Source organism: Carcharhinus amblyrhynchos, chromosome 16, assembly GCF_965287045.1.
Source record: "Carcharhinus amblyrhynchos chromosome 16, sCarAmb.v2.hapA, whole genome shotgun sequence".
NCBI lineage: Eukaryota > Metazoa > Chordata > Chondrichthyes > Carcharhiniformes > Carcharhinidae > Carcharhinus > Carcharhinus amblyrhynchos.
In genome coordinates, this window is record NC_137339.1 from 41,927,488 (window position 1) to 42,071,666 (window position 144,179).

The 144,179-nt window shown below is 42.2% G+C and overlaps 1 protein-coding gene across 1 annotated transcript; it reads right to left on the reverse strand.

Annotated features, from left to right (window-relative positions):
• Window positions 1–11,956: 11,956 nt before the first annotated feature.
• On the reverse strand, window positions 11,957–120,001 carry LOC145353970 (uncharacterized). Its single transcript, XM_080205018.1, has 17 exons — window positions 119,790–120,001; window positions 109,135–109,260; window positions 100,124–100,198; window positions 97,263–97,436; window positions 96,343–96,500; window positions 84,948–85,124; window positions 76,107–76,911; window positions 70,090–70,252; window positions 58,195–58,306; window positions 46,683–46,773; window positions 41,717–41,803; window positions 24,956–25,108; window positions 20,271–20,400; window positions 20,140–20,172; window positions 17,194–17,291; window positions 13,784–13,867; window positions 11,957–13,689 (listed from the first exon to the last, which is right to left on the reverse strand). The coding sequence occupies exons 1-17, from the start codon at window positions 119,943–119,945 to the stop codon at window positions 13,561–13,563; spliced, it is 2,751 nt and encodes a 916-aa protein (XP_080061144.1). The 5' UTR covers window positions 119,946–120,001; the 3' UTR covers window positions 11,957–13,560.
• Between the last annotated feature and the right edge of the window lie 24,178 nt (window positions 120,002–144,179).

Sequence of the window (144,179 nt, forward strand, 5' to 3'; positions counted from 1 at the left end):
GGAGGATAGCAGCACAGAGAGCAGTGCCACCCTTCATCATAGAATCCATGGATCATAAAATCCCTACAGTGCAGAAGGAGGCCATTCAGCCCATCGAGCCTGCACCACCAATAATCCCACCCTGGCTCTACCTCGTAACCTCACTTGTTTATCCTACTAATCCCTGTGATGCTAAGGGGTAATTTAGCATGGCCAATTTTCCTAAATTGCACATCTTTGGACAGTGGGAGGAAACTGGAGTACCCAGAGGAAACCCATGCAGACATGGGGAGAATGTGCAAACTCCACACAGTGACCCGAGACCAGAATTGAACACTGTGTCCCTGGTGCTGTGAGGCAGCAATGCTAAAGACTACGCCACCGTGCCAGAGGGACATCTTGGCAGGCTTCTGGATGCAGTGGGGGAGAGGCTGGACAGCCTATACCCCCGAGAGGGTTGGCAACCCAGAAGCAGTGAAATGAATGCGGCCTAGGATGCAGTAGCCGTGGCAGTCAGTGCCGCAGGGCTTGACGCTAAGGACTGAAGATCTATGCCACAAGAAAACCAATGACCTAATTCAAACTGCAAGGGTGGGTGTCCATCTGTCACATCCTCACATCAGTTCCGTTTGTCACACCTTGAATGTCCACATCAATCCACTTCCTAACACCCTACAGCTCCCAGCATTTGACCCCTCAGCATCACCCTCGCATCTCTCTGGCACTACTCATCACAACCCCTTCCAGTCCAGGCACAGTGTTGACAAATGCCACTTTCCCCCACACCAGCCCCCTCCCCGCCACCGCCAACCCCCCCGCCCCCTTCAAGCATCCCCTTTTGTCCCCTTAGAAGAAGATGGGCCATAAATGAAGAGAGAAGACAGGCGGGAGAATTCCGAAGTAGTGTCTCCTGATCCCCATGAGGAGCAAGCGATGGAGATCTCAGAAGAGTCACACGAGAGAGCTGTGAGTACCTGTGAGGTCGGCCTGTTTCACAGAAGTGGGGATCCACAGAACCTTCATCCACATGATCTGTCTGAAGTGAATTCCAAGCTGCCCAGACACATGTCGCTCTCTTGAACCATGTGTATTGTCTTCAGGAGAAACACATGATGAGGCATCAGGAATCACCAAGCCTCGCCCTTTGACCCCTACCAACATCTTGGAGGAAAGCACTGACCAGGCATCACAGCCTATCTACCAGCACAGAAACATACACCTCAGTTGGTGGAATTAGCAGATAGGCTTCAGGATCACACTTTGGTGAGAACTACATAGCATAGCTGCTGATGCACATCAGATGGACGTGGGAAAGTCCAAGGAATTGGGCAGGTGGAGGACTGTTGTATCCCAGGAAACAGCTAGACTCCAGCCAGATGCCAAGGTGCTCCAAAAGGTTTTCCCGAAGCTGCTGGATGCAAAGGCAGAACCAAAATCTGCAGAAGGGGCGTCAGCAACATTCTGGCAACTGCAAGGCTGCTCAGAGGACTCAACAGTCTTCAGGCTCAGGAGATAGTGCTGGCATTGCATGGCACCCAGGTCAATACTGCAAAGGTGGCAGCTGCAGTGGAAAGCCTGGGGCTGGAATATGTAGCTATGTGTGGCAGTGTCCAAGGCATGGCCGATCTCTGAGGACAATGGCTGAGGGCCTCGGGACCAGGCTGCAGACACAAAGGGTAATTACAGAGGTGCTCCAGCGCTGGGTCCAGGCTCAGCGGGCCAACACTGAGGGCTCGCACACCATGATGCAGACAAAGTTGTGTTTCCAGGATTGCCAGTGCCAAGTGATACAGAGGTTTCTGGAGCTCACTCCAGCTGCCCCTCAATCCCATGGAGTCGTCCAAAGACCGATAGGTGCCCCGACAGAGGAAGAAGCACTGGAGGCCATCCCAGGGCTTCCCATCCACGAGACTCCAGCTGTCTCCAGCCTTTCTCAATACCAGTGCATTTCATGGCCTGTGGACTGAATAGGTTGGCCTAATGTAGGAGACCTTCTGGGGACCTATCGCAGAGCACTGCCAAAGTGGTCCAGGCAGCGGAACCATGTCTTGAGCGTTCTAATGCACCACTCAATGATGGATCAATTGGCAGCATGTGTCTCATTGTAGCGGGCTCCACCTCAGTCTCAGGCCTCTGCACTGGCATCATCAGCCATAACCTCAGTGGGTAGCCCTTGTCAAGAGCCATCCCAAGGGGTAGTCCTCGAAGACTCTGGCATTATCCAAGTGTCCAAAGATGAAACTGTCATGCACACTTCCCGGATAGTGTGCACACACGTGCACGATGTGGACAGTTCGGACAGTAAGGGAGTGGAAGCGCTTGCAGTAGATGAAGGACACTCCCTGACTCCATGGGGCTCAAAAAGCAACATGTATGTCATCTATCGTCCCCTGCACCTAAGACATACCAGCAATGGCGGTGAAACCTGCAGCCTGAGCATCCTGTTGAGCTTGGCCTGGATCAAAATGAATGTAATGGAATACCTGGGTGTATCAGGCATTTGTGACCTCCCGGATATACTTGTGGGCTGGTGACTGAGAAATGCTACAGAAGTCCCCATTCGAATGATCTGATGGCAAAAAAGTTCAGGGCTGCTGTGACATTCAAGGCCACTAAAGTGGTGTCCTCCTCCCCCACAAAGTACCAGGTCCACAAGGAATGGCGCAGGTGTCAAAATCTCTCCTTGCTCAGAGAGAGCCTCCAGCGGCACATGGTTTCTGGCAGCTTGTTATAAGACATACAAGCCCTGTACAGCCGAGGTTTCCATTTCCTCCATCTTCTGGCTGCTTCCTCAGCCCAGAGGTCGACTGTGCCCTGACCTGACCAGAGTCCCCCTGCTGTTCTGGTGCAGCCTCCAGCCTGCGCTGACCTTGCCATGAGCGCCAGCAGCCATAGCAGTAACGAGGATTACTGCCAGCTCTGCTGGCTCAATACTAACATTCATGGTTCCTCTGCAGGGCTGAAACGAGAAAGGGAGAGACAATCCATAAGATTATCCATCCTGGGCACCTTCATCCCTTCCAGCACTCCATATCCTCATGAGCATGGAATCTGACAATCCTACACCATCCCCAGTGCCACATGCTACCTCGACTGGCTATCGGCCATTACCAACCACATCATCGCCTCAGCAGCCACGGCACTGCCCATGCTGCCTCATGGTCGCCAATAGCCTCCCATACACCTCTACACTCCCTTCTCATAAGAACAAAAGAAATAGGAGCAGGAGTAGGCCATCTAGCCCTTCGAGCCTGCCCCGCCATTCAATAAGATCATGGTCGATCTAAAGTGGATCAGTTCCACTTTCTCACTTTCTCCTCATAACCCTTAATTCCCTTGTCTATCAGAAACCTTTCTATCCCTGACTTAAATATATTCAGCGAGGTAGCCTCCACCACTTCAATGGGCAGAGAATTCCAGAGACTCACCACCCTTTGAGCGAAGAAGTTCCTCCTCAACTCTGATCTAAACTGCACCCCCTCTTATTTTGAGGCTGTGCCCTCTAGTTCTGCTATCCTTTCTAAGCGGGAAGAATCTCTCTACCTCTACCCTATCTAGCCCCTTCATTATCTTATATGTCTCTATAAGATCCCCCCTCAGCCTTCTAAACTCTAATGAGTACAGACCCAGTCTATTCAATCTCTCTTCATAGGCTAACCCCCTCGTCTCCGGTATCAGCCTAGTGAACCTTCTCAGTACTCCCTCCAAGGCCAATATATCCTTTCGCAAATGCAGTGACCAAAACTGCACACAGTACTCCAGTTGCAGCCTCACCAGTGCCCTGTATAGTTGCAGCAAGACCTCCCTACTTTTATATTCTATCCCCCTCGCTATAAAGGCCAACATTCTATTCGCCTTCTTGATCACCTGCTGCACCTGCAGACTGGGTTTTTGCGATTCATGCACAAGGACCCCCAGGTCCCTCTGCACCGTAGCATGCTCAGCTTTTCGCCCTTTAAATTATAATCCCTCCTACTATTATTTCTACCAAAGTGGATAACCTCACATTTACTAACATTATACTCCATCTGCCAGGTCCTCGTCCACTCACTCAGCCTATCCAGATCTCTCTGCAGACTTTCTGCGCCTTCCATGTAATTCGCTTTTCCACTCATCTTCGTGTCATCAGCAAATTTCGTTACCCTACACTCAGCCCCCTCCTCCGGATCGTCTATGTAAACGGTAAACAGTTGAGGCCCCAGCACCGATCCCTGCGGCACTCCACTAGTCACCAACTGCCAACCAGAATAGCACCCATTGATTCCAACTCTCGGCTTCCTGTCAGGCAACCAATCCTCAATCCACGCTAACACCTTACCCCCAACTCCGTGCACCCTAACCTTTTGCAGCAACCTTTTGTGAGGCACCTTTTCAAATGCCTTCCGGAAATCTAAAAACACCACATCCACCGGTTCCCCTCTGTCTACCGCACTAGTCACATCCTCATAGAAATCCAATAAATTTGTTAAACACGACTTCCCCTTCACAAATCCGTGCTGCGTCTGCTTGATCAAAGTGTTCTTTTCTAGGTGTCTTCCTATTTCTTCTTTGATGACGGATTCTAGCATTTTTCCAACTACGGACGTTAAGCTAACCAGCCTATAATTCCCTGCCTTTTGTCTGCTACCTTTTTTAAACAGCGGTGTAACATTAACCGTTTTCCAATCTTCCAGCACTTCCCCAGAGTCCAGCGAATTTTGATAAATAAATACTAAGGCATCCGCTATCACCTCTGCCATTTCTTTCAGAACCCTGGGATGCATTCCATCCGGTCCCAGGGACTTGTCCACCTTCAGTACCTCATGATGTAGCATGATATCTTCTGCACCTCCCAGTGCAGTTGCGTGGTCGCTGGTGTGAAGTGCAAAGCTGTGAATGGCCAGCCCCCCAGACACAGACCCCTGATACCACAGGCTATTGGCTGCAGCATGTGGAAGCCAGTCTCAGCACTCTAGCACGCACATAGAGCATATAGGTGGCTGTGAGAAGGTCTTCATTGAAGAACCTTTGCAGTCTACATGCACACACCTGGACATATGGGGCAAACTGGCTTCCAGATATGGCATTCAGTTCTTCGTTGCGATTCCTTCTCTCAAAAGTCTGTTTCAAGTAATGTTTAATCTTTCAACATTATTTAAACTAATCACGTTTACTGTACTATATAAACATCAGAGTAAGATTTCATTTTAAATAACTTTTGAAATAGGTTAAATAATGGGGCGTTCTTCATTATTCCACACCCTTTTCTTCAGTGGTAGGTCAATTGAAATTTTAAGTTGAAATTTTGTTCGGTAAGTGTTGCAATGGATAAAGCAAAGTTGGATTAATTTAATGGAATTACTGATCATCCATGATTTAATACAACATCAGAAATGTCTCAATGGACTGATTGACCTACTCTGATTTCTATGTTCCTAAAATGCGTTATTATTTCAAATTAAAATTTAGAAGGGAGGGATGTAGTAGCACTGGAGTGGGTGCTGTGAAGTGTACATGCAGCACGCAATCATTGCTGCAGTTCCTGACACACGTGCATGCATTTATCATTTGGGTCCTCATTTCCTTACTGTGAACGCATCATGACTTACTTGTGCTGGATAAATCATTATATATTATAGATATACTTACGTATATGGGGCAATTTTCAGCTACATTAGCCAACTGACAGAAGGAGACAAAGATAATGTAATCGTCATAGGTATTTTATAAAGTGAGGACTGCTTAGAAATATCAATACTCTTGGGTTTCCATCGAAGTCAGTTATAATGAATCTTAATACTTCATTAAACCACAAGAGTTTCATTTATAGCCGATTACATACTGAAGATTTTACCATTAAACATTTGCCTTACAGCATGAAGGAATTGAATCTTGCATCAATTCTTTCTTGGAGTACATATTATGTTGTGGAAAATTGTTTTTGTTTAGTCAGGTACATATCTTCAACATTACTCTGATCCTCCAAGTATCCTGAATGGGTTTACTTGTTTATGGGATTCAGTAACAAATTTTCAGCAGAACTCAGTGGCTGAAATATAATTTCCATTGTGCGTTGACTGGGTAACTTGTCTAATGTAACCACTCAATTAATCTTATTCACTGGAAAACCAACTTTAATATTGATATTTAGCCAACAGCAATGCAGTTTAACAACAACAGTTCAAAATGGCCTGTGTGAATTTATAATTTTAATTTTTTTTTTCTTTATTCTTTCTTGGGATGTGGGTGTTGCAGGCAAGGCCAGCATTTGTTACCCATCCTAACTGCCCATCCCTAATTGCCCCTGAACTGAGTGGCTTGCTTAGCCATTTCAGAGGGGAGTTAAGAGTCAACCACATTACTGTGGGTCTGGAGTCACATGAGGCCAGACCAGGTAAAGATCGCAGTTTTCCTTCCCTATGGGGAATTAGTGAACTAGATGGATGCTTATGACAATAAACGGTCACTATTCAAGATTTTATAGATTGAATTTAAATTCCACTAGCTGCCATGGTGGAATTTGAACTCTTCTCCCCAGAGCATTAGCCTGGATTATTAATCCAGTCACATTACCACAACACCATCATCACCCACATTTAAATGAACCCCCAGAGATACATGTTCAGCTATTAACACTTTAGACTAAAGCAGCAGCTTTCCATTTAGCTTTCAGCATTGGGGTAACTTCCATTATTGCAAACCGCACAAAAGTGGTGGGTAATTAATTGAGAGAATTAATCAGCTGTTTGAAAGCTTATTGGAGAGCCAAGTTGTTCCAATCGCCTCATTGCAAGAAACCCCTGAGAGATTTGGAGGGGTGGGGGGTACTCATCACCAGTCAAATTACCAAAACTGCATCTTCAGGAATAGCCAATGGATTCTCAGTGATGGTCTTTGTGCTGAGACAGCCGTGGTTGCTGTGACTCTGTACCTCTGTCACGTTGTTGTACACAAATGGGTGTCAGCACCCATCTCTTCAATGGATAACCTTTATCCCTTAGGAACAATCCTCATTAGCACTCTGGTGGATTCAACAGCTGTGGCACTGGTGATTGCCTCAGGGTTAATTCATCATAACATCTGGCAGGAAATTTTTCACACACCAGCTTGCACACCATCTAGACAATGACTGAGTGGCATTTCTTTCAAGTGATAAATACAGATGGCTGCCCAACCCAGGCATTTATGGCCACACAGGAATTCTGCCTCCTCGGCACACTAAGCCTCATCAGCCTGGAAGCCAATATATTCTGACTGCCCCTCTATGCAACTGCCTCATCTCCTCAGATGTGCTGATGACCAAGTGTGTTTTCCTGCAATGAGATTTCAAGTGGCTTCTCACTAACTCTGATTGACTACCTGCCATTTTTGTGTGGACTGCCACAACCACCCAAAGGAGACACTTCCATCAAAGTTGCTGGAAGGTGGGAACAGGCTTGAAAGCTAACAGGCTCCTTGGTACTGTGATAATTTTGCTACACTTGCCACCATTCCCTTAATATAAAAATTCTGCCCATTGTGGTCTCAACCAGGTATGAGCAGCTGTGGGTCTCATACTGACAGCAAACTCACCATAGAGTATGTCTTTGGGAAGGTTACATGGCCCCACCAACGTGAGTCAATATAAGGTACAATATAACACATGGGTGACAGCAGTCAGCTCTGGAAGCTGCTTTCATCTGGACAGTTAGCTAGATAGATGCAGAGACAGCGACAATATGACAAGGGATTTGGAACCTAGATTGTACAACTCAGTTGTATAAAAGGCACATTCAATTCTAAAAGACAAATCAAATACGAGACAATTAAATCTATACAGCTGTTTGAACAAAACAGAAACTAGAGTCATTTATATGAACAGAACTGGACTGTGGAAAGGAGCTTCTCACAGCTAAAAACTAAATTAGGTTAAGAGATGCGTGGGTGGATGTCATTTGGACTTGGTGAAATGTAACAGTTTATGGATGTTAGGTGGCATCTTCAATCTTTCTAAAAATCAATCCTTTTCAGTGAAACTTCTTCTATCTGGAGAAGTGCCATCCAAGCTCCTGAGCAAAGTTTAATATCTGAAATTCAAATTCTCATTGCTAATAAAAAGAGGATGAAATAATTACGTGACTTAAAAATAAAACATTAGTTTTTATTCGGGAGAGTCCCAGCCAAAATGCTGCCAACAGCAGGAAAATTGGTGCACTTCCTGCTTTCAGTGCTACTGAGGTGGGATTCAACACCTTTAAAAGTGAGATAACTGCCCCCGTGTGAATCACGCTGGGTTAAACTCGTTAGGTGTGTAAGGCTGTCAAATCAGCGATCAGCTCTTCAGCTGACATTCAAGAATAGTTCCATTTCTTCCTTCTTTGAGAATGACTGAAGGAAGAATAACAGAGTCACAGATTAATGGAACAAGCAGTTGATCTTAGACCTTTTATGAAACCAATCTTTATGATTTATTACTGTGGAATTACTTACAACAGCCTTAACTGCAGCAAGATCCCAGAAAAACGCATTAAAACCTGTCACTGAATTGTTTCCCAAAAATTCAGTTCATTATAAGGCTAAGGAGATATTACACACAATTTACAATTAAGATGTGTCATAACACTGAATCAACCTGTAGTTTTCCCATTATTCCATCTTTCACACATACCCATGACAATAGAATGAGGCGTAGTTCTAAAATTTTACCTAAAACAGGAGCAGATGATTGGCACAGTGCACTATGAGTTTGTTTGTGTACAATAAAGCAGAGAAGTACAGATTAGCACAAATAATGCCTCATGAGTTACCAATCTTAACTTATTATTGGAAGGCAGATACTCCCCACATAAAGAGAGAGAGTCACTCCAATAGCAGCCCTTGCAGACCTCTTAGTGACCAACTGCCTACCATCTCACTCGTAGAGAGTGACTATGATAAGTAAACCATGAAAAGATTTGCATTCTTAAATGGCACCTTGCCCTGTCCTCAGGATGTTCCAGAGTGTCAATGACCTCCGAAGAACAAAGAACAAATAACGAAGAAAATTACAGCACAGGAACAAGCATTTCAGCCCTTGAAGCCTGCACCTACCACGCTGCTCGACTTAACTAAAACCCCCTACCCTTCTAGGGACCATATCCCTCTATTCCCATCCTATTCATGTACTTGTCAAGATGCCCCTTAAAAGTCACAACCGTATCCACTTCCATTACCTCCCCCGGCAACGACTTTCAGGCACCCAATACTCTGTAAAAAATCTGCCTCGTACATCTCCTTTAAACCTAGCCCCTCGCACATTAAACCTGTGCCCCCTAGTAACTGACTCGTCCATGCTGGGATAAAGCTTCTGACTATCCACTCTGTCCATGCCTCTCATTATCTTGTAGACTTCTTTCAGGTCTCCCTTCAACTTCCGTCGCTCCAGTGAGAACAAACCAAGTTTCTCTAACCTCTCCTCATAGTTAATGCCCTCCATACCAGGCGACATCCTGATAAATCTTTTCTGTACCTTCTTCACATCCTTCTGGTAGTGTGGCGACCAGAATTGAACACAATATTGCAAGGTGTGGCCTAACTAAGGTTCTATAAAGCTGCAGCATGACTTGCCAATTTTTAAACCCAATGCCCCAGCCGATGAAGGCAGGCATGTTGTGTGCCTTCTTGAATACCTTCTCCACTTGCATTGCCACTTTCAGTGACCTGCGTACCCGTACACCCAGATCCCTTTGCCTATCAGTACTCTTAAGGATTCTGCCATTTACTGTATATTTCATATCTGTATTAGACCTTCCAAAATGCATTACCTCACATTTGTCTGGATTAAACTCCATCTGCCATCACTCCACCCAAGTCTCCAACCGATCTATATCCTGCTGTAATCTCTGATGGTCCTCATTGCTATCCACAAATCCACCAACTTTTGTGACGTCTGCAAACTTACTAATCAGTCCAGTTACATTTTCTTCCAAATCATTTATATATATTACAAACAGCAAAGGTCCCAACACTGATCCCTGAGGAACACCACTTGGCATAGCTCTCCATTCAGAAACACATCCTTCCACTGCTACCCTCTGTCTTCTTTGACCGAGCCAGTTCTGTATCCACCTTGCCAGCTCACCTCTGACCCCAGTGACTTCACCTTCTGCACCAGTCTGCCATGAGGGACCTTGTCAAAGGCTTTACTATAGTCCATGTAGACAACATCCACTCCCTTACCCTCATCAATCATCTTCATCACTTCCTCAAAAAACTCGATCAAGTTCGTGAGACACGACCTCCCCTTCACAAAACCACGTTGCCTCTCACTAATATGTCCACTTATTTCCAAGTGGGAAGAAAGCCTGTTTCGAAGAATCCTTTCCAATAATTTCCCTCCATTGAAACATTATGAATAGTTCTTTAAGAAGGCAAATATTGTTGAGGAGAAAGCAAAATCATATCAAAAGAGTTTTTTTTAGTTAGCAGCTCACATCTGTAGTTTCTGGCACGTCTGTTAAAGGTGGTATTGTCATAGCTTGAAGGTCAATTTCAAATCCAAAGGAGCCCCAACAAAATCACACTTGTGAAATGTCTAGGGGGCCAACACAATACCAAGTGTGCCAATGTTCAAATGGACAAGATTCTGCATTTTCATTACATATGTCAACAGCAGGATTATTTTGATGGCTTATTTAACAAATATGAATGGCCCTTCTGAGGGTCTTGATGGATGAAGTGAAGAGATTGGCTATAGATTTACAGGAAATAATAGTAGAGCAGGTGGTCATTCCGTCCATTAGATGTCCATTAGCTGAGATTCATTTTTCAGCCCAAGGCAGTAGCCCCATAGATCATGGTCCTTCTGATGGATAAACATGCCCTGCATGTTTTAAGAGCTTTCTGCTGCTATTCAATTCCCTTCCCTGCCCTCACTCCCACTCTCTGGTTAAAATAATTTTCCCAAAGCCCCTCCTTTAATCCTTCAGCCTATCACTTTTCATCAATGCCCCCTGGTGACTCCTCTGCTTTTAGAAATAGATCTTTCCATTTCCACTCGGTCAAAGTCCCTTCATTATTTATGAACTTCAATTAAATCTTCCTTCAGTGTCCTCTATCTCAAAGACCCTAGCTTGAAACTTATCAGGGATAAAAAAAGAAACAATAAGTGGCAAAAATGGTAACACCAAGCTTATGGGTTCAGTGAGAAGATTTGGAGCAAGGCAAAAAAGCCAAAGGGTTAGAGATGTGAAAAAAACAGTACTTAAAAAATGGGACAGGAATGGGACAAATAGAACAGGTGTGTTGAAAGGAGGAAGCACTTGTGACTTAATGGTGCATGAACTGATTGTATCAACAATGAACTGTTTGAGCTGCCCTAGAACCATCAGTCAGAAAAGCCTTCAGTAGCTCATGGACCAGCAGGTCCTTGTGTAAACAAACCTTGGCGAATCCTCTCTTGATCGGCTCTGGATTAGTTCAAAGAGCTTCCAGAGCAGATGGGGCTCATTCAAGCAAGAAAGGGGAAAATCTGTAATGAACTTGAATGCTCCTATCCATTAAAGCACTACAAAAAGGTATCAGAGCAGCTGGGGTTTCTGAGCTAAAACAAGGGGATCCCCCTGGTGAAACTGACAGCTCTTGTCACTCAAAGATCTTCAAAGAGATCTGGTAACAACAAGGGCTTCTGAAATCAACGAAAGACTATCTCTACTGTTGAATGGAGTGCTACTGTAATTTTGAAGTATTTCAGGTGTTCAGGGGGCATGGATTTTAATTTAACCAGGCCACTTTAAAGGTTTTATAGAACACAACGAGAAAAAAGATTTTTTTGAAGAAAGGTGTCTGAAATCATCATCCTAAGAGTAATTCCCATGTTTTCAAGATCAAGAAAGTGAGATTCAGCCAGTCGAGTCCTAAGGTCAACCACTTCCCCCAGCCCAAAACCCCAAAACTCCCAGATCCACTGAGGATAATTCCACCCCCTCCCTCTTCCTTTCTGCAGCCTGGTAACAGCAGACAGGCCCATGAACACAACTGATTTGATTTTGATTTGATTTATTATTGTCACATGTATTGGTATACAGTGAAAAATACTGTTTCTTGCACTCTATATCATACATAAGGAAGGAAAGCAGAGATTGCAGAATGTAGTGTTATAGCCATACATAGGGAGGCAGCACTGATCTCCTTGCCCCTTTGGGTTGGGAGACTCACAATGGGATTGATACCCAGCAAGAATCCCATATTTAGCCCTCTAGCCCATAGGTTATTGAGAATCCCGGCTGGGGCAAGCAGTTCAGGAAAATTACCCCCCGACCCCTAACTACTTTTTCTTAGTGTACTGTGATTGATTTTTTTATACTTTAGATTCCATTATATTTACAATAATTTTCTGAATGGTAACACTGGGCCCTAGGAAAGTTTTGAGGTTTGTGCATCTAACATCAACATTAAGAAATCTCCATCCTGTTTTCTTTCTTTCCGACAGCAACCTCAGAAGACTCCCTCTTTGCACTAAAGTAACATTCCCACTTTAATAAGAGCCATCCGTATAGTCTCTCTGACTGTGACTGTCCAATTAATGGCAATCACTGGTGCATTCTAGCTAGTCTTGGTGCTGCTTTGAGACTGTCCAAACTGATTTTACTCAGCGCATTAAGCAGTCGTCAAGAGATTAAAAAACTTTCATCCCATCAGTCTGAACTGAATATAAACGCAAGGCAGAAATAATGGTATTGTCACTCAGTCCCCTGTGAGTTTTTTTTAATACATTTTGATGGCCTTATAAAAAAAATGACTCTTTGTTGTTCGCATCACCACACCACATGAAAAATATCAAAAATAAGAGTAACATGTTGGTCCTGGTTCACTCAGCTGTTCTGCATACTGATGGGCTGCTTGTTGGTTTGCAAGTAACAGTGTGGTACATGTTTTCAGGCTCTCAGACTTTTAACAAGACCAGTACAAAACCCCAATGCAGTCATCACTCAGCTACCAGAGTGAGATACTTCATAGAATCATGGAATCCCTAAGTGCAGAAGGAGGCCATTTGGCCCATTGCGCCTGTACTGACAACAATCCCACCCAGGCCCTAACCCTGTAACTTCTCCTTGTAATTTACTCTGACACCAAGGGCCAATTTAGCATGGCCAGTCATCCTAAACTGCACATCTTTGGACTGTGGGAGGAAACTGGAGCACCAGGAGGAAACTCATGTTCTGCTGCTCCAACATTCTATGCCATAAGAGGATGCTGCTCCATACCCTCAGCATCCCTCAAAATGACCTATCCGAACCCAGCAATTGGGTGTGTGGGTGAGCCATCTCAGATGCTTTCCCTCGAGAACTATTGTGAATAGCACAGAACTGAGATCAGATCAGCAGATGTTATAAGGAACAGAGGGAGATACATGGGGAAAAATAAATACCTTAAAGGAATGATAAATGCATTTCAGTTTTCAGGATAGAATATGCTCATTGTTGGTCCATAAGCGCCGGTTTGACTGGCATCCCAGCACTGCAAGGCGCTCTGAGAAACAAAATAGTGGGATCGAGAAATTGATCCAGACAAAATATGAAGTACAGTTCTTTGTCAAATGTGAATAGGAGAACACCAGAATGCTTCCCATAACAAGGTTCTGAATTATTTTTGAGCTGCTTCTAATTTGTAGTTTCCTTGTTCCATGACAGCTCTCCGAAAATCTCTAATGAAGGAGGAAATCCATCCGAACAGCTCCTGTGAGTCTCGATCCAGTGGCTCCCCAAACTTAACCTAGCAGGAACATTGACAGAATCAGAGCCAAGGTCGTTTTGTCATCAAAAAGCTAACAATGCAACTAAATAAGTAATGTCACAAGTAATATTACCAAGATGGAATGGTAGAGTTTCTTCATTTCGTCACACTGCTTGGTCAAGTCAGAAAATTCAGCTTCATATTTTTGAAGGATGACCTGGAAACAAAATAAGATGGGATATTCAATTGCAAGGCAGAAAACTGGAGAAAGCTTGTTTACTTGTGGTGAAATCTCCCTTTGAATTTCAGTCAAAGCAAATATCCTCTTGCTGATTCGATATTATTGTTTTGTAGATTTTTCCAGTTCCTTGAACCACATCAGAAATTGACAAATCTGATGGACAAAGTATACAGGTTTATTGACACGACGATGTCATAGTCATAGAGCAATACAGCACTGAAACAGGCCCTTTGGCCCAACAGGTCCATGCCTACCATGGTGCCCTCCCAGTAGTCTCATTTGCCTGCATTTGGTCCATAACCCTCTCGTCCTTTCCCATCCATATACTTATTTAAATGCTTTTAAAATGTTGTTCCTGCCTCAACCACTTTGGCTGGCAGCTTATTCCATATACATGTCACCCTCGTGTGAACAAGTTGACCCTCAAGTTCCTTTTAAATCTTTCCCCTCTTGCCTTAAACCTGTGCCCTCTCGTTTTCAATTCCCCTACTATGGGAAAAATACTATGTGTGTTCATCCTATCTATGCCCTTCATGCTTTTCTACACATCAATAAGGTCATCCCTCTTTCTCCTTAGTTCTAAGGAATGAAGTCCTAGTCTGGCCAGCTGCTCCTTATAACTCAGGCCCACTTGTTCTGACAACATCCTTGTTAATCTTCTTTGCACTCTGTCCAGTTAAGGAATGTCCTTCCTATAACAGGGTGATCAAAATTGTCCATAATAATCCAAGTGTGGCCTCATCAATGATTTGTATAACGATAATATAATGTCCCAACTCTCCTGACAGATGAAGGCCAGTGTGCTAAATGCCTTCTTCACCACACTGTCTACCTGTGATGCAGCTTTCAATGAACTATGTTCCTCAAGACTCCCCAGAGTCCTAACATTCACTGTGTAAATCCTAACCTGTTTTGATTTTCCAAATTACAACACCTCACATTACCTGTACTGAAATCCATTTGATAATCCTAAACCCACTTCCCTAACTGATCACGATCCCCCCTGTAATGTGTGACAACCTTCTTTGGTATCAACAATATCTCCTAATTTAGTATCACCCATAAACTTACTAACCATGCCTAGTACATTGGCATCCAAATTAATTATATAAATTATGAATAACAAGGGACCCAACACTGACCCCTGAGGCACACCACTAGTCACAGGTTTCCAATCCGAGAAACAACCTTTGACCATTACCCTCTGCTTCCTACCATTGAACTAATCTTGAACCAATTAGCTAGTTTTCCCTGGATCCCACGCAACCTAACCTTCCGAACTAGCCTGCCATGTGGGACCTTGTCAAAGGTCTTGCTGCAATCCATACAGACAACATCTACTGCCCTAACCTCATCCATCCTCTTCATTACCTCTTCGAGAAACTCTAAAAGATTCGGCTTCCCATGCACAAATCTGTGCTGACTATCCCAAATCAGACCTTGACTATCCAAATGTTGGTAGATCCTGTCCCTCAGAACCCCCTCCAGTAACTTACCCACCACTGATATCAGGCTCACTGGCCTGTAACTCCCCGGCTTGTCTTTGCTACCCTTCTTAAACAATAGATCAACATTAGCCACCTTCCAGTTTTCCAGAACTTTGCCAGTGAAAAAGAATGAAGCAAATATCTCTGCAATGGCCTCTGCAATTTCTTCGCTAGCTTCCTAACAAGATCCAAGGATGCACTTGATCAAGCAAAGGAGATTTATCCACCTTAATGCGCTTTAAGGCTGCAAATACCTCCTCCCTAGTAATATGTATGTGACCCAAGACATTGCTACTTGTTTCCCTTATTTCCTTAGCATCCATGATTTTCTTCTCAGTAAACATCTGTTCTGTCAGAACTCTGACTTTCGCACGCACACATAACCTGTCTTTCTTATGCAAGTGCATATCCTAATTTTCTTATTTTGTCAAGGCCACATATTTCTCCTCTTCAGCACAAGTTGAATGTACAATTAACTGAAAGGAAAATAGGCTGAGTGGCTATGTACTAAACAGCAGGAGCATATTATGCAATTTTTTAACAAATGCTGTAACCCTGACCCTTACAATTGTCATTCTTGTAAGGGCTTCTTTTCTTTACAATCAAAACACTAATCTCTCTGGTACTGTCAGTTAAGTAATTATTCAAAAAAAATTGAGGAATGGTTGGAGCTAACATTGCACATCAGCCTGTGATGCCCCATTGTGGTAATTCAATCAAATTATTTTGCATTGCACTAATTTGTGTGCGTCTTGTCGCACCAAAGGGAGAGGGGTGGCCACCTTAGGCATAGATATCTAGTAGGTGACAAGTAGGTAAGGCTACATTGCAAGGGTTACTCTGAAGAAGCTCTGTGTCAAACACCTTCATTCAGCCTAAGAGAATGATTGAATATATAAAGGATCTTGAGGATTATCACTGAGCTGTTCAGAGGCACTTAGAGGCAGTTTGAATATCTGGACTAATTGCCGTTGAACTCAATGCCTCAAGATTTTTTTAATATCACAATCCTGACCCCCTGAGAATTTTACCAGAGAAATAATGACCTTCTGAAGGCTTGAAAGATAGGGATTAGCTTGCTTAGTGTTACACTCTCTCTAATGCAATCATAAAGGAATAAGAAAACTTGCATTTATATAGAATTTTTCACAACCTCAGGGTGCTCCAAAGTCTTTGCAACCAGTGAAGTACCTTTTGGATGTTTATTCACTGCTGCAGTATAGGAATTGCAGCAACCAAACAGCACACTACTATCTGCTACAAACAAAAAAAAACGTGAGCATAACCAGTTATTCTCTTTTAGTGATGTTGATTGAGAGACAAATACTGGTCAAGATGTTGGCAGGATCCATGCCCAGCAGTGAAGCTATAACTAAGTCACAGCTGCTTTCTTTGCTGAAGACAGTTTCTTGGCATTGTTCCCATTCGATATTACTTCAACACCCCAGTGTCCGCGTGTTTAACAATGTATTTGCCACTGAACCTTATCAAAGTAATTTATGGGACGTTGAAACAGGACATTGGACAGACCATACTGACATTAACAATAATAAGTTTCATGATTGGAATCTCATAAAAAAACAAATTCAGTAAAGCACACCCTTCAATGTTGTATCTTTAGGTTAAACATATCATCCAACATGCAATGTTTATGATTTTACATGAACTGAAAAATTATGAAAAATATCCTTTGTACTAAATATTTTACTCTAAAATATATTTTACATATGGCTTCCAAATGCAATGTATCATGCTAAAGTTGCTGCGCAGATATTTTAAATTGTGGCATAGTCAAAAAAATTCCCCTGGAATTACCTTCAATTCTTTGTAGAACTGTGCATCAGAGCACAGTTTGTTCTTGGGTTTGAATAATTTTTTGTGCTGACCAATTTTCGTCAAATCACTTTTCAAAACTGTAGCAAGAAGAAAAATACAAGATCTCAACCATTCTTACTTGAAGTGTGATGGCACAGTACTTAACCAATCACCAGCGATGATGAAAGCCCTGTGGTTTGACAGAGCTGAAATTTACATTGCATTTGCTTCACAGCAGTGTTATTAACCGCATCCCATTTACAGCCACAGCACCGAAAATGAGATGGTGGCATTGGTCTGAGGGTACCCACAAACACACCTACTGAAATGCTCTCTGAGAGCCTCTTGGATCAACAAGGCCATTCAGTAGATAAATAAAGCAAGAGGATAACTGGAACTGTACTTGGGTGAGCAACATAGTTCCCTATATTGCATCTCATCTATTTATTAGTAGTGAAAGCTGAATGAGTCAATGAAGCAAAACGTCAAATGTGCAAAATAGTAACAGGTGGGGTCAAGAATTGACAATGTACTGAAAATGGTAACTTGCCTCCAGTTGTGTGGGTTAGGTGGATTAACTGTGGTGAACGTGCTGGGTAAGGGGGTGGGCCGTCCTTCAGGCACACTCAATGGGCTCTATCTGCACTATAGGATTCTATATGATTGTGTTATGAAATGGTTTCACTAGAAATCAATCTTTTGCATCTCAGTTGACTCAGTTCTAATTTAGTTTTATAGCTACTGATGCCTTTGTCTTGCTAAAAGTCTATTCTATTTCATATTCCAAGACGTTTTACTAGATCAGTGAAATGGTGCTTTATTGTTCAAAGAAAGGTTAATGCTTACATTAATATTTATTTTTGCTTCGTTTCAAATTAGGGTTAGGTTGATTGGCCATGCTAAAATTGCCCCTTAGTGTCCTGGGATGGGTAGGTTAGAGGGATTAGCGGATCAATATGTGGGGTATGGGGTTGAGGCCTGGGTGGGATTGTGGTCAGTGCAGACTCGATGGGCCAAATGGCCTCTCTCTGCACTGTAGGGTGTCTATGATTCTATGATTTGGGTGATTTTGATCCTAAGGGAAGTTGTGCAATTGAAATTCTGCCAGGGTTTCACCTGGAAGTGAACTCAGGTTGATTACTGAAGCGAAAACCTCCAGTCTTTAGCTTGGTCAAAATTTCCACAACTTGGTAAAATTTGGACAGAAGAAATGGAAATAGTGGTGTTGTACCCCTCATTGCCAGTTGGTGGTGCAGCAGAGAGCAATAACGCATGCCTGCTCAGCGTTACCAGCAGGGAGGCATTTAATAATCCTGAAGCAGTCAGTGACAAGATGAAATATTTGTAAAATATAGTGGTTAAGATTTTAACAAGAGGACATATTATTAGCTGAAAGGCTCATATGCAACATAAATTACAATAAAACCAGGAATGTGACATTTAAGTAAATAGGTTTCAATATTTAAATCGCCAGAGGAATTCAAAGCTGGCTATGAAAGGAGTAAATAGCTGTAAGGAAGATGGCAAGTTGAAATAAAGCCCCAGCTACATATCACTATAATAAGCTTGGGTATTTGACACAGGCACATGTTGACATTGTGAAAGAGCAATTTGATTAAAACTGTAAATGTGTCAGAGGTTTGTTTAATGCACTCTGCACTTTGGTTACTTTTACCTGCTTTCAAGCAGCAGCTTATTTCCTCCTTTCTTAGACTTCATTTCCTCCGACCCTGCTCCCAATTCTTAATCAGGAGTGGCATTGAGATGCAAATTGCAGTACCAACAAGTGGCTTCAATCTCTCCAGATCACGACGTGAAGCAACTGACCAATGCTGGAAGAGGAGCTATCAGAGCAAGTCCCCACACCCGTGCAGACATCCCAAAAGAAAATTAGCAAACGCACCCTCCAAGATGTGAGGGCAGAAGCAGGCCATTCGGCCCATCGAGTCTGCTGTGCCATTAAGAACACAAGAACCTAAGAAATAGGAGCAGGAGTAGGCCATCTAGCCCTTCAAGCCTGCCCCACCATTCAATAAGATCATGGCTGATCTGAAGTGGATCAGTTCCACTTTCCCGCCTTCTCCCCATAACCCTTAATTCCCTTGTCTGTCAGAAACCTCAGTGAGATCATGTCTGATCTGATAGGATAACTCTCAAATCCACTTTCCCGCCTTATGCCCATAATCCTTGATTCCCTTACTGATCAAAAATCTGTCTTTCTCAACCTTGCCCATACTTAATGACCCAGCTTCCACAGCCCTCTGCGGCAAAGAATTCCACACATTCACTGAGAGAAGAAATTCCTCCTCATCTCTGTTTTAAGTCGGTGACCCCTTACTCTTTTGATCATGCCCTCTGGTTCGAGACCCTCCCACAAGAGGAAATATGCTTTCAAATTAATTAGAAATTTAATGGACCACTAGGAGTAAATGCAACACAACCAAGAATTCCTCCTTTATAGAGATGTAAATAAATTCTTCATCAACATATTTGAAGTTTATTTATTAGTATCACAAGTAGACTTACATTAATGAATTTAATGCAATGAAATTACTGATAAAATCCCTAGTTGCCACACTCGGGCACCTGTTTGGGTACACTGAGAGAGAGTTTAGCACGGCCAATGCAGCAAACCAGCATGTCTTTTAGATTGTGGGAAGAAACCGGGGTACCCACAGGAAAGCTACACAGGTAGGGGGAGAACGTGCAGACTCCGCACAGACAGTCATCCAAGCCGAGAATTGAACCTGGGTCCCTGGTGCTGTAAGACAGCAATGCTAACTACTCTACCACCATGCCACCTTGTTACGAATTTGTTATAAAAAGCACACAGAGGAAATCTTCCCCCTAAGATACTCAGAAGACGAAGAACATCAATTTGCCACACACAGTGACAGAATCTGACAAAACTGCCTCATATTTCTTAAAAAGAAAGTATTGACCTACCATCTACCTCAGCAATCAGACCCTTAATGGAATCTAAAGAGGGAGAAAAACAGGTCAGTATGGGTGCTGCAACCAGTGTGCAAATATTATAGCTTTCCAACAGCTCGGCTGGAAATAAATATTTCCTTTACCTCCAGGAACATCTTCAAATTCTGTGAGCTCTTGGGGGAAGTTTGTCAAAGCTGGTTCTAGTGAAGTAATCTGCTCCACGAGTGCATGAAGCAAGGTGAACTTCCTCTCCTTCCCCCGTAACAGAGCCACCTTCAAACAAAAGGTACAACATAGATCAGTGCTTAGGCTTCTGCTATTTACAGTCAATGACTTAGGCGATGGAACTAAGAACAATGTATTCAGGTTTGCTGATTACGCAAAGGTAGGTGTGAAAGTAAGCCATGAGAAGGACAGAAAGAGAGGGTAACTAAACAGGCAAGAAAATAGCAGATGCAATATTCAATGGAAGTTATGCCCTTCTGGAGAATTATAAAAACAGAATATTCTTTGAATAATGACATTCTGCACATGATTCACAGAAAGCTGACATGCAGGTACTGCAAGCAATTTGTAAAGTAAATGGTATGTCTGCCTTTATTACAAAAGGACTGGCATATAAGAATAAAAAAAACTTACTTCAATTGCATAAGCTCATGGTAAGATCACACTAGGAGAACTGTGCACAGTTTTGGTCTCTTTACCTCAGGAAATATATGTTTTCCATACCTTTCCTGATGTGACCCTATATTGGTGCCTCAGGCATTATGAGACTCCAGAATGAAAATCCGGGGTAGGGTATGAGAATCGTTGAGTAGGGGGAATGGGAAGCTTCAGTTGTGCGATGGTGGAAGGGGGTGGCAAGGCTTCAGTTGAAAGGGGACAGGGGGTGCTTCATTTGTTCTGCAGCAGGATTTGGGCCTCAGAGAGAAGTTCATTAGGCTACACTCACTCACAAAAAAAAGCCAATATTCAAAACGGCCTTCACAGCAGTCAGTGTTGCCTTGTTTATACACTATTATCTTCTCTGATGACCCAACTAGGGGATGCGATCCACAGTTTGGGACACCGTGCCTTAGAGGAAGTACAACAAAGGATCACTAAACTGATTTCTGCAATGAGGGGGCTATTCTATGAGGAGTGATAGAGATAACTAGGCCTATATTCCTTAAAGCTTGGAAGGATGAGACCTGACATCATTAAAATATATAAAATTCTCAAGGGGCTTGACATGGTAAATGGTGAAAGGATGTTTCTCTTGTTTGAAAAGGTTAGAACTAGGAGCAGTCTCAAAATAAGGGTCAGCCATTTCAGACTGAAATGAGGACAAATGTCTTCACCCAAGGCTTATAAATCTTTTAGAACATTCTACTCCCAGAGAGCTCTGAATACACAGTCATTGAGTACATTTAAAGCAGAGATTGGTACATTTTTGGATATTAAGGGAACAAGAGATATGGGGATGGTGCAGGAAAGTGTAGCTGAGGTAGAAGATCAACCCTAACCATTATGAATGGCAGAGAAGGATCAAAAGTTGAATGGCCCATTCTGACCCCCATTTCATATGTTAGTGTTGACAAAGTGACGTGATGCCTAGGCGCCTTTAGGTGTAAATTCATCTCCCCTTTTTAAAAATGAATTGTGCTAACCACGATCTGAGTTTTATAAAATTGTGCATTATAATCGAAATCCTGCAATAAATGTTCAGCAAAGAAACACAATGGCCGTTGATGCCCTGCCACCGCTGCAAGGATGGAGCATTTGGCGCTCAGTCAAATCTCCGTTCACTGCAGCGGGAGTGGAGAATCCCGGCTCAGAGCGAAGTCAGTGAATCTGGCTCTCTATTTCTTCTCCGCGAACACTAAGGGAAGCTGTCATTCTGCTCGCAATGTATGCTGACATCACAGAAATGTTTATGAAGATCTCCTCTATTGAATTTTCAGGACAATTATAAAATCATTCTTTTCAAACACATTTCTGATTTTATAAGTAAAATTGATCAATGCAAATCTTCATAAACACATTTGTTAATTTATTGCTCAGAGCAACAGAGCAACTCTTACTTATGGATTGTGACAGTTCAAAGTATCTATAAATTACAAATTGTGACATTTTAATTAAGTTCATCATTGAATCAATTTACACTATCTGTTATGAATGTTTAAAATGGATTTAAATATTTGGCTGTTTGTAATCATGCCTAAAATAACGTATTGATTTACAGATTGCAATGTTAATCAGCCTCATCCTGCGTTGATGGTTATGGGATGTACGTGCTACCATGAAACAAGCATTCGAATCAGCTTATAGAATGATCCGTACTCATCTTCAACCATTCTCAATTTGTTCTAATGAATGGGTCTACTTATTCTGCTGTGAATAGGGTATCCTCTTATAAGCTGTCCAAGATAGGAGAATGGGAATAGGTTCTGGAGTTGATGAGCACCAACAACTATGTGAGACAGATCCTCGCATAGTTGATGAACGTGGCAATTTTCTTCTTCAAAGATCCAAGTCTCTGATTGAGTGTAGGAGACGTGGGACATTGGCATTGCAACAGAGGGTAGCCCCATGTGCCTTTGGTGTCAAACTGGGTCACAAAAGCACCATCACAGTATTTCCTATCAACTCATTTTTTTCCCTCCGAAGAGGATCTGAAGTTTTAATCTGATATAAAGGGCCCAATTCTCTCATCGCAACGTGCATGTTTTTTGGCACATCAAGATGGGAGAATCCCGTGTCAGCCATTTTGCGGGATTCGTGTATACATTCCCAACGAATGCATGTCTCCCACAGCCGGAAAACAAGAACAGTCGGGACTGTGCTAGAAATCAGCAGGAAGGGAGGTAAGTAATTTAAATCTGTTTTTAGTATATTTTAAATGTGATTATCAGGACGGATACAGAATTCTCCAGGCCCGATAGCATCTCCCACCTGGCCAAGAGTATTTCACTCTGGTGGAGTTTAGAGAAGTTCCCCACATTCGGGGAACTAGAGGGAGACCCTACCAGAGAGAAGGGGGACAAATTGGGGACCTCCAGGGATCGGGCAGCAGGTGAACTGGTGCTTCTGGGCAGTGCTAGCCTATGCCCCTGACACAGCCCAAGGCACAAAGTGCCCATGCCCAGGAGGCACCTTGGCACTATCCAAGGGGGTGGGGCCTATTGTGGGCAGGACCTAGAAGGGCAATCGGTAGGGGTGGGAGGTTCCGCCGTCACTCTGCATTGGGATTGGTTGGGGTGAGAGGCAGGCCAGCAACTGGGGGAGGAGGGAGGATGCAGAGGCAGCCCTGCGGGGGTCCCGGGCTGGCCAGCAATCAAGCTGACCAGCAAACTGCGACTCACAGTTGGAACTGTCAGAGTCTGGCATGAATAAGCTCTGTCCCCTGAGCTTTTAACGAGATTCACGATTGTGACCTCTGCAGTGCAGAGTGCGGAGATTCGAGTCTGAAGTTGAACTGAAAAAAACAGTCGTGATTTACACCAGTTTTCCCTCCAATTTTGAGAGAATCGCCCTCACATATTCAAATGTGCTTAGCAACACATCAATAATGATGTGGTTATATTGTAGAAAATAGTTTGAGGCTTGTACGAAAATGACTGCGCAGATTTGAGTTAAGCATAGAGGATTGTGCATGCATACTAACATGTATGCAGAATCCTATTTAATATTCAAGTGCTAGATACATTTTTAATGATGGTGAATTGCTGAAGGTCCAATCACTTCTTTAAGCCCAGTTTTAACACTGCAAATAAATGGGTTTTGAGTGAGTTAACATTGAGCACTTGGTGATAATGTGAAAAAAATGTTAAAATTAAGTTTAAAAGGTTTTTAAATTTTACATGGGTGAGAGCAGCTGTAGTGAAATTCAGGCTGTGTTGGACTATCTCCTGATAACAGTCGCACGCTACCTCCCAGAATTGAATGCAGCTGGAGTTCAGCAGTTCCATTGCTGAGCTAGGAAAGTGATAGGTCATGGTGTGATATCCCAGGACAGATCCCGCCGTTCTTACAGCTCAACTCAGGGATCACAATTTCTAAAATTTCATGCTACATATGAGCAAAATCAAAGTGAGAGAGAACACTGTTGGAACTTCTTTTCACTCATTCGTGAATGAGAGTGCTGCTAGCAAAGCCATCATTTTTCACCCATCCCAAAATGCCATCACAACTGCCTCTGCAATGACAATCACAATTGCTGTGGGAGGGTCTGGAGTCACAAATAAGTAAGAATAGGTAAGGGCAGTGGGTTTCCTTCTCTGAAGAACCTTTGTGAAATAGATGGGTTTCCATAGCAATCCAGTAGTTATGTATGTGGTCATCATTATTGATACTAGCTTTTAATTCCAGATTTATTTATTTAGAACATAGGCATTAGGAGCAGGAGTAGGCCATTCAGCCCACTGAGCGTGCTCCGCCATGCAGTATGATTGTGACTTATCCAAAAATCTGTCAATCAATGTCTTGAATATACAAAACAACTGAGCATACACAACCCACCCCAGGATAAAGAGTTTCAGTGATTCCCAACCTGTTGATTCCCCAGTTGCTGTGGTACAAGCTGAGTTTGTGTCTCTGGATCATAAAGATTGCCAGCTCAGGAACAAAACCGCAATGCTACTCTTCCCTAAATTGGTGTGGAGCAGGAGAAAGCGTGAATCAGATTTAACCAGAATTAAAGACACTGGAGGAATCATCAGGCATACCATACTGCAAAGGCTTTTTTTCAGTCATATCTGAACAGCAATTGGTCAAACTCTCAGCATGGATCACACATTGTGGCCTGTTTCTCATGCTTGGCTTATGGCAGAATTAGATCTCAGCTTACCATAGTCAGGGAGGAAAGACGAAACCCTTTTGCCTTTTGTTTGCCAGCATTTGTGTTCAAGAAGTTACCAATTGCAAGTAGATACTCGAGCACAGAAACAAACAATTTACTGTCCAGCAACTGAGAACATGCCTTGATTTTCTGTCTGAGCAGCTGAAACAAAAGCAAAATGAAAAGATTAATGAGACTTCACGCCACTCGAAACTCAGAACCACATACAGCAAACCAACCCTCATTTTCAGCATTTCAGTTGACCAAGGTCAGAAATACAGGTCAGAACTTCTAACTGTGAAAAATGATTAATTGAAACATCAATCTTGGAATGCATAATTTTTATTTTTAAAATCAGGCTCGACTGCACAAGACCGATGAAAAGCATTCAGTTTCTTTGTTTTTAATACCTGGTCTTGCCGTTTTTTTTTAAAACCAATGAAACTATAAACTATAACACAGTTGTTCCATATGTTATTGTAAGGCATCAGTCACTATTTGAAGTGTCATGATGGAGCCAGATGTTGGTGTGAACATCCAGATCTAATTCAGGTATATTCTGAATCCAAAGCATAGATATGAGCATTCGGGCAGCACGGTGGCACCGTGGTTAGCACTGCTGCCTCACAGCATAAGCGACCCGAGTTCAATTCCAGCCTGACTCACTGTCTGTGTGGAGTTTGCACATTTTTCCCATGTCTGCATGGGGTTTTTCCAGGTGTTCTGGTTTCCTCCCACACTCCAAAGATGTGTGGCTTAGATGGATTGGCTATGCTAAATTGCCCCTTAGTGTTGGGGGGGGGGAGGGGGGCATGGTTAGCAGGGTACATATGTGGTGTTACGGGGATCGGGCCTGGGTGGGATTGTTGTCGGTGCAGACTCGACGAACTGAATGGCCTCTTATGTTCGGTAAGGGTTCTTTGATTCTATGATTCTACAATTCTATGATTATACAAGGCTACGGACCAAGTGCTGGAAAATGGGATTAGAACAGATAGGTGTTTGATTACCAGTACAGAAACAAGGGACTGTCCTCGACATCAAGGCAGCATCTAATCGAGTGTGGGAGCAAGGAATTCCAACAAAATTGAAGTCAATGGGTGTAATAACTTGAAGGCAGCTCGTTGTGGCTGCAACTTATAAAGGTTTACTATTAACGATAAATAGAGATATACAAACAAGGGTCTGACAAAGCTAAATATGCGACTATTGTCCATTCCTCCCGGGCTCCAACTGCAGACCCCCCAACTCTAGACACACGTCCTTGCAGCTGAGTGGCTTGGCTATCCGTACTGCCCCTCCATCGGGTCTGACCTGATCACGTGACTCTCAGGAATCACTCCCTTAAAAGGACGACTCTATCGTATCCCTTAAACCACCTCCCCACCACACCACCACCACCACCTCCCCCCAACACCACCACCCCAACCACCACTCCCAAGTTCACTGAAGGATGAAACAAAAAGATCATTAACCTAGGCATGCTAGTTAAAACAGTCATCAGGGATACCAAGGAAAACTCAGCATAGGTTATGTCAGTCCGGGACTCTGGTAGAACATCTCGATTCTGTGCCTGCTCTTCATAAAAAATTGAATCTGGTTGGAAAGATGCAAAAGGCAAACTTCTCAACCTGGGTTGAGTTCCTCCTCTAGTTGCTGTCTCCCCATTGCATCAACTATTGGTTTCTCTGGTTGCGCATTCACAACCGGGATCCCTATAGCCACCACTGCTGAACCCAAATTTACTGCAGAGTTCACCTGTTGATCCCTTAAGTCAAGCCAAGCTCTCTTTCTCAACTGGTCTACGTGTTTCTTGACATGACAACCGTCTATCTCTACAACATAGGAGGCCGGACCTCTTCTCTCCACAATCTTACCAGCCACCTACGGCAGTTCTGCTGCAAAGTTTCTGACCAGAACTAAATCAGCAACTTGGAAAACTCAGTCGTTTTTTCTTGAGTCATGATTTTCATTCTGGGAGGCTTGTCTAGCCTTCACCCTCCCCACCACATCTGGGAATATCATATCCAACCATGTCCGTAAATGGCACCCCATTGGTAGCTCAGCTGGCGTGACCCCTCTGGCTGCATTTGTTCTGGTATTGTATGACAACAAGAAATTTGGTAGAGGTCTATTAATTTGTTTTTTCATTAATGATTTGAACATTTGTATGGAGCATTCAGCCAATGCATCAGACGCTTGGTGGTAAGGTGCTGATCTAACATGATGAAATATCATTTGATTTGACAAATTTTCTGCTGCAAATGACATGCCATTGTCTGACATGAAAACCTCTGGAATGCCATGGATAGCAAAAGTCTGCCTCAATTTGTCAATGGTGGCAGTGGCCATTTTGGACACCATAAATTGGACATCCAATCATTTAGGATGAACATCCACTAATATGAGAAACATATGGCCCATGAATGGCCCTGCATAGTCAATATGTATTCTTGCCCAGGGACTCCTTGGCCACTCCCAAGGATGCATACTTGCCGGTAGTGGCAGTGCCTGTGGACCTCACAAATGGGCCACTGGCTGACAATTATTTTGATTTCTTTATCAATGCACTGCCACCAAACATAACTCGGGCAAGTGCTATCATCCTGCTTTGTCTGGGGTGTGCATCATACAATTCTTGTAGTAAATGTCATCTCCATTCTGGACATAATAACATGGTGTCCGCACATTCTATCTCTATTCTTCTTTGTTGGTAAGGTTTAAGTAGCTTTGACTTATCATATCACCCTTCTTGCATCACGTCTAAAATGCTGGTGGTAGTGGGAGCCCACCCAGGGGAAGAATGGCTGCCTGCAGCCAACTGGCAATTAACAGACCGATGTGGGGCTTCTGCTCCTCAGGGACAGGAAGTCCTACCCGAGAGAGCTGCCAGCCAATCAGAGGTCATCAGCTCTCCAGCAGCGGAAGTGACACTGAGTGGCACAGTGGCGAGCACTGCTGCCTTACAGCATCAGGGATCTGGGTTCAATTCCGGCCTTGGGTCACTGTCAGTGAGGGGTTTGCACATTTTCCCTATGTCTTTGGGAGTTTCCTCCCACAGTCCAAAGATGTGTAAGTTAGGTTGATTGGCCATGCTAAAGTAACCCTAGTTTCAGCAGGATTAGCAGGGTAAACATGAGGGGTTACGGGAATAGAGCATGGGTAGGATTGTGGTCAGTGCAGAGTCGATGGGCTGAATGGCCTCCTTCTACACAGTAGGGATTATATGCTTGGCCATTATGATGGGATCTTCACAAGGATTTTTAACCCTCTGGAGGGAGGTAAGTGTGGGTCGGATATGGTACTAGGGAGGGGATGCTGTGGGGGAGGAGGGGTACGCTGAGACAGAAAGATCATGGGGGAAACCTGGTATGATTACACCTTGGTGGGAGGTGCCTCCAATGGAACTGGGGACTTGTTAAGGAGAGAGCTTCTCCATCTTCCACAGCATGTTCAGGAAAACCTACCGTACCGTACGGTGTGGACCTCCCTCAAAGCTGATTAAACAGTGACAGCAGTAGGAATCAATTAGCCATGTATAGGTCTCAATTGGCCTGCTGGCGGCTGGGCCACCCGGTGCCAGCCCCACCCACTACTTGTATATGTGGTGCAAAGGCGGGCAGGTAGGTGGCCTGATGGATTTAACACACCCTTCATTTAATTCTGCTGATAATGGGGCATTAAGTTCCGTTGTCTGGAAGATGCCCTGTTGAGGAGTGTATGAGAGCAGGCAGAGACTCTTGCTACAGAAACCTCCCCTTTGGATGGCATGGTATGATGTGTGTCAAAGCTGAACAAATTCCCACACACCTTCCACAGTTTTATCCTTTCAGGGGCAGTGTCCCCACACCAATCCTAGGATGTGAGCAAGTTTGTTTGCTGCTCTGGGACACAAGGGCTACTCAGTCCTTGATGTTGGATGTGTGACTTGCTGTAATACTCCTGTTCTTTACAAATAGCATTTCATCTGACTTGAGCAATGTCCTGTAGTTGCACTAACATTGTGAAAAGTTCTCAAACCTCCCTGCTGATTGGAATCAAAACCCAACTGACTGGAATCAAAAGATTTGACGTGATACTCAAAATTTACAAAAGCAAGTATTTTCTGTTTACACTGGTGTGGTTATACTTAAAATCTCTCATAGTATGTGAACTAAAGTTTATAGCGAATCATGGAAAATACTTGAAGTATTTTCTTGAATACTTGAATACTTTGCAACTTGAAGAGTATCTGGATTTGCACCTATCTGGAAAGAATGAACAAGTTGTAGGTGTTTTAGATATTTTCCTAAAACCACTATCAGATGAAGAATTAGTTCTAAGAGAATCTTTAATAAGGAGAATCTGTGCATGTGATTTCTTCATTAAGGTATCTTTAGTTACAGCCACAGCATTCTAAAGATTAATATTTCACCGCACACAGATTTGCTGTGAAAGCCACTGAGCACGGACTATTTCATATTCCAATTTCTCAAAAGGATAAGTAAAACATTTCTCCTTAGTCCCTATAATGCTGTGTCTGACTTTAAGTGATAGAATAATTAATATAGGAAGGATGTGAAACAATTGAGTCCCACTGTCATTCTGATCCAAGTTATCGCAATGTTCACTTACGGTTAACTCTCAGAGGACTACAGTGGATTTGCAACCTGCATTAAAAATTATTACTAGGCTAGGATTTTGCTGCCAACATCAGAATCAACAATGTTCTTTTGAAGGTATCCTGAGTTCAGTATTTCTCAAACATTTACATTCACTTGTGGATATATTAAGAGGCACAGAGAATCCTCTCAGCCCGGGAGACAGTAGTCAGCGGACAACAGTGATCTCACCCGTAGGGCTGGAAACACAGGCACGCCTTTTCCAAACCATTTCCATGAACATTGGAAAGATAAGCAAGGCGATTGAGATTGGAAAGGCGCTCCACCATGCAGAAAGGCAAGCACAAAGGAGGGTGCAAGAAGCCCCATCCCCATAGCTTGAAAGGACAACCTCTGGAGATCAGTGAGTTCCCATTGCAATAAAACAGATCATTCCAGACCTGAGTGTTGGAGATCGTGAGGAAAGATTGTAGGCCTAACAGCAGCTCCATATGAGTAGTTTTCTGGAAGATGCCCCATTGAGGAGTGCATGAGAGCAGGCAGAGACTCTTGCTACAGAAACCGCCCCTTTGGATGGCATGGTATGATGTGTGTCAAAGTTGAACAAATTCTCACACACCTCCCACAGTTTTATCCTTTCAGGGACAGTGTCCCCCAATCCTAGGATGTGAGCAAGTTTGTTTGCTGCTCTGGGACACAAGGGCTACTCAGTCCTTGATGTTAGGTGGAAACATAAACCTGAGTTTCTTCCTGAAGCTAATACCCTGATCAGTGGAGTGGGAGGAAGATCTGTGTTTGCACCTCTCCATAATATCACACCTAGAGTGTGACATTGCTTCAGGCCTTGTTGCTACTGATAGTCCAAGTACAGTTGACTATCAGTAGCAGGAATTGATTTCCTACTTGGAGGAAATTCTTCCTTGGTGTCTAAAGATGTGTAAGTTAGGTGGCACTAATCACCTCAGTGCCAGGACATTGCTGTAGGAGTTACTGAGAGTGGTGTCCTTGGCCTAACCATCTTCAGTTGCTTTACCTTTCATTGTAAGGTCAGGGATGGGCTGGTTCGCTGATAACTGCAATATGTTAAGTACTATTTGCAACTCCTTAGATAGCAATTAGAAGCAATTGATGCCAATATTCTTGCTCCTTAGAAGCATTAATGCCAATATGCTGCAAGCTCCGGACAAACTTCAGGTTTGGGCTGAGAAGTGGCAAGTACCAGGCAATGACTACCTCTAATAACAGAGAATCTATCCATCTCCCCATGACACCTCCTGATTCCCCAAAGCCTAAGTTCCATCTGCAAGGCAGGAGTTTGATGGAATTCTCTCCACTTACCTGTATGACTGTGGCTCTGACACTCAAGATACTCAATACCAACGAGGACACAGCAGCTCTCTCGGCACTCCAGAAAGCAACTTACACATTCACTTCCTCCACCGCCAATGCATAGTGACAGCAATGTGTACCATGCACGACATACACTGCAGCAACTCACCAATGCTCCCTCAACAGCACCTGGCAAATCCATAGCCTCTACCACCTAGAAGGATAAGGGTAGCAGATACGTGGCACACATGCAAATTCCCATCACAGCCACTCACCATCTTGACTTGGGAACATATCACTGTCACTGGGTCAAGTTCATGGAACTCCAGCCCTAACAACACTGTAGATGTACCTACACCTGATGGATTGCAGCCTCAAGAACAACTGGGGTTCAGCAAAAGAGACTGGATTTGCCTACATCCCAACGAATAAACAAAATCACCCATCAACTCATTACAATACCCTGTCAATTCTGAGCTGCCACAGACTGCTGGTTGTTTTGCATCATTCTGTCGTTTAGTCCATGAGAATGGCGCCTTGCAGCTAACCTCCCAAACTTTTCCCACGGTTTGCTCATTAATTGCCCATTTTGTTTTCTCATACTGATCCCAAGGTTATAATGAGATAAGTATGGCAATATCTACCAGGTCAGTGCCTGTGATTGAATCTCAGAGGGATTTGTTTGCCCTGCACAACTGTTCAGATGGAGCTAGAATATGGACAGAGGTTACAAAAACACATACATCAAAAAGAATTCCATTAGTATTCCTACAGACATACCAAAGCATCTCAAACCCAGGACAATTCTGCTCACCAACCTTTTGGAACCGAGGAGTGTTTTGCTTAAGGTTTACTTTAAAAAAAGATAAAGGAACTTATTGACCTCACATATTTCACAATAGCACAACCATATATCAGAGAAGGAGATGAATCAGTCCATCGTACTGATTCTTTGAAAGTGCTGTCAAATTAGTCCCACCTCCCGCCCCATATAATCTTCTCCCATTCAATACACATACATATACGTGAGTATTATGCCACAACTCAACTGAATCAAAACTTACACATCAAACTATCCATGTGATTCTATTTAGTATTTCCAATCTACATAATCAAAACATTTGCTGGATAGGGTACCTTTCTTTAGGAACTGATTGCCAGGCTGAAGTTTAATGGAAAATCAGATACTGCAAAGTTGAAAAGATTTCCACATGGGAAAGCATCAGTCTGTATCTGTAATTGCTCTTTAGGATATTTATTAAGACAATAAATTCTCAAGTAGATTCACTGGCAGGCTAAAAGTTCTTTCTTGCTAGTGGGAATTGTAAACACCTTTCTCTAATGCATTAGTCTAACTTGCCTATATACTTTTAGGCAGGCAAGGAGACGGCCATTGAACCTTCCAGCCTCCTGTGTTGTTCAATTAGATCATGGCTGATTTGTACACCAGCTTCATTTCACCACCTTAACTCTGTATTCCCAGATAATTTTTACCTAACAAAAATCTATCGAACTCAATCTTGAAATTTCTAAGTGTCCCATCATCCATTCGCAGATTCCTATTTATTGACTTCAACAAAATGAAGCCTCGTGTTTCTCGACATTCCTTTATAAATTAGAGCACCACTTTCAATTGATAATCCATGATTTATTCATTTTCCCAATCCTCTTGATGTGGAGAATTGCATCATTTTCATCAGTTGAGTTCTCTGGCAATGTATTCCACTTTTCTAATCCCTCAGGTAAAATGACTCCCCTTTCTTGCTCCTAACTTTGTTTCTCTTATTACTGTTGTTTCTTGGTATTTGAACCCTTTGCAACACTGAACAGTTTCTCTGGTTAACCTTCTGTCAATCACCGTGACAATCTTGAAAACTTTAATTCATCCCCTTTTTTTTCATTACCTCCAAATTTACTTTTCCCCTGAAAAAGTATAAATTTTCCATATCTCTACTCAAATTCTTGACATCCCAATAATGAAACATCAAATGATTAAATTGAGAGCTTATGTACTTTGCTCAGGTCCTCTGTATACAGTTCTTCAAATAAAAAAAAATTCTCCACACAATGTAGAAGTCTGGCCCTCTGCTAATTGGCTCCTGTGGGAACACATGTTCAGCACACAAAAATGTCAAAATCTTGTTTGTACCAGTGCCAACACATGATCTGCTGTATCAGAAGGCAGATCTGATACATGCGCATCAATTAACTTGGTCCAAGGTTGCAGCACGCAACAAGTTGATACTCCCATTTCTTCTAGATTATCTAAACACTCAGCAGTATCGGTGAAAGTTTATGTGGGATTATAAGGTGTACAGAGTGTTGTTCCTTTTGAAGAAGGAAGATGCCTTACGAAGCCAGGAAATTTAATACAGCATACTGATTTGAAGGTGATGCACTGTCATGTACAATGAATTAGGTGCAGGTGAAGAGTCAGAATGTACTTAAACTGGCAATACATGATGAATGATGTGCCCCAGGAATTAGTACTGGAGTCTCAACTCCATGCTATGTTCACAAATAATTTCACAGACCATGGGTGGGATTTTCCGACTGCGTCCGCCCATAAACTGGAGAACCCTGCCTGAGGTCAATACGGTCCGCCCCCAGCCTGCTACAATTCTCGTGAGGTGGGAAAATTCCATCCCCCTCCCCCCACACCGCATGTATCCAAGTTTTCCGACAACATTAAGTTAGCTAACAAGGTAAATGAAGTAGATGGGAGGAGGTAGTTGTAAAAGAGAATGAGTTGAAATTTTAAGTGAGTGGGCAAAACTCTGGCAAATGGAGTTCAATGTGGTGAAGTGCGAGAACATTATTTTGGACCAAAGGAAAATAGATCAGAATATTTTCTAAATAGCAAAAAGCTAGGATCTGTGGAGGTGCTGAGAAATTTGGGAATTCAGGCACAGCAATCATTAAAAGCTAGTGGACAAGTACAAAACAAAAGGCTGTTGGACTAAAGGCATTATCTAAAATACATGGGCATGGAAGTTACATTTCCATTATATAAAGCTCTGGTTAATCCCCATTTAGTATATTTTATTCAGTCTGGCCATTGCTCCTCAGGATGGGTGTGTTGGCCTTGAAGGCGGAGCAGTTCACCAGAATGACACCAGGGATAAAAGGATTAAATTATAAAGTACTCCCTTGAATACCAAAGATTAAGGAGCAATGGATTTGAACTTCTTAAATTACTTAGAGGAATTGATGGCATAGATATAGAGCAACCATTTCCTTTTTTCTGGAGTCCAGAACAAAGGAACATAATTTTAAAATTAGGAACCACTTCACCACACATAGGGTAACAAAAATCTGGCAATCTTTCCTTCAAAAAAGCTGGTGCGACTAAAACAATTGAAAATTTCAAACCTCAGATGAACAGCTTGTTGTTAGCCAAGGATATTAAGGGATATAGAATAAAAGTGATTAGATAGAGATAAGATCAACCATGATCTAACAGAATGGTAGAACAGGTTTGAAGGGCTAAATGCCCTACTTCTATTCCTATATTCTTTATTCTCCATTTTCCAAGGACATAATAATGACTTAAGAGGGAAGGCCCTGAAATCTTACTAACAGCTGCCAGGATGCTCTGGGAAAAGCTTTTAAGGGCATTAATGTGTAAACAGCCGCAGATATTTCCACTTACATTCTGGTGGCAGAGCTGGAGAAACTGTAGGGCAGTATGAAACATAACAGGGTAAGAGGTTGATGTACCTAAAGAGCATCATGGGATGATTAGCATAGAGTTCTACACACAAAAAAATTAATCAAAGCACAGGGTATATCATACATTCATCAAATACCCATGAAACTTGGAAATGTGATCTTTCTCCTTGTCAATGATCAAAAATGACAGATCTCACTCCAGCTTAGGATATGACCTGTGGCAATCTATAATGAGGTAGAGCTCAAATACCATAGCATTCAGAAACTTATCCTGGGGCTGAAGGTTGGCACCTTGGGAGATGAGATTAACAAACTGATGCATCATCAGAAGGATTGTCATGAATCCAAAACTGGGCTACCTTAGAGGGTTTCCACTGCCATACAGTATATTCTATCAATTATACTGTCAATATAACAGTATATTATGGGGAGCAAGGCAGATAACCTGCATCACTTTTGTAAAACTGCCATGGATATATCCCAAAGGAAATGCTGATGAACTTTAGACAACTGCAGGAAATCGAAAGAAAAAAATCGATGGCAGAAGAGGGTGGAGCGGTTGGAGAATTCGCTGCATTTCAAATGCACTTGAATAAATTATGTAAAGTGACTTGCGGTGTGTCAATGCGATAGGGGGTGATTTAAGTTAAAATATATCATTGAGGGTTTGGTTCAAGGAAACTACCTATTTAGTGAGAAGGTGACATGGTAAATCCAGGTAAAAGTCTTTAACGTAGCTGCTAAAATGTGTGGGTCTCTTGCAGAGGGAACCAGTTGTCTGATGACTCGAAGTGCAGTATAATATAGTACCCTCAGTTGTTAACCGGTGAGCCAATGTGTTGGCAATGAGAGCCTGAGAGACCACTGAAGCTGAAGGTAATTGTACCTGGGTTCCAAATGCAAATCGTTGTTTGAGGGGGATTAAAATTACCCATCAATTTATCAGTAACATAAACTCGCCTCTATTGGGAGAGGATACCACTGCATTGAGGATAATCCTATAAACATAACATCAGACATCCTTTCCATCTTCATGAAACAAAGATCCTCATTCCCATTAAGTACACTCTGATCCTTCAACTCATCTACAGATGTATTTCTGGGCATAGAACTGGGAAGAGCATCACTGATCCTTTGCTATGTGTCTGAGTTAACTCAGCCTATTTCACTGCATTTGTAGAAAACAAGTACAAAAATCTTCAGTTTTTTTATTGGCCTGCCAAGCTCCTAACTCCAAGGCACATTAACTAACAAAATGGATATAATGCAGTTCTCCTGATGCTTAACTGCCTGCAATCCCCTCTTGTCACTTTATGGCCACCTGCAATTTCCCTTCTCCCTTGCAATGTCCTCTTCCCAAGCCCCCACAGCCCTGTGACGCCCCTCTTGAGCCCAATCACCACAGGCTGGCAATCAGATGGCCAGGAGATCACCCTCTGTGAAGGATGTGAAGCTTGATCACTCTGCACTCTGGAATCTGGTCGGGGGGGGGGGTGCGGAGGATTGTGATGGTGGTGGTGGGGGGGAGTGATGGAAAAGAGAGATGGAAGGGGGTAGTTGCTGAGGATAGGCAGTGCCATTACTGCGGGATGAACCCTTGGCAAGCCAAGAATGTCCAACAATGAGGACCCCTTACCCCTGATGCTGGAGCCTGCTGGGAGGCAACTAAGGTTTACCTAACAGCCTGTTAATGCAGCTGCAGTCCCTCCACTGCTGGTAAAATGTCAGCGGAGGCAGGAGGAGGCCAAATTGTCAACTTAGGTGGTTTTTTGGACTTCCGGCTCATGGGCAATCTGCCATCTTTCCTTCTGCTGGCACAATAGTATGACGATGGGTGCACATCTGGCACACCACTTGACACCTTCCTACATCATATTGACAGCTTCCTAACCTCCCAACCTCTCTCCAAAGAACTAGTGCAATTCAGTCCCAGGTTTTTAGAGCTAGGTTAAATCTGATCTGCTGGCCTCACTAAAATGTTTAATGGCCAACTCATCTCCCAGGAGCGGTTTGTCCGCCCGCCCCTTGTTCTGCTTCTGCTCAAGCCAGAAGTGATAGAACCACAGAATCCCAACAGTGCAATCAGAGGCCATTTGGCCCATTGAGTCTGAACTGACTCACCAAAAGCACACTATAATTAGAGTTTTAACATCTCACCACATCCCAAACACACACTTTTTGGGGAAGAGGTTAAAATCTTCCCCTGTCAGACAACTTGCACTAATATCTTTGAAAAGCTCCTTGCTTTGCTACCTCAATGTTGTTCTCTGTCATTCCAGTTAAGCAAAATACTGTGGCTGCATTCTGCCTGTTCATTTTTTTCTTATCATTCCCTTCTTCTTCAACATGCTCCGAAAAGGACAAGCAGCACAGTGTTTCACAGGGAAACAATGAGCTACCTAAGAGAGAAAACTATGCAACTCACCAATCGTAGACAGATCCAAGGCTGTAAAAAGTGGCAGCAAGACTGAAAAAACACAATGCTGAGGCTGTGTAAAAATGAACTCATGTATAGGTGCTTCCATTACTTTGCACAGAATGGGAATAATTTGTCACATGTCATCACCAGCACAAACGATGTTGTTGATTTGTTTTAGGTGCTCCAGTTCTCCAGGATAAAGGACTGTCTTTTGTCAAATAAAACAAAAGTAAAAGTGTTGACAATTGTCTGCTACATTCCAACAGTGGCTTAAGAGCATCAAACTGCTAATGCAGAATGTGTTCAGGAACTTCAGTTACCTTTCTCCATAGCAACCGTAGTAGCACTACCTGGAGTCAACAATCGCAAACTGAATACTCCAGCCACCAGTACAGTACGCAGGGGAGAGGTTAACTACAAAATTCGCAACTGAAATCACCTTTTTAGTCCTCCTTTCATAGTCTTGATTCCCAGCTTGCCCACAGAAATCATATCAAATTCTGCTTACTTGTGCTCATTAAAAAATAATAGATCAACAAGCTATGATTAGTATCTCACACGCCATTCAGCCCTAAAGAAGGTGGGGTGGGCAGGGAGGATAGGACTGGTTTAGCAGTGGATCCACTGAGGCTTCACAAATAAAAAGCGGTATTAATGTTTTCTTTGCTGCAGCGTGTGTATTGAACTCTTCCATTGTCTAATTAAAGAGGAGTGTGGTGGAAGAGAATAAAATTTAGAGCATGCAAGTAATTCACTGCTCGTATAACTGTCACAGATTGTTATTTAATGTCATCAGTATGAGAGTTATCAAATAACTCTGCCACCATCCATCTTTCAGTATTGAGTATTCTTGGAAAGAAAATATCGGGTGATTATGAAATCCTGATTATAAACGTGGCCCATAACCTAGCCAACTTGCTTATTCATCACATTGTTTGATCACCTGGGTCAGATTTTAAATAATACAATTGACCTACTGGTGAGGGCAGAGCTTCAGCATAAATAATTACTAGGAGATGAAATGCTGGGCAGAAAGAAAATTATCTAATGGAGAAGCCTGGAAAAATGGCTTCTCAATTGCAGGCCAACATTTGACGGAATGGATGCTTGGAATTGGTGCTAGGCAGATCCTGGGCTGAAATGAGCTTCATAAATTTTCCCAGGAGGCAGGGTATTCTGGGTCATAGAGTCATAGAGCAATACAGTGCAGAAACAGGCCCTTTGGCCCAACTAGTTCATGCTACCCATGGTGCCCTTCCAGCTAGTCCAAATTGCCCACGCTTGGCCCATATCCCTCTAATCCTTTCCCATTTATATACTTGATGCACATTTCTTGACAAATAATTAGATCGTCATCTAAATTAAAGAGGTGTCCACTCAAATTTCTTGGCATACGGGTGTCGCTGGAAAGGCTATCATTTGTTGTCTGCCTCTAGTCGGCCATGTGAAGATGGTGATGGAACTTCTTGAACAATAACATCTTTCATTCACATTACACCTTTAATGTGCTATTGTCAGGTGCTTCATACGACGTAGTCTGGGAGAAGTGTAGTCATTGGAGTCCATGCCATGAAGCTGCTCCCATTGTTCTGTTAGGGAGGGAGTGTCAGGATGACAATGCGATGATGAAGGAATGTTGACATAGGTCTGAGTTATGATGGTGTGTGAGTTAGAGGTCCTAGTGTTCCCATACAACCACTTTGCCAATGCTTCTGGGTGGTGAAGGTTGTAAATTTGGGAGATGCTGTCAAAGGAGCTTTGGCGAATTGCAGCAGGCTATCCTATAGGTGGTACAGTCACTACCAAGTTGCACCGATAACGGTTGTAATGAGCATTTAAAATGGCGGATGACCTATGCTGGAGTGTCTGTAGTGATCTTCTTGGGTCATTTTTGTTAGCACTTGCTTAAATATAAGTAAACCTGATAAAGGAATCATCAGTAATGATACCCAGAGGGTGGAATACTGTTATTTAGTTGGTATTGGCAACTTTTTTCTATTGTTGAGGCTCCCACCTTGCTCTTTTAAACTAAATCATCTCCTCTCACCTTTTCCAGAATCGAAGTGGAAGGGTACCTCCAAAAACACAGGCAGGTGGGAGAGCAGGAAACTAATCTCAGCGTATGTTTGGCAGTAATGAAAACACAGTTTGAAAATCTAGGTCATGTTGTTGACCAGAACATTATCGCAATATATCATTTCTGGCAATTGGATCAGTCAGCTGTGATGGAAACAGTGACCTGGTTTTAAAACAGTTCCCTATATGTGATTTTCTCCTTAGCAAATGGAACATGCTTTTATCAGAGCGGTCTATATTTATTTTACTTGAAATAGGAGTAATTTCATGCAGCTCTATACAGTGTCTTCTAGGGTTCAGTCTAATCACTACAAAGTAATGTGCGTAGTCCCATAGTTACAGTGCTAATGGTGTCACAGTGGTTATCACTGCTGTCTCATACTTCTAGGGTTCAATTCCGGCTTTGGGTTGGTGCAGACTTGATGAGCCAAATTGTCTTTTCTGCACTGTAGGGATTCTATGATGCTATGAAAAGGAGTGATAATGGACCAGATTTTGAGGTGGGAATTACAGTGAGGCTATCAATGCTCACTATTATTAAGAAATTAGACTGCAACTTCCAGTGTCCATGCATTTTGTTAAACATGGAAATCTGGAAGTTATGTCCAATTTACTCTGCTCATCCATAAACTTCTAGACCTGCATCTCACCAAGACATTTGACATTCAAACACGGAACCGCTATGAGATTATTCGCTATATAACTTGTAAATACACTGGAAGAAATTAGGTCTTGTTCATTCAATTGCGAGTGAATTTTTAAAAGTGTGATAGGTCTTAATTACAGCCAACTAAGCTAACTGGCACTGCAGATATGTTTTCAAATGTGCAGTCTCATTCCTTCAGAGTTTAATCATTGTTGGATATTTTAAAAATAAACACAAAAACCAAAAAAAAATTTTTTATCTGTTTCTTATCTCTCTCTCTCTTATTTCCAAGTTTCTTAGCCCCTTACTTTGATTTTTGTACATGATTTTACATTGAATTAATCTAATAAACTTCCTGGTTTGAACTCAGCATACCTCAATAAGGACTCTTCGTTTCTAGTTAATTGAGGGACATTTTTGCCCTGCTCACAAGGTATCAGATCCTCTATAGAGGGCACTACATTGTTTTAACTTAAATAGGATTCCATAAGATATAAGACAGAGAAACAGGCCAATCAACCCAGCAGCCCATACCATTTAGTATGCTGCAGTCCAGCATCTCTCATCTTTTCTAAACTAAATCTGCCATCATAACTATCTATTCCCTTCTTCATCAAATGCTTATTTAGCTTTAAATAAAATGCATTGATGCTTTTCACTTTAACCGTTCCTTGTTGTAGTGAGATCTACATCCATATCACTTTGGATGAAGAGATTTCTTCTCAATTCCCTACTGGTTTTCTTGATGACTATATATTAATAGCTTCTTCCCCACAAGAAGAACCATTTTCCCTGCGTTCATGCTATTAAAATCTTTTTATTAGGTCATCTCTCAGCCTCCTTTTTATCTAAAAGTAAAGAGCCAGCTTCTGAATATTTTCTGACATGTATGCCCACACATTTCTGATACCATTCTTATAAATACTCTCTGTGCCCTTTCTAGAGCCTCCATATCCTTTTTATAATATGGTGGGCAGAACTACATACAGTACTCAGAATGCGGTTGAACCAAGGTTTGATGAAGGTTTAGCATAACATCCTTACTTTTCAGCTCCATATCTCTCTCAGAGGTGCTAATCATGGTCTTAAAGCCCACAGGAAGTCTTTAGGCAATTGTAAGAGCATTAATGTTTGTTTTCCGCTGACTGCAAAATCTATGCCTTTATAGAATCATAGAATCCCTACAATGCAGAAGGAGGCTATTTGGCCCATCAAGTCTGTACTGACTCTCCAAAAGAGCATCTTACCTGGTGCTGTGAGGCAGAAGTGCTAACCACTCGTGATAATTATGTGGATCTTAGATCCTGTTGTCTGACAGGAAGTCCAAAGACTTTATCAGTCACTTTGCTATGTGCTGTTGTGCTGCTGGATTTTCTTGCTGTTCTTTTAGACACTTCAGCAAAAGAAAATGAAAGGGGCAGGTCCCACATCATGCTGGTGAGGTGGGCTCTAATTGAGCACATGCCATTGGCAACTTAGGCATTTAAATAATCAAAGGGAACCCCACTGTAAATGAATCAACAGTGAAACACCACATCCACTCCCACCAACTCTACCAGCCATCATCCCATTGGAAATCCTCTCCCCCGGCACTGTCCCAACGGAACTCTGCCCACTCCCACTACCTCTCCCCAACCCCCAATGCAACACCCCCATCCTAGAAACTGCCTGGGCAGTGCCCTGGAGCAATGCCCAGGCAGTGCTGGAGTGTTGAACAGATGCTGCTTGTGGATGCACTTCTACTGATCTTAACAGTGGTGTGCTGAGTAGGATTGGCAAAGTACCCCACCAAACAGTGGCACTGGACAAAATGAAGGTATGGGCATCCAATATGGATGATTGTTGTGTCCAGCCCTCTATTTATGGATCACTTGTTTGTGCTTTTGTCTCATAAAGGAAAGTAACTTCTCAGTTCCCCTCTTCACCTTCGCTGTATGCATCAGTCTTTTCTAATAGTGCAACTTCAGAGGAAATCTTCTCTGCTAAATGGGTGTTTTCTGTTGTTACCGTTGCCCAATATTTCTTACCGGCTGAAGGTCATTGACGGTTTCTGGAAATTCTCGTATGCTCAGAATGAGGTCCAGTCTATGACTCAGATAGGGGATGTTGCACATCTGTAGAAAAACATTGTGAGCGTAATATCAGCAACGATGCCATTAATGGAACATTTTCTAATTTCAGTCAGTTAGCTAAACAACCATTAAAAACACAACTTCGCTATTCCTGATATTGTTAAAACCAGTCTCATATTGTAATGCTTAGCATATCAGTTAGTCACACCACAATAAATTGTTATTTAGGTGTCAAGCCAGCAGCACGTCCTTTCAGTCATAAAACTCTGGTTCATGGGGTGTCAGCCAATCTCAGCTGGGCTGCTGCAACTGGTGTACATGACAACAAGGCTGTAGAGTTATCAGCCAACTGCCAAAATCTTGCTCCTGTTTATGTCAGCGAGATCTTACAGTCCTGGTGATGACGCATCCCTGCCATGGGTTTCCCAACGGCGAGGGTTGCATTCAACGGGAAACCCCGTTGACAATGGCAGGACCATAAGATCCCACCATCAGCATTTGTAAAACCACCTCTCGCCACCATAAAATATGCCCAGGAGTGGGAGAAAAATCCCGCGCAATGTTTCCATTCCAGGTCCCTGTCTGGCCACCTTTGTATGAAGGCGCAAGTGTGCTGATGCAAAATGAGGGCACAGTCAGACCCACCGTGTACAGCTGAGAAGTCCTGTTGCTGATACTTATGCATGAAGAACCTTCACTTTAGAAAGGAGAGTCGATAGCCAACCTAGAACTGTACTCAGATTGAGTTTGTGCCTTCAGAAGTGGAACAGAGCTAACTGAGGAAAGGAAATCTGTATAACACTGCCATTATGCATCATTTTTAAAAAAGATATAAAAAATTAGCAAAGGCTGATAGCAGGGAGATTCAGTAAACCTCACTTATCTCGAATGAAGCGCTCTCACTTAGCTCAAAGGTGACCTATGTTGATATACCTCATGCTAATATAAAAAAGCTCTACTTCTTCAAATGCATTTGATCTTGTTGACTAATGATTTTGCTTTTACTCTTTTCCTATCATAAAATCATTAAATCGTTGTACAGCACAGAAGCAGGCCATCTGCTCTCTGCAAGAGCAACTCACCCAAGTCCCAGTCCCTTGTCTTTTCCCCGTAACTGTAAGTTATCTTATCTTCAGATAATTAACAAATTTTGAAGGCCTTGACTGACACTGTAGTTTTAGAGTGTTCAGGACTGTAAGAGTTAATGTGGGACTCGGGTAACAGCACTGCCCATATTATACGATAGAGAGTCACATGTGAGTAGGAGACTGTAGAGTCTCATTGAAATTGGCATGGAGCTAGCAATTAGCCAGGACTGTATCCTATATAAATGTGTATAGTTATATATTATTAATAAACAACTATTGTTCAACCATACATAAGAACATAAGAACATAAGAAATAGGAGCAGGAGTAGGCCATCTGGCCCTTCGAGCCTGCCCCGCCATTCAATAAGATCATGGCTGATCTGTCATGGCTCAGTTCCACTTTCCCGCCCTCTCCCCATAACCCTTAATCCCCTCTCTTATCAAAAACCCATCAACCCGCTTCTTAAAAATATTTAGCGAGGCAGCCTCCACCACTTCAACGGGCAGAGAATTCCAGAGATTCACCACCCTTTGAGTGAAGAAGTTCCTCCTCAACTCCGTTCTGAACCGCCCCCCCTTTATCTTGAGGCTGTGCCCCCTAGTCCTACTGTCTTTTTTGAGCGGGAAGAGTCTTTCCACCTCTATCCTATCCATCCCATTCATCATCTTATACGTCTCAATGAGATCTCCCCTCATTCTTCTAAACTCTAACGAGTACAAGCCTAGTTTATTCAGCCTCTCCTCATAGCTCAACCCCCTCAACTCCGGTATCAGCCTAGTAAACCTCCTCTGCACTCCCTCCAAGGCCAAAATATCCTTGCGCAGGTGCGGCGCCCAAAACTGCACACAGTACTCCAGCTGCGGCCTCACCAATGCCCTATACAGCTGCAGCAAGACCTCCCTACTTTTATATTCAATCCCCCTCGCTATGAAGGCCAGCATCCCATTCGCCTTCCTGACCACCTGCTGCACCTGCAGGCTGGGTTTTTGCGACTCATGCACAAGGACCCCGAGGTCCCTCTGCACCGTCGCCTGCTGCAGTTTTTCGCCACGTAAGTAATAGTCCTTCCTACCATTCTTCCTACCAAAGTGGACCACCTCACACTTGCCAACATTAAATTCCATTTGCCATTTCCTGGCCCATTCGCCCAGCCTATCTAGATCCTTCTGCAGACTCTCCACACCCTCCACACAATTTGCCTTTCCCCCAATCTTGGTGTCATCAGCAAATTTCGACACCCTACACTCGGTTCCCTCCTCCAGATCATCTATATAAATGGTAAATAGCTGAGGCCCCAGCACCGACCCCTGGGGCACCCCACTAGTCACCAACCGCCAATCCGAATAGCACCCATTGACCCCCACTCTCTGCCTCCTATTTGACAACCAATCCTCTATCCACGCTAACACCCTACCCCCAACTCCATGTCCTCTGACCTTCTGCAGTAACCTCTTGTGAGGTACCTTATCAAACGCCTTCTGAAAATCCAGAAAGACCACATCCACCGGCTCTCCTCTATCCACCGCCCTAGACACATCCTCATGTAATGAGGCGGGTAGAATTAGGGACCTTGAGGTGAAGGATCCTCTTGGAGAGAGTGATCATTGTATGGTGGAGTTTCTGTTGCAGATGGAGGAGGAGAAAGTGGGTTCCCGGACACGTGTCCTTTGTTTGAATAGAGGGGAGTATGGTAGGATGAGAGAAGAATTGGCGAATGTGGACTGGGGGAGCGCGTTGGAAGGTAGGTCTGCTGAGGAGCAGTGGAGGATCTTTAAGGAGATCTTTCTTGGTGCTCAGCAGAAATTTATTCCGATGGTTAAAAAGGACAGTAGGAAGAGAGGTAATAAGCCGTGGATAACGAAGGAGGTGAAGGAAAGTGTTAAATTAAAAGCGGAGGAATTTAGAGTAGCTAAGAGCAGTGGGCGAGAAGAGGATTGGGAAAGGTTTAAATGTCAACAAAGATTGACAAAAAAGTTGATAAAGGAGGGTAGAAGAAGCTATGAAGCTGGGCTAGCACTTAATATAAAAAAGGATAGCAAGAGTTTTTATAAATATATAAAAAGGAAGAGGCTGGCTAGGGTGAACGTTGGTCCCTTAGCGGATGAGAAAGGGGACCTAGTGGTAGGGGATGGGGATATGGCTAAGGTCTTGAATAACTTTTTTGTTTCTGTCTTCACGGAGGAGGACGTGAATAATTTGCCGGGTGTTAGCGATGGAAAGGTGGTAGGACTGGAGGGTCTTAATGACATTACTGTTACTAGAGAGGCGGTGCTCGACAGACTGGAGGGACTGATTGTGGACAAGTCCCCAGGACCGGATGGAATGCATCCGAGGGTTCTGAAAGAAATGGCGGAGGTGATAGTGGATGCCTTGGTGGTTATTTTCCAGACACAAACCCGTAGAATTTCATGGGATAACATGCAACCTGACAACAGAAACTACCTCCACCACACTTTCAGGTAATATATTCCAGATTATAGCCACTCGCTGTATAAAATAATTTTACCTCATGTCACCATTGTTTCTTTTGCCGTTCACCGTAAATGAGTGACCCCTGGCTCCCGTTCCTTCCATCAACAGGAGTAGTTTCTCTCGATCTACTCTATCCTCTGATTTCAATCACTTCTTAATCTTCTCTTGTTCAAGGAGAATGCCTCTGGCTTCTCCAATCCATCTATATACTGGAACGTCCTCATTCCTGAAACCATTCTCGTGAACCTTTTCTGCAGTATTTCTACTGCCTTCACATAATTCTTAACGTACAGTAACCAGAACGTGGATACAATAATCCTGTTGAGTTTGAACCAACTGTTTATATCGATTTATATAGGTTTACCTTGACTTGTTTTTGTACTCTATTCCCCACTTATAAAGGCCAGGATCCTAAAAATTCATTAACTAATTTCTCCACCTGTCCTGCTATCATTTAGCCATTTCAGCTGCCTTTGCTATTTCATAACACCACAGGTAATCTTCTCCCTCAAATCCATTTTCTCATCTATCCTCATATTCTATCACCTGAGTTGTCAACAATCTACTGATCTCTGTTTTCAACATACCCAACAACTGAGCACTTACACCCACCAGGGTAGAGAATTCCAAAGGTTCACATTCCTCCAAGTTAAAACAAATCCTCCTTATCTCAGGCTTAATGGTTGGGCTTTTAACCTGAGATCCTAATTCTGCTCCATCTCTCCTCATGACACAACCTTCTCATCCCATCCACGAGTATTATTGTTTTACCTGACTTCGTGCATTTAAATATATCATAGAGAAAGAATCTAGCAACTATCCAGCTACAAAGAATAGCATCTGGAGTAAGAAATTTTACTCAGGGTGGGCCTGACTAAGATGCTCTTTTGGAGAGTTGTGTAGACTTGATGGGCTGAATGGCCTCCTTTGCATTGTTGGGATTCTGTATAAAAAAATGCCTCAAGTTTACAACTATAAGCAGTCAAAATATTGCAAAATATGGCAAAGGTAACACAGCCGATACAGACAGCTGCTTTCAATAGCCTTGATACAATTGTAGACAGGGACTCCACAAAATTTACTCAAGGATGAGAATGACTACAAGTCCAATAGAAACATTCTGAAGTTCCTTTTTGATGCCTTTCAAATAGCAATTGAACAACAACTCTGGAAGCCCTTGTCATTCAATGTATTGTTACAACTAGACACTTTGCAGAAATTATATACGCACTATTCCCCAACAATACTTGGAACCAATGTTCTAAAAAGCATGTCTATCTTTCATATTATCTACAATCATTGCAGAATTAAATACTTGCTCAGAAACATGGGAAGCACAAGGTCAAATACAACTACTTACCTCCATCATGTATTGGTCAACAACATGGAGGTCAGCCTGAGAGCCTTTATACATTTTGTACTTCTCAATATCATTCGGTGTGGGAACATATCTGACAATTTATAAAATAAACACACAAATTATATTTCTAAAATGTTATTTATCAACCTGCACAAAATCACGCTTCCAGCAGATATAAAACTGATCAAAATTACGCTCGAAAAGGCATTCTAATACCTGTACATTAAGTTCATTTCCACATTCTGCTATCTCTTATTTATTCAGAATGTACTCAGTGAATTAAAAGGCAGTAATCCTTTCATGAAATGTCAAGTTGGTCATTTCAGCTGACATAATGTTGCTAACCACATAACTCAAGAAAAATCAGTTTTGCCTGAAGAATCAACATTATCTTCTGATAACAAACTACCAACATTTCATTATCATGCTTGCTCATGTCATGGCATTTGTTAACATCTTGAACAACACTGTAAAGCACAGACAGTTTAAATGCTAGAAATGAAGTTAGGTCATTGGAATATACTCTGTTCTTCCAACGCTGGTCTGGCTGGCTAAAGTTAAATCCCACATCACATAATCCTTGGTCGAAGAATGTTTTACTGTTGGGGGACAGACTCCAAAGCAATCATCCATTTCGTTCTGCGGTGGTATCCATCCAATTCTCAGGCAGAGATAATGTCTTTGCATTAGTGCAAGTTAAGAAGGACAAGACAACTTCAATCATGGAGGATGTCAATTTTGACTTTGGTTAGGGCCGTGTTCAGGCTGTGTGTAACTAGAAGCGAAAATGGGGGTTGAGAGAAGAGTTTCTGATGAATGAGTTTCTGATCACAAATTACTTCATTCTGTGTTGATTGCTGTATCTCAGACTTGCACCTTGTGCTGGGAAAGGACTCACATCTCCGTCCCAATTTTGGACAGAGTACGGCAAAGTTGAAAATGTTAGTCACAATCAGTTTCATTGTTCGGAAACTGTACTGGAAAATCCTGAAATTCTACATCTTCCTTAACAATGACACTAAAATCTTATTTTTGCAGAGGCAGGGTGAGTGATGTGAGTTTCTGCCTTCTTGTGAATGTAGGAGTTGGGGGAGGGGGGGGGTAAAACATTGATTGTTGACTTCACGTTTTGCTTAATCCAGCTGCAGTGCTTGAGATGGAGGCTGAGGGGCAAATTATTCTAATTTGAATTTCAGATTGGGAGGCACACAGGCCAAAGTCAAGACTGGCATTTTCTTGATCTGCCATGGACTAAAGCTTTGCAATCCCACTCTGCATTCTGAGGTTGGAGCCAGGGCTGGAGGGAACGATGATTTTCAGGTCCTGATTTTGAGTAGGATCCCGATACAACCTGCAGCTTTTCCGAAGGTGCCTTTTCTGAGGATGCTGTTTGCTACTGTTTCTTATTTATGCAACAACCAGCAGCTGACCAGGAGATGTTTCTTCATGCTGCTATACTGAACGTGAAGTCACCAGAAGCTCATTTCCTAAGACAGTTTCCTTCTCTATTCACTGCCCCATGATTTGTGTAGTGGTTACATTAAGTAAACCTGCCAGATATGATTTATATCTGATAAGCTGGCTGATCTGATTACCTATAAGCCAAGTCTCAAGTGAGTTATCCTTTATGTCATGAGCAAAATATAAATCACATCCCTTGGGCCCTCATAATGTATTCAATTTACATCATACATTAAAAATTAATTAGGTAGAGAGCCAAAAACGATGGATTTAATAGTACACTACATTCCTTTGTGGGCTGGAATTGGAAGCAGTATGAGTGCTAATTAGTCTTTCATTATGCAATGCAAGTTCAGATTCATTATGCTTCGATCATTCTTCTCAAATGATGTTGAAAAGAAAAGCAGTCGCAAGAATTCAAATGTTTTCCCTGTGAAATATGCAAATAGGAATTTGCGTTTAAAAAAAAGCAAAAAAAAACCAGATGAGACACTCCCCCATTCAGATGGTTTAATGAAGAGTAGATGCTTAGCTGAGGTAGGGAAAGTGGCAACTGGTGCTGACCAATGCTGCTCCTCAAAAAAAGTGTAAAATAATGTTGGAAATGGGTCTTATTTACATTTGATCAAGAATGAGCAGCTAAAATTGCAGCTGCAAAGCTATATTGAAAAGCAGTTATTCCACAGAAATTCAGATATGTCAGGAATGAGGGTTACAAGTTGGAAATGTCTTGAGGAATAATGGAAGAACTGCTTAGAGCTTGCTTTTTTTAAAAAAACAGAAAAATAGATTTAACAGCCAGTGTTGGACATTTTATGGAGAGGTCTGAAAAGATGGGATCCATGAGTAGAGAAGTCATGGGAGGTTTATGAGTTATAGTAGACATCTGTAGGCAGATGGTCTTTTGCAATAGTCAGCTACCTGATGATGCAAAACATTTGACTTGATTTGATTATTGTCACATGTATTTGTAATGCAGTGAAAAGTATTGTTTCTTGCACGTTATACAGACAAAACATACCGTTTATAGAATACAGAGGGGAGAAGGAAAGGAGATGGTGCAGAATATAGTGTTCCAGTATAGCTAGGGCTGGAGAAAGATCAGCTTAATATAAGGCAGTTCCATTCAAAAGCCTGCTGTCAGCAGGGAAGAACTGTCCTTGAGTCAGTTGATCTCACACTTTTGTACCTTTTTCACAATGGAAGAAAGTGGAAGAGAGAATGTCCAGGGTGCGTGGGGTCCTTGATTATACAGGTTGCTTTTCTGAACCAGTGGGAGTAGATGGAGTCAATGGTTTGCGTGATGGACTGGATTATGTTCACAGCCCTTCGTACTTGCAGTTTTGGTCAGAGCATGAGCCATATCAAGCTGTGATACATCCAGAAAGGATGCTTTCTATGGTGCACATGTATAAAATTGGTGAGACTCGTAGTGGACATGCCAAACTTTCATAGATTCCTGAGGATGGGCTTTCCTAATTATAGTGTCAGTGCGGAGGGACCAGGAAAAGTTGTTGGTGATCTGAACATCTCAAAACTTTAGGTTCCTGACATTTCCACTTTATCACCATTGTGATGACCATGGATCTGATTTTACCAGCACGACAGCCCAAGGTCCTTAAGATCATGCCCAAGGCCAACAGAGAATGCCGTTCTGCAAGCTTCGTCTGCCCCAATTTCAGACCGGCCATGCTGGTAAAATCAGGGCCTGTATTACCAATGTTAGACAGGGGCAAATTCTCCACCACACTTCCTGAAGTCGATGATTATCTCCTTCATTTTGTTGACATTGAGGGAGAGATAACTGTCATTACATCAGTTCACCAGATTCTATCTCATTCCTATACTCTATCTTGTCATTGTTTGAGATCTGACCCACTGCCGTCGTGTTATCAGTAAAATTGAAAATGGAGTTGGAGCAGAATTTGGCCACAAGTGTATAAAGAGTATAATAACGGGTTGAAGGCACAGCCTTGTGGGGCACTGACATTGAGGATAATTGTGGAGGAGGTGTTGTTGCCTATCCTTACTGATTGCGGTCCGTGGGTTAGGAAGTCTAGGACCTAGTCACAGAGGGAGGAGCTGATCCTTAGGCCATGGAGTTTACCAGAGAGGCTCACACCTGAGATGGTAATCAAGCTGTGTAATCGAGTTCCTTATGACCTCTGTGAACATAAGATAACTAAGTATAATACCAGTGGTGTTGGAGGCCATCACTACTATCAATCTTCACATCAAACGGAGCTTCTGGGTACTGCCACAAGGGTGTCAAATACTTTATGTCCCATTTGCAAACCGGAAACATCTCCATCTCTGTATATAAGCAGACAGGTAAGTGGTGCCACAAACGTTGGCATAATTCTTCTACCTGCCACCCCAGTTTGCATTTTGTCTTGTGATGCATATCTTTATTTGACAACTAACGGCATCTTTTGACAAAATGGGTGTAGAATTAATAAATGGCAGTAATATGAAACAGGCTGATTTGCTTATCCAATGGATCTACTGTTCAGAGGTCTCCAAAGCGGTTGTACTGACGTTGATACATGGCGATGTGCATCCAAATGTGAGACACACACAAATTATCCAGACATGGGTGGCATGGTGGCACAGTGATTAGCACTGTTGCTTCACAACACCAAGGACTTGGGTTCAATTCCAGCTTTAGGTCACTGTCTGTATGGAGTTCGCACATTCTCCCTGTGTCTGTGTGGGTTTCCCCTGGGTGCTTCAGTTTCCTCCCTCCAAAGATGTGTGGATTAGGTTGATTGGCTATGTGAAATTAGTATCAGGGGGATTAGCGGGCTAAATATGTGGGGTTAAGGGGATAGGGTCTGGGTGAGATTGTTGTTGGTGCAGGCTCGGTGGGCCGACTGCGCAGCGGAATTTCAATGATATATCAATGCAAGAAGTCTAGTGATTCCTCAGTGCTCTTCCTTCTACAAGAATCTGTACTTGAACAAAGTTTGAAAAAGTCCATAATCCTCTATTATCCAGAGGCACTAAGCAAGAACTATCAGCTGACTCATCAATCATCACCACTTTTAACACTTCCTACTCAATATTTATTGCTTCACTTGTGCTTCCTCATGATTAGCAGTATCGATGGCTTTCAAATTGTCTAACGGTGATAGTGCCTGTGGATGCCAATGACTGTGGGTGATAATTTGTCCTTGGGTATATGATGATTGACTGATCTTTCCTTGCTCTGTGAAGAGAAAAGATGGAATATTGCAAACAGATAACAAACTGCCATATTCATTCTGCAATACCATCGTGGTGACAGTCTTTCGTCTCATGAGATAACAGTTTCCACCATGATGGTAAGCATTGCATTAAGCAAAGCCCAGTGTGGCTCAGGAGCTCCATTCTGTTTCACTTGTTGCAGAGGACGACAGCGGGCTGAGGAGGTGCACAATTCACCGGCCTTTTTTCTGGGCCCTGTTCTTGTCCAGCCGAGTGCTTTTATTTCTACTCATCTCTTCCAATTCCTTCTAAGTACTCAGTCTCCAGATGTCTCCACCAACAGTGACTGATTCCCAGATGCCAATGTCAAGGAATCTTATTTGTGGGTGGGTGTCTGAATATATGGGGGAATGCCCAGGAGGTTTGATGCAATGGCTAGTTCACCATAAAGAAGGTGTTTGGGAAAGAGTCGTAATCCATCTGATGAACATGGTCAGGCCAGTACAAACGTCATTGGCCTGTCAATGGGTATATATTGATGGAATCAGCACCGGGACCTCTGAGTTGGTGACTTTGTCCTACCGAGAGATGCTGAGAATATGACTGAGGTAGGGAAGGTGGAAACTGTTCAGCCTTTTCTCCTGCCTCTCATTTGTTGTCTCACCACAGCACAGGAGTGTGCTGAGCACTCATACTGTTATTCCACACTATCTTACTCATCTTGAGTACAACAGCTGCCGCGTGTGCTGATTTCAGCATCGAGTGACAGATTATTCCGTGTGGAGCTTAGATATATCAGCAACCTCCAGCATCACACTGTCAATGCTGATGGATGGCAGGTTAGCATCAGCCTGGACCAAGACATTTATCTTCCTGATACTGATGGGAAAATCAAACTCTTCACAGGTGGTTTGCCACCGAAGGTGTTCCTCAATATGGAATGCTGGTGTGGCATTGTCAACGGAAAGAAACTCCCCAATGAGGACTTGTACCTTTGTCTTAGATCTCAGGCGAACAAAGTTCTGGTAAGTATGCACTCTCTGCAGAAACTTGGTAATGCCATTACATGCACCATTAAGTGTCAGTGTGTAAACAATGTGTAAAGACATGTTTAACAATCATATGGTACTTAACCACTATTTCATTGTGGTATTGCACTCTGTACTAGATCTTTTCCAAACTATGTGCTCAGTACAATCCTTTTTTTCACATAACATGAGAATATACAGAGCCAACCGGGGCCTACTGCTTATTGAGAGTTTTATCTTTTATCCTGAGATTACTGGGATGATGAGTCAAGAGAACGGTTGAAATCATCAAGGGTGAGTTCATTGGGTGCAGAAGCTGAGGTGAGAAATCAGTGAAAATATCTCAGCGATAAAGTTCTTTCTTGGACCTGGGAGGATGTTATTTAACAAGAATTTTAACAGAAAAGTGCAGGAGGGTCAGGTGGAATAAGATGAGCTCAAAGCAGCAGACAGTGCTGGAGGGAGTAGGAGGTTGTAGACTGGTGATAAACGACACATCACTACTGTGACAGTCATGCCAAGCCAAGTGATGGAAGATGTTGCCTGGCAGAAAGCTTCATTAAGAGGGAAGGTGTCATTATCCCTTAGCCAGGTTTCCACTGAGGCCATGATCTCAATTAAACACCTGTAATATGTTCATGGATGTAAATAAATTTGTTCCCAAATGAATGGACATTCAGAAGGGGGATACAGAGAAGAGTGATAAGATGGTGGATGGCAGAGTCCACAGGGTTAACAAGGGCAAGAGTCATGTGGACACAAAATAGGTTGACAAGGTTAGGCCCGGGCGGGCACAAAGGGTGGGCCCAAAGATGTGCAGGTTAGGTTGATTGGCCATGCTAAGAAATTGCCCCTTAGTGTCCAGGGATGCGTAGGTTAGAGGGATTAGTGGGTATAATATGTAGGGATATGGGGGTAGGGCCTGGGTGAGATTGTGTTTGGCGCAGACTCAATGGGCTGAAGGGCCTCTTTCTGCAGTGTAGGGACCTATGATTCTATGAAAAACAAGATAGTAAATGGACAATAGAAAATAGATAGTGATTAGAGGAAGGAATCTAGAATTAAAGTCAGAGAGGCCCTATTAAGAAGGCTGAAATCAGTATGACCTCCAGAGTTTGTTTGAAGGTGAAAGTGTCAGAGGGTGCAGCGATGGAGGTATTTACATGGGAATGATGATACAAGAGTTATACAGACTGAGTTGCAATGTTAAGGGACCATTAAATCCAAATGCAGTAAATGATTTTTCTTCTGTTAGAGTGTCAGCCGTGGCTCAATTGGTAGCACTCTCATCCCTACATCTGGAGTGGGTTCAAATTCCACTCCAACGACAAAGACTGGTGCGATGAGGACTGTCAGAGGAGACAGCAGGATATAGATTACATAGAATATAGAACAGTGCAGCACAGTACAGGCCCTTCGGCCCTCGATTTTGTGACAAGCTATGTCCAAACCCAAGATCAAGCTATCCCACTCCCTATCATTCTGGTGTGCTCCATGTGCCTATCCAATAAGTGCTTGAATGTTCCTAAAGTGTCCGACTTCACTATCACAGCAGGCAGTGCATTCCACACCCCAACCACTCTCTGAGTAAAGAACTTACTTCGGACATCCCTCCTATATCTCCCACCATGAAACTTATAGTCATGCCCCCTAGTAACAGCCAAATCCACCCGAGCAAATAATCTCTGAACGTTGGAGACTGGTTGGAGACTTGGGCGGAGAAATGGCAGATGGAGTTTAATGCAGACAAATGTGAGGTAATGCATTTTGGAAGGTCTAATACTGACGGGAAATATGCAGTAAATGGCAAAAGAGTATTGATGGCAGAGGGATCAGGATGTACATGTCACTGAAAATGGCAACGCTGGTGGAAAAGGTAGTTAAGAAGGCATACAGAATGCTTGCCTTCATTGGCCGGGGCATTGAGTTTAAAAATTGGCAAGTCATGTTGCAGCTTTTATAGAACCTCAGTTGGGGCGCACTTGGAATATAGTATTCAATGCTAGCAGCCACACTACCAGAAAGATGTGGAGGTTTTGGAGAGGGTACAGAAAAGATTTACCAGGATGTTGCCTGGTATGGAGGGCAGTAGCTATGAGGAGAAATTGGAGAAACTTGGTTTGCTCTTACTGGAACGACGGAGGTTGAAGGGGCGATCTGATAGAAGTCTATAAGATTATGGGGGGGCAGGAACAGAGTGGATAGTCAAAAGCTTTTCCCAGGGCAGAAGGGTCAATTACTAGGAGGCATAGGTTTAAAGTGCAAGGGGCAAGGTTTAAAGGCGATGTGCGAGGCAGTTTTTTTTATACAGAGGGTGATGGGTGCCTGGAACTTGTTGCAGGGGGAGGTAGTGGAAGCAGATACGACAGTGATTTTTAAGGAGCATCTTGACAAATACATGAATAGGATGGGAATAAAGATATGGTCCCCAAAAAGGTAGGGGATTTTAGTTCAGACAGGCAGCATGGTCAGTGCAGGCTTGGAGGGGCTGAAGGGCCTGCTCCTGTGTTGTAATGTTCTTTATTCTTGTTATCTAGGCTGACAGACCCAAGTGTATTGTGTGGTTAGGTACTGCCTGAAGCTGAAAAACTGCTCAAACTAGCAGCCAGGTGCATGTTCAGCAGGAGACTGAAACCTCTCAATCGCAGCAATGGTGGGGGAAGAGCAGACCATAAAAGTACTTTAAATATATCAAATGTACGGTAAACCAGAGACATATGATTATAGCCAGTGTAGTCCTAAGCTGAACCCTCCTCTTGATGTTGAGAGGATTTCTGGAGGTTGAAGCCAAGCTTGGAGGATCTCAATCGATTCATATCCACAGGTTACAGATTTTTAGAAAGTCAATCGACAATGGATTGAAGCAACGTTTTGTTTTTTTCTAATGTAGTCCACATGATGAAACATGGTCTACATGTCCAGTGAAGTCGAGAAACTTGAAGCTAGAAATGAGAGGCATGAGCGTCACGGTGACACAGTGGTTAGCACTGTTGTCTCACAGTGCCAGGGACCTGGGTTTGATTTTGGCTTGGAACATTGCCTGTGTGAAGTTTGTACATTCTCCCCATGTCTGTATGGGTTTTCTCCAGGTGCTCCAGTTTTCTCCCACCGTCCAAAAGACATGCTGGTTAGGTGGCCATGCTAAATTCTACCTCAGTGTACCTGAACAGATGTCAGAGTGTGGCGACTATGGGATTTTCACAGCTGTTTCATTGCAGTGTTAATGTAAACCTACATATGACTAATAAATAAACTTTTTAATTTTAACAATCTAGAACTTTACCAGGGATCTGGATTGGGCTTTGAGCAATCAGGCACAGACCTTTTGAACTAACAGTTAATTGTTAACATGGGTTAGAGTGCAGCCACCATTAGAATTACTGGAACTTAACTGGAGACAGCGGTGTAGCAACATTGTCACTAGACTAGTAATCCAGAGAGCCAAGGTAATGCTCTGGGGACTCAGGTTCAAATGCCACGATGACAGATGGTGAAATTTGAATTCAATAAAAATCTGGAATTAAAAGTGACTATGAAACCATTGTCAATTGTCACAAAAACCCACCTGGTTTGCTAATGTCCTTTAGGGAAGGAACTCTTGTCATTTTTACCTGGTCTGGCCTGCACGTGACTCCAGATCCACAGTGGTGTGGTTGATTCTTAAATGCCCTCAGAGATGGGCAAAGTTTACTGGCCCAGCCAGTGACACTCACATCCCATGAACATTTTTCTTTTAAAAATCAGCGGAAGCGAGGATTAGTGGGAGAAAGACATAGTGTGATCATTAACATTTCCAACCACACATCAACTCTCAGAGTGACTAACAATCCCGGATTTTCTAGAACTGTCCTGTAATTTGGCTTTTTCATGCTGTGTCTCTCGTCAGATCTTCCTGACTTGATTTGTTCTGGATTCCTGGTGTCTTGCATGCATTAGGCACTGCAGATTCATGCTCATTTTTGGAGTTTTCCTGTGGGTGTCCAGGAAGTGGATTTGACAGGTGGTATTATTGGGGTGGTCATGCACCTCTTTTCCCTCCTCCTCTCCATTTTGACAGGTTTGCTTCTGCTCCAACCACCTCGCTCCACTCTCACAGTTTCATCATGTACCCCCGCACCCACACTCCCAGTCCTATGCCATCTGAGCTCAAGGTTTCGCCAGCATCCGTACGCATGTCAAAGTGTCCCCCATTTCTTTCAAGCAGAGTTTGTCACCTTGATAACACCCTCAGTGTGAAACTCGGCAGCTCACTGGTGTCAGTCTCTCAATAGTAGGCCCGCTGAATTTAGGACTCCATAACTCAGTGATGTGGCTGATGCCCGGAGTTGAAAAGCTGCAGCCACATCCAAAAAAAATCCTGTGAAGGATTTCCGTTCTGTATTGGTAAACTGATCAGGTTTTGGGCCACTTTATTTGCTTTGCTGATTTCCCTGCAGTCAACTGAGAGTGTTTCCATGTCACACTCACCTTCCTACCTCAGCAGCGTCCATCTTTCCCCAAGGACTGGCCTTTGTTATAGGTCCTCTGATTGGACCTTCAGCCTCAGAAACTTTTCCATTGTCAGAAGAACATAAGAAATTGGAGCAAGAGGAAATAATTTGGTTTCTCCAGTCTGCTCCACTAGATCAAGAGGATCTTGGCAATCAAAAATCTAACCCAAACTTGAAGATATTCCCTCATTAATATTCTCATGAGGTGGTCCTTAGGTACTGTGCTTATCAGTGTTGCTCACATTCTAAGAACAAACAAACAGAAAATCTGCTGTGAGCAAAGACAAAATAAGAAAGGCAAAATAAGTCAAGTAACAGTGATTAGGAGCTCCAAGTGTGGGATTTTAAAGAATGTAGATTGTTGAAAGGTGGTTAAGAAGAATAGCCATTAAAACTCTTTTTGAGGATCTGATAGGAAAACTCCTCCCACATGTGGAACATTTCCCCTATCTGGGAAGCCATTTCTCATTTAAGGCTGATGTCAACATGAAGATCCAATATCATATCCAATCCATAAGTGCTGCCTTCAGACATCTAAAGGTGAGACTCTTCGATGACCTCAACATCTGTGCTGATACAAAGATCCTCATGTACAAGGCATTTGTCCCCCAAACTCTTCTATATCTTTCAGAAACCTAGATTACATGCAGATGCCATCTCAAGGCCCTGAAGAGGTACCATCAACACTGTCAATGATAGATTCTCAGCATCAGTTGGGAGGAGAGAAATACTAACATCCGTGTCCTTGAAGGAGTCAAGAGCACCAGCATCAAAGCCATGATCATTCCAAACCAACTCTGCTGGGCTGGCCACAGGATGTCACAGTCCTGAATGCCAAAGCAAATTTTCTTCACCCATCTCTCGGAAGAGTCCCGAACAAGGAGGACAAAGGAAGTGCATCAAAGACACCCTAAAGGCTTACTTCAAGAAATGCAACATTGACATCAATGCCTGGGAGACTCTTGCTTAGAAGAGAACTACTTGCAGGAACCCCCTAATTGAAGGGGCGTAACTTTTTGAGAACATTCGGCAGCAAGAGGAGGTTCGGAAAAGGATCAGAAGAATACCAGTGATCTGGAGTCCACAGGCAAACTCCACCTCTCGGAAACATCTGGCAAGAGTGCAGTTGGAGGTGTGGCTCAAGAATGGGCTCGTCAGCCATGCAAAGTCCTACAGTATCCATGACCACTAACGCAAAGTTTCTTAAGTGGACAATCATAGTTGTCAGTGAGGGATCACTGAAGAGCAGTATAATTAGTCTTGTTTTCCAACCAGCATGAGAACATTTCACTACTTGCAATTATAGTCATATAGCTCCCTCTCTCATGTCTCTTTTGGAAAGCTTACCTCCGTAAAGATGAAATGTGCTCATTTGATAGTCCACCATTTTCTTCATGTATTATGAGCAATTTCCCCCTCAGTTCAGACACTTTGACAGGAAAGCTTCTCAGAAAAATGTCTTAAAAATGGAAGAAAACATTATTTAAAATCACTGACTGTCCAAAAATGATGAAACCCAATTTAATTAGGATAATTCTACAAAATCTATTTTCCATTTATTTTTCAGTTTAACAGCTATAATTTGTGTCATTTCATTATGACATTTATTTATTTTTTACTCAAATCAATCTAGTCTAATGCTTGGTGCAGCCAAAATAATTCCAAACATTTATTACTTTCTCTTCTTTATTCTACAGTATTGCCATCATGCAGGGTGCATGGACAATTTTGTTGTTTGCTTTTCACACAAGGTTTAAAATATGTAGAAAGTACCACTTAAACCTCCCACTTGAATTGTGTTTATTAGAGAAATTTCTATGCACCACCATGTCACAAATGAATTGTGTGTGTGAAGTCATTGCATCTGGCTCTCACTGTGTAATTTAAAGATACAGGAGATGCCAAAAATGGATAATGATGGGCTGGCAAAACACATTGATGATTTACTTTTTCCCTAGCCAATTAAAAGCCCAAGTATTATAGAGTTAACAAAATCAACATTTAACATAAATTAAGTCTGCAAGCTAATGAATAATCATTTGCTCAGAGCCAGAATGGAGACCATGTTACCACCAGACATAGCATAGATATCTTCAATGGATGTAATATAATCATGTCAGGGAGGAAGGAATAGAAGGATAAGCTGATAGGGTTAGATGAGGTAGAGTGGGAGGAGGCAGTTATGGAACATGAATATATTGATATGGATCAGTTGGGATGAATAGCCTGTTTGTGTGTTATATACTCAATGCTATTCAATAATGGAGCCCAGATCAGTCAATCCTCCATGCTATGGTCGAGGATTGGATTACTCACTTTGTGAAGAAAACCGATCCAGAGTCAAAAGCTAAAGCAATAATAATGGATAACACACTGAGATTTTTAAAAAATTGATACCCATTAACCTATTTCTTACAGCCTTCCGTAAGCACAGAACCCAGAAGAGGGGGTGGCATGGGCACAAATGGTGATGTGGGTGCAAATAACGATGCAGGGGCAAAATCCATGAGAGCTGGAAAACGAGTTTTACAAACTTTCCCCGCCATCTGCCAGTGACGTAACAATGGTCTCCACTCAGGAAGATAAAGAGCCTCGCTTCCATAAATTTCCTTGCCTTATCATCCCCTCACATTGGGATCTCCTCTTCACCAACACTGCTAATTGTAGGGTCCTATGCCTTTAAGGGGAGGGGGAGGTCCTGGCTCATTCGCCAAGTAGCGTTCCAGTCAGGATACTCAGTGTCTAAAGCAGCCAATCCAATGTGTAGACAATAGTGGGCAAATTTTACCAACTCACCTGCCACGGAAATCGGAGCAGGCAAGGGGCAGATCATAGGAAGAGCTGTTGACCTCGGTTGGGAATTTCCGGTTTTGTGGCAAGCAAGGCCAGAAAATCCTGCCCTACCAATAGAGAGGTTACTCGGCCAATGATTGACTTTGCTCTGAACAGCAGCAATCATTGGATGATTGGGACATGCCAGATTCCCTGGTCCTTCCTTTCTTACCTCAAACTACGATTCATGTCACGCCTGTTGTGTTGGAGCTTCACTTTAGACCAGGCTGAAGGTAAAACAATGCACCTCATTGCCTCATCCACTAGCCCCTAGAAAGTCCTTCCTGACCTCTGCCCACTCAATGGTGTGTGGTCCTGGGTTGGTTCCCTCCAGACCCCATTGCCCCAGACAGTGTGCGTGCTCCATACACATTCCCCACTCCCCACCCTCCCCAAACTCCAATCCATTCACTGAATCCCTGGATGGTCCAGAGCAACTGGCCCAGAAACCACAAAGTCCAAGCAATGAGGATGCTGGAGAACACGAAAGAGATTGACATGGGCAATTGGAGATGAAGCATGTGGATCTTTAAGGGCTTACTCTGTGGCCTCTGATGGTGTGAATGAAACTTACAGCCTTTTCTGCCTCTCCCTAGCTCTGTTTCTTTATTGAGAAGACAAAAAATATTTAATTAGTTGGCTCCACTACTTGGAACTTCTTAATAGGCATTTTTATTAATTACTTTTTTAAAGTTATTGATGCAGTGCTTTGACTTGTTTTGCTCAGCAAGCGGTTTATGTTTGTTTCATACTAAGGCTGAGCCTTTTTTCCATAAATTTGTATTTAATGTTGCCCCAGACCAGATCTCAGACAGCTCTGCTATGTTTCCTGTTGCAGACAAATGAAAGGGTCAAAGGGAATTTGACTGCTTTTTGAAGGGCTGATGAAAGAGGTTATTTTCCCCCCATAGAATCATAGAATCCTACAGTCCAGAAGGAGGCCATTTGGCCCATCGAGTCTGCACTGAACACAATCCCACCCATAGCTCTATGCATTTATCCTTGCTACTACCTGTGACACTAAGGGGCAATTTATCATGCCCAATCCACCTAACCCACACAACTTTGGACTGCAGGAGAATACCAGAGCACCTGGAGGAAACCCACGCAGATACAGGGAGAATGTGACAAACTCCTCACATACAGTGACCCAAGCCGGGAATCAAATCCGGGTCCCTGGCGCTGTGAGACAGCAATGCTAACCACTGTGCCACCCAACAGAAATGGGAAATGTTCATCCCAACTGGTCCATGCCAATATATTTATTTTCAATGAGAAAACACTTATCACTCAATGCAAAGTGTAAATTTTCTGTTAACAAAACCCACTCCTGTGGACAGAAAGTTCACTTTATTGCAGGTGAACAGATTGGTGCTAATTTACTGGAAGGTTTTTGCCACTTTTAAACTTGGAAGTGAAACCAGGAATCATGGGCCAGCAGGATATCTCACTGCTAGTTCAAACATTCTAATTTGTACAAGGATTGATTGTTGGTTGTGGTGCTTGTGAGGTTAAAGCCTTTTGGATGTTGCTGCCCAGGCATTGCATAGGACCTAGTCCAGAGAAGCAGAGCTGAATGAGCAAGTTGTGTACCATACAGTAAACTGAGCTTTCAATGGACTTATCAATGGAAAACCAAGAAGCTTCACTACACCTATCTAAACAGTTTGAGCCTACAGTGACAATGATTCTGGGTACTCAAAGGATGTGAGGGGGTGGTGGGGGTTAATGAAGTTGGGGAGTGGGGGCGGGGGAGGTAAAGGGGTCCAGAAACAAGCAAAGTACCAAAGGGCCATGATTTCTCATCCCTGTCCTGCATAAACTCCCCATTTATCAATGTGTCAAGATCAAACTTCATGTCCTCGTCTTTAAGTCCCACCTAACCCTCTTGGATTTTGTTGCTACTGCATAAAACATGTACTTTTAAATTGACGTGAAAGAGAAATCTTGAGCGAGAAAAGACAGGATGTTGTAAGATGCAAATATCAACATAATCAAGAAAAATAAAGAATTACGTTTATATTGTGCTTTTCGCAACCTCGGGATTCCCAAATTTCTTTATGACCGATTAAGTATTTTTAAAGTTTGGTTGATGTTGTAATTTAGGAATGTAGGGCAGACAATATCAGTGCAAGATCTCACAAGCAGCAATGTGATAATGACTTGTACAAGCTGTCCTCGACTTTATCATGTGTGAGTTACAAATTTTATAAATTAACACTGCACTTCGACTTTACAATGTTGGTTTCAATTTTACGATGCCATGCCAGCATGCATGTGGGCATTGATGTCCTGCATCAACGACAGGGCAGATCGAACTGGCTTGACTAGGTTGGAAACAAATGTTTTATTCTGTTAAATACTTCTGGCACAACTGTCAGAATTTTAATGCATTATATACTTATGTTGTATTTAATGTGCACTCAGACTTGCAATAAGTAAAAACATTAGACTGACAATAACCGATGGCTTCAGTGTATCCCCCAAGCTAAATGAGAAACTTCTGCTGAGCTGTCAGACATCAACAGTGACTTGACAGAGCAAGAGTTGAGAGCATTTAACACCTAATGGCACCCTCTGAATAATTTCCAGCCTTGATTCAGGAACCAGTGCCCTATTTACAATGCTGTTCATATGGGGAAATCGGTTTAGAATTAACTTACAACACAGGTTTCAAGAATCAATTGTGTCACAAGCCCAAGGACTACCTGGAATGTTTTAGTCATGCGGGCTGAGGGATAAATACTGTAAGAAGTCTCACAACACCAGGTTAAAGTCCAACAAGTTTACCTAATAGCAAAAGCAACTAGCTTTCAGAGCACTTCTCCTTCATCAGGTGACTCACCTGATGAAGGGGCAGCAAGCATTTCATAAGCTTTTGCTAGCAAATAAATCGGTTGGACTTTAACCCGGTTTTGTGAGACTTCTTACTGTGCTTACCCCAGTCCAAAGCCGGCATCTCCACATCATGGATAAATACTGGCCAGGGTACAACACACCAGCTCTTCCTCTTGGCAAACTGCAGCATTAAAGGACTCCACACACCCCACCCCCTCCACTCTTCCCCACCAGTCCAACTGAGTTCTTGGCCTCTTCCATATTACAGTGCACATACACTGAGAAAAGAACAAGGATTCCACGATGCAAAGGAAAGCATGCTTCTCTAAGTGGCTGTAAACTGGAGAAGCAGCAAAAGCTTAGGAGCAGAATTCCCCCCCATAAACTTTGCGATTAAACAGTGAAATGATACAGAAAAATATAAATGTTTCATGCCTCTTGGAAGAAAAGAAAGTGAGCAATAAAATAAATAGCGGTTAATACTGGTGGAAACTTAGACATAAAATGTCCTGTTGTGAGGCAGCTGTGCACTTTACTCCAAAATAGAAAGGAAATGCCTCTGAAGAGCCTGGGGTTGGCATTCAATGTGAACTTGACTAGACAAAGGTAATTTGCTGATGCTAAAAGTGGGAACTGGAACCATCACACTGAGAGTACCATCAGTCTATAATCCATCAATGTGCTTTTGATTTCATCCTTCAATATAATTCTAATTTAGAGACCACCTGAGTATTTTAAACCCACACACAGTGGGAACTCCAACCACATTTACGAGTCATTTCATTAATTCAGCTCCTACACACCACTTTCTTTTACAGCTTTCTGCTGTTCTCAATGTGGTCATACTTGTATGAATATACATATGAACAAGAGGCGACATTATGCCATTCAGCCTGTTCGAGCCTGTTTTGCTATTTAATAAGATCATGGTTGACCTGATAGTAACCTCAAACCTGCATCCTGCCTACCTCTGATAACTTATCACGCCCTTGCTTACCAAGAAACTATCGAGCTCTGTCTTAAAAGTATTCAAAGACTCTGCTTCCAATGACTTTTCATAGAAAGACTTTGAAAGATCCATGAGCCTCTGAAAAAATTCACCTCATCTCTATTTTTCAATTAAATGGGTGACCCCTTATTTTTAAACAGGGAGCCCTAGATCTAGATTCTCCCACAAGGAAACAACAGCTCCAGATCTAGTCTGCCGAGATGCCTCAGGATCTCATGGGTGGAATTTTATGGGAAAATGCTGTAAAATCGGCTCGCACGAGTTTTCGCAACCAGTGAGATTTTATGACGCCTGGATTTCCAGCGCAGTCAGCGGGACCTGCAGGGGCAGTGCCAGAGGCGGGGCCAATGGGGGGGTGGGGTAGGGCATAAGATTGGGCGTGAACACATGCCTAAACAATGTAGCTCAACTTCTTTCATTTTTAGACTAGCTGGCCACTTAGAAAAAATCTCATAAAATTCTAACCTATATGTTTCAATCAGATCGCCTCTTAAATCTTTTAAACTACAGCAGATACAAGCCTTGCCTGTACAAACTGTCCTTATAAGACAATTCACTCATTTCAGGGATATTAGTCTGGTGAACATTCTCCAACTGCTTCCAATACACTTATACCTTTCCTTAAATAAGGAGACTAATAGTGTATACAATCCTCCAGATGTGGTTTCACCAGTGTTTTCCTAATTACTTGCTATACTTATATACTAGTCCTTTGTGATTCATGCACTAGGACACCCAGATCCCTCTGCATCTCAGAGCTCTGCAAACTCTAACCATTTAGATAATAAGTTTCTTTTTTATTCTTCCTGCCAAAATAGGCAATTTCACATTTTTCCACATTATACTCCATTTGCCAGACCTTTGCCCACTCACTTAATCTATCTTAGGCTGGAATTTTCCAAAACATAGGCAGAGTGGCACAGTGGGCAGGCGGGTTAAACAACGAGGAAGCCACCAGCCCCAAAGGTGGCTTTCCCCATTGTATTATTCAGCTCATAGCCAAAAGAAAATGAGTCCCACAAAGTCAGGCTGGCAGGACAGGTTCAGCTTCAGTTTAAAAGGGTGGCCTGAAACAAAAAATTAAAAGTAGAAACCCCCTTCCCTTTGAACGCCCTGTGCCCCACAATGCACCCACCCCCATCCTAGACAGGAACCCACTGCCTCTCCACAGCACAGGCAGCAATGCCAGGGGGCAGTACCCGAGCATGATCCTCTCCGCCTAAGCAATGCATTCACCTGAAGTCCTTTGTCAAGTTCTGCTCACGAAGTGCTCATCCTGAGAGACCTATCATGTTGGCGAATCTACTGGTGGGAGGGAGAGATAATTAGGCATAAAGGCCTAATATTGACATTTAAATGTATTTGAAAGGGGATCTGGGTATTAAATATTGGGATTCTTGTTATGTTATTAGTGGGGTATGAGTACATTGCTATGGGAAATCCCACCAGCATAGACTGCGTTTCGGAACTCTCGCAGGATTTCCCACTCTTGCTGCTAATCCTGTCCCCTAAAAATGGGAGCGGAAAATTCCTCAGTGACTTTCTGCAGCCTCTTTGTGACCTCTACACAACTACCTATTTGTGTCAACAGCAAACCTGGCAAATATTCCTTCAATCACTTCCTCAAAGTCACTTAAATCAATTGTAAACAGTTGATCCTTATGGCACACCCTTCGTTACATCTTGGCAATCTGAATAGACCCATTTAATCTTACTCTCTGAGTCCTGTTAGCCAATCTTCTTTCCACCCCAATATGTTACCTCTCACCCCTTCACGCTATTAGCTCCCACGCCCTCCCCCCAGAAAGAGCCCCAGGCATCAGGAAGGCACAGGATAGGAAAAGGGGCAGGTGGGCAAAGGAGACCAAACCCTCAACACAGGACCAACTTGGTGATGACCAAAACCAGTGCCGCAGGAGTGTGCGACTCCTCAGGCAGACAGTTGCAGACATCTGTGCCTTCATTGCCAAAAATTTCATACCTTGCAGCTGTTTGCTATGCCCTGCTAGTGCCCATCAAAGTGACTGGTTTCAACTTCTTCACTTCAACCTCCAACCAGGGGTCAGCTATGGGCCTCACTAACACCTCAGAAGTGTCTGCACAACTGATACACTTCATTGCCAGAAGTGGAAAGTACATTAATTTGACAATGGACGCAAGCCTTATAGGGACTGAGGGCACTGGATTTCACTCTCATCCCTGGATTCTTTCAGAGCATTACTGATTGCACCCAAGTGGCCTTAAGACACCCAGTGACTAGCCAGCGAGATTCACCAACAGGAAGGGCGTCAACGCCTTCAATGTCCAACTGGTCTGCAACCATGTGTGCAATTGCTTTCCTGGCAGTTGCCATGAATCCTTCATGCTCCACCAGTCCAGGTTGTCTCAGATCTTCAATCCAACCCCCAAAGTGAATGGATGGGTCTGAGGGGACAAGGAAGTTCCCTTGAAGACTTGGCTCCTGTGAGCCCAGAGAGCTGCACAGAGGCAATACAACCAACCCCGCTTTCTTAGCAGGACAACCACTGAGCAATTCAGCGGGCTTCTGAAATTGCAATTCCAATCCCTGGGCAAATCATTTGATGTCCTACCATACCCTTCAGTCATTGTGGTATTCTTCCATTACATGGCCCTCATCACAGGTCTGGACCTTAATATCTGTCAGGCCTTGGAAGGAGATAGCTCATTGGGCCTCAGCAGGAGGTAAAGGAAGGGGAAAAAGTGGAGAGAGATGACACTCAACAAGGGACGTACCCCTGGCTCATGAAGATCTGGCCTCTTCCAAGTCAAGGACTTCCCTTCAGCATTAGATTCAGATCTGTACTGATGGAGTGAGAGTTGCCCTGCCCTGACCTTCAGGCCTCCAACTCACCGTGACATCTTACTTCCCCCTGGTGCAGTGAATGGCTTTGCCACAAACCATTCCCTCAGGACAACCAGCAGCCTCAGTGATGGCTGCCATGGGGTATCTAAATGAATCCCACACTTCACCTTCATTCGTGCATCTACTAACTCTACATCAACAGGAACTCATCTCAGTTTCAATTAAAGTCTCACCCCTGTCCCTCCCTCCTCTCCCCCCATGCCAAATCTGAATTTTAATCAGTTTCTCACCAGAAGCAGGTTTCTGACAGAAAAACAGACCACGTTCCTGTTTGTCATCCATGGATCCAAACTGAAGCTCTCTTTGCTCTGTCTGGTCAAGTTTCTGAATAGATTATTCAGGGACTTGAGACATAAAGGGGCCCCAAAAACTAAGGGTTTACTTTATCCTTTCACTCCCACAACCCATAACGCAGAGACACAGCATGCTAGCACAGTGGTTAGCACTGCTGCCTCACAGCACTGGGGACCAAGGTTCGGTTCCAGCCTTGGGTGACCATGTGGAGTGTACATATTCTCCTTCTGTCTGCGTGGATGTCTTCTGGGTGCCCTGGTTTCCTCCCACAGTTCAAAGATGTGCAGATTAGGTGGATTGGCTATGTTAAATTGCCCCATCGTGTCCATAAGACCATAAAATATAGGAGTAGAATTAGGCCATTTGGCCCATAGAGTCTGCTTCACCATTCTATCATGATTGATAAGATTCTCATCTCATTCTCCTGCCTTCTCCCTGTAACCCTTGATCCCCTTATTGATCAAGAACCTATCTATTTCTGTCTTAAAGACACTCAATGACCTGGCTTCCACAGCCCTCTATGACAATGACTTAAACAGATGCACCACCCTCTGGCTGAAGAAATTGCTCCTAGTCTCAGTTTTAAAGGAGTATCCTTTCACTCTGAGGTTGTGCCCTTGAATTCTAGAAACTCTCACTAGTGGAAACATCCTCTACACATCTACTCTACCTAGGCCTCTCAGCATTCTGTAAGTCTCAATTAGATCCCCCCTCATCCTTCTAAACTCCATCGAGTGTAGAACCAGACTCCTCAACTGCTCTTCATATGACAAACCCAAGATATTTAGGTTATGGGATTAGCAGGGTAAATGTGTGAAGTTGTGGGGATAGGGCGGGTTGTTGGCCTGGGTAAGGTGTTCTGTTAGGGAGTCGGTTCAGACTCAATGGGATGAATGGCCTCCTTCTGTATTGTGGGGATCCTATGATTCTAAATGGCAAATTTTCATCAACAGCAAAGCAGATCGCAGAGCCCTAACCTGCAAAACCCACCTCCAACCCTTTTCCTTATCTCATTGTAAATACTTGGGGACTCCACCTTTCCTTCATTTCACATTATTAGTTGCTTCTTGGATTAAAAAAAAATCATTTCATAAGAAAAATAAAATTCTAAAAGCAAATGATCAATTTTAGACTTGGATGAAAATGAATTTGAAACAAAAGTGGGGCCTTAATACAAAAAAGTGACTCACTCATCAACGAACATTTCTATTGAATAGAAAAACACTAATCAGTGCTTAATAGAACCATTTCCACAGCAAATATATTGCAGATTACAAATTTTAAACAATCATAGCTTTTGAATGGATCATTTAATTTTTAATCATTTAAAAAGGGCTGGAAAATGAATTCAATCTCAAGGTAATAAAAATATGATATAGGGTATTTTAATCTTTATTTGTTATTCTACTATCTTATGGTGTTTGCTACAAGAAGTGACACAATCTCTATTTCAGTTGAGGTAGGTTAATTCTGTGCTATTATATGTGTTACAGTTCACTGGCTCCCTCTAGAAATACATTATCCCCTGATGCATGTATGCCCTCCACTGGTCAGCTCCTGCACTCTTTTATCCAAATAAGCTTCTTAATCATAATTTCAGAACAGCCACATGGTAAGCGGCACCTTCTATGTTGCTGTGCATTGTGCGAATCTCAGCCTTGCACAGCAATTCTCAGGAGCGAGGATACAAGACCACAATAAAACAGGTGGATCTCTCACCAAATATGGGAGAGACGGCAGGCCTGGAGAAAAGATGACAGTTTAAAAACATTCGCATGAGCATATATGTGCCTGTTTGCCACAGCCACAACAAATAATGCAATTCATCTTTCTCCACCATAGCTTCATCTTTCTAACTATTGGTTAGCTAGACAAATAAAAGGATTCATTTTCCTGTTTCCTGGAAATGAATAGCAGCAGATTTGCAGCCTGTTGCTTACATCAGAATAGAATTGGATAGAAGGCAGGTGAAACAAACGCAGAACAGGCTGACAAATCACCATGGGATGAATTTATGACAGCCCAGAGGTTGTTTTACCCAAAAGACCCCCCCCCGCCAGAGGTTGTTTTCACTGCACTGGCTGTTAGTTAAGAATGGGTAGTTGGGGGGGTGGGGGGATTTGCCCACCCGATGGGCTTCCTGTGGCTCACAATGGTTTCATACCTGGAGGATGACCCATCAGAATCGAGGCAGCCCTGCCCCTGTTTTTTTTTTCACATTACAGGGGAAAGCAAATTTCACTTCATATGTCCGGAGAATGATAAAAATAAGAATAAAGAAGAGTCTCTGCGCACTGCAGAGTTCACTAGCGTATCTATCATCATAGTTCAGGGGGCTGGGCCAATTCCCGATGGAGAGGCTAAAATCAGCACGCTGAGCGGGCCACTGAGCATGCCCCAATCTGTTAGTGCCGAGATCTGCGCATGCACAATGGCTCCGCACTGCTGGTCTCCTGATTGCTGGCTAGCTCGATCGCTGGCCAGCCCTATAACCCTCACAGTGCCAGCCCTCTGCCCACATGTGGCATGATTACTGGCCTCCTGACCATTCCCCAGCCCAGCCCCGACCCTCCCCCCCCCAACACCCGGCCCACCCCAATCTCCAGCACCCAATCCCTTCAGCCTCCCCACTTCCAAAATCCCCCCACCCTCCCAACCCGCCCCGATCACTGGTTTCTCTCCTTCTCCCACCAATCCTGTCTGCAGAGTGGCAGTGGGACTCCCCACCCCCAACAATTGCCCCACCAGGCCATCTCGGGTCCCATCTCTCTCTAGGCCCTGCCCCATCCCCTTGGCACTGCCCCAAAGTGCCCCCGTGGGCATTGGCACTTTGCCCCTTAGCCAGTGCCAGGGAACACTGGCTAGCATTGCCAGTGTCAATGCCCGAGGGCAGCTCCCGTCACTGCCCAATCCTCTGAGGGGATTGCTCCCCGATCACTCCCCATTAGTGGGAAGCAATTGTAATCCCCACCGAAGTGAACCACTCTGGTGGCTGGCTGGCGGCGGGGGAGGGGTGGCCCAGAAACTTTAGTCCTGGGTCCACTAACTGTATTTAAAATACATTAAAATAAGTAAGTATGGAAATCATTCCCACGTCTCCCAGCTGATTTACGGTGCCCAGCTGATCCCACCGGAAATCTAGCGCTGAAAGACTCAATTGGGGTGGGAATGCAAACATGATTCCTGCATATTGCCCTCTGTGAGATTCTCTCTGTCCACTGGGCTAAAAGAAGTAGTGCAGCGGAATGGCAGAATTGTCCTCAATAGCTCTAACCTTAATTGCGTCTAGCGTCTGGTTGTGTCCTGCATGGACTTGCTTCAGTCATTGCATGAAGAAGTTCTGAAAACAGTAAACAAAGGTCTTGTTTTGCAACATTAAACTTACTGAAGTTATGGGCAACTTTGTGATTCAGAAGTATCTGCTGATGGATAGGAAAGTCATTGACCAAATGTGTTTGGATATCTTGGATGGAGAACTGCTCAACAAGTCTTGGATAATGTAATTGTATCTTTGCCGTATTACTTTGTCCCCAGATAGATTTCTGAATCTGAAAAAAGAAAATGGATCGTCTCAAGACTAACAGTAATTTCTTCACATCGGATCATTCACTTGCGCTCATCCTAAAGCACATCCTTCGAGAAAATTGCTCTGTATATGTACTTACAATATAAAACTACATTGGATATGTTACAAGAAATATTAACTATTCAGGATGCATCCTGCACACAGTAGAATTCTATCAGGCTGTCATGTAGGTAGTTTTTGAATCTGGAACCATCCAGCCATATGGGCCTTCATCAAGCACCTCTTGTCTTGTGCCCATAATACCTTTGCCAAATCTCTCCCAGCTCCCACCTAACACTGACCTTCCATACTGCTCCACCTGCTCTACCCCCTCTAAAACAGTAGAAAATACATCACTTTTCGCCCTCTCTTTAACTCATCCAGACTCAAAACATTGACTCTGTGACCGGAATTTCACTGCAAGCCCACTCTGGAATTGGGGCCCACTCTGGAATTGGGGCGGATGGAATTCTCCATTGGCCTCAAGCGGGATTTTACGAGTCTCCCTCGAGCGAGGTCGTAAAATCCTGGCTTGTTTCTCTCTCCACAGAAGCTATCCTACCTGTTGAGTTTTTCTAGCATTTTCTGTTTCATTTCAGATTCCCAGCATCTGCAGTATTTTGCATTTATTATTGTGAACTCCAATCAACTTTTAAGACACTGTCGAGACTCACTGCTTTGGAAAAGACAGCCCTTCATTAATTCTCATCAGTTGTAGAAAGGAAAATTCTCACAATCTTGATGAGACAGTTTATATGCCCACTGTTCTATTTTTCATCAGCTCTGTTGAAATGAATAAACTAATGCCCATATCTTGAGATCTACTTTGCCACATGTAGAGTTTAAACTGCTAATATTAATTAAAGTAAAGGTCATACTTTGCTGAGTAAATCAAAATGAAATTATTAATAGTCCCAGAATAGAATGAGGTGAATCCAACATGCAGGCAGAAAACAGCACCTCTGGCAAGTTACCAGCACATTCAGACATATGGAGCAACGGATAGGGTGCCTGGATAATAAAATTAGTAATGTTAGTGAACTCAGACTTGTATCACATGAACTCCCCTGCTGGACATTGACAGATGAGAATCTGTAAAATGCCATGGGCACTTTTCCAGATTCCTGCAACCCCTCCTGCCCTTGTGCCAACTGAGTCCATTATGCAGCCAATTAATGGCCATTTTAAAGCCACTTTGCCATCTCTCTTGCTATTTCATGGGCAATGGGCTGAGGTTGACACTAGGTCAGAATCCCGCAGGTAACAATACTTGGTTATTAGACGGGGATATTGGCAGGGGATATTGAGAGTGTGGAATGCCTCCTCTACAAGTAACTCCTTTTGATTGGAGGCCCTCCTCAAACTCCACCTCCCCCCTCCTGTCCACTCCTTCAGTTCCCCCACCCCTCTTGCCTTTGTTGTCAGGAGCCTGGCAACTTGACTCCAGCGATACCCTCATTCCCAGTTACTTGGCAGCCAGCCCCAGTGACGAGCATTGCTGGGGACTGAATGCAGTCCCCACAGTGGTCATCACCCCTGGTGGTGCCACTAAGACCATAGAGTTAGCAGTCATCCAATTAGTTGGCAGCTTTGGAAAGTGGGATGTTAAATCACTGCAGGGCCACAGGACTGGATGGGAACAAAAAATACGTCCAGCATACCCACTCACTGGATGTAAAACCTGCTGCCAGAATTATTGAATTCAATGATGAGCAAGTTCTACATTGAATTATCTAATAAACTGTTGCCACTTCTGACTTCATGTGTATGCTAGTTATCTGGGAATTTAATCATAATTTGGTGCCAAATTGAAAATTTGTTGACAAGCTTTTTTTTATTTATTGATGGGATGTGGAGACCAATGGCTAAGGCTGGTGTTCTTGAGAAAGGGGTGGTGATTTGCCTTCTGCACCCATCAAATTAATGTATATCAGTGGGGCTGTTAGGTAGGGAGTTCCAGGATATCCAACCAGCAACAGTTAAGGAAAGTTTATATATTTCCAGTTCAGGATGGTATGTGACTTAGGTAGGGAAGTTGCAGGTTGTGGTGTGCGTGCTGACCTTACTGTTATAGGTGGTAGAGATTGTGGGTTTTGGAGGGGTTGTCAAAGAGGAGTTGGTAAATTTCTTATAGATGTTATAGGTGCATTAAAGTGCTAAAGTGCACCACAATGTGCTACTGGTGGAGGGGATCAATATTTAAAGTCCTGAATGGTGTCAGATTGCAGCCAACACTTATCCAGTCTTTGATACTATTCCATTACATTCCTGACTCAAGAGTTTTCAGCTAGTGGATAGCCTTGGAGAAATCAAGAGCTGAGTCACTCATTGCACAATATCGATTCTTATAGCCAGAGTATTTATGTGGCTAGTCCAGTTAAGTCAACAGTGATCCCTCAAGGATGTTGGTCATCACCAGGAACCTTATGTGCTGTGAATGTTACCTGTCCCACATCAGCCCAAGCCTGAATGTTGCCCAGATTATGCTACATGTGGGCATGTACTGCTTCAATATCTTAAGAGTTGTGAACAGAACTGAACACTGTGCAACCATCAATCAATATCCTCACATCTGACCTCATGCAGAGGGAGGGCTGTTGATAAAGAAATTGAGGCCTTGGATGCAACTCATACAGTGATGTGTTGTGGCTGAAATGATTGGCTTCCAACAACTATAAACATCACTTTTTGAGTTGAATATGATTCCAATGACATCAAATATTTGTAATTACCAACAAACAGAAGTTTGCTGGCCTACGTTTGTTGACCATAACAATTGACAAAATAAAGCTGAAACAAATATGACATCTTCTAATGAGAAAGCCCTTTCAAACCTTTTGATATCTGACATGATAATCAGGACAAATTCCTCACAGTTTGATGTCTTCCATTGGCTACCATCCCTTCCACTCTCCCACCCCTACAGTGACAACTTAATAAACACTTCAATTGTTGATTCTTTTTGGCCACTTTGGAGAGAGGATTGGTAAAATGACTGACAGGCCAGTGATAAATCTGGCAGATGTTAATCTGGGATACGTTGAAATAAATCGGGCTGATATTCACAGACAGGGTGCAACAAACTCAAAGCTGTGATCTTGTGGTATCATCCCCTCATGATTTCATTTCATCGAGTAAGTTCATAGAATCATACAGCGTAGTGTCCACACTGACACATTAGAAACGCCTGAGCTCCCACCTAATCCTTCCTGCCAGCACTTGGCCCATAGCCTTGTGCCACGTGCTCATCCAGTTCATTTTTAAAGGATGTGCAGCAACCCACCTCTATCACCCTCCCAGGTAGCACATTCCAGACTGTCACCACTTCTGGGTAAAAAAAAGTTTTCCTCACATCCTCTCTCAACCCTCTGCCCCTCAACTTGAGCCTATGTTCTCTTGTGACTGACCTTTCATTTAAGGGAACAGCTGTTCCTTATCCATTCTAACCATGCCTCTCATAATCTCGATCAGTTATCCCCTCAATTTACTCTGCTCCAACAAAAACAAACCAAGCCTATGCAGCCTCTCTTCGGAACTTAAATGTTCCATCCCAGGCAGAATCCTGGTGAATCTCCTCGGCACCCGCTCCAGCGCAATCAAATCCTTCCGATAATGTGGTGACCAGAACTGCACGCAGTACTCTAGCTGTGGCCTCATCAAAATTCTATACAACTCCAACACAACACCCCTGTTTTTCAAGTCCATGTCTCGACCAATAAAGGCAAGTGTCCCCTGTGGTTTTTTCATCATCCCACTAACACGACCTTCTGTTTTCAGAGATCTGTGACAAACATGCCACAGTCCCTTTGTTCAACAGAACTTCCTAGTGTCCCACCATTCATTGAATACTTGTCAAATTATTCCTTCCAAAATATATTTCCTCACACTTTTCAGGGTTAAATTCCATCTGCCACTTATCTGCCATTTGACTGTTCCATCTACATCATCTTGTAGCCTAAGACAGTCCACTTCACTGTTAACCACCCATGCAATCTTTGTGCCATCTGCAAACTTGCTAATTCCTACTCCCCACAGTCATCAATGTCATTTATATAAATAACAAATAATAGTGGACCGAACACAGATTCTTGCGGTACGCCACTGGACACAGGTTTCCCATCACTAAAGCAGCCTTCTGTCATCACCCTCTGTCTTCTACATCTTGAATCCACATTAATAAATTACTCTGTATCCCATGTGGATTTACCTTCTTTACAAGTTTCAGACGAGGGACTTTATGAAAGGCTTTGCTGAAATCAGCAAAAACTACATCGACTGCACTATCCTTGTTGACGCACTTGGTCACCTCCTCAAAAAATTCAATTATATTTGTTAGGCGTGACCCCCCACTGACAAAGCCATGTTGTCTATCCCTGATCAAGCTTTGCCCCTACAAGTGGAAATAGATGCTATCCTTCAAAAGTTTCTCTAATAGTTTCCCTACCACTGACGTGAGACTCACTGGTCTGTATTTCCCTAGTTTATCTCTACAACCCTTCTGAAATTGTGGAACCACATTAGCTGTTCTCCAGTCATCTGGCATCTTCGCCGTGGCCAGAGAGGAATTGAAAATCTGGGTCAGAACCTCTGCAATTTCCTCTGTTGCCTCCCACAGCAGCCTAGGCACAATTCATCTGGACCTGGAGATATATCCACTTTTAAGGCCCCCAATACCTTCAATACCTTGTCCTTCCCTATGTCAATTTGCTCAAGGACCTCATAGTCTCTCTGCCTGAAATCCATATCATCATCCTCATTTTCTTGGGTGAAGACAAATGTGAGGTATTCATTCAACACTCTACCCCCAATCACCTCTGGATCCATCTACACTTTGCTCCCTTCATCCTTAATAGGCGCTACTCTTTCCCTGGTTATCCTCTTCCCATTGATGTACTTATAGAATATCTTGGGATTTTCCTTACTTTTACCAGCCAAAGCTTTCGCATATTCCCTCTTTGCATTCCTAATTGTTTTATTAACCTCCATCCTGCACTTTCTATACCTCACTAATACCTCCACTGATTTGCTCCCCTTGTATTTTTAAAGGCCTTTTTTTGCCTTCTCATTATATCCTGAATATCTCCAATCATCCATGGTTCTCACGACTTGTTATTCCTATCCATCACCCTAGTGGGAACATGCTGGGCTTGTACCCGCTCCATTTACTTTTTGAATGCTCCTACTTCTCTTTTGTTGATTTTCCCATTAGCAGCTGCTCCCAGTCTACCTTGGCCAGATCCTATCTTATTTTACTAAAATGAGCTCTCCCTCAATCCAAAATTATTTTTGCAGCTTGTCTCTTTCCTTGTCCATAACAAGCTTAAATGGTACCATGTTGTGATCACTATCACTAAAATGCTCCCCCAACATCATCTTAATTACCAGTCCAGCTTCATTCTACAGAATCAGATCCAGCACAGCTCCTTCCCTTGTTGGACCTTCCACATATTGATTTCAAGAAATCTACTCCATCAAAGCCTTTAACACTATGTACATCCCAACTAATGTTAGGAAAGTTGAAATCACCTGATATAATAACCCTCTTGTTATTGTTTTACACACCTGAGTACATATTTGCTCATCAATATCCCGCTGACTACCTGGGGGTGGGGTGTCTATATAATCAACACTTAACAATGTGGTTGCCCCTTTTTTATTCCTAAGCTCTACCTGCAAAGCTTCATTTGATGCCCCCTCCAAAATATCATCCCTCTTTACTACATTAACAGTAAGGTAGTGTTGAAATCACGTCTTCAAATCCCTCGACACAGCTGCTGATTAGATTAAACACAACAGTGCAACAATAAGAGATAACAGGGTTTATTGAAACCACTGACCTTTTCTGGGGCAACTACATCCCAATGGAATGCTTTCATCTTCTTCAGACTGCTTCTCGATTTCTTCGGTAAGAGTGGAGGAGGTGCAGGAATAGCCGGTGCTGGTAGTGGAGGAGGTCCAGAACGAACTGGTGCCGGTAGAGGAGGAGGCGCAGGACTAGTTGGTGTCCGTAGTGCAGGAGGTACAGGGCAAGCTGGTGCCGGTAATGGAGGTGGCACAGGACTAGTTGGTGATGAAAGTGGAGGAGGTACAGGACTAGCTGGTGATGAAAGTGGAGGAGGTACAGGACTAGCTGATGCCGGTAGATGAGAGGGAGGTAGAGTTGTTTCAGGAAGATGAGGGATGACAGGGGGAGGAGCGAACCTCTCTGAAGGTGATTCTGCAGTCGCTTTCTTAACTGCTGAAGTGACATCTGTTCCTTTTCCCTCCTCTGCCTCTTCTTCTGCATCTTTCTGTGCAACCCTTTCTAAAGGTGATTCTACAGTGACTTTCTTAACTGCTGAAGTAAGTCCTGTTCTTTCTTCCCCCTCTGCCTCTTTTTCTGCATCCTCTTTTTGTTCTTCTTCATCTTCCTGTTTTGAGTCTGTAGGTGAATCAGGTCGTTTTAACATGGTTTGATCTGTAGGCTCCTTTGTGGATGGTACATCTGATAAAACATCAAGCAAGTTATTTTCCAAAAGAAGTTGTGATTGTGATAAACGCTTCCAGTGCAGACAGCACTTATCAATAGCATCAATCCACTCATCCCGGCATTTGGTTAAATCTTCCGTATGTTGCAACTGGTTAGCGACTGGTATTCGGAATCTAAGATTAAGAAAAAAATGAATGAACTATTATGTGCAAAGTCTCATAGACATTTCTTGAAAGAAATGGCTTAAGAAAGACGTGCCCTAGTTATATGGTGACTTGCACATATTTGAGGTATCTAGAGGCCGAGTATAGAAAGTGTTAGAAGTTATGTTTAGATATACAAAGCTAAAGTTAGATCACTCTTAGGATATAAGAGCAGTTCAAGGTGTCACATTTTAATAAAAATATGGTGGTTTTGGAGGCAGTGGACAGTACAAGCTACCAGGATGATACCAGGACTTCAGGAGTCAAAAACTATGAGAAGAATTGCACAGTGGGTTGTATTCCCTGACACTTAGAAAATTGAGGGGTGGTATGATCAATGTTTTCAATATATTAATGGGAACTGATGGGGATGGTAGGGGCTGTTACAATGGTTTTCTTATTGTATTTGAAACCATTCTTCCCCTCAAGTAGCCAGACAAAATAATAGTGGTTGAAGATGATTTATTAAAAAAAAACTATAGCTACAGGACTCTGAATTAAATCATTCAAACCGTTCAGGGTGAAATATTCAGAAATACATAGGCAATTAAAGTCTCAGCTTCGATTACAAGTAATGAATATATACCAATAAAAAAGAACAGGAGTTGTCTCCATCCAATCATAAAAGATTACATCATATAAAAGTACAGTTTTTGAAACCAATCACAATCACCTTTTCTCTGCTTAATTATCATATCCAACTGACGTGAGGTTTTTACTTGCCTCAACTGAGTATTGTTTTCCCCTATCTTTAGGCATTCCAACTGTGTCTGGTTATTAGAACATGGATCACCCCCTTGTCCAATGCATGATTTAAAGGCCTTCTCCCAGCAATAGTATCTTTCTCTCTTCGTTATCTGAGGGGTCAGGTATCTGGAACTAGCTGCTAACTATTTTGGTGTTAAACATTGTGTAGGCTTTTGTGATTTGTCTCTGTTAACCCTTTCACTGGGCACAGTTATTAATGTGACTTATCTTCCTCCATAAATATTAGAATGGGTGCTAATTCCCCTCAGGGTTGATAGAGAGAAGCTACTTCTGTTGGGAAGTCGAGGACTAAGGGACATAGCCTAAAACTAGGCGTATCAGAACTAAAATTAGGAAAGACTTCTACTCACAAAGGGTGCTATAAATTTGTGATTCTCTTCCACAAATGGCAAATCATGCTGGATCCATTGTTAATTTTAAATCAACAAATAAATAGTAGGTGAATTTTGGATTGTGTCTTAAAGGAGACACAATTCTGATGACATATTGGGTTGGTATACCAGGTTTGAGTATTTTGGGCCACATCAAAAAAAAGTAAGAAAATGAAAACACATGGTAACACAATGGTTAGCACTGCTGCCTCACTGTGCCAGGGACCTGGGTTCAATTCTGTTCTCAGGTCACTGTCTGTGTGGAGTTTGCACCTTCTCCCTGTCTCTGCATGGATTTCCTCCGGTTTCCTCCACAGTCCAAAGATGTGGGGGTTAGGTGGATTAGCCGTGCTAAATTGCCCATTCATGTCAGGAGGATTAGCAAGGTAAATACACAAGAGTTATGGACCTGGGTGGGATTATTGTCAGTGCAGGCTTGATGGGCTGATTGGCCTCTTTCTGTACTGTAGGGACTCTATGAAAACCAGGAGTACAGCAAAACAGGATGTAGACTCACTTCCTGTCTTCCTTAATGAATTAATGCTCGATCTTCACTCACAGCAAAGCTATCTGCGGTTTCAAATATTTTTATTTCCACTCTGATGAGTATAATACACATAAAAGGAAAATTTTAATGTTGGCGATGGGGTCTTGCCCATCAGCTAAACTGGCAGGAGCCTGCATCACTTCTGTTGGACAAGGCCTGCTGGAATTAAATTCTCATCAGTTCCTTCCTCCTGAGAGCTATTATCCTCTCTCACATGCCTGTCAGATCAAACAGAAGTGGTGGCAGCCCCATCAGAGGGTGAGAAACCCAAGCTATCAGTGAGAGTGGAATGGGGGCCACAAGGAGTGGGGATTGCTGACTAGAGGAGGGGGAGAGAAAGGGCAAGGGTATGGTTCTCAGTGGGCCCCTCCTACTTCTCAATGCTAGGTCCTGCGATCAATGAACGACTGTGTTTGAACAGGTCTCCCCCTTCCCCCACCACAAATATTGAATATTTCCCTCAAATATGAATTTACTGTCATTTTCAGAACATCCTCCTGCAGGCTGAGGCAGTCACTGAAATTGTCTGCACGATGTTACAAATAACTAATGGGATATTTTTCTGTCAAGTTAACAATGTTGCACAATGCTGATAAAGTAAAATTTGTACTCTCAGGTTTGTTTAACAGTCACAGTGGGATCATCTATAGAGTGCATACAAATTAACACTGCATTATATTGCTGCTGCTCTTAATTTTAGTGATTCATACTGCATATATATCAGGCAATATTTGTAACCAGATGCCACCAGTGAGCATTATCATTTTACTGGGACCTTACTGTAATTGTTTGGTGAATTAGCTGGTGTATCTTGAAAGGGGGAAAATATCATGCATGATTGAGAGAGGTTTGAAACAGGAGGAGAGAATAAGGGACCAGAAATAGGAAAAGCACCAGGGTTCTTGATGCATTCAGTAGTTTTGTTCAATGTTTTAATACACACTCAGTAGAATCTTGCTGAAAAAAAGACACAATTTGTTGAAGCTTTTAATCTTGCACTCATCAGGACATTTTGCAAGAATACAAATCCAACAGAAGTTACACATTCCTACTGTAAAAGAGAGTGCTAATTGGTTCACAAGTGAACTCTGATTGGTTCAGGTGTTGCCATGGAGAACGCACCATTTGATGATAACGACTGACAGCTCACTATCCGGCACTGATTTAAATTTAAACCATGCAGCTTGACTCTGATTGGTCAAAGCACTGCCCCAAGAATTTGTTTAGCTGAAACAGGTGGAATGTGTGTGCCTGCTCTTTCTGTCTGCAAAGAACAGGATCTTGTGTATTAATATACGTAGCTTCCGGTACACGCAAATGTGCCACACCGCGAGGTAATTTTAAATTGATTGTCAGTACACATTCTTAGCACACTGAGGACTACTTAGCAAATTTTGTCTTACCACTGTGTTTTGAGTTTTGGAAGCACAGGCTGGTTGGGTACGGTCTGTACCTTGCCTGTCATGAGCAGCGGAAGTACATGCTATTTAGTATGATCTGCCAGTGTTTGTGACATTCAGTCTACATACCTATCTTCAGGCTGGCATTGAAATTTATATGCGCCGCTTACTACTATCTTTAATATTTTTAGTTAATCACAGATGGCCGGCCCTTCCTTTGGAATTTTTCTTTCTCATTGGAAAGTGTTTATTCTGTATATTCTGAAATATCCCTTTAAATGTCTGTCCCTACTGGTCAATCTCTATCAATCTACAATGATCAATCCCTTGAGCATGTTTTCCAGTTCACTTTAGTTGGCTCTGCTTTCATTCCCTCATAATTGCCCTTATTTAAATTTAAAATACTCGTCTTGGATGCACTCTTCTCTCCCTCAAACTGAATGTAAACTCAAGCACACTATAATCGCTGCTACATATGTGTGCATTCACAATGAGGTTATCAATTAATCCTATGTCATTGCACAATACCAGGTCTAGTATAGCCTGTCCTCTGGTTGCCTCCAGAATGTCCTCTAAGAAACTATCCCAAAAATGTTCTATGAACTCCTTTGCCCATCTGATTCCTCCAATCTTTATGCAGATTAAAATCTCCCATGATTATTACAGTACCTTCCGATAAGCTTCCATTACCTCTTCTTTTATACTCTGTTCTATTATGTAGTCACGATTGAAGGGCCTGTACGCCATTCCCACAAGTGTCCTCCTGCCTTTATAGTTTTTCATCTCAACCCTCACTGTCTCTACATCCTGATTTCCCGAACTTAAGTCATCCCTCTCTAATATGCTAATATTAACAGATCTACCCATCCAACTTCCTGTCCTTCCTATATATCACTCTTCAAGGTACAAGAGCCTGATTGCCTACACCCCAGGGCACCAAACGAAGTGGCTTTAGAAACAGGGGATGTATTAGTTGTCATCTTCCAGAATTCTGTAGATTCTGGGATTGAAGTGTGACAAATGTAATCCTGCTATTTAAAAAAGGAGGGAAGAAACAGAGAATTACAGACCAGACAGCTTAACATCAGTAATAGGAAAAATGTTAAGAGTTTGTTACAAAAGATGAGATAACAGGAGCCTTAAAAGGATGTCAAAAGGATTAGACAAAATGAACATCGATTTGTGAAAGGGAAATCATGTTTAGCAAATCTACTGGAGTTTTTTTTTAAGGATGTAACTAGTAGAAAAGATAAAGGTGAGCCAGTAGATATGGTGCATTTGGATTTTTAGAAAGCTTTTGAAAAAAATTAGTGAGGAGGAAAATACACGGCAGATGCAGTTTAACATGGAAAAATGAAGTTACCAACTTCAGGCAGAGAAACAGAATGGCAGACTATTACTCAAACGGTGAGACTGGGAAATGTACAAAGGGATCCGAGTGTGCTAGTACACCAGTCAGCATGCACGCAGCTACAGCAAGCAATTAGGAAGGCAAATGGTATGTTGGTCTTCATTACAAGAGGACTCGAGTACAGAAGCAAGGATGTCTTACTGCAGCTGTATAGGGCATTTGTAAGCACACACCTGGAGTGCTGTGTGCAGTTTTGGTCTCCTTATCTAAGAAAAGATAAACTTGCCAAAGAGGGAATGCAGCAAAGCTTCACCAGGCTGATTCCTGGATTGGCAAGATTGTTGTATGAGGAGAGATTGGATCGACTAGGCCTTTATTAGCTAGAATTTAGAAGAATGAGAGGTGACCCATTGAAGTGTACAAAATTTTGACACAGCTCAACAGACTGGATGCAGGGATGTTGTTTCCTTTGGCTGTGGGGAGGTTACAGTCTCAGGATACAAGGTAGACCATTTAGGCCTGAGATGAGGAGAAACTTCTTCACTCAGAAGGTGGTGACCTTGTGGAATTCCCTATCACAGAAGGCTGTGGAGGCCAAATCACTGAATATATTTAAGGTGGAAATAGATTTCTAGACACTAAAGGTGTCAAGGAGTATAGGGGGAGAGGTGCAGTATTGTGCTGAGAAATAGGATCAGCTATGATTATGTTGAATGACAGAGCAGGCTCGAAGGACCAAATGGTCCTGTTCCTAATTTCTATGTTTCTATATCATCTTGTAGCCATGTCTCTGTAATAACTTTCAGATCATACTTACTAATTTCTATTTATGTTATCAGTCCTTTCGTTTTGATTCAAATGCTATGTGCATTTGGATACAAAGCCTGAAGTTTTGTCCTTTTAATAACTTTATAATATCTGGCCTTGTCTGCTGATTTACTGTTAGACTTGTCCTATCTGTCCCTTCCTGTCATGGTCTCTTTATCATTTCCCATATTCGTACCTTTCTCTCTTACCTTGCCTCTCTGGTATCACTCATGTTTCTACTGCATAGTAGCAGTGTGAAACAGCTAGATTCACCTGGTGCTCATTATTTTTGTAATACATTGCCCTTCCAGGGTAATCTGAGACGGACTGGGAACTTTTCAGGGCCTTAAGCCCCTTCATGAGTTTGCGCAGTACACAGCACAAAATAATCTGATCAGCGTAGCCATTATCCCACAGGATGGCTTCAATTTGCCCAAATTTGCCTGGCGAGCTACTGGTTCATGTCTTAATTACAAGATTGCCAAGAAGGCCAATCTTCTGGTGTATGGAACTGTAAAAGTCCAAACATGTATATTGACCAGTGAAAGTAGGCATGCAGTAGACTTCTCAACTAGAATGTCAAGGAAACACAGTTAATTTGACTGCTGCATTTCAAAGGTGAATTTGAGCTTGAGAAGATATGTAAGGAAATTATTATATGCAGCCATGGATTTGAACCTAGCAAACATATCAACCACATCAGAAATATGCAAGAGGTAGGAGGTTAGATATCATTCCATCAAAGACAAGTTTCTCATGGAAACCAACAAAGATGTTTGAGAGAGCTGGGCCTACAGAGAATTCCATGGCAACACCATCTATTTGGTCAATCATGGTGTCACCATGACATAGAATATTCACTATGTTCCACTGAAAGAACCCAGAGAAATTTGCACTGTAGAATTACACCATGGTGATCTAGATCCCTAGCACTGCATGAATCATTATTTATTGAGCTGATGAACTCAACAACTTGTACAGTTGAGTTCAGTTTTAACAACACCATGTATGCTTAAATGAATGATATTGCCAGGATCCCCCTTGTGCTGAAGTTTTATATCACAGAATTATATCAAAGAAATTGAATTTTCCAAAGAACTGTTCATATATATTCCCTTTGGAGATAGTGTCATTTTCAAGTTTTTGTCAAAAGGTGGTGCTGTTAAACAGTCATCTAAGTTTTATTCAATTGTATGTCCAAAGTGGCCTAACACTGTCTCCTGAAATGTTTCAAGCCACACTGGGTAAACTACGTGAACTGCAGTAAGTTATTTTTGATCAGGAATAATCTTTAGTGCTGGAATATCATAGAGTTAGAATCATACTGCACAGAAACAGGCCCTTCAAGTCCACCATGTCCATGATAACCATCAAATTCCATCTCTACTGGTCCCATTTACCAGCATTTGGTTCACAGCCCACTATACATTGGTGATCTACGGGCTTGTTCAGATGCTTCTTAAATGTTGTGAGAATATCTGTCTCCATCCTCCCTCTCAAGCAGCATGTTCCAAATTTCCAATGAAGAGATTTTTCCTCACATCCCCTCTAAACCACTGACTCCTCACCTTAGGTCTATGCCCTAAGACACCTCTGCCATGAGGAAAAGATTCTTATAATCCACCCTATCTATGCCTCTCATAATTTTGTATACCTCTATTAGATCTCCCCTCAGCCTCCTCTGTTCCAGGGAAAACAAACCCAGCCTATCCAGTCTCTTCTCAGAGCTGAAACTTGCCATCCGAGACAACCTGGTGAATTTCCTCTGCACTCTCTCCAGTGCAATGATGTCTTTCTGATAGTGTGGTGACCAGAACTGCACAGACTATCCCATCTGTAGCCTAACCAATGTTTTATAAAGCTGCACTGAGACTTCCCTGCTGGGAGTGAAACAAAGAGTACAAACAGCAAAGAAGAGTATGGAATAAAATAAGAAAACACTAGAAATACTCAGCAGTTCTGGCAGTATCCGTAGAGGGAGAAAAACAGAATTAACTTTTCAAGTACAAGTGACTTTTCTTCAGAACTTAGAGTAATGAAGACAAATTTAACTGAAACACTGTCATTGAATGACAGTGATAAGAGTTTGAGTGCTTTGCAAGTTTCATCAACTCAAACTGAAATTTTATAGTGCAATTTAAATGAGGAGGAGCTCCAGTTACTCTGCACCTTCAAGAATAGATGCTACAAGGTGGCTGAAGCTTAGAGAAAATGGGACGAGATTCCTCAAACTTTAATAAATGGAATAGATTTCTCGTGAGCGAAAGTATTAGTCTTGACAGGAACCTCACTGAAATGATGGGTGCTCTAATACCCATTACAGTTATTGAATATTTCTGTACGGGAACACACTGAAACTATTGACTTTATCTTAAAACCATCACTCCTAATTTCCAGAAAGGGATTACCTTCTCCTCAGTGGATATGGCTCTATCCATGTAGTAACCTTTTATTGTACTCAGTACACAGCAACAGAACCAACAAGTCAAGGACTTAACTAATACAAAAATAAAATGATAGACAGCACATAAGTCTGTTGACCTCATGTAGCACTTGGTTCCTTCATTTGTCCCATCAGAGCCAAGGTATCCAGTTTCTATTCAGTAGAATGTATTTTAAAATTCTCTAATGCCTCTTTGGTAGGATTGAACATAGCTGAGAGTGAAATATTACTCTGGAGAGCTCCGAGCAGAAAATGATTGCTGCTGACTTTATCAAGTTGGTTTACTAATGTGGCGCACACAAAATGAAAAGTTACTTACAAGTAGCAGTTTTTCTTTGTGATCACAGTGAAGGATTTGTTTCCCACCTCCTTGTGTACGCTTGCGTTACCATCTGACAAGTAAATCACATTCGGAGTTAAGCCCAACTGCTCGCTCACGTCCCCAAAATTGAGGCGCTGAAAAGATAGTTCTTCTTTACGCAACTGCACATAGTATCTGAAACGAGGTAAGAAGGGATATACAAGATGAAGAGCATTTTCTCTTTTAAAAAAGGACAATAGATTCCATTTGGTATATTGGCATCAACATCTTAACCACCACTTTACATAGTACACAACTGACAATTCAAAGTGCTTTTCTGAACTACAAATTACAATTGCCACACAGTTTTAATTAAGCAGTATAAATAACACTAGAAAATGGGAATCTAGTGCTTAATTTGAATTATTAGATAATTGTAATTGGACCAGTTTGAATTAATTAGATAGTAAATGCTTTAGTGAACTCTTGTGATACAATCCAAGTACTGCAATACAGCACTGACAAAGTAAGAGCTTTTTTGGCTTACTGGATGGCAACAATAGAACACAGATTAAGGAAGCTGCATTAGATCTACAGAAACTTATGAGACTCATCAAATGTTTGAACACATCTAGACAGCGTTGAAGAAATGGATTGGAAAGCCATTGGCCATTATTTTGTCTCATCCAGCCAACACATTTTGTTTTTCTATGCTTATCCCAAGGACAGGCGAGGTAGGCACAGCAATATCCACCAGGTTGGCGCCTGTGTTTGAACCCCAGGGGCAGTGGGCCAGAGATGTTTGGTTTCCTGGGCAACGCTGAACGGGATCAGTTGGTGTTTACAAACCTCAAATCGCTAACTATGCCCCTGCGCAGCTGTTCGGGTGGAGCTCAAAAGGTTGCTGAAAGCACAGGTTTGGAAAAATTTTGGAAAAATTTGAGTGTTGTAACAGGCTTCCAAGAACACCTCAAACCCAACACAATCTTTGTTCACCAATCTTTATGCACCAAGGAATTTTTTGACCAAGTATTATGCTCAGAAAATCGAGGCACTGGCATGAAGTAGCTTTAGCATGTTTCACAATGAGGTGGAGATGGACTGTGATGGGCACAATTAGAAGTCTCACAACACCAAGTTAAAGTCCAACAGGTTTATTTGGAATCACAAGCTTATGGAAATCTGAAAGCTCATGATTCCAAATAAACCTATTCGACTTTAACCTGCTGATGTTTCACAATAGCATGTCCAGAACACTTTGGTTCAGAAGATGATCAATCAGTCCATCCAAGTGTTGTCAAATTTGTCCCATTCCTCTACTTCTACCCATAGTCCTGCAATCTTTTTATTCTCACGAATATCACACATCAATCTTGGAAAATGCCAGCAAGGACTCAAAAATGAAACTACTCACATGTTCACTCTATTTTAGTATTTCCATAATACAATGATTTACTGAACTGGGTTACTTCTAGCTCCCCACTGAATGGTTTATTGTAATTGAATAGAATTTGGATACTGCAAACTTGAACAACTTTCCAGATGGAGAACCTTCAGTCCATATCTGTAATTGTTCTTTAGTTTGTATAATGAAGGCAATAAACTCACAAACCGAGTTTACACTGATGGGTTCAAAAGGTCTTTAGGCTGGCAAGAATTGTAAACTTCCGTCTTTGAGGCATCTTTTCAGAACTAGACAGTCCTGCCTGCAACAATATGGCCAAAATTTTCCAGCTGTTCACACCAGCGGGATTCTCTGGTCCTGCTGCTGTGAACACAGATTCGCCTAAGCGCTAAATTTTCCGGGCTGGTTTGCAGCAGCGACGAGACATGAACGGCCGGATAATTCCAACCTACAACCTCCCAAGTAACATAGGGATAGAGGGAAGACACTCTATCCCAGTCCTGAATCCTAATCCTGATCCATTACTCAATGTGATCATGCTTGAACTGTACCACAACTCCCTTTAACTGCCTGTTTCAAATTCCCGATTTCCGCATTTAACAAAAATATGTCGACTGTAATCTTGAAGGCTCCACCTATCCAAGCTCCCACAGACTTTTGAAAGGGAGAATTCCAGATTCCTACCATCCATTGAATGAAAAAATATTTCTAATTTTTCCCCTGAATGGCCAAGTTCTAATTTTAAGATTATAATCCCTCATTCTTTATCTGTATCTGGCCTATCAAATCCTTTTCTCCTTCTAGCTATCGCAATCAGATCCACCCATAAACTTCTATACACACCAAATTTGAGCAAGTGAACAAAAGCAAGCATTTAATCTTCACTGACGCTCTAACGGTTACACACAATCTCAGAAGCCAGGAGTTGACCTCTGAGCCCTTAATTGGGTCGGAAACTTCGGCAGTTAGGAGCTAAAAATAGCCCCGCCGCTGGCATGGCAACTCCCAATTTCATTCTGCCTATGGGTTAGGTCATTACAGAGGTAGGACGAGGGCGAAAGGGCTATCATGCAGTGGGTAGCCAATACAGCTCAATAAGAATCAATTGAGGTCAATTAAAAGGAGGCTGTCTGGGACTTTCCAGTCGGCTTGCAAATTTTTACAGGTCTCTGAGGCCTGTTTGGATACCTGGAGGCAGCTTTCCTTCAAAACCCATCTTCCCTGCCTGCATTCATGGGCAGCCACAGGCCGCTATGTACCCTCCCCTTCCAACCTAACATATATAAGCAATGGTCTGGCTGCAAGATCCATTATTTTAAAATTGAAAAAAGGAGAGAGAGACCACATCCATTTGGAGGCACCCTCTCTCTCACTTAGTATCTATTTCAACTGGCTTTTCCTTTGGAGTCGTATGATCACTGTTTAGGCCTCCAGCTTCGAGATTTCACCTCCTCAATCGAATAGCCACCCTATCTCTGGGCCAAATAAGGTGGTGCCCCAAGAACATCACAAAGAGTAACTACTTGTGCCGAACCACAGCTGCATTCAAAGCTCTGTAACAGTCCCAAACTCTGTCTCCTACCCTTGGGTGGAAAAAATCTGCCCCATTGTTTTCCATTTGCCACAGGTTTTAACTGTTACATCCAAGGATAAATTATATAAAATATATGTGGTTTGTGTTGGCCCAAATGAAATTAGCCATTAGAATCATAGAATCATACAATGTAGAAGAGGCCTTTCAGCCCACTGAGTCTGACTGATGTGGGAGAAACACCTAACCTCCCACCTAATCCCATTTTCCAGCATTTGGTTCATAGCCTTGAATGTTATGACATGCCAAATGCTCATCCAGGTACTTTTCAAACACTTTCCCAGCCAAAGCATTCCAGACCATCCCCATCGCTGGATAAAAAAAGTATTTCCTCACATCCCCCGTAAACCTCCTGCCCCTCACCCTGTGTCCTCTCGTGACTGACCTTTCAATTAAGGGGAACAGCGGCTCCCTATCCACTCTGACCACGCTCATCATAATCTTGAACACTTTAATCAGGTCGCCCCTCAGTCTTGTCTGCTCCAATGTAACCAACTATCCAACCTCTCTTCATAACTTAGATGTTCCATCCCTGGCAGCATCCGAGTGAATCTCCAATGCACTCTCTCCAGTGCAACGACATCCTTCCTAAAATGTGCCAATCAGAATTGCACACAGTACTCTAGCTGTGGACTCACCAAAATGTTACACAACTCCTACATGACTTCTTGATTTTGTAATCCATATCTTGATTGATAAAGGTACGTATTTTTCATCACCCTACCAACATGCCCTTCCATCTTCAGAAATCTATGGACAAAGACGCCAAGGTCCCTTTATTCCATAGAACTACCAAGTGTCATGTCACTTATTGGATACTTCCTTATCAAACTACTCCTTCCAAAGTGCATCACCTGACAATTTTCAGGGTTAAATTCAAGGTTAAAAGTCAAAGAAATGCAATGTTATTTGCCTAGATATGCTTTCTTGTGGAAATCCTGTTAGACAGAAGATCTTATGCTCAACTGAACCCCAGTAATCTCGGCCAACCTGATTCAAATCTTATAGATACATAGTTCCCAACATGCGCAACTAAGGCATCAATGTGCCCTCCCATAAGGATTGTGAAATAATGTAAATTAAGTATCTGTGTGTATACTTTTGATAGAATAATTTTTACAAATGTTTAAAATGTTTTTCTTTATAATCACCAAAATGGGTACATAACCATTTGCAGATGATGGCCTAGTGGTATTATCACTAATTAATCCAGAAACTCAGTTAATGTTCCGGGGACCCGGGTTCAAAACCCTCCATGGCAGTAGGTGACATTTGAATTCAATAAAATATATGGAATTAAGATTCTACCAACGACCATGAAACCATTGTTGATTGTCGGAAAAACCCATTTGGTTCACTAATGTTCTTTAGGGAAGGAAATCTGCCGTCCTTGCCTGGTCTGGTCTACATGTGACTCCAGGGCCACAGCAATGTGGTTGACTCTCAACTGCCCTCCAAGGCCAATTAAGGGTGGGCAATAAATACTGGCCAGCCAGCGACACCCATGTCCTATGAATGAATTTAAAAAATCTATAGGTGGCATTTCCCACCTTCTTAAAAGCTGTGCAAATGAACAGTCTATTTAAAGTTACACTCTTCCTGCACCATCTGGATGGATTTGTAGTGCCTTCATTCCTTTAATCCAAAATCTAAATCTCAATGAGAAAGATTACAGATAAGGGATAACCCAAAACAGAGGATCTATTCCATTCATGTCTTTTAGGTAGGTTGCATGACTCCTCATCATGTTCACTGCCTCTGGCTAATTTGGGATCTGCCCTAATTCCACAAGATTAATTCAGGGTAGCTCAATATTAAATTCAATAAACAAGAGTTCACTTTACAACTGGCAATGGTCCATTAAGCCTCATATGAAACTGTTAAACTGGTCATGGGCAACCACACATAATGTTATTCATTATACTTTAAAATAGTTCACACACAGTAAAATACAATTTTATTACTGAGGGCAGTGTGTTAATGTTAAATGATTTTCTGAAATAAAAAGAACAGATGACTTCTATTCTTTTGCACATTAGAACTAACACTGAATGGCAGATTAGACATTCAAAATATATTTTGTCCTTTTCTGGGCACTTAAAAAAAAAGTTTGAGCAACTGACATCAAAACAGCATTTGACCAAGTGTGGCATCAAGGTGCCAAAGAAAACTGGAATCAATGTGAATCAAGGGGGAAAACTCTCCACTGGTTAGAGTCATATTTGGCACAAAGAAAGGTAGTTGTGGTTGCTGAAGGCCTATCATCTCAGTCCCAGGATGCTGCTATGGGAATACCTCAGGGTACCTGGACAACATTCAGGCTTGAGCTGTTAAATGGCAAGTAACATTCTTACCATACCAGGCAATGACTCTCTCCAACAAGAAAGAATCTAGACATCTCCCCTTGACATTCAATGGCATCACTGTCTCTGAATCCTTCACTATCAACATCCTAGGGATTACCATTAACCACAAACTGAACTGGACCGTCATTTAATACTACATTATAAATTCTACAAGAACAAGTCAAAAGCTGGGAGATCCTTGGCCAGTAGTTCATCTTCTGACACCCGGAAGCCTGTCCACTATCCACAAGATACAAATCAGGAGTGTAATGGAATAGTCTCTACTTGCCTGCATGAGTACAGCACCAGTAGTGCTCAAGAATCTTGATATGATCCAAAACAAAGCAGCCTGTCTGATGAACACCCCAGCCATCACCTTAAACATTCACTCCACCCAGGTCTGTAGTAGTAGTGTGCATCATGGACAAGATGCACTGCAACAACCTGCCGAGGCTCCTTCGACAGTGACACGTAACCTCAACACTAGAGCAATAGCTGCATGGGAATACCACTACCTACAAATTTCCTTTCATGTCATGCTCCATCCAGACTTGGATCTATACCTTCATTCCTTCATTGTCACGTTAGAACCCTGGAACTACTCCCTGAACAGCATTGTGGGTGGACTCATCGAATCATAGAAAACCTACAATGCAGAAGAGGCCATTTGGCCCATCAAGTCTGCATCGACCACAATACCATCCAGATCCTATCCCTATATCCCCACATATTTAACCGCTAACCCCTGTAACCAATGCATCTCAGGACTCTAAGGGGCAATTTTAGCATGGCAAATGCACTTAACCCGCACATCTTTTGGACTGTGTGAGGAAACCGGAGCACCTGGAGGAAATCCATGCAAACACGAGGAGAATGTGCAAACTCCACACAGATAGTGACCTAAACTGGGAATCAAACCCAGGTCCCTGGAGCTTTGAAACAGCAGTGCTAACCACTGTGCTACCGTGCCGCCCAAAAACGATTCCCACTGAGGACGCCAGGAGCCGCAGACACAGGTGGCCAGTGCGGGGATTAAGAACATAAGAACATAAGAAATAGGAGCAGGAGTAGGCCATCTAGCCCTTCGAGCCTGCCCCGCCATTCAATAAGATCATGGCTGATCTGTCTTGGCTCAGTTCCACATTCCCGCCCTCTCCCCATAACCCTTAATCCCCTCTCTTACCAAAAACCCATCAACCCGCGTCTTAAAAATATTTAGCGAGGTAGCCTCCACCACTTCAACGAGCAGAGAATTCCAGAGATTCACCACCTTTTGAGTAAAGAAGTTCCTCCTCAACTCCGTTCTAAACCACCCCCCCTTTATCTTGAGGCCGTGCCCCCTAGTCCTACTATCCTTTCTGAGCGGGAAGAGTCTCTCCACCTCTATCCTATCCATCCCATTCATCATCTTATACGTCTCAATGAGATCTCCCCTCATTCTTCTAAACTCTAACGAGTACAAGCCTAATTTATTCAGCCTCTCCTCATAGCTCAACCCCCTCAACTCCGGCATCAGCCTAGTAAACCTCCTCTGCACTCCCTCCAAGGCCAAAATATCCTTGAACTCACAATCTTGGCGTTATCAACACCACGCTCTAACCACCTGAGCTAACCGGCCCACCGGACTCACTCTTCAAGGACAATAGCAGTTCAAGATAGTGGCTCACTACACTTGCTAGGGATGGGCAGTAAATGCTGGCTTTCCCGATGACACGCATATACTGTGAATTCATTTTTAAATTAGCATTCCAGATACTGGGTAGCATTCTCCAATCTCATCCGTAGTGGGACCTGTTGCAAGCGAGGACGGAAAATTTGACATTTCAGCCAAAACTCCATTCACTCTTAGCAGTACTGGAAAATCCCAGCTGCACGTGAGGAGAAGATTTTGGCTATTATTAACAGATTCTAGTTTGCATAAATCCTTGGTTTGCAGTTTTTTGCCATAATTTTCTGTACAGATTTACAGAAGGCAGGAGAAGATAGAAGGCAAGCTGCAATGGAAAACTAATGTTACCTAGAGGAAGAGACTATTTGAAAGGTTTGGATATATTTACGCTTGTTATTTTCAGTTAAGAAGATGGACAATTAGTGATTAGCATGTATATTGTTAAAAATTGGAAATTAACTGTCATGGTAGATACTAAGAGTCTGTTTCTCCTGCCTGGGGATTCTAAGGGTGGAATCCTGAGCCTAGACACTCTGTGCGAGGGACTGCCAGCAGGGTTGCGATTTCTGATTTTCCCCACCCGTCAATCAGTGATGTAACCAGCCTGATTTTAATAAATTATTTAATTAGATCCCTCGCCACAGGGTCGCTCCTCACAGTATAATCATACCTTGCTGAAGGGACGTCACAAGATTCTCGATGGGTTTTTAAAAGCATAAATCTGCTGAGGGATAAATCTGGGTGTGCAAAGGTACGTATGGCTGCCAATGTAAAAGGTTGGCATTGCCAGGTTCCCAGTCAGAGTGCAGTGCCAAGGCCGTACCCCAGTAGGAGTCTCGTGGACTGAGTTGGGTGGGGATTCACTTATGGGGGGAGGGAAAGCAATCACAGAGCAGGGAGGATGCTGAAATGTCATTGATCATTGTGGCGGGGGGGGGTTGGTTGGTGTTCAGTGAAATCCTGTCGATAATTGTGGAGAATGAGGGTGGTTCAGAGCCCTTGCTACCTCCATGGTTGGGATAGGGAGGAAGGATGCTTTATTTTTATTTCTGCTTGGGTGCCCTTTAAAGATGGCCTTTTGGTTTCTGAGGAGCCTGTTGTCAGCTCCAGGAATCTCGGCCCCCTCGGAGTGATGGCGTACACCCACACTCTTGTTTCTTTAAATAGGCTCAAAATCTAGAAAGAAAACTGGTCTGTGCAACTGGAGAGTTTCACACCAGTTTTCTGACTGACCCTGACACTTTGCCAAATTCTGGTAAGATTGCCCTCCATGGATTCATTTTTTCAGGATAAGTTTTTTAAAGTTTTGTTATTAGTCACAAGCAGACTTACATTCACACTACAATGAAGTTACTGTGACAATCCCATAGCTCAACCATTTCAGACCATGATCAAAAAAAGTGAAGACTGGCATTTATACAGCACTTTTCATAAGCAACAGACACGCACAAGTGCTTTACAGATAATGCATTACTTTTGAAGTGTAGTCTCTTTGGTAAAGTAGGCAATCCAATTGCACACTGCAAACACCGACAAACAGCCATGTGATAAAGACTGGGTAATCTGTTAGCTCTGACTTTGGCTGAGGATTAAAATTTTAGCCAAGTCATGGGGGATAACTGCCCTGATCTTCTTCCAAATAATGTCCTGGGATCCCTTCCATCCACCCAAGCAGGTAGATAGGTCTCAATTTAAAATTTCATCCAATGAAAGCATCTTCCACAGTGAAGCATATCTTGAGTACTACTGCGCCGTGCCAGTCTTGATGTTCCACATAAGCCATGGAGCGGGCCTTGAACTACTGACGTACTGAGGAGAAATTTCTTCACTTGAATCGTTGTAAGTCTTTGCAGTTCTCCAGAGAGTTCTTGATTCACAAACATTTCAATATATTCAAGACTTAAATTGATAGATTGTTTAACGTTACTAGAATGTGGAAGAGGATAGGGGAGTTAGGGGAGCAGAGTTGCAGTCGAAATGTAGAAACATAGAAAATAGGAGTGGAGGCAGGCCATTCAGCCCTTTGAGCCTGTTGCACCATTTATTATGATCATGGCTTATCTTTCAACTCAGTAACCTGCTTCCGCTTTCCCCCATGTCCTTTGATCCCTTGAGCTCCAGAAGCAATATCTAAGTCCTTCTTGAAAACATCCAATGTTTTGACGTCAACTGTTTTCTGTGTTAGAGAATTCCACTGGTTACCACATTCTGGGTGAAAAAAACTCTCCTCTTCAATCCTAAACGGTCTCCCCCATATCCTCAGAAACCGTGGTTCTGGACTCCCCCTCCATCGGGAACATCCTTTTTGCATCCACCCTATCCAGTCCTGTTAGAATTTTTATAGGTTTCTATGAGATTCCCCTTTATTCTTCTAAACTTTGGTGAATATAATCCTAACCGTAAAACCATGAAACCATAAGATATAGGAGCATTCAATCTATCGAGTCTGCCCTGCCATTCAATCATGGTTGATATGATTCTACTGCCTTCTCCCCATAGCTCTTGATCCCCTATTGGTCAAGAACCTATCTATCTCTGTATTAAAGACACTCAATGACCTGGCCTCCACAGCCCTCTGTAGCAATGAGTTCCACAGATTCACCACCCTCTAGCTGAAGAAATTCCTCCTCATCTCAGTTTTAAAGGAATGTCCCATTACTCTGAGATTGTGGCGTTGAGTTCTAGTCTCTCCCACTAGTGAAAACATCCTCTCCACGTCCACTCTATCTAGGCCTCTCAGTATTCCGTAATTTTCAATTAGGTCCCCCACGCCCCCCATCCTTCTAACTCCATTGAGTATAAGCCCAGGCTCCTCAAACCTTCTTATATGACAAACCCTTCATTCCAGGATCATTCTTGTGAACCTTCTCTGGATCCCATCCAAGGCCAGCAGTTCAGTGCTCCTCCCTCTGCTCCTGGGTGACTAGGCTGAAATCTCCCAGTGTTGCTGAAAATGGACTCAAACTCTCCTCATAGCTCAGCTCCACTATTATGTCTGATATTGAAGACTAATAAGGACCACAAGGTCAGTAGCATTAATTAACAAAATGGTTTATTACATGTCTTTCTCCTAGCACAGTCAGTACAAGATTGCCCACGCAAGCTTCATCCTGGGTAGATCTTGAGTCCCGGGTCACGCCCCAACGTACATAACATGCATAAAGAGTCATGTCCCATCTGCCATCCCAGGAATCAATCTGGTAAATCTTTGCTGCATTTACTCCATTACAAGAACTTCCTTCTTCAGGTAAGGAAGCCAAAACATTGTTCCAAGTGAGATCTCAGCAAGACCCTGTACAGCTGCTGCAAGACATCCATGTTCTTGTCCTGAAATCCTTTCACAATGAAGGCCAACATATCATCTGCCTTCTTTACCATTTGCTGCACCTGCATGTTTACCTTCAGCGACTGGCGTACAAGGGTATTGAGGTCTTACTATACATTCTCTCTCTCATGTTACAGCGATTCAGATAATAACCTGCCTTTCTGTTTTTGCTACCGAAGTGGTTAACCTCATATTTATCCACATGATACGGCATCTGCCGTGCATTTGCCCACTCAGTCAATTTGTCCACACCACACTAAAGCAGCTCTGCACCTTCCTCACAGCTCAACCTCCTACACAGTTTTGTGTCATCTGCAAATTTGGAGACATTACATTTAGTTCCCTTATTAAATCATTAATACATATTGTGAATAGCTAGGGTCTTAGCATTGATCCCTGTGGTACCCCACTAATTACTGCCATTTATCCTTACTGTTTATTTCCTGTCTGCCAACCAGTTTTCTATCCATGTCAATAATCTACCCCCAATCCCATGCTTTAATTTTACACGCTAATCTCTTCTGTGGGATCTTGTTGAAAGCCTTCTGGAAGTCCAAATAAACGTCTTCCACTGGCTCCCCCTAGAGTTACATTCTCAAAGAATTCCCTTTTGTAAATCCACGCTGACTCTGTCTGATCCTGTCACTGTTTTCCAAGTGCTCTGCTATTAAATTTTTTAGAACAGACCCAAGCATTTTCCCCACTACTGACATCAAGTTGATTGGTCTATAATTCCCTATTCCTCTCTACTTCCTTTTCTTTTAAATTGTGAGGTTATGTTAGCTACCTTTCAATGTGTTCCAGAGTCTACACAATCTTGGCAGATGACTACTAATGCATCCATTATTTCTAGGACCACTTCCTTAAGAAGGTCAGGTATCATCTTTTGGAATAGAAGAGCAGGTCCAAAATGGCATATGGCTTACTCCTCTTATCCTTATATTTTTATACAGCACTGCATGAAACAGAAAATTGCTTTCACTATTTAACATACAGAACAAGACAAATCTCCCTGGAAATAATAAGGAAAGCACTTTATTTTAAAGAATAGAATTGATCAAAAAAGTGTGGTTTGTACCTGTTCCATTTTACTGAAGCAAGGCCTCCTTTCTGCAATTCTAATTGCCCCTCTTTTATGACCCCAGTCTCCTGCTGTGGGGTATAACTGTTGCTCTCACATGTCGGATGGGTCTCACAAATGTTATTTTTAATGATCTGGTTCAGAAGTTTAATGATCTGTAACCAAAGTCACAAATTAAATCACCAGCTCAAACACATTCAGGGCATTGGGAAATAAGACTAGGCTATCTGACAAGTCTCTCAAATGCCAGATAATGTTCAAGGTGAGGCAGAGTGATTCAAACAGCAGGAAATAAAGAAATTTATCCAGTCTACTGCTTTTGTCTTTTTTCTTTGAAAAAGCAGGGATTTACTAAACTTTCAAATAGAATGTAACATGCGGCTTGCCAGAGTTCAGCTTCAAAAAGTTAATGGAAATTAGATCTCCAGTTTACACTTAAGTATCAGATCACAGCAATGATGAAAATAGAAGATTATTGGGTTCATTACTCCAGTGGGAGTGTGAGATAAAAAAAAGCCAACATTTCTATTCCTAAGGAAGTGGGAAATGAGTGTGTGGATAATTAGACTTAGCTTTGATACCACCCCGTTAACCCACAGGGACAATGGTCAAATTGGCTGTTAGCACTCACTGTATGTAGGTTCAAAGTGAAGCATCAAAAGACAGCAGGTACCAGCCAAGCTGGACCCTAAAATGGAGACTGACGCTCCAGGAAAGGAAGGAATAATGAAATTGCATAGAGAGGTAATTACAGAATATATATGCAGCTGACATTTCCATTTGCACTTTCCCTATTGTGCCGAACTAGGCAAGAAAATTGCCTAACATATCAGTCCCTACATCAGTCAAGCAAAGAGAAGTTTTTAAAGTATGAATTGATTCAGTGTTCAGATAATGCAGAAGTATTTGACTCTTACCTTCATTTTATCTTCAGCAGAAGTAGCTTCAAGTTCATAATCGTGATGGCCTAAAAAGGAAATGCTGATCTTCTGTCCTTCAACATGCTCGCACGATTTGATAGATTTAAATGGAAACTGTTTCTTAATAATGCCCTTTTCAATGTTATACAAAAGCCTTGAACTATAATCAATCTGGAAAGAAAATGCACATTAACAAACTGTTAGTAAATAAGAAAAACAATCCAATCAATAGCAACCATAGGAATAGTCAATGTTTAAAGGACACTTAAGAAGGAAAACATTTCAAGAGAGAATTGGTTCTGGACACAGAATCATAGAATTGCTACAGTGCAGAAGAGGCCATTCGGCCCATCAAGTATGTACCAGCTCAAAGAGTATCTTACCTAACTTCTCTTCCCCCGTCCTATCCCTGTAAAATTGCACATTTACCATGGCTAATCCTCCAATCTACACATCCCAGTACATTAAGGGGCAATTAATTACTGCCAATTCACCTAATCTTTGGACTGCGGGAAGAAACCCATGCGGACATAGGAGGAAAGTACGAACTCCACAAGGCCGGAATTGAAGCAATGAAATTCTTGGGTCATCATGCAGAACCAAATGCACGGTTTTCAAGTAAGTAGTGCTTAAACTTTTCTTTCTTATTGGAATTTTAATCAGTCTTCTAAGCAAAGTTGCCGTAGTTCTAGATGACCAAAGACTGCTCCCCACTTTGAGGAGAAGAGCTGACTGCTGGTGACATAACCTGAGGATCACCACACCTCAAGCAAGGGGCAAGCTTGAGAAGGCAGGGCCTTCATGAATAACCTCAGCTGGTATGGGAATTGAACCGGCACTGTTGGTGTTACTCTGCACCACTAACCAGCTGTCCAGCCAACTGAGCTAACCAGACTCTTTCCCTTTAAGAAGCGAGAGGCTGTTAATATTGAGTGCACATTTACTTTGATCACTGTGTGATTTGGTTTGGATTGAGCTGGGCAGTGTGCAATTCGAATTCTTTATGATGGGTTTGATTATAAGTGAAGCAAAGTTCTTCCAATATCCAAACCAAGATCACCCTGAAACCAACACCACCAAAACCATTTTATGCGGGCATTTATTGCTATGTTTGTGAGACCTTGCTGTACCCAAATTGGTATTTCCTACATTAATGAATACATTTTGGCATGGTTGAATCGGGTCAAAGAGCCTGCATCCAGGCTGTGTATTTCTATTTCACATATACTTAATTGACTCTGAAGTGCTTTGGGACAGCATAACATTCTGAAAAGGCACTATATCACTTCTTTATTTATACTGCAGAATCCTTGACAGTTTATATTGCTGGGTGCAACAGCATTTGTGTGTCTCAAAAGAAGCAACTGAAACACTGGGGATGATTTTGCACTCAGTGCAAATGTAAATGGCCACGCAGGCACAAAATTCCATGAGGGGCAAGACCTTGTTTCCAGATTTTTCCCACTGCTTGCTAGAGATGTACTGAGGTTCCTGCCCTTAAATACATTTGACTACATTTTAATATTATTAATGGGCACGCTTGCCACATGAGTATTCAAACCTCATCAATGTTACAACAGGTATTTAAAAACAGATTTCAATTGATGGGATTCGCTGGGGGCGCCAAGGTAAGTATAGCCCCCGGGGAGAAAAGGGCATGCTGGGCCAATGCCCTGTCACAGCTCCCTGCTGGCAGGTTGACACTGGCAGCACTAATCTGACAGTGCAAGCCTGTGCTCGGGCAGTGCCCTGGCGAGTCCTGGTGAGAGGGAGGAGGCTCTCCTTATGTGTGGTGGTGGTGGTGGGGGAGGGTGGAAGTTGCCTATAAAGGGGTGGACTTGGCTGTGAGGAGGAGAGTGCCCATGTTGTCCATAGGGGTTGGGGATCTTCTGAATCGAGCAAAATTGAACTTTCATGGCAGGTTCTCCAACGGTGGGGCAGGCAAGACACACAAAAGCTCACAGATTCTGGCAGGACTGGGAGATCCACTGGGCAGTTTGACACGTCAGGCATAGAAAGCCCTGGCCCATGTTTTCTACCTTAAAACAGTGACTATGCTTTGAAAGTACTTCACTGGTTGTAAAGCACTTGGGACATCAGTCTAACAGTCATTAATTGTATAAAAGCTATTCCAATATTCATTTGCATTTTTCTAAAAGCTGAATTACTTGATGAAAATGAATTTCAGAAAAACTGAACTTACTTATCTCAAAATTAAATAGTCCAATTTGTTTCAGTTGCAAGGTTTCTCATCTCGCAAGTTAATGAGTACCAATGGCAAAATTGTTTCATTTGTTTTGCTTCTGAACATTTAAAAATCATATCAAAAGTAGAATTTAAAGATTATCCAGCCAGAAACTCAACGCCAAACATGCCAAGCAGCCTGCCTGGGATAATTAATTTGAATTAGTTGCCAGGATGAACTATTTACAACTGTTGATAAGTTTCTCCCTGCTCTTTCAACCCTGAAGATAAATGCACAGATCTTAAAAGGTGTAATGAATCTGTTTGATAAATGTATTAGATATCAGAGGTTACTGCTTGCGGAAATGGACTACCTTAGTATCGGAGAAGATTTCGATTATACAATCACACCATTTGAAAATCTACTCAGTGGTCTTTTCTTGTCCAGAGAGGGAGAAAGGACTGATAAACGGAGTTTCACCATTTTCAATGATTTCATGAGAATGTGATCCAATAATGCAGTTCAATGTAATTTACATCTTCACCTTAAAGTATTGACCAATCGAATAAAAGCTATTTTAAAATTGCTTTCATTGAAGATCTTACCCCCTTAAGCAAAGCATATTAAACTGCAACCTCAGATATTTAACTGTAGAAAAAATTGGTCAGCTTACCATCAGGACTCTCTTCTGTCTTCTGTATCGATTATGTTTGTAGACAGAAAAGTTGTATTGTGCATTTTCAGGCAGCTAAACACAAAAAAATTGCAAATCACAAGTAAATATGGGCTATGGGCTTTTGCAAAAGATCATCCCGATGCACAAATGTAATAATACGGTGCTATTGATATATTTTACTTTTCCGTAGAGTGCTTAATGTTCAGTATTTTTTTCTCAAAGCAGTTAGTGTATCTGGTAAGAATGCAGCAGATGCTGGAAAGCAGGATAATTACTCATTTTAGCCCTGTTAACTTGGAATAAAACTATTTCTTCTTTTATTACTACAGAGGGGACCTAGGACAGTTTTTGATTAAAATAATGGAAGATGAGTTAGGTACACAGGCTTACAGAGTCATGTGATACTAGAAGTGGGAGGGGCTAGGTTTGTAGCAGAAGAACTGCTTTTTTTCTGTGTTCAGTTGCTGGAAAAGGCTGTTAAAAGATAGAAGCCTGCTAGCCACTCCCTCTCCCTCTACATATACTACAAGGTCTTCCTGGAACCTTCACAGCTGTTACCCAAGTCACAGCAAGTATGTCTATGATTGCTAGCTATATTTAAAGTGTGTTTGAAATCTATAAATATTGCTTAATTGGTACTGAAATAGTGATAAGTTAGAAATTCAGAGTAGTTTCTTTCCATGTTTAAAGAGTGTTCAATGGTTGAGAGTTAAACTGCATCCTTTTGTTAGACTTACACTTAATCTGAGTTAGGAATAAAGCTTGTTTTGGTGAAATAATATCTAATTTGTCAGTTAGTTACCCCTGAGGCAAGGTATCCTATCCCCTTCAAATTTATGCCAAGAAAACAAATTGTTAGGGTCTAGTGTGGCTTCATAATATTCCTTGGAATTCGGATATAGCACCCTAACACAAGTAACAATCATCTTGTCTGACAGCATCACTGGAGAGAATAGAGGTAATGCTTCAAGTCTGGATGACCCTTCATCGAGCTCTGACGATAGGTCATCCAGACTCAAAACATTAGCTCTGTTCTCTCTCTACAGGTGTTGTCAGGCCTGCTGAGATTTTCCAGCATTTTCTGTTTTTATTTCAGATTTCAGCGCCTGCGGTAATTTGCTTTTAACAATCGTCTAGTTTTATTTTCATTCATTCATTCATTCATGAGGCCAAAATGCATGTTTCCAGATCTCTACTGGTGTCAACAAAGTAAAACGAGACTGGTACTCAGTGCGGAAGCTGAGTGTTGCTAAAGGACAGAGACCATGCTGATAAGAAATCGGAGCTGGAGTATGTCATTTGGTTCAATGAGCCTGTTTCTCCATTTGATAAGGTCATGGTTGATTTGACTGTGACCTTAACTCCAATTTCCTGCCTTTAACCCTTAACTCCATTGTTGTGGCTCCAACTTCTAGACTCCCCCATGAGTGGAAACATCCTCAAAGCATACGCCCTGTCAAACCGCTAAGAATCTCTGCTGTTTCAATAAGATTATCTTTCATTCTTCTGAACTCCAATGAGTATGGACTCAGCCTGCTCAACTTTTCCTCATAAGACAACTCTTTCATCTTAGGAATCAGGCTGGTGAACCTTCTCTGAACTGCTTTCAATGCAAGTATATCCTTCCTTAAGTAAGGAAACCAAAACTGTACACGGGACTCCAGCTATGGTCTCACTAATCCCCCTACAGGTGTAGCATATCTTCTCCACTTGTATATCCCAACCTCCTTGCAATAAATACTGTTTGCTTTCCTAATTACTTGTCCATTGACCTGTAAACTTTTTGTGATCAATGTGCAAGGAAATCCATATCTTCCAGTCCAGCAGCATTCTGCAGCTTCCCTTGATTTAAATAACATTCTTTTTCTATTCTTCTTGCCAAATTGGGCAACATCACATTTTCCTGCATTATATTGTACCTGCCAACATTTGCTTACTGACTTCACCTTTCTGTTTTCCTTTGAAGACTCTTTGTGTGTGTCCCCCGTCCCACAACTTACCTTTCAACCTGTGGAACATCAAAAAATATGGTTACAAAGCAATCTGTCCCTTTATCCAAGTCACTAATATAGATCTTAGACATTTGAGACCCAGCACTGATCCCTGAGGCATTCTACCAATTACCGTTTGCCAAGCTGAAAGTTACCCATTTACCCTGACCCTGTTTCCTGCTTTTTCGCCAATTCTCTATTCATGCTAATATATCACCCCCAACATCATGGACGTTGTCTGATAACGTTTTCTGTGGCCTCACTGAATGGCTTTTGGAAATCTAAATAAACTAGAGGAGTGATTTTCTGGGCCCATTCACTATGGGGGCAAATCCTGTCATTGCCACTCACTCTAGCAAGACGGTTATAACGGAATTTGTAGCAATCGGATCTCAGAATGAGACATCCCCATCCCTGCTGGTGATTTAATCAGATTTACATTCAGCGAGAGTCTGAATCTGGCTACCATGAATTTAAATATTTTTAAATGGCTTTTCGCCATTGTTCCCGTGGTCGTCAGATGTTCATCGCGGCTGGTGAACCTTCTCTGAACTGCTTTCAATGCATGTATATCCTTCCTTAAGTAAGGAAACCAAAACTATACACAGTACTCCAGGTATGGTCTCACTAATCCCCCTACAGGTGTAGCATATCTTCTCCACTTGTATATCCCACCCTCCTTGTAATAAATGCAATAATGACATCACACTGGCGGAAATCATTGCTGGTTTTCAAAAATGGAAGCTCGTCATAATGTCCACACTGAGGGCCCAGGGGCGAGAATAGCCCCCAAGTGCTGAGAGACATGGGCAGGGAGTGCCAGGTTGGTACTGCCAGGGGTAGAACCAGGACCTCTAGAGACACCATCAGGGAGCTCCCCAATGTGGCGGTGGAGGGGGTGAAATGAATGATGCCCCGATACTCATGATGATGAGGGTGGGGATGGTGGTATGCTATGTTCACCTTTTGCCAAAATGTTCTTCTGTGGCATTATCCAAATATTGAAATGGGGGTCAAAGAGGTCGCCCCACTGGCTTTGAGAGTTTGGGGTGTTCCCTATGTCTGCTGGACAATTCCATTTGGGGGGTGGGGGACGCCTAGATCTGTGGAGCCGGTCTTGCTAACTCTATCAGGCCCCGCCCCATCAGAATGACAGCGCAAGACATGCTACCAACTTTTTTTCATGGCAAAGTGTCAGCAGATCTGGAATGAAAACTTGGCTGCTTTTCTGTAGAGAAACATGTTGAATTTCAGTCAGAACTTCACACTTTGCCATTTTTTAGGAAAACGCCACCTTGGATCTGCTGGTTCCCCTTTATCCACCCTGCTTGTTATCTCCTCAAAAAACTCAAACAAATTTGTCAAGCATGCTTTATCTTTCACATAACTGTTGATTCTGCCCGGCTACATTAAGACTTTCTAGATATCTTCCCACTACATCTTTCATAATGGATTCTAGCATTTTCCCAATGATAGATGTTAAACTAACTGAATTGTAGTTCCTCACTTTCTGTCTCCCTCCTTTCTTGAATTTTGTTTTTAATTATTGGAGGGGTGGGTATGTGCTTTCCTGGCTAAACCAGCATCAATTGCCCATCTCTAGTTGCTCTTCAAAAGATGGAACTGAGCCATCTTCTTGAATGGCTGCAGTCCACGTGGTAGCAGTGCAGCTACAGGGCTGTTAGGGAGGGAGTTCCAGGATTTTGACTGAGCAACAATGAAGGACTGGCAATATATTTCCAAGTCAGTATGACTTGGAGGGAACTTTCAGGTGTGTGCCCTCAGGTATCTGCTGCTTTTGTCCTTCTAGATGTATTAGTTATGGGTTTAAAAGTTGCTGTCTAAGGAGCCTTGGTGAGCTCCTGATGTGAATCTTATAGATGGTACACACTGTTGCTAAAACGTATTAGTTTTGAAGAGAATAAATGTTTGTGAATAGGGTATCAATCAAGGGTTTGCTTGTCCTGGATGGTGCTTTGAGTGTTGCTAGTACCGCACTCTTTCAGGCAAGGGGAGAGAGTGTATTTTAACCCACTCCTGCATTGTGCCTTGTTTATTATGGACAGGCTTTGGGGAGTCAGATGGTAAGTTATTCTCCCTTTGAAGTTCCATTCAACGTCTTTTATCTTGAAAACAGATATGGAATATTTATTTAAAGTCTGCCATTTCCTGGTTTCCCTTTATTATTTTCCTTGTTTCACCGATTAAGGAACCATTGCTTATTTTATCTATTCTTCTCCTTTTTTATATACTTGTAGAAGCTTTACCTGTCTTTTGATATTCCTTGCTAGTTTTTTCTCATGCTCCAACTTCTCTCTCTTTATTAAATTTTCAGGACTGCTTAAATTCAATGGACATAGAAATTGGAGAGATGCAAATTTAATACATGACCCACTGACAGTTGACTTGGCATTCAGAGTGAAAGTTTACCCCAAAGTGGACTTCAGTCAGTCAGCATTTTGATTTATGTTGATGGATAATTGTATCTTACATCGGTAGTGTGACATTTCATTGCATCTAAACTAAAGATCCTGATGACTTGAAGCTTTTTGCCTCATGTTGATTAGGTCAGACACAAGATTGCAAAATTTCAAAAGGAGCAACAATTTATACTGCATGAGAATAAAGTGCTGAATGATTAATAAGTCAACTCTGATTGGTTGAATTGCTGCCAAGGGTTAAGCAGCACAGACCTTTTGTCCTTCACCCTTCTGTTGAATTCAAAAAAGGCACAATGCCTGAAAATGTCCTTCTCCCTGTAGAGGACAGCTCCCTGAATGTATGTAGTTTCTAGCAAGCACAACTGAGCCAAATAGAGAGCCCAACTGATAATGTTAAATTTGTTGTTAGTGCAATTTTTAGCACACTCAGGATTGTCCACCGAGTGTTTCTCAATTGCGGAATCACATCTAACTTTAGATATTATGTTCTGAGAATTGTAAGCACTTGTCCTTTGAGTATATTCAGTACTTTACCTGTTGAGAAAAGCCAAACAGACATGCTCTCGTTTATGTATGATTATGCAGTAGCAACATGAGTGTCGTTTTCCATTAACATGATGCTGCCATCAAACCAAATAAACGTGCTGCCTACCACACAAATAAGTAATGTGGTATAAGAATTTCACTGCTGATGTTATACCAAGGTACATAGGCATATGTCTGATGGATCATATCAAATAGCACATCCTTCAGGCAGAGCACTAATCATGCTCAATGAGCCTGGATTTGCAAAACTCAGAACATAATGTCAAAAGTGAATGTGCAATTGGGCAGCACTTGCTGAACAATCCTGAGTGTGCTATACTACATTAACAATCAATTTAAGATTATCAGTTGGGCTCTAAATTTGGCTCACTTATGTTTGGAAAAAGCTACATGTTTCATATGCAGGGGCTTGTTCTCTGTAGGAAAAAGGAATATATCTGGTCAATGTGCCCCTTTTGAATTAAGCAGAAAGGTTAGAGGACAATAGTTCCCTGATGCATTCTCCATGACAGCGCCTTGACCAGAATTGACTTGTTAACCAAATCAGAACTCTTTTCTCAAGCAGTATAAAAATTGTTGTTCCTTTTGAAATTTGCCATTCTAGTGTCTGACCTGATGAATGCAGGATGAAAAGCTTTGGCAGCATGTCTCTTTATTCAGCAATCGGTCAGGTGCTCACAGTTATGCTTGACTGCCTCATTAGTATTGCTGCACCATCTTGGGAGTAAAACTGTTCACTAGCCCCATCAGGCTTTCCTAGGAAAACCCTGTGCTGGCTCTCATTTTTCTGTACTTCTTCAAAACCTGTTTTGCTATTGGGCATTTCCCGGTCACAAAGATAATAAATTTCAACTTGTGAGAATAACAAATTTTAAAGATTATCCATTAGCCACAAGTAAGGCTTACATTAACATTGCAATGAAATTACTATGAAATTCCCCGAGTCACCACATTCGGTGCCTGTTAGGGTCAATGAACAAAACTAGCATGTCTTTTAGACTGTGGGGGGAAACTGGAACACACGCAGAACATGCAAACTCCACACAGACAGTTACCCAAGCTGGGAATTGAACCCAGAACCCTGTTGTGAGACAGCAGTGCTAACCACTGTGCCACCATGCCACCCGAAAAGATCCAACCTTCAAAGCTCTATTGTTATTTTATTCACCATTTGTAACGGCTCCATGGTTTATACAGAATAGTTCTTTCCCCTTACATTTTCATCTGTTTTTATGATACCACTCTCCTTTATGTGCTATCAAGGAATAAAGCACAGAATAGAGCATTTGTTATGTAATGATGCTTGATGTAGTATGTCAGTCATGGAGCAGTGCAACAAGGCAAGGAGCAACTATAGAGCCCTGTTGGATAAAGCATAACAGCAATAAATGCTATCCTACTGCAAAATAAAGGCACATGTCACTTCATGTTTAAAGACAATCAGACCTTGTGTTAAGTGTTGCATTTTCAGAGTCGAGCATGATGTAATTTTATGTCACATCTTGATTCACAGCAAAGTGTTTTTGCATTGCATCTACCCTTGACACGTTACATACCAAGGCAATATTTAAGATTCCCCCTTGCTACGTTAAGGCGTGGCTACAGACAAATCAATTTTTGCTTTTAAATTTCAAGATGAACATCAAAGATCAAAAAAAGATTTTGAGAGTTCACTGAGATTGGAACAGATCAAATCAGCTCTTCCTGAATTTTAAAATTGTCACTGACTAGAGAGACTGGTTTGAAAAAATGCTTTCAAGCACGATCATGGTGGATTGTGCTTTTCTGCCACATCCACGGTTGGCACTACAATAATCATTTGGCAGTAGAGAACTTCCATACTGCTGACAAAAGAGACATGCCATCAAATCTTTTTTGATCTTGAACTTATCAGGACAGATACACAAGAATACCAAATGTAAAGGAAGTAACAATTTATACTACACGAGGAGTGATGCATGATTTGTTGGCAAGTGGACTGTGACTGCAAGGTGCATGCCACAGATATGGCACCAGGGAACAGTTAACCGTCAGGCTGTTATTTAAATTCAAACTAGGCAGATCAACTCGGATTGGCTGAGGAATTACCATGGGGAATGAACAATGGAATGCCTGCCCTGCACGCCCCACCCAAGTTTCTGTTCACTTGGAAAGGGTGCAATTCATGGACCTACTCTTTCTATCTACCAAAGACAGGGCCTTGTTTGTCCATACTGATAGTTTCTAGCATATGTAGTTTAGCCACACTGCAAGCCCAACTGATAACATTAAATTGATTGTCATCTAATTCTTCACATAATCAGGATTGTTTAGTAGGTGCTGCCCAGTCGGGGAATCACATCTAATGCTGGACACTATGTTTTGAGTTTTGTAAGCATGGGCTGGTTGGATGCAGACACTACTTTGCCTATTGTGAACAGCTGAAGGGATGTGCTATTTGATGCGGTCCACTAGACATTGAGATGTATGGCTTATGAACCTGGCATCATACTGACAGGGAAATTCATATACCTTAGTCATTTGTGTGATAGGCAGAAAATCTTTCTTACTTGATGGCAGCATACTGTTCATGGAGAATGTCACACATGTTGCTATAGCATAGTTGCAGCATGAAGTAGTTAGCTTCATCTTCAACTCAATGTTTTCAGACACCTCGCCCTTCCAGGATATTCTAAGGGACACTGGGCATTTTTCAGGAAAGTGGCATCCTGAGGCCCATTCACAAGATTGGGCCGGATTCTCCAACTTTGCCTGCAGCTGGGATTCTCCCATCCTGCTGCAGTAAATGGAGTTTTGGCTGAGCACCAAATTCTCCATTCTCACTGAAAGCAGCAATGTATAAATGGCAGGAGAATTCCCAGCCATTGTGTGATATAAAAATAATAAATTATCTGATCAGAGTGGCTAGTATCCTGCACAATGGCTTTAATGCACCATATTTCAGCATCAGGCTTGCACAATGAGCAAATGATGGGCCCTATAATGAAGGTTGCCAGTAAGGCCAATCTTATAGCAAGGGGAATTGTAGGAATCCCAGCATGTATATTGACCAGTGAAGGGAGGCTTGCAATAGACAGTAGTAGAGAACCCATCTGCAGACTTTTCACTAGCATGTTGAGGAAACAGAGCTCATTTGATTGCTCCATTTCAAAGGTGAATTTGTATGGAAGATGGAGCACATTAAGTTGTTGGAATCAAATACAGTAAACACATCACCTACATATAGGAAATATGCAATGGGTATGAGGTTAGGTGCCATTCCATTAAAAACATGTTTCTCGTGGAAACTGTACAACTGTTTGAGAACTGGGCCTTGCATATGTACTCTGATGAGTACAAGGTGAAAAACTTTGACAGCATGTCTCTTGCTTCAGCAAAACATTGGCCAATAGTGTGTTTTTATAACTAGTCCTGAGGTAATTATCTTTCTTATTGAGTGTTAGAGATCGTCAGTGTTTACCCTACTTCCACCCCCAAGTATTCAAATATAAAACCTAAACAGCATTTTGAAAAACAGCCAGCAGGCTTATTTAATCTGACACAAACCAACAGTGAATCAGATGCAATGTCTCATTCGCTTGCTGCCCAGTTGAAGGTTAAATTAAGTCCCATTAAAAATAAACATTATAATGCAGCAGCAGAAGTAGTTTATCTTTCCCAAAGCATTCCCACAATAGCAGTTAGTACAATAAAAGGTAGGACTGCCATAAAAAAAATTGAAATTTGGAGAGATAGTAATTTTAATGTTTATGTCCCAAAAAGCTGTTCTTATAATGATAGGATACATTTTTATTGGTACATTCATTACAAATTCTTTGTTAGCAACATCTCACTGGCACATATATAATGCTGTGTTCTACTATTATGTCATTTTAATGAACCCATTATCAAATTTAAGCTCACTAATGGTAGTGCAATGCAATCGTCTGACTAAATAGATAATTGTGCTTTAAGTAAACAAAGATTAGTCAGCCAGTTTCAAATCCAATATCCTCTAATGACTAATAAAGGAAAATTGCTTTTATCCTACTGCATCAGGTTTGCTTAGCTCCTGGAGTATTGTTTTGCCACTTTGTGCAGCTTCCCAAGCCTCATCAATGGTGAGCTGTCGGTTCTTCACTGCAGTGAGTAATCGGATCTGTTCGTCGTTGCTGAGCTATGGTGAATAAGACGAACATTGAAAATATTAGCAGAGTGACTGAGGATAAAGGGTGGAAAGGAGAGTTAAACTAATACAATTTCAGCACAACTCATTGCTCCCTACTATTAAGATCCACGTAGAGACTGATAACATTTAGAAAGAGAAAGGAATTTCCCAGTGACTTCGCTTTAAGACTTTCAATGTAACAAACTAACACTGACATCAATTAAACATTACTTATTGGATAACTATTATAGTAACCATAGAAAAGTTTGCTATGTTTACTTCTTAACACAATTAAAAACCCCAGGCCTCACTCTCACCAAATGAAGTCTTGTGTTTATAGTCCCAAGTTCCTTCCAGCTTTGACAGTCTCTCCTCCCTGCCTCAGAAGGATGAAGGTCCCAGTGCCCCTTTCAACAAAGTCCCTTCAACTCAATCTTCAAAGCAGAATCAAATAGACTTCCAGTCACATGGCACCTGCTGGCATCTCCTTGCGCTTTCACTGTCTACAAGCTTTGTTTCTTCAAGATGTGAATCTGCCCTCAGCAGCACTCTGCCTCGTGATTAACCCCAAGACAGACCATTTCCCTCTGCCTGGCTCAGTGGGTCTTCTTCCCCTGAAACTCTCTGTCTGACTGTGGGGCCGGAATTTTACCACCCCGCCCGCCACAGGAATCGGAATGGGTAAGAGGTGGAATATGGGAAGGTCTATTGACCTTGGGTCAAATTTTACAGTTTTGGGGCAAGCGAGGTGTGAAATCCTGCCCTGGGAGTTAGTAAGAAACAAGGGAAGCTGCCTCTTCCTTTGTGCCAAAGTGTTAAAACTGGCACCTTAATTTCAATAAGTTTTGATTTGAGTTGTCAGTCTGATGCTCCAATGTCCCTTGAATCAGCAGCAGTTTGAGTTTCTCACTCTTTGGACACACACGGTGGCACGATGGCACACTAATTAGCACTGCTGTCTCACAGCATCAGGGACCAGGTTCAATTCCAGCCTCAGGTGACTGCATGGAGATTGCACATTCTTCCCATGTCTGCATGGATTTCCTTCAGGTGCTCCAGTTTCCTTCCACAGTCCAAAAGATGTATGAGTTAGATATAGAACATAGGAATTAGGAGTAGAAGTAGGCTAATTCAGCCTTTCAAGCCTGCTCCACCATTCAATTAGATCATGGCTGATTGCTCCCTGGTCTTAAATCCACCTCCCAACTTTTCTCTATATTCTTCTTTTCCTTGTTTTATTAGAAATATGTCCATCTCCCTCTTGAAATCATTCAACAATTCTGAGTCCATGTTGAATGTTTGAATACTAAATAAATGCTAAATGCATTTGCCATGCTAAATTGCCCCTTACTGTTATGGGGATTAGCAGAGTAAATTCATTGGGTTACGAGGATAGGGCCTGGATGGGATTGTTGTCTGTGCAGGCTCAATTGGCCAAATGCCACCCCCCACTGCACTGCAGGGATTCTATGATTCAATAATCTTTAGTTGAAAAATTAATTTCCACAGCAGAGTAACAGGGAGCAAAAACTTTTGCGTTTAACTTGATTTATCTTGTACAGTATCAATTTTAACAACTTCACCAGGCTTTGCTGAAACCACTGAAGCTATAAATACCTTAGCTATGGCTAATGGAAAACCAACTCTGTTAACAGGTAATTTTGAAACAATGCCAAAACTATAGAACCAATGACACTTTTAAGTTAACTTTACGTAATGGAACAGCTAAACATGGTTTTATTTTATGAACATTCCAGAGATGAGCTCATTTCGTTGAATGACCCTGTAGCTCTAAGAATAATGATCTGCTTGTCAATCACATCTGAGAAAAATGGGGTTATTTCACTGTCAGACAGAAAACTTCCATAATTATATCTAGCAACTCCTCGGTTCCTCCTTCTGTGACTTGATCCTGAACTTCCTAAACCACAGACCACAATCAGTAAGGATCGGCAACAACACTTTCTCCACGATCATCCTCAATACTATACTGCTTATACACCAATGGCTGTTTGGCCAAATTCCCCTCCAACTTGATTTTCAAGTTTGCTGACGACACCACTATTGTGGGTTGGATGTCAAACAATGATGAGACAAGTACAGGAACGGGATAGAGAATCTGATGAACTGGTACGACGATAATAATCTCTCCCTCAATGTCAACAAAATGAAAGAGATTGTCACCGACTTCAAGAGGCATAGTGGAGAACATGCTCCTATCTACATCAACGGGTATGAAGTAGAAATGATCGAAAGCTGCAAGTTTTAGGTGTCCAGATCTGAACCTGGTCTGAACCTGTCCTGGTTCCCCCATGCCGACACTATCATTAAGAATGCCCACCAACACCTCTACTTTCTCAGAAGACTAAGGAAATTTGGCACGTCAGCTACAACTCTCATCAACGTTTACAGATGCACCACAGAAAGTATTCTTTCTGGTCGTATCACAGCTTGCTATGGCTCCTGCTCTGCCCAAGACTGTAAGAAGCTACAAAGGGTTATGAATGTTGTCCAATCCATCACGAAAACCAGCCTCCCATGCATTGACTCTGTCCACACTGCCTGCTGCCTCGGCAAAACAGCCAGCATAATTAAGGATGATACACACCCCAGACATTCTCTCTTCCACTTCTTCCATCAGGAAAAAGATAAAAAAATGTCTGAGGTCACGTACCAACCAACTCAAGAACAACTTCTTCCCTGCTGCTGTCAGACTTTTGAATGGACTTACCTTGCATGAAGTTGATCTTTCTCGCCACAACAAAATAAAATCTTATGATTAAGTGGGTGTGCTTTTACTATTGACCTCAAAGACTAAGGGAAACAGGTGAATTATTTCTAGCTGATCTAAATTGCCTAACTAGCATTAACCGATACGGTGCATTGGCAGATGAATTTATTTGTGACCGCATCATCGTTGGAGCCCATGATGAAAAGCTCTCAGATTCTTTAACAAGACAACCTCCCTCTGGATCCAATTCAATGTGCAAAGCAGGCTGAACACAAAGAAATAAATGAGGCTATAATCCATTGTCACACCAAGGTTCTAGATGACTCCAATAGCTGGATAGGTCCAAGGACAGTGGGAGCACCCAGTCAAAAGCCTGCCAAAATGGGCAAAAGTGCAGGAAAGCCCACAGCAGCTACCTTGAGATGCTTATGCTACGGCACCAAGAAAGAGAGTGCTGAAACACGACTGCTGTGCAGGAGCAGAATGTTTCCAGTGTAAGAAGACTCGACATTTCAAACCCAAAGAGAATATTTATGAAATGCACTCAATTCAGGGAATTGGAGTTTCTAGGGGAAATAAATGGTCTTAATCAGGACTTTGGTCAGTTTCAGTGCAAGTTAAAGTCTTTGATACTAACTTTAACATTGACACTGGGTCTGGTGTAAACATATTGACTTCAGTTAATGAAGCTGATGACGAACCACCCAATGTGGATTCTTTGCTCGATTTCTTAGTGGCATTGATTGAAGGGAAAATCTGTTTGAAAGGTCAAAAGAGAATGAGCCGAAAGTAGGTCTAGAACCGGCCACAGCACCCACAATTCCCAAGTGCTTTGGTCAACAATTCCACCTCCAAAAGAAATTACAGGCAGAATTGTACCAAAAATTGGCAGAGTGTTATTTCTGGCGAGAAAACCAGAATGTTTCTCTCCAGAGAAACCTGTCAGTTTTCTCTCCAGATTTTACAACACTCTGTCAAAAAAAAATAAAGGTGGCATGTTTCACCCTGTCATATCTGAAGGACAGGGCCTCAACACACAAAATAAACCCCACTGCACAGAGATCTTCAAAGTGTGCCCCAATCAGAACCTGAGTAAACCTCCCATCCAAACCACCACGGAGACCTCAGGGGCTCCCCTCCCCACCCATAATCAAAGTCTTTTCTACCTCCTAGCCACCTCTGGTCATTAGCACCTTCTTCTACCTCCCCCCACTCCTCCTGAGTCATTGGCACCGTTTTCCACTCCTGACCCACAACCCAATGTGAATGATTCTCCCCTCCCCCAAGAGGCTCTCAATGGGGCCTACCCCTTGGCACAGGGTGACACTGCCAGAGTGGTACATTGCTATCCTGGCAGTGCCAACCTATGCTAGGGGGCCTTTCCAGGTCTTTGCCTGGCCATGTCCCTTTGCCTGGGGGTTGGGGGGTTATACTTGTCTTTGCACTCCCAGGAAGACCCTCACGACAGGTTCACATCTGTGTGAACCTGTTGTAAATCACATGCAGACTCAAGAGACAGTGGGGGGCAGTTTTTTTAAATATATTAGGCAAATGTATGCAAAGCAGGCATATGCCTGTTATGAGCGTTAACTTGATGATGTCACCAGCAGGGGCAGGGGAAGATTCAAAGTCATGTTCTCGCTGACTTGAGCCCCTGCTGCAACTTTGCAGGCGGCAAATGCAGGATCCAGATTTCGCCCTAAATCTGCTCATTGTCCAGAGTTCGCAGATGGCGATGTAAGGACCCAACAGAGCTCAGCTCCAATCCGTGCAAAATAATTCACCTGGGCAGTCAAACCGCAAATCTCAATCTGCAGGTAACCTTAAGCAATGATTTCATTGCAGAATACAATCAGCATCACTCACTAGAGGGAACTGTTAAAACTGGTAACTCTGGAGAATATCACACTGAGTTGAGAAACAGCACTGCAACAGAAACATGGGGATCTTAAAAACAGTAGGGAAAGATTATGAGAGAGTTTTAATTACAGGAACTAATAAACATGTACCAACGGCAGAAAATCTCAAATTTAAAGATGCAATGCAGACAGACAGCAAAGAGCTAAACCAAGTTTCCGGGTAGCTCAACTCACAACAAAGACAGGGAAACTGTACACATTCAGCGAGGAGTTGATATTGCCAGCAACTAAGGAGATGATGGGTGTTATGCTGGGAGAGATGGACAGCAAGCAGATTAACATAATTGGTGGGATTTTACAGCCTCACGCATTCCAAAACCGTAAAATCCCGCACAAGGTCAATGGACCTTTCCATCTTCTGCCGCTCATCTGCTCTGATTCCCGTGGTGGTCAGGGTAGTGAAATTCAGGCAAATTTCATTATTAGGTAACACAGTCCAATGCAGAATTAATAAGAAGGCCCGCAACGTGAGCGACAGCTAATATTGGGCGCCAGCGAGTCGATTTTATGCATTTCAACTGGAATAATCAATGGACATTGCAAACCTTTCAAACCTGCTCACCTAGGTATGAACACTGTGAAAAGATACATGGTGACTTTTTCTTTTGTAAATCATTGCCCACATGCTCAACTGGTGAGGCCACTTCTAATAAGTTGAACACTTTCATAATTCAAAAGTAGGACTGATTGGTCAAAATGTGTAGGAGTTAGCATAGATGGGGCCTGTGCAATGTTAGGCCCACAGAGGGTTTCTTTATGTGTGTAAGAGCAGTGACTCCACTAGCAACATCCATTCACTGCAGCATCTGTAAGGAGAAGATAGCTGCAAAGAAAATGCCTGCTGGTCTCATGACTATTTTGAAGGAAGCAGTTAAACAGTTAGTTTTGTCAAGCCCTGTCCACTGAACTTGTGAATATTTGCAGCTCTATATGAAAGGATGGACAGTAATCACTATCAGCTACTTCTGCACACTGAGGACTGCTGGCCCTCCTGAGGAAAAGTACTTGTGCGCCTTTTCCAGTTACATGATGAAGTGAGAGTATCTTTTATTTGACTCAAAGTTTGAACTCTCACAATGCTTCAGTGATGTTGGCATATATGGCAGATATTTTCGCTCAGTTAATGGTCTCAATCTGAGCCTTCAGGGAAAATCAGTGACAGTTTTCATGTGCAGGACAAAATAGGCGCGATGATCAAGAAAACAGATGTGAGCCAAACAACTTGACAAAGTCAAATTACGACTCACTTGCAAATCTGTCAGATTTTTTGGCCACAGCAAAAAATGCAGCTCCCAAACAGTGTGAAACAACATTAGAAGGCAACTGCAAAGTTTGAGAAAAGCAACGCGAATACTTCCCTGTCCTCAACACAAGGTTCAACTAGATATGAAATCCCTTTGCGAGCCTTGGTGATGACATCCTTCCAAGCCTGACTTCAATAGAATGAGACAGCCTTATGGAACTGTCCTGTGACAGCATTTTAAAGTTGGATTTTTCTCAAACTACCTGGCTGACTTCTGGCTTCAAGTTGCTTCGGAATATCCAGAATTTTCCGACAAGGCAATAGCACTTCTGATGCCTTTCCTCACAACCCAATCCACCTCTGTGAAACTGGATTTTCAGAACTAGTCACATATTGGAATAAACTTAACATTGAATGATTGAGACTGTCATCCCAGGTATCTGATATCCAGTTTGACATCTGCAAAACAACATCAGCCTTCTCATTAGATAGGCATTACCTGTTTGCAGTGGTAGGACTACTGTAGTTAAGTGTGCTGTGATGAGTGCTACGTATTTGTGAGTGGGCATCATAAACTATTAGAAACAGTTGTGTTTCTAATACCGTTGATATATAAGATTAATTTTTGTCAGCCGTAAGCTATGTGAGAAAAATGGTTTAGGTATGTTGTGATCTGCAGACTCTTTTGATGACAGTTAAGTGGTCCACATAAAAGACAAGATCAGGAACCACTGACCTAGACATTAAACATCCTGCAGCGCTAGTTGAAAATCAGGGAGTTCTCCTACTGACGTGTACAGTATTTCTGTCCCAACCTAAGCATTTGAGCTGGTCATTTATCTCATCAATGTTTGTTGTGTTTTGCTCTGCACAAAATAGCTGGCACACATAACTTTGTAACATCAGAAACTGGGCTTCAAATTAATCAACTACATGTCCAACACTTTGGAATGATTGACAGAAGTGATACGTAAAGTTTCTTCCTGTGGTTAATAGCGTAGTCTGTATCATTGATCTTAGCAGCAGTGCAAGTGTTCATTACACTGAAACAGCAGGATAACATTTAAAAGATTCTGTTCTCAGCGTGTGGGGCCTTCCTTGACAGAACTATAGATCAAAAAATCAACTGAAATGATCAAGAGCCCGATTCATAGCTGTCCAGACTTTTCATTTAAATTCATGCTTACAAAATCAGTCATTCCCAGATTTCTCCACTATAGTGCAAAGTTATACTAGGAATACAAGTCCTTGAATGTCCCAAGCAAAAACAAAATGCTCTAACCCTGAAACTGATGTATCAATTCATACAATTGTTTTGAAAAATGCAGTGTATTCCCTCATTGAGAAAGTACTGAAATGTAATGGATAGATTTTGTGTGTGTGTGTGTGTGTGCGTGCGCGCGCAGGGATACACGCATCCACTGTATTTTCATTTATAATTTATTTTAATTTCTGTTCAAAAAAATGGAAGAAATTTTCCCTCTAAAGTTTACTTGTTAAAGACTGTATTTCATCAGGTAATCATGGGCAGCACCGTTCCGTAAATGTTAGCACTGCTGCCTCACAGCTCCAGGGGCCCATGTTCAATTCCAGCCTCAGGTAGCTGTCTATATGGAGTTTGCATGTTCTCCCTGTGTCTGCATGGATTTCCTCCCATATTCCAGCGATGTGCAGGTTAGATTGACTGGCCATGCTAAATTGACCCATTGTGTTAAGGGAATTAGAAGGGTGAATTCGTGGGTTTATGAGGATAAGGCCTTGGTGGGATTTTTGTTGGTGCAAGTTTGATGGGCTGAATGGCCTCCTTCTGCACTTTGGTATGTTGTACTGCCAGTCTCTGCAGTAGGAAACATTCCATATTCTCGCCAATGCTGCGGGACTTAGACCCCAGATGGGAGAATTCTGGCCATTTCCTCTGCAAATATTTTTAAACCATATGCTTATCATGTATTTTACATTCAACGAATGGACTTATGTTGAGATGGTCATTTTTCACAGCATAAAAAAACAAATTCCATGATTTTCAGGGTTTATCTCAGAGTATTCTAAATGTCTCCAAAATTACAATCAGTTAAACTGTTTTAAAATGGCACCCCAAACTCAACAGTGTACTGGGAGACCCCCTCCCTCCATATCCCCATGGACATCAGGAATTCCCAAACACCCCAATGTTTCCCCACATTCCCCCACAACACGCTGGCATCAGGGTCTTCCCTATAGACCTTCTTGCCTGACCCCTGATATGCCACCCCATCACGACTTCTGACATGTCTCCCCCATCATGATGCTCCTTCATGCTCCACCCCTGTCATAGCCTCACCTCATTATAGCCCCCATTCAGGCCCCATCTCCTTGGCATTGTCCTGGCACATGCAGTGCCCAATTGGCACGGTTGGGGTGCCAGGTGGGCACTACCAGGTGGTAATTGCTTGATGAGCACTACCCAGCCATGTCCCTGAACATCCAGGGGCTTCAATGGCCTTCGCCACCACCCCCACCTCCTGCTTGACCATTGCATCTGGTGTCCATTAGTGCAGTAATGATTCTCACTGGTCTCATCCAGAGGTCAGAAAATCCTGGGAAGCTTGCAGAATCCGCTGTTGAACGGGCTAAGCATATTTAAATTCTATTTCATTTAAAGATGCTAATCGGCCTCATGCCCTTTCTGGATGTGATCTGGTTTGTGCCATTAGAAAGGGACCGGGGTGATTGCAGACTGTTTGGTGCCCAGTGTGAAGCCAATTTTTATACCTGCATGTTATTTTCTGATATTGGCATGACCCGCACCAGGCACAATAAGGCCCCCTCCCTTGCTTCATGCCGTACCACAATAGGAGTTGTCCCTGAACTACCAATAGCAGGGATCAATTTCTTCCTTGGAAAAGAACTGGCTGGCAGCAAAGGGGTGCCAGTGAAAGAAGAGGCCCACATCAGCCAGCAGAAATCTGCAGGAGAACAGAAAGCTGGAGCGTGTGTAGGGGCCCAAAGGGGTGAACTAGCACCTATAAACTTTGAAAATAAGATAGCAAGGCTGACAGCTAGGCCAGGAAAGTTAAGAGATCCAGAAAGGATCAATTGAATTAAAAATGGAACCATAGGGCATCCCTGAATTAAACAGGGACCAAAGGGATAATGAGAGAGTTGCCCGTATAGTCAAAGAGCCTGAAGAAAGACAAGCTTTTAAACCAGGAAAAGAAGAGGTTAAGGGGTTGCATGAAGTATGAATGGCAGAAAATTTCTTTCTGACATTAAGTAGAGTCAAAGGGAGTTCCAAAACAGATGAGCAGATTGCGAGTGAGATGCCTCCGCTAGTCGAGAGGCCATGAGGCAATATAACTGGAGCTGCACCTCTCCCTGAGGGCAGATGCGTTCCAGGGAACATGGAACAATTTTGGAGAGACATTGCCCCCACCCACCCACACCACCCCCCAACCTTCCCAAACCCAAAGGCCCCAGCTGAGAAGCCCATCATTGATTTAGCCAATAGCTTTATGGCAAATTCAAATGCAGACCAGGAACATCCCTAATTAGACCCAGAAAGAGTGTAGGTGATGACTCACTTTGTTGAGTAGCCACCAGGAGGTACAGTGAAAACAGACCATTTTCCAGAGACACATTTTCCAAAAGAACAGAGCCCACTAACGTACTGACCAGCACAGGAATGCCATATCCATATACAAAGCCCACCACATATAAAACAATCAACCAGTCTACAGCACTGTACCCCTAGTCGCAGGAAAGATCCCTTGCAGAAGGGCAGGTACAGGAGCATACAGAGCCAGAGACCCATGTTCAATTCCTGGCTTGGGTCAATGTCTGTGTGGAGTTTGCATGTTCTCCCCATGTGGATTTCCTCTGGATGTTTCGGTTTCCTCCCACAGTCCGAAAGATGTGCTGGTTAGGTGGATCGGCCATGCTAAATTCTCCTCCAGTGTACCCAAACAGGTGCCACAATGTGGCGACTAGGGGATTTTCACAGTAACTTCATTGCAGTCTTAATGTCAGCCTACTTGTGACTAATAAATGAACCCATAAAGGTAGGTATGGGATCTGATTACCCTGAGTATTTTAGAGTCAACCATATTGCTGTGGATCTGGAATCACATGTAGGTAAACCAGGTAAGAGTGGCAGATTGCCTTCCCTCAAGAACATTCGTTTTTACAACAATGGTCATTCTTAAACTTTCACTGAATTCAATTTACAATCTCTGCCATGGTGTGATTCGAACCCTGGTCCCCAAGAGGATCACTGGATTACTAACTGAGTGACAGTACCACTGTGCCACTACTACTGGACCTGATCTGACAAATGGCAACCCAAATTCTGCACAACTGATAGGCCCAATCTTTACCTTACCCACAACCTGAGAAATGGAAGTTTATTCACACAGTAACTCGCGGCCGTGGCTTAAACACTCCCTGAAGTATCAAGTTACCAAGCCAAGTTGGTGCCTGTCTAAACAAGTACAGTGGTACAGTGATCGGAATCGTTTACAAAAAGATCCAGGCCGATTTCTTATTTTACCAACAATACACAAATGCCAACTTTCAAAGAGCCGAAACTATAAGCTGTGCTCTGGCAAAGTCTTTGTTCCCCCGTCCCACCCAGGCTGGGTTTCAGTAACGAAAGCGAGACACTGCTCACCTGGGGCATGGAGCTGAAGTTTCCAGCCGGCACGTCCATCCTGACTAGGGTTTTGTTAATTTCGTCGATGCCTTGACCAAACGTGAGCTTCCCCGATTTTACAGCGTCCAAAAGCCACGCCTGCTTCTCGGCAGTCAAATCCGCGCTGCTAATCATTGTCTCTCTGCTACTATTGTTCAGGTGTATATTTTTTCTCGTCCCACCTTCCTCTCCTGATGAATCACTATAACTTCCGTAACCCGAGAGTCTGGCTGTGAAACAGGCTTTGACAACTCTGGAATTGGACCGCCCTTTGCAATCCTGTTTGCAAAGTGGGAGAGCAAGATTATTTCGTTTGCTAAATCGGAGAACTATTATTAGTCTATTCTAAAATACATTAGGGACATGGTATTATTACACCAGTTTTAGTGAAAGCACTATTCATGATAACAGAGCAACATTAGAATGGACTTATGGTAAATATAATTATTGCTGTGTATAAACCATATTAAATTTTTGCATGTTTACCTGTCTTGACAATCTTAACTCATAAGTTTCACTTATGATGTAGTTGAGTCACTTAAACCATGTACATGAAATTAATGCCTATCAGTTTAATGAAAGCATCTGATGACAAATAATAATTTAGATGAATAAAGTGAATTTATGGGAAGGAATTAAGAGTTAATTTTTTGAATATAATATGCTCCTTCTCCAGAACCTCAGAAGATTTACATTGGACTTGAAATCGTAGAATCCCAGCAAATGCAGAAGGAGGCCATTCAGTCAATTGAGTCTGCACCAGAGTAGCCTAACCCTGCTCTACCTGGTGGTACAGTGGTACAGCGCCAGGGACTTGGGTTGAATTCCTGGCTTGGGTCACTGATTGTGTGGAATTTGCATGTTCTCCCTGTGTCTGTATGGATTTCCTCTGGGTGCTCCTGTTTCCTCCCACAGTCTGAAAGACATGCTGGCTAGGTGCATTGACCGGACAGGTGCCTGAATGTGGCAACTGGAGGAATTTCGCAGTAACTTCATTACAGTAAACCTTACTTCTGACTAATAAATAAACTTTTACTTTCAATAAATAAACTTTAAACTATCCCCATAACCCCACACATTTATCTCACTAAGCCATCTAACCCACACATCCTGGAACACCAAGGGACATTTTTTTGGGAAGATCCAGACTATTGACTTTTTCAAATAGTACAATCCATTTAATCCTGTATTCCATCAAAAGCAGATCACCTCCAAACTAAAGATCTGCCTCTAAAGATAAATCATTCCAAACTACATAGCACCTCATTTAGTTTCCTCACCAAATACTCATCCAACTCTTTTCTTTTACGTGGATCACTCTAAACTGTTGCTATGTTGACTTTAATGAGGTGACATTAGTAACCAAAGAGCAATGAGAGATTGCCTGATCAATCCAAGAAAAAATGATAAAAGACTTTAAAAAATAACTTGAGTTAAAAGGTAGAGAAATTGGAAAAGATTCAACATTAAGGATGGGATTATGGGTGGGAGAGGTGGAACTGAAATTTAGCAGAAGAGGAATTTGAGCAATTTCAATTTGATCATGTTTAGACAGACATATGCCTAGGAGAAAGCTATGGTTGAGTCACTATCAAAAACATTCAGCATATTTCATTCTTTCACGGCAACTTTGCCAAAGGGAGAATAAGACAAATTTTGACTCTACGAGGTTGCAGGTTTAACTGTTTAATTCCGCATGCCTGAAACTTTGGTATAGCAATGATCTCAGTAAAACACAAAGTCGTTGCATCTATCTGCAACAGAATAATGTAATGAAATTGCAGTTGCCGCACTGATTAATGAAACTTATGTTTCATATTTCCCATAATCTTTTGTGTCCAAGTTCAAGAAATGGTTTTATAAATAAAAAAAGATTTTGAACAATGCATACTGGTATTTCGGTGGAAAGTTATCTCTCTCACAGGAAAAAACTTCTCATTACCTGTTACAAAGTTATAGGCAAAGAGAGACTATGAGATACCCAGGCAGGGGAGTATAGCCATAAAAAGGGGAGTATTCTGTTATACTGAATATGGATGCTGGCCTGGGATGCCGACACATCTAAAACAGAAGCAGACGGAGGTAAAATGGCTTTAACAACTGCCTTTTTAAAAATCATTATTGTGCTTCTTAAGATTTTATCAAACATAATATTATATTGACAGTGTTTGAGAAAGTACACTTGGAAATTTTAATACACCCCTTTCAGATTGATATTTAATATAGAACCACAGATGTTTATAACAGAAGGTTTTTTGACCCATGATATTTGTACCAAGTCTTTGTTAAAATACTCCAAAACTAATCTCCTGTCTCTCTCCATAAACTGGTACCTTATTTTGTTTCAAACCACGATCAAATTTTACCTTTTATAAGATGGACTCCATGTAGCAATACATTCTATACTCTTAACGGCTCCCCAATATTGAGTGTTTGATTCGGGGGTGTCCTCAAAAATGCACTAGAGAATCCCTCTGGAAATATCCCAGGTAAGAGTCACCCCAGCAATTGTCCAAAGGTGCAGACTTCCCTGGACAATTACACTGGGTTGGGACCCAGTGGACAAAGTGATTGAGATTGCTAACTTCGACTGGATTTACCAGTTTTTCCCTTCATAGTTACTCTGAAAGAATTAGAAAGGGGAAAAAAAAACACTTCTAACTTCAGCAGAACTATTTTAAACACCAAGACCAAGTTTCCCCCCTCCCCTCCCCCCCATGATATTCACCAGCCATATGGAATTCGCCATGCCCACCCCTGGACCTGACCCCCCAAAGCAACTCAGCCCTACACTGGCCCAACCAACATCTTGACTTCCACCCTGACCTGACCTCTACCCCCCAACCCAACCCAGCTCCATGCCTCCAATGTGCACCCCTTTGGTGTCCAACTCCCCTTCTGACCTAATTCCAATCCCTCCCTTACTTATCTTCTCCCTTTCAATGGGACATTTAAACTCACATTCTTTCTGGCAGCTAGTGCTCTAACAAAAAGGATATATCCTCCTACACTCTGCTCTGTTTAAAATTTGCCACTGGAGCCATGGACATGCCTTGTTGCCTGAATCTCATCTGGCCTGAGTCGGGAAAGTTAGATGAGACAGTGCTGTGGTATTATGCACAGATTATGAATGATGTGAAAAGGATCAAGAGCTTCAAGTTTTTAGGTGTCCAGATCACCAACAACTTGTCCTGGTCCCTCCACGCCAACACTATGATTAAGAAAGCCTACCAATGCCTCTACTTTCTCAGAAGACAAAGGAAATTTGGCATGTCAGCTATGACGCTCACCAACTTCTACAGATGCACCATAGAAAACATTCTTTCTGGTTGTGTCATAGCTTGGTATGGCTTCTGCTATGCCCAAGACCGCAAGAAACTACAAAAAGTCGTGAATGTAGCCCAATTCATCATTCAAACCAGCCTTCCATCCACTGGCTCTTCCCACTGCCTCGGCAAAGCAGCCAACATAATTAAGGACTCCATGCACCTTGGACATTCTCTGCTCCGCCTTCTTCCGTCGGGAAAAAGATATAAAAGTCTGAGGTCACGTACCAACCAACACAGGAACAGCTTGTTCTCTGTTGCCATCAGACATTTGAATAGACCTACCCTACATTAAGTGGATTTTTCTCTACACCCTAGCTATAACTGTAACACCACATTCTGCATTGTCTCCTTTCCTTCCCTATGAACGGTATGCTTTGTCTGTATAGTACTCAAGAAACAATATTTTTCACTGTATGCTAATGTGCGTATGTGAAAATAATAAATCAAATCAAGGTAAGGGGTTACAGAATGGCAAATCAGCACTAATTGTCACTCCAAGGTTGTTACAACCCAACATGTAAGAAGTTTTTCCCTAATCTCTACTATCATTCTCACCGACACAACTTTAGATTTTTGAACAGTGACAATGAGTTATCAAAAAAAAACCCTATCCATTGTATCAAAGCCCATCATAATGTTAAAAACAATGAAAATCTTTTCTTAACCATCACTTCAGCAGTAGAGATAGTCCAATAGCTCGAGCTAGTCCTCACAACCAGTTTCCCATTGCTGGAAGTATTATTGTGAATCTATACTATGTGCTATATGGCTTTAATGCTTAGTTGAAAGGTGCATCCAGAATGCGAGCCAACATTTTGTACAGTTTTCTCATTGATTGTTTGCTTGGTTATTTGTTTCCCAAAAACTCCAAGGACAATTTTTATTTTCCTTGCCTGTTCACACTTTCAGGGAACTATTCAGAATACCTGGGGCTTCCTGTTCAGTGCCTTTCCATTAAGTGTATACTTCCTCTCTTTGTCCTGTCCCAAATAAATTATCATGCTCATGCCCACATTAAAGTGCACATGCTATATCATAGAATCCCTACAGTGCAAGTCTGATTCCCAAAAGAGCATCTGACCCTGACCCAGATAGCCTATCGCGATAACCCCACATATTTACCGTGGTCAATCTACCTAACCTACACATCTTTGGAATGGATATATTTACCCACAACCCTGGGTGCTGTCTAAAAAACACTCCTCCTTTGCATTTATTACATTTACTTGTACTTAAATCTATTTTGACTCAATAACAATGTAATTTGACTTTTTTTCTTACATAATGCACTGAGCTGTCAGCAGATCTCCCCCATTGCATCACTAATGTAAGGCATTGAAAATTGCACCATTTCCCTTTCTATTTCTCAATTCTTTCGATAAGGATTGTGTTTTGGGATTTAACTCTGATAGAACTGTTTACAATCCCATCTCCTCTGTTTTTCTATTGGTCTTGAAAATATTACCACCATATTAAGTTCCTAAATTTATCCAAAACTAAGACAATATAACTACTATATCAATTCATTTAGTTATTAAAACATCTAACTCTCTGATTTTGTTTTGAATGCATTCACATATATATCACTCAATTGCAAATTTGTTCACTTGACAATTGAGCCTTTTGTTTTCCTGCTTTTTTCATTTAATGTTTTGATATATCTTGCTCTTTTTACAAATGGGTTTTTAATCTCCCATCGCACGTTCTCTTTCCTATCTCCTCTTCTATTTTCACTAATCTTCCAACAGCTCTATTCATCCCATTCCCTCAATCTTAGTCTCAAACCGCCCATCATATTAATTTAAATTTGTTCTTGGTGCTGATCTAGTTTAATCATCCAACAATTTTTTTTAAATAAATTTTTAACTGATAACCTTCCCTTTCTCAAGAACTTTCTCCAATCTCCCATCTCACCTGCAATATCCATATAGCTCCATATGGACCTTCCTAATATTTTTCTCCTTAAACTGTGTGCACTACTTGAAATAATCTAGAGAATGATTACCAACCCAGAGGTCCTTGTTTTCAATCAAGTACCTAACTCCTTAATGTTTCCCTGCAAGATCACATACATATTTCTTTATGTTACTTTGGTTCCATTACAGACCATGGATCTTGGTTGGTCTCACTTCTTTTCCAGAAGTTCTTGTTCCCCGGCAATGAGTGAGAAATTCACTATTTGAGACTTCTAGTCATGACTGCCAAAAACTGTGGACGGTCCAATGCTGCCACTCCCCTATTTTTGGAGTTTACCTCTCTCTTAATCCCACTCACTGAGTCATCCCTTGCTGACATAATGTTGCTCAGGATTACCTTCCTTCAAATTACCATTTCTTTCATGCCTGTCAAATACATAAATATAAAGCATTGTATGGGTATCCTGCACCTCTGAGTTCAGTCTCCTTCTGCTGAACCTATGTATAATCACTCACAGTCTCTACATGATTCCTGTGTCCTGAACTATCATTGCGTCATATTGAAAATATAATCCAAAAACACCTCATACTCCCTCATGCCGTGAAGTGTGATTAATTACTCCTTAAACATAGAGATCCTCCACTCCTGACACTGCTATTCCTGACTCTTAATGCAAAGATGCTGTTCCTGGATTGTTAAGGGGCAATGATGTTTCCACATAGCACATTTAACACATAGCAATCCCTCTGTCTCTTTCATAAACATGTAAATAGTGTTAAGCCTGAACTCCCCCCTGGGCAGCAAGTTATTGCAAATTTCAAACTCTCACTAGTATTCATTATTATATCCAAATAAACATTTGAATTGGTGTGCAATAGCCAGCTGTTTTTCCAGACCCTTCTGGAATATTTTATCAAAGAATAACAAAGTTGATACAAGGGAGATCTTGGACCGCAATTGCTACAAGATACCTACTGCCATCTGGGGGCCAATTAGTCTACAGTTAACAATATGTAAGTAACATACATATTATTAATTAGCAAAAATAATTTGTATCCAACTACATCTCATTCTGAATTTCCTTTTTAAGTTCAAACTCCCACTGAATCAAAACCTTACATACTTCTAGTCCTTCAACACTGGTGCCCCACAAGGTTTTGTCCTCCACCCCTTCCTATACTTGTTTTACAGCTATGACTGTGTGGCCAAATTCTCCTCCAACTCGATTTTCAAGTTTGCTGATGACATTACTGTAGTGGGTCAGATCTAAAACAATGACGAGATAGAGTACACAAAAGAATTGGAGAATCTAGTGAACTGGTGTGGTGACAATAATCTCTCCCTCAATGTCAACAAAATGAAGGAGATAGTCTTCGACTTCAGAAAGCATGGTGGAGGACGTGCCTGTCTAGAATTCAAGATCCTAAGTGTCTAAATCACCAACAATATGTCTTGATCCCTCCCTGCCAATGCTATTGTTAAGGAAGCCCATCAATGCCTCTCTCCAAAACCTAAGGAAATTAAGCATGCTTGCTATGCCTCTCATCAGTTTTACAGATGTATCATAAAAAGCATTCTTTCTGGTTGTATCATAACTTGGTATGGCTCCTGCTCAGTCCAAGATCATAAAAAAACTACAAAGGGTAGTGAATAGAGCCCAGTCCATCTGCAAACTGGCCTCCCATCCATTGACTCTGTCTGTACTTCTGACTGCCTCGGAAAAGTAGCCCCCAAAATCAAGCACCCCACACACCCTAGACATACTCTTTTCCAGCTTCTTCCATCAGGAAAGTGATACAAATGTCTTAAGTCACGTAACAACCGACTCAAGAACAGCTTCTTCCCTACTGCTGTCAGACTTTTGAATGGACCTACTTTGTATTGAGTTGATCTTTCTCAACACCCTCGCTACAATTGTAATGTTCTGCATCCTCTCCTTTCCTTCTCTATGTACAGTATGCTTCGGCTGTATAGTGCGCATGAAACAACACTTTTCACTGTATACTAATACATGTGACAATAATAAATCAAATCAAATACTCAACTTCATTTTCACTCTTTGAGATTCCACAAAAGCTTATTTGAAAAAGAGTCAAGAAAGCCCATAGTTTGATTCCAATGTATTCTGAATCAGCTGGTCCCAGCTGCAGTAGACAAGTAGCATGAATTTAATGAAAATGCTGTCAACGTTGGCTCACTGGTAACATTCAATTATCTAATTTACAAAGTCACTGCAGATACTTAACCACAACTCTGGGCAGGTATTTTAGTTTTATGATTGCTATCTTCTAGATGAGAAGATAAACCAAGATATCATCCACCTGCTCAAGGTGGGTGTAAAAGGTCTAGGAGATTTACATCCTGTCCGCACCTCCATCCCACCTAACTCCCCATCTCCTTCCCATGGTTCCTTCTCTTGCAATTGCCTCTTTACCTCCTCTCTCCTCACCATTCAAGGCCCCAAATACTCCTTTCAGGTGAAGCACTGCTGCGAGAGAGTTAATGTGTTGTGTTTATTTGGCTGTTCAACAGAACTGAGGAGGAACATCTGGCAAATACTATAGTTGAAGATCATGGTGCTCAGTTAAGGTTGGGGTTATGATTATGGACTGCGCAAGGGTGTTCCTTAAAACAGTCACCCAGTCTGTGTTTAGACTCCCCTGCATAGAGGAAGCCACATTGGGAGCAGTGAATACTTTCAACTAAATTAAAGAAGGTGCGAGTGTTTCAATACTTGCTTTTTGCAATTCTTTATTTTCTTCGTCTCCCAAGTCAATGGACAACAGTTCTCATTTTTCCCCATCAAGAGTGTGATAAACCTTGCTGTGCTAGACTACCCAACTGGAAGATTGACATATGAAGCATTATTAGAAATGACCAACACTCATATCTTCTGGCTCATCCAAAGCTGGGAATTCGAGCGCACATCTTTTCAAATTAAACTTTTTCAGTGTTTTATTTGCTCTTATAATTTCCTCAACTGAAGCATGTTTCATCATGGTACTTAGCTCCAATACACCATAAGCTAGCACCAAGTCTAGTCTGAGTGCACAACCGGTTCAACTGTCCAAGCAAATTTCTCAGTTGTCCTGTTTCTTCCTTTGTAGCTGGATTCACTTTTTGCGAGGATCTAACCCTAGTTATACAGATATGGTTAATATTTTCTGATTCAGTGTCACTCCGTTGGGCCGAAGGGCCTGTTTCCCGTGCTGGGTTGTTCTTTGTTGTTCTTTGTTCTTTGTTCCTAAATTGTTTTGCTTAATGTCCAAACCTATATATTTAAACACACTTGAGCCTGATTTCCTACCTTGAATTCCTTCTCTACCTTCTCAATTATCCCTTGTTCAAATTCAACAGAGCGTCTCCATGGGAACTCATCATGCACGATGTAAATTCCAGCCAGTTTCTCCTGATGGTACCAGTAGAACTATTGAAGGGTCTGCCTTTGACTGTATACAACTTGTTTTCAATAGGGCGGATCTCACGGAAAAACACGATACTCTTGACGCATCATTCAATCCGTAAACACACTTGTTACTTTTCCATAGTTTTCATGCTAAATTACCAGCTTCTTAGGGCAGTTTCAAAAACTTCTCCCCTGCAGCCTTTATGGCAAGAGACGTCTGTTCCCAGGAATATGGTGCCAAAATACCCAAAACAAATCTTCAAACTTTTCCTGCAGTAAGTGAATCACCCCGATATCCTGATCCCCTAATCTCTCTTCAAAGCCTTGAGTTACTAATCTCGCATGGGCCTTATACATACTGTCTGGGAGCACCTTCCCTGTACAGATCCACCAGTGAGATGAAGTTGGCTGTCCCCTATCAGGTACTTCAGTAAATACACCAAATTTCTTCCAACTTTTTGGCAGTCTTTATTAGCTTATTTTATTCGCAGCTATTAAAATCCCTCAATCATGAGGACTTTTACTTCTATTGAGATTGCTAGCTTGCTCTGTAGGTCTCATTCCCATTAAGCTATGGTCTCTACTTACATTCCTGTCCCTTTCTGGGCTCTTTCTATGCTCTTTCTCCCGTATGAGCAGAACCTCATCTGCAAGTTCATGATTTTTTTCGGGGGGCGGGGGGTGGTTACAGCCACTTTCTGGTTCAGTGTCAGAATTGATCCTAAGCTTTTTAAGTTTCCACATCTTTACATCCTTTTGCCATTTGTCTTTTGTCCTTCACCTTGAACATTGAACCAATTTTAGTATTTACCAAAAGCATTTTCCACTCTTTCTATTCTGGTGGCATTCCTCCACATACTGGTGCCTTCTGGCATGTATGTTACCTTTGTGCCCATTTTAAGTAGTTGCCCTTTTGAAAAAAAAAGCTTCATCCTGTGCCTCAGTATTACTTTGTTGTCTCATTATTATTTTGTTCATAGTCCATCAGTCTTGTGTCTACTGTCATCTGCTCCTCATAACCCAATGCCTGTGTATGTGAGGTGCGTGGTGCTTCCTCAGTTTCTACGTCTATTCAGAACTTGAAAATGTGTAATTAGTACCAGTCAACTGCGAAGAATGTAGCTGAACAATTTGATTACCAAGTTGTACAATTACTGCCTTCCCATTACTCTTGATTACCTTGCCAAATCCTTTCCACTCTTTCTGGCCTTCCCTTTCATAAAATAACATATCTCCTTGCCAAAATTGTATCCCCGATAGTCTTATACAGTGCTGTATGGCTCGCCAAATTCTCTCCAAAATCTCAGCTTTAATGAAAGCTTTTCTGCCTGCAAGCAACGCATTCAGATGAGCAGAAACTACAGAGCTAATATTAATCCCTCCTTGTGCGGGGATTGCAAATGATAGTCTGGAAGACACCTTTGGATTTCTTCCATAGACCAACTAGTATAGAATATGCCCCCTCCCCCTCCCATCCCCCCCCCCCCGCCCCGCCCCCCTGAGCCACTTGCAAAGAGTTCTTTTGTGTGCTCCTCCCATGCCAATGTCGTGTGCAATTTACAATGGTCCATAACTTCCAATTAGTAATGGAAAGTTATGGGCTGCCAAAAGTAGAAAAATTTTCTGCACTCTTACCTGCATTGAAAAATAACACCCAAACTCCCGATGAGAGCAGCAGCCTTTGGCCTTCAGTGAAGTCATCACCACAAGCCCTACCGCAACATAGGAGCACCCTAACCATTCCCCCTTATGACGCGGCCAGACTGGGAACTACCATTGAGGTTATGATTGGAAATGGCAGTTTTGCACTGAAAACAGAAGAGGATTTCACTGCTATTACAAATGGAATGTTGAAGCTTTAGGGCTCATCGAATTCTCTCCAAAACCTCAACTTTAATGAAAGCTTTTCTGCCCCACGTGCAAGGCATTCAGATGAACAGAAAAAGCTCACATTAATCCCTCCTCGAGCAGGGAGTGCATCCAATAGCATGGAAGACACATTTAGATTTCTTCCAAAAACCAACTAGTATAGACTGTACCCCCCCAACCATTTGCAAAAATTTTTTTGTGCGCACCTCCCATGCCAATGTTGTATGCAATTTACAATGGCCCATAACTTCCAATTAGTGATGGAAACCTATGAGCTGACAAAAGTATTTTAATTAGTTAATCTTATTATTACTGGCTCATTTAAAATGTATTTTTTCATGACTGAAATGGGTATTATTTAATGTATAAATGGGTATAAATTTTGTTACTGGTTCTAAATCTGTGAAACTACTATTTAAATCCGCATTATTTTATGATATAACATGTGGCATACTTAAGTGTGCGTATGTTTTAATTCAGAATATAGAAACTGAAAACTTAATTGGGAAGATGAGAAGTTAGAACTTCTCAGACCATGATTTAGATACCTTATTGCATGAGGTTGAGCAAAGGAGAGTTCACATTTTGGGCAATGGAAAATCTAAATGTGTTTATCATTAGTATTCTCCTGGCTTGCTTAAATCATTTATAATTAATCTCATATTTAACTTCTGTTTTGATGTTTCAATAAAGCATTTGTGTAATTCCATATTTAAATACTTTGTTTCAATAAAGCATTAGTAAAATTGTAAATTTTAATGAAAAACATTTATTAATGAAAATAATGTAAAATTTAATACCATGTTAATGTTTAACTAAACATTTTGCTTTAGCAACTGCACTATGACGTTTTGTTTAATTACCTCATCTTTTCAAATTTCAGACAAAATATCTGTTTTCCCTAACGCAAAGATCACTAAAATGTTTGTATACATTAATACAACAGTTCTGTTGTCTCTAAAAGGAGGTGCGGGAATGATGTGGGGGGGAAGGGAGGGAAGGGGGAAGGAAGGGCTTCGACATAAAAACCATACATTTAACATGTAGCCTGATTCTTCTGCACATACGTCAAAGTCTCAAAAAAGAACTACTGTTAAGAAGTCAGCTGACAGCTGATGGAACATGACTCCAGATTTTGAATCTGCACTGAATTCTGCAATATCTACCAGAGAGATTTTTCACATCAGCTTACAGGAAGTTTGCCTATGTCATCTCAAGGAATATACTTTCCTAAAGCATTTAAAAAATCTTTCCTTCTTTTGCGCATTACATATATGTTAAAAATATTTTTAAAACATTTACAAAAAAAATTAACCGACCCAAAGGATGGCTGTTGCCTCTATTCATCGCAGCTAGACCAAAAAATAAGTGTGCAAATAAATAAGGACAAAAACTCACCTTTCCTCAGTGCAACTGACGGAAGTTAGGGGGAGATTGCAGCTCAGCGCTTCAGGACTGGCAGCTTTACAAACCCAAGTCAGAAGTCCAAACTTGGCACACTTCTAGAACATATGTCCATGCACCAGAACTTCCATATTGCCCCAACACATATGTGTGACACACAATCAACTTAAGTCAGGATTTGGCCTCTGAAGATATGTGCCAATCTGGTTCATTAGCCAATATTTTAAGTAATCTACTGTCTCATTTATGACCGCAAGGTTTGTTTCACAAAGACCATTACTAAACAGGCTCTCAGTTGCAATGCACATAACTATAATCTTCAACTTGTTTTGAAATTTGTCATTGGCAACTTAATCACCATTATCTATCAGGAACTTTGCTGGTGTCCCGATTTCTATTCCTACACATTTATCAATGACCTTACCAACCGTGGTCTTTTTGTCTTTACTATATATAACAGCGGATAGATTAAACCTGATTGCCAAATCTAAGAAGTGTAGGATATAAATGGGGTGGCACAGTGGTTAGCGCTGCTGTCTCACAGTGCCAGGGTTCGATTCCCAACTTGGGTCAGCATGGAGTTTGCTCTTTCTCCCCTTGTCTGCAATGATTTCCACCAGCTGGTCCGGTTTCCTCCCACAGTCCAAAAGATGTGCTTTGGCCATGCTTAATTTCCCTCAGTGTCCCCGAACGAACGCCGGAGTGCAGTGATGAGGAGCCTGAATAAATAAAATGCAGATCCAAATATTTTTCAAACACGTTAGCTCGATCATTCTTAACATCTAGCATGACCTCAGCCATCTTCATCGCAGACCAAATTAACCATAGCAGTCTCTTGCTGGGAACCACTCTAGTATCGATAATCAGATTGATCCCTGCAACCTTACAAGGGAGGACCACCCATCTGGAGGATATTAATGCATTGTCCTGTCCGGATCTGAAGCAGGTGTTGCTTTTATATTCCATGACCTTTTGCCGCTCTGTCTCATCGAGAGATTTCAAATAGCCATTAAACCAGTCGACACCACACGCTGTAAAAGTGTGACTACTGTCCAAAACTGCACAGTTGAAGGAATCAGCCATTACTGGATTCAAACTCTCAGTCACCAATACAATTCTTCACGGCAGTCACCTTCATCATTTTCAGCCTCATTTGGACTTAAATGCCTACACACAATCCCAGACACACTTTTTGTCCCACCTTTCAAACTGGCTAGGAAGGCTGTGGTGAACCTAGTCAGGAGGAAAAGGAAGGTGTACAAAAGGTTCAGGGAACTAGGAGATGTTAAGGATCTTGAGGAGTATAAGGACTGTAGAAAGGAGCTTAAAAGGGAAATTAGGAGAGCCAGAAGGGGTCATGAGAAGACCTTGGCGGGTAAGATTAAGGAGAATCCCAAGGCCTTCTATAAATATGTGAAAGGTAAAAGGATAAGAAGAGAAGGGATAGGACCTATAAAAGGTGAAGGGGGAAAGGTCTGTGTGGAACCAGAAGAAATGGCAGAGGTGCTTAATGAGTACTTTGCCTCAGTATTCACAGTGGAAACTGATCTGGGAGATTTTGCTACGGATTTGCAGCAGATGGAAAAGATTGAGTATGTGGATATTAAGGAGGAGGATGTGTTAGAACTTTTGAATTCTATCAAGATAGATAAGTCGCCGGGACCAGATGGGATGTACCCCAGGATACTGTGGGAGGCGAGGGAAGTGATTGCAGAACCCCTGGCGATGATCTTTGCGTCGTCAATGGAGACGGGAGAGGTTCTGGAAGATTGGAGGTTTGCGGATGTAGTTCCTATTTTCAAGAAAGGGTGCAGAGATAGCCCGGGAAATTACCAACTGGTGAGTCTGACCTCAGTGGTTGGTAAGCTGATGGAGAGGCTTCTGAGGGACAAGATTTACGAGCATTTGGAGAGGTTTGACATGATCAGAAATAGTCAGCATGGTTTTGTCAAGGGCTGGTCGTGCCTTACGAGCCTAGTTGAGTTCTTCGAAAATGTGACTGAACACATTGACGAAGGAAGTGCAGTGGACGTGGTGTACATGGACTTCAGCAAGGCGTTTGATAAGGTCCCCCATGCAAGACTTCTTGAGAAGGTGAGAGGGCATGGGATCCAAGGACCTTTGGCCTTGTGGATCCAGAACTGGCTTGCCTGCAGAAGGCAGAGAGTGGTTGTGGATGGATCTTTTTCGGCATGGAGGTCAGTCACCAGTGGAGTGCCCCAGGGATCTGTTCTAGGACCCTTGCTGTTTGTCATTTTCATAAATGACCTAGATGAGGAAGTGGGGGGATGGGTAAGTAAGTTCGCTGATGACACGAAGGTCGGTGGTGTTGTGGATGGTCTGGAAGGATGTCAAAAGTTGCAGCAGGACATAAATAGGATGCAGGACTGGGTGGAGAAGTGGCAGATGGACTTCAACACGGATAAATGTGTAGTTGTCCATTTTGGCAGAACCAATGGGATGAACGAATACACTATCAAGGGCAGGAGTCTTAGTAGTGTTGAAGAGCAGAAGGATCTTGGGGTCCAGGTCCACAGGACTCTTAAATCGGCGTCGCAGGTGGAGGATGTGGTCAAGAAGGCGTATGGTGTACTGGCCTTCATTAATCAAGGGATTGAGTTTAGGAATCGGGAGGTAATGCTGCAACTTTATAAGACCCTTGTCAGACCTCATTTGGAGTACTGTGCGCAGTTCTGGTCGCCTCACTATAGGAAGGATGTAGAAGCTATTGAAAGGGTACAGAGGAGATTTACAAGGATGTTGCCTGGACTGGGAGGCATGCCTTATGAAGTTAGGTTGTGGGAGCTGGGACTCTTTTCCCTGGAGAGACGAAGGTTGAGAGGCGACCTGATAGAAGTTTATGAAATGTTGAGAGGAATAGATAGGGTGGATTCTCAGAGGCTATTTCCCCAGGTTGAAATGGTCGCTACGAGAGGACACAGATTTAATGTGCGGGGAGGAAAGTACAGAAGTGATGTTAGGGGTAAGTTTTTCACTCAGAGGGTGGTGAGTGAATGGAATCGGCTGCCGTCAGTGGTGGTGGAGGCGAACTCGCTGGGGTCTTTTAAAAGACTTCTGGATGAGTATATGGGGTTTAATGGGATTGGGGTTTATAGATAGGTCTATAGATTGGTAGGTGTTGATGTGATTGGCGCAACTCGTGGGCCGAAGGGCCTGTTTGTGCTGTAGTGTTCTATGTTCTATGTTCTATAACCATGTTTAGACCTCCTGCCGCTAACTGTTTGTTGGAATTTTCATTGAATGGTTGGTTAGCCTCAAAATTAAGCCACCATCAAACCTTCTATCCTTTGTTTCACAGCATTTGTATTTACATTTGCCAAGAGAGTCTTTTTAAGGCTACAGTCATTTGATCCAGGTGATTTTCACAGCAACTTCATTGTGATGCGAATGTAAGCCTACTTGTGACTGATAAATAAAATCTAGGATAGATTCTTTCCCCTGACATTGAATCTCTTTCAGTATCAAAAGACTATCAACATGGAACATACGGGCAGAGTCCAATAATTTAATATACCACAGTGGATTCTGGAATTTCAGGTACAAATCTCTGTAGCATTGTGTCACATTTATCAAAATCTATGAAATAATCTTCCATGGATGAATCCTTTGCTCTTCTAAACCTATCAAAGATTGCCCAAGCTTCGTAAGAAATCCAGGTCCACATTTCAACTGTTGCTTTCCATTGCTGAGATGGCTCAAAGCCGGAAGAAATTTGTGGATAGTAAATACTTGCAATTTTGCACCATCCTTTCACCATTCTGTAACTTAAATCATCAGTAACAGCACACCGTTTACTCTCAGAATTGAGACAAAAGATTGTTTGTGCCACAGTCAGTCACCTGGCTTATCCTCTGATACCATTGTTACTCACAAGTGGCTGTGGTGGAAAAAAATCAATCCAGGCAGGTCTTTTAGGTTCAGGTTGGTTTATTGTAAGACACTTCCTCAGTGTTACTAACCTACAAGAAACTCTCCACCCAAAGAACAAATAAAAGAAAATATTCCCAAAGTTGTCATGTTGGCTATTTTGCATCACTTATACATTTCACATATACAAACCAGAGCTTAAAGTCGCTATGTTATCCTTTCAATCTGACAATGTTTTAAAAAAACATGATCAAAGCTTGGGATGATCCTGAAGTATCAGAGTGAATATAAATGCACATGTACAAAAGCTGATAACGTGCGCATCTACTTTTGCCGTGGGTTACTGATTATTTAATCAAAAATCAGTCACATGCAACATTTTAAAACTCACAACATTAATTATCACAGCAACTAATCCCTAGAGACCTAATTATATGTGAACTAATTGGATTAATGCCAATTTTTTAAGAATTTCATCACAGACCATTTCTTATTGCTCAACTGATATTGCCATGAAATGTCTCTCTGAATTTATTACCTTTTACACCTAACTATTAGCAGGCTTATTTTAGATTAATTCACTTACCAGCAAGAGTAAATTGCATTAATGTAAAGCTTTGTTTTGCATGTCCCTGAAGATTGATTTCAGGGTCATTTGTGTTTGTGTATTAATTGGTTTTATTCACATGCTGTTTAGGCCATTGTTTAAAAACTGAAAGCATTATGATACAAAAACAATAGAGCCTATTATATAAATTCCAGTTGAAATGGGAAGCTGGGGAAAATAGACAGGCAGATCAAAGAAAGGTCAGTATGATATTTTATTGCCCTGCATATCGACAGCAGAGTTTAATGGTGCACATTAGGCACTTAAAATACCGGAACAAATGTCATTTAGTAATGCCCCTTTAAAAATATGCAATTACTTGTGAACTCAAAAGCAATTTGTTAATACCAGTTTGATATTACTTTATGGGGAGATTTCTTCATTAAATGGATGAGAATGAGTGACACTCAAGTACATACAGAATTGGCAATGTAACTTCTTTGCCCCACCACACCCACCTCACTAAGTTTTAATTTGGAGCCTTCTGAAGCCCAACAGGATTATACATTTTGGGAGGATTTCTCCGAGCAGATTGGAGGTGGATTTAACAGACACGGAATGCCCAAAAAAATCTTTTAGAAGTGTGACAAGTTAATTCCCTGATTCCGTACAGTGCAGAAGGAGGCCATTCGGCTCAGTGAGTCTGCACACACCGACTCTTTCCCAGGCCCTATCCCCATAACCCCACATATTTTCCTTGACCTATATATCCTGGGACACTAAGAGATAATTTAGCACGGCCAATGCACCTAACCTCCACATCTTTGGACTGTGGGAGGAAACCAGAGCACCTGGAGGAAACCCAAGCAGACACAGGGGAAATGTGCAGACTCCACAATCAGTCACCCAAGACTGAATTGAACCTGGGCTTCTAACACTATGAGGGAGCAGTGCTAACCACTGTGCTACCATGCCACTTCCAGCAGATTTTCACGGGGATGGCTTGTGTGTTTGAATGGTAACATGCTTAGTAATGGTGGGAAGTTAATGAAGGCTGTTATGGCATCAATTAACCAGTCTTTTTCTGGGGCAATAGCAGTTTGTGAAAGGTGCATGGTACCTTTGCTCTGTCTCCAGCTCATTCCTTAAAGGAGGCGAGAGCACAGTGGGATATCGGAGTGCAAAGGAATGAATATAGAGCCACCTTTCAATGACATACAAGTTTCAGGAGGTGGAAACACGTCCTCATGCACATGATGGTTTTGGGCATTAGGATTTGTTCCAGCATTTAGACACACCTCTGTCATGTGAATTTCTCTCCCACTTCTTCCATCTGGGAATTGCACTCCAGCTGATCCTGCCAATTCCCACCCACCATCGATGGCACTCCCAGATAAAACTTTTTGATTGGTTGTTTCCAGGAAGGTGGCAATGATGTCCCAGCTCTCACTTTTCTGGGTTCCACTGCCTGATCGCCTTGTGGTCAAAGGTATTTCTCTTTTCTTTCTAAAAATATACTTTATTTATAAAGTATCTGAAATAGCATTACAAACATTTCAAAGTGGCCAACACAAAAAATGCAAAAACTATTTCAGTTTTCTACATAAATAATGTTGCATTTTGAGCTGCTTCAATACAATCAAATAAACGCTACACTCATTTCAAAATAGTCATTACAAAAGATGCAATGCTATCTAAGTTTTCCACATAGATAATGCTGCACTCGTAAGGTGTTTGAATACAATTGTAATATATGTAATATACATTCAATGTGAGCCTTTCGGCCTTAGGGGCTTCTATACAATTTCCATCCCTTCAGTGCACAATGGCTAGAAGGTCCTATCTAATGATTATTCCCTATTGCATCTCTGCAGCAGCTGTCCCAAGCTTTAGTGCATCCCTTAGCACCTAGTCCTGGGCTTTGGAATGTGCTAGTCTGCACCACTCACTTGTCGGGGACATCTCTTCGTATGGGAAGACCAACAAGTGTCGAACTGACCAAAGGCTATCTTTTGCTGAGTTGATGATCCTCCAGCAACAGCTGATGTTTGTCTCGGAGTGTGTCCCTGGAAACAGTCCAGAGAGCACGGAGTCCTGCTTCATAGAGCTGCCTGGGATGAACCTCAAAAAAAAAACCTTCTCTCTCTCCAGGCCTTCTTCCCAAAGACATATTCACAAGGAAGTAGGCTATGTTCTCTCCCCCAACCACAGCCAACTCAAGGGCAACATGATGGGGCAAGACTCCTGGTATACAGGAAGGATCTGACGGGAGAGCTTTTCTCACCAGCAGCCAAGCTATGTCTTGCTGCTTGTTTGAAAGTTTGGCAATGAGGCATTCTGCAAATTAGCTTTAAGTCTGCTCAGGGAATCATCCAACATGATCCACCATCTCCTTTTCCAGCATGGCCTCTAAGATGTTGCCTTCAGACCACTGCCTGATCACCTTGTGGTCAAAGGTGTTCCTCTGTGTAACATTTTCCATGAGGTACAGGTGCTACGGCATTGTCCAACTATTGGAGCATTCCATAGCAGGATGGCCAGGCCCATCCTTCATTATACCTGATAGAATCTCAGTATGTAGTGACACTTGGTGTTTGCATATCGAGGATCTAAGTACAGCTTGTGCTGCAGCCACGTATATGGGTGACCATCAGGGTTAGGGAAATGTTGGGCACATCTTTTCCCCCTTACCTAGAGGTATATATATCATGTCCTTGCAAACCCAATCTATTTTGGACACTTGATGAAGTAGAAGATGGCTCAAATAATCACCACATCGCAGGAGTCAGGGCCAAACTTGTGCCATGTAGAGTAACATTGAGTATCTCATACCTGTTGCCCAGATTCTTATCCACAACAGAGTAGAAGTGTCACGCCCACATGTCCAGTTTTTGCTTCACTACTGACTCCTTCCAGTTTCTAACACATGCCATGGTCCCTCTGAACCATATCCCTAGGAACATCAGCCAATCTGACCTGATGGTGAAGGGAGCAAAGGATCAGTCAACCTAGTTCCCAAAGAACATGACTTTACTGCTGTCACTACTTATCTTTGGCACCTAAGGTTAGTGTAAACTTGTCACGGATGTCAATCAACCTGTGTACCAACAGCGGATCCAAGCAGAGGACAGTGATGTTGAACATGTGCAAGGGAGGCTTTGACTTGCTTGTCTCCGCTACCTGGGAATGTCACTCCTCTGATGCCCAAATCCTACCTGATGGGCTCAGCAAATTGTTCTACGGGTTCCTGACTTAAGAGTTCATCTTATGGCAGGACCAGCAAGTCAGTGGCTAAATTCAGTGCGAGGTGTTAGAATAGGATATGTGGAATTATCCATAAATTTGGTCTTCCTATATCAGTCTCTGCATTGTGAATGATAACTTATTGTCGAGAGACATTTTAACAGATGTAAGTCATTCTCTGTGTTACTGTATGCTTTTTGTCATCACAGCAGGACATGCAAGGACAGAAGGACAAGGCTATTTTAGCATACTCCCTTTCAGACCTGACTAATGGCCATTGTGAATCGAATTGCTAAATTCTCAGATTCACTGAGAGTATGAATATGCTGCTGCAAATGGTTTCTTTGGCCATTAAGTTGTCAATTCATCATCCACCAAAAAACTTTGAGGAAATTATTTTCAGGTAGCAAAAACCTTGAGACTCTAGTCAAGCTTTAGATAAAATGCCAGTAAATGTCATGGGATCATTGTTCAGATACGCACTGTGCTGTACATATCGTCATTCAGGGCTAAGTGCTTCTTGCATTGACAATAAGAACACACAGAACATACAGCAACATTTCTAGGTGTTGATCGTTGGCACAAAAAGTCTGTTACTTCTAACTTTGCAAAAGAAATCTTACATGCATTTACTTTCAAAGAATATAAAAGGACAAGGCCATCATATGAAAGAATTTGCAAAATTATTTCCCTTCATAAATAAATAGTATGCCAATATAGAATCCCTATAGTACAGAAGGAGACCATTCAGCCCATCGAGCCTGCACTGACCACAATCCTCCCCAGGAACTATTCCTGTAACCCTTCATATTTATCCTGCTAATCTCCTTGGCACTAAGGGACAATTTAGCAGGGCCAAACAAACTAACTCGCACATCACTGGACTGTGGCAGGAAACCAGAGCACCCGGAGGAAACCCACACAGACACGGGAAGAACATGCAAACTCCACACAGTCAGTCACCCGAGGCTGGAATTGAACCCAGGTCCCTGACGCTGTGAGGCAGCAATGCTAACCCCACTGTGCCACTCATTTATGATTTCAAAATGACAATTTATGATTTCAAAATGATGCCAATCATTTTGAAATCATAAATTGTCATATCTTGTATCCCTGTGGTATGATGAAGCAATCTTCCCTATGAAACAAAAGTAGGCTTGACAAATATTTCTCCAATAAAAATGTTGCATCTTTAGTGAACCGTACAATAAAGCGTGATTTGCCAATTTTGATTACATTAGGTAGAATATGGCTTTCTCCTAAAACTCAATCTTACTGTACTTTATAAAACTTAGCAATAACAAGTAAAGTAAAATCATTTGAAAGAATTATTTCAGAGATTTTTTAGTTTTTTTTAAGTTTATTTATTAGCAGGCCTACATTAACACTGCAATGAAGTTACTATGAAAATCCCCTAGTCACCACACTCCAGCACCTGTTCTGGTATACTGAGGGAGAATTTAGCATGGCCTAACCAGCATATCTTTCAGATTGTGGGAAGAAATTGAAGCACCCGAAGAAAACCCATAGAGGCACGAGGAAAATGTGCAAACTCCGCAGACAGTGACCCAATCTGGAAATCAAACCCGGGTTCCTGGTGCTGTAAAGCAGCAGTGCTTACCACTGTGCCACCATGCCACCCATCCAGCAAAGACAAAGATGTAAATTTCAATATTTTCTCAGGTTTAATATATTATCTGGCATTTTCTGCGAAAATCAATTTTCTGAGTTAATATAAAAAACTCTCCCATGTTACAGACAGAGAATTGTTAATGGTAAGTGGCAAGGAAGACAACACAATGGAAAGAAAACTTATTTTGTAGTCTCTGGGTGCTCTCCTTTAAACTGTGATCTAAATTATTTGTGAAGATTACAATCATTCCCTTATCACCAGCTTAAAGGTGTCTTTTTCTTAGTGGTAGCATTCGGTTTGAATCTTGCTGCAGAGATAGTCCCATCCAACAGGATCAGAGCTCTGTTTCTGAATTCTGGATTGATGGACAGCAGGATACAGGTGTCCAGTGTGTGCTTGGATGGTTGTCCTCGCCAAATGAGTTGTAGGAGCTCATGAAACACACCTCCCGTACAAAACAAACTGTCCCGTTATCTAGTACAAAGATGATTTTGACTATGGAAGGGATATTCACCTTGCAAACTATTAATCAGTCCATGAATCCTTGTACTAATTCGTGTTATTCACTGAGGGAAAATTGTAAAGATATAAAGTAGAACCCACATGAAATGTCATTTGAGGTCTGCTGGTATATGCCGTTATAACATCTTGTGCTTGATAAGGGGTATTGCACTCCAGAGGTCACAATCCAAACAGCACTCAGCAAACACCATATTTTGAGATTGGTGCCGAACAAAAAGGAATAGGACCGCACTAATTGACTTGAAGTTGGAAGCTAACAGGTATTTCCATTCTGTCAATAAATATTGATTGAGGTTTTGTTTAACCTAGCAATAAGGGACACAGATCCAACTTAGCAGAGGAATGATTCATTGTGTATTACAAAGTGCTCCTTTCCAAGAAAAATATGATGGGAGATCCACCAGCAATCCCAGAAGGGATAAAACAGTAAAAAGGAAATTAGAATACTGGTCTGAACTGGCATTGTTTGATTTAAAATAGAACACAAGTAAAACAGGGAAATAAGAATTCTGATCCAAACAGTTTTATCCTTCTGAAAATATATGGCAACTTGTGTATATCAAGTGTCACATTTTAGGTATGTCTAAGGCAAAATATCTGTCTATTTTATTTTGATTGGCTCAAATGGGGTCAAGCAACAAAGTTCTATTCACTATCCATGCATTTATTTCATTGGCCTTCACCACAACCCCTGCTAAACCTCCACTATATATCGTGCTTCGCATTAAGCAATGCCATGGGAGGTCTGCGATCAAATTTAAAATAACATCTGCTCAATATTCTATCCCCTGGGAAGCTGTGCTGAGGAGATATCCTCCTTTGAACTCATAACATTTCAGTACATGAGGAGTAACATCTTGGTATGCCTACTGACTTCATTATGGTCAGACTTCACCTTAAAAACAGTCCCAGCAGTGAGGAACATAATGGAGAGCATCATGATGCAAAGTGCTGTTGCGGTAATATATTTTAAATTATGCATCCCACCTGGGATCAGCTGTAGCAGAAAAGTTATTCACAACTGCACTCGCAAGCGGAAAGTAAAATGTCACTTCGCATGAAGTCAAAGAGCAGGTAATGCTGCAAGATTGATTTCTTGGTGTTTCCAACTGTGCATTCAAACCCCAACAGACTGCGTTTGAACCCTCTACAACATGATAATATCATTAAGCTATCTTCTGAATGAAATTTGAAGCAAACAAAGGGAGGCTTTTTTAAGTCCTTCTTCAGTCTTTTAGTTAAGTAATAATATATGACCAGATGTACTACTTTGAGGGGCAAGGGTAGCCAGGCTAATTGAAAAATGAGATCAATTCTCTCAATGTGTTCGCTGTCTCTTATTCCCCATTTCAATACAAACAGCATTCACAACTGTAATCACAGTTTCAACCACTATATTCAACATGTAAGAAAGACGAATCCTGCATTGGTACCATTCACAATCTCAGGTCACCACAAAATATTTTACAGTCTATTAAGTGGTTTTGTACTGTTGCGCTGTGGAAAATGCACAGTCCATTTACACACAAAAGTTCCCACTTACAGCAATGAGATAATGACTAGATAATCTGTTTTAGTGATTTGGGTTAAGGGGTAAGTAGCAGCTCCTCCACATTTGCTTCTGGGCAATGGCATGAGATTATTTCCTGGCACCTCAGAGGGCAGTGGTAGCAGGTTGGTAAAGGATCTCACCTGATATTGCCTTCCCTCATTATTGCATTCTAGTGTCAGTCTGGTTCACATGCCCATGCCTCTGTTGTGAGATGAACATTTGTATGTAGAGCAGTTCTGTTATGTATTTTATATCATCGACTCCAATATTATACTGAACCCAAGAAATCCCAAAGTAAACGAATTGCAAAGGCACTCGTTATAATGTTCTAATTTATTCAGCAAATTCTTGTCTGTTCTGTGTAACACTTTAAGTTTGCTTTTTAATTTGAATATAATGACTTTAGATTTATTGATCATAATTTCTGGGTCTGTGCAGTTCTCAAATTTGTTGCCCCCAACTTTTAACATTAACATTTCGCTGTTAAGATGTTGCTGGAGTCACTCACATCTTCCAAATGAAATGTCCCAATCTTCAATATCAGTCATCAGTCAAGCTTGGAACTGCAGTATTCATCCAGTCAGATCACTGTAATCAAACATAAGTACTTCTGTGTCTTGATAAACAGTGTTAATTGAAAATTGAATTGAATCATAGCATCACCAATGCCTGTTCGCTAAACAGTGAAAATCATTGCAATGGAGAGGTTGTCATAGAATCTCTAAAATGCAGAAGGAGGCCATTCAGCCCATCGAGCCTGCACTGATAACAAGCACTATCCCCGTAACCCCATGTATTTAGCCTGCTAATCCCCCTGACATTGAGGAGCAATTTAGTATGGCCCATCCACCTAACCTGCACATCTTTGTGACTGTGGGAGGAAACAGAAACACCCAGAGGAAACCCATGCAGACACGGGGAGAACATGCAAAATCCACACAGACAGTCACCCGAGTTCTTGATGCTGTGAGGCAGCATTCTAACCACTGTGCTGCCATTGTCCTTACAATAAACAGCATGTGGCCAGTGATATTTAGATCTTCTGACTTGCCATTACAC

Coding starts and splice junctions, on each gene's coding strand:
- LOC145353970 (XM_080205018.1), bottom strand. CDS start 119,945: ATGATTAGCAGCGCGGATTTGACTGCCGAGAAGCAGGCGTGGCTTTTG. Junction 100,199..109,134: donor AGCTAAGCAAACCTGATGCA/GTAGGATAAAAG, acceptor TTTTGTGTTTAG/CTGCCTGAAAATGCACAATA. Junction 41,804..46,682: donor TTGACCAATACATGATGGAG/GTAAGTAGTTGT, acceptor GTTTTTCTACAG/ATGTGCAACATCCCCTATCT.